Source organism: Corvus hawaiiensis, chromosome 30 (assembly GCF_020740725.1).
Source record: "Corvus hawaiiensis isolate bCorHaw1 chromosome 30, bCorHaw1.pri.cur, whole genome shotgun sequence".
In the NCBI taxonomy this organism is placed as follows: Eukaryota; Metazoa; Chordata; class Aves; order Passeriformes; family Corvidae; genus Corvus; species Corvus hawaiiensis.
This window is the reverse complement of record NC_063242.1, coordinates 11,108,026-11,252,204: the sequence shown is the minus strand read 5'-3', so window position 1 is coordinate 11,252,204 and position 144,179 is coordinate 11,108,026. Positions and strand designations below refer to the sequence as shown.

The window sequence follows — 144,179 nt, the reverse complement described above, 5'->3', positions numbered from 1 at the left end:
GGGCTGGTCCATCACAGCTGTTTTACTGGGCAAGCCAGTGAAAGGAGAAGAGCATGGAGGAGTGCAGCTAAGTCTTTTTTTACCTGTTCTGACTGTTCTTGAGTATTAAAAGATTAATATTTTTTCCCCTACTGATTTTTTTTCCTTGCTTATTGAGTTCCTTTTCTTAAAACTACAATTGAAAATGCTTTTGGAAGAAACATGAAAAGCTAAGACATATTTTTGCAATACATTTTGGTTAATAAAACACATTTTGCTTATTCATTATTTATGGATTTTTCTGGTTTTTTTTCTTTTTTGACCAGATGAATCCAGCTGTAGATAACATACAATTCCACTTCTCTTATTTTCTTGCAGCTCTCTGACAGGTGTCAAAACACTTCTGTCCATCATTTCTTGATGACACAAAACAGTAGTTATAAGTTTCAAGTTATAATAATAACATAAAATATGCCAATGAAAAGGTTGTCAGAAAAATATTATGCAGCTAGTACTGCAATTACAAGCAAGTTTGTTTTCATAAGCAGGCTTCCCTAGCCTCAGAAGAGTTAAAATACTGGCATGGGTTCATAAACTAAATGTAGGATATTTTTTCCAAGGAGGTAGTGAATAAAACTTTTAAAATACCCAGGTTATTAACAAATATGTCACCTTCTCCTTACTATCATCTCTCTGAGATAATCTTTTGCAGCCTGAGACACACAGTGATAAAAGACAAAGCAAGAAAAAAATCTCTAACTTTCCATTTTGCATTCTGGTACTTTTTCAGGGGTTTTTTTATCATGACAGAGGTGTTCATAAGCTCAAGAATGAATCCTCAGAGTGTGAGCTGGGGTCTAGAAAGGACTATGAGGAGTCATGACAGCAATTCAAGACATTGCAAAGACTCTTAATTTTACTGCACACTATGCTGCATGAACAGTTCCAATTTCTGAAGCAATCCAGAACTAGGGAGGGGGAAGTGTGGCTTAATGCTCCAGAATCCCTCTTGTTGAAGGGTCGTGCACTTTGTTCTGTTAATCTGAACTGGAGTAGACTTACTGAAACATCCCACCATGTGAAAATTAAATGTATACTTCTGAGGGAGTGTTTGTGTCATAATTACAGAATCCGTAACAAAAGACTTGGGAAGTAGCAATATAATTTTAATAATCATACATATAGCCACTTTAGATTGAAGAAAAACACTATACTGACAGAAAATGTTTCAAAAATAGTGCTATATATTTATCTAGAGAGAGAGAATTACCTGTGCTTCTTTACTGTTTGACAGTGGCTATTTCATTAAATATTTCAATCAATTTTTATTTTACAAAATAGAAGAAAATTAATTGCACTATAATTTAAACAAATATGTCTCTAGTCATTGTTTCTGTGCTCATTCTCTTGAGAAAAATCTTTAAAAGTCCCAAGAAATATTCATTTGCTACAACTGTCTATAATTAAAATATAAAATAACAAAAAAAGCTCCATTATCATAAAAACAAGTAAACATTGAATTTCAGACATGGAACAGCATGGATGAGGATGAGAAAATGTCATATATGCTTTTAATTTATCCTCAGTAAATCTCATGTTCTTTGTTAAAAAGTGTTAAAATAGATTAGTGCATTAAATTATTTGAAAGTATTCATTAACAAATATTCAAATGCTCTCTGCTCCTGTAAAACAAAAACTCACAAAAATGTCACAATACTTCTTGTTTCTGATGCCAACAATTATACTAAAAATCAATCAAGAAAAAACCCCAGAAAGATAATATAGCTGCAGTTTCTCTATTTAGTCAAAATGTCCTTGCACCCCTAAAAATCATTAAGGATGCTTATATAAAAAGGAAAAACATAAACAATTTTTTTGATAAAGAATTTAATAATGAGAAAATACTCTATGTATATGTACATGAATCATCCATAACAATATAAGATTATTATTTTTTCCAGCCTTAGCTGGACATCATCTGCTCATTAATTCAGATTAACAAATGGGAGTTCATGGCGTTATGTTTGAGGGTGACATATCTAGGACATATTTGAAAACCATAGTATTACCAACAATGCAGGCATATGTTAAGTGCTAAGAAGGTTGAACTTCCCCATTTCAAGGATAGCATGGGTCATAAATCTGCCTAGACATATATTGAAAAATAAGATTTTTCTCTGGATACATGCACTGATTTTTGTTGTCTTTCTTGCATCAAAAAATATGGAAATATAAATGAAAAAAGACAAAAGGTGCAACTCTAGTTTCATGTAAGCTGGTAACAAAACTTTTGATTTTATTTGGGCTGCTCTCTGTGACAAATATAATAAATATAATTTAATGTATAATATATTGTATTACAAAGATTATACTGCAGCTGCATCAAGTACATTAAAATATAGCCAAAATACACTTCCTGCTTCCTTGTCTTGGTTTAGGCTTTAGATGTGTTCTGAAATCTTAAAAGGCAGTTGTAATTCCCTTCACCATAGCAGCAGATGTCTTTCATGTGTCTTGTGGCCTACAATCCATAGTCCCGAGCAAACAGCCTTGGTTTCTGGGGAAGATCAATTGCCTTGAAACAAAAGAAATAAAGGCCAATCACTTTACTCAAAGAGTAATCTGCCATGGACAGATATCTGTAAACAGAAGTAAACCCTAAACAAAGTTAAAAACCAAGTTAGCTCAGGTCATCAAGTAGATACCTAAGCAAACCGGACACCTGTATATCCATGGGCCTGGCAGGATGCTCCCACAAAGAATGAGAGAGCTAACTAATCTAATTTCATGGCCACTTTGAGTAAGATTTGAATGATCATAGTGAATAAATCCTAATCCTAACAAATTAAGGCTCAAGGATATTAATTTGAGTTTTGAGATATCTAAAAAATGCCCTATGATGTTGGCTTATCCAGTGTGCTTAATTTATACACTTAACAACATATGTTCTTAGTGTCAGTGTTATGTTTATAGTTTAGATAGGCTGGAATGGGATATCTAATTTTAACTTGTTGCTGAAGATCCTCAGATCCTGGAAGGTCAGTGTGGATTTCATAAAGCATGCAAATTTATACCAACTAAGACAATAGCCCACTGGCACTAAAACCCCTGCTTTCCTCATGTTTCTGTGTCCTGCTGAGTGAAGAAGGTTAACTTGTCATTGCCTGGATCATTAACTTTTTGGAGAGAGATTTTTGAATGCTCTCATACATAAATTTACATGGCAAGATGAACTTCTCAACTCCATAAAGTAGACATTTCAGAATCTCCCAAGGATAGCATTTGGAAATCAGCATTTTGATGAGAAGGTTTTTTTTTTCAGAATGTAATTTTGAAATGGCACTGAAACACTGTTGCTGAGGTATAGGGATGATGGATGCATGAAGTAAGCAGAGAAGAAAAAGTTCTCTTTGTTTTCTTCATGAAAAGGACCATGTTCCCCAAAGACAAATTTGTTTAACATATGTGGAGCGACAAACAGATTACAAATAGTAGCTACTTTTTTTTAAAGTCTCTTTTGAAAGACAAGTGTAATGAAAAAAGGAATGAAGTCCAACCATGTCTATTTTGTTTGTATTCAAATAATGTCATAGGAACTCAGTGCAACTGTATACTGTCATAATTTTTCCACATTTCACCTGTTCTATCCTACCATTATCTGTTGTCCTGTAAACTTCGACAGCACTATGCATCTGCAGCTACATGCACCAGTTTTTTGACAGCAATTAAAATTGGCATGTAGAGGCATTCTGAGATGAAATCTTATAATTGACAGGCTGAGACTCTAGCCAAAGGGGTATTCATTTGGGTAATCCCTGGGCTGAACCACTGCTGGTCTGTCAGCCTCTGAAATTATTGGCAATCTCATAGACTGCATCTAGCAGCTGAGAGGAAGCTGTGCCAACTGGTGGCAGGCTTCAATAGGTTTAGAAACGCCATCAGTGTAATTGTCATCTTTAACACTGAAAACTGCTTATATGCCATTGTGATAAGTGTGATAGAAACTGTGTAAATAGAAAAGAGCCAGCAGAGTCTTGGAAAAGGCATTCTGCATTTACTATCCCCCGCTGCTTTGAGCTGCCTGCTAACAGAAACCTTAAAACAACAGACAAATATCACATCCCATCTAGTACAAAGCATTATGAGAATGACCTCGGTGAATTTCTCTGATGCCTTGTGCTACATGGCAACATGGGGAGGAGGCCAAGAGCTGGCAGTTCTCTGGATCAGACAGCTGCAGGAAGGGACTGTGTCTCTGTTCCTGACACTGAGAGAGCCAAAAAGCATAATGGGTGGATAAATAGTTACTGGAGTGTTTTGAGCTATTGGTAGTTTGCTTTATTCAGAAGAGGACAAAAACATCCAACATGTTCTCAAAGCTTTAAGTGCTTCATTACAAGGGCCTTCAAAGTTGCACAGAAGTATTAAAGCTATTTAAGTCACGCTGCACAGTGTGCAGCTGATAAAATTTTTAGGTCTGTTTCACTGGTTTTTTTTAATAGCCAACCAGTCACGTCTGTGGTTTTCATTGTACAGGATGGTGGTATGTTGATGAAGTGAAAACAATTGCCTAACCATCACCCAAAAGCCTGTAAGTGCTAAGGCATGTTAGAATAAGTATGGATAATTATTAACTCATTTCATTGTTAAGTGCCATAGCACTAAATAGAATAAAGACAAGTGAGAAACAGGTGAAAGTTTTTCTAAAGAAAATTGTCTGGAAGAAGTTGTCCTTGTGTGTTAACTATGTTTTTAAAAACAGTCAAATTGGAAACTTAGGAAAGAAGACTGATTCTGATGTTGAAAAAGTAATTGCTTTCCTGCTTTTTCTGAATGATGTAACATATGCACACCCTTGTACACACATAGAGAAACACTAGCATCTGTCAAACAGAATTATGTACAATGCTTGTCAGCCTCTCTTGCCCTAGTGCTTTACCTGTTGAGAGACCAACTCAGTTGAGTTGCATAAAATGTCATTTTAGGGAAAATATTTTTACTTTTTGCTTGGTTTATAGTGTGAGAATTTTTTCAAGCTAAAAGAGAAAATTTCATTTGCTGTATGGAACATATTGGTCAGCACAAATATGCTAAGTACAATTAAATTAAGATTTTTTTTTTTTAAATATGCTAAAAATAAAATTTAGAGGGAATTTTAAAAGCATTCTCCTTAGTGCAATCCTTAACCAAGGATTATAGGCCCATATCCATAAGATAATTAGGCACCTGCTGTGTCGCTGTTGGCCTGTTTGTACCCAGTCCCCATTCAAGTGCTGCATATCTGTCACAAACCTAATTTTGAAAAGAATTTGAGTCTTCTGCATGGCATTTCCTGAGGTGCCTGTGTCTGCTTCCAGGCAAGCTTGACATTTGTATCTCAGGCTCAAGAAGGGGTTTGTTCTTACAAGTGGGTCTGCTCACACCTGCTGAGTCTAGCTGTATCCAAATTTCAGCAGGAGCTAATACTTCCTTTCACAGAGACCTGCTCAAAGAGCCATGGATTAATGGAAGAGGCCTTCAGCCCAGCTGGAGAGAGAGCTGTGCTGAATTTGCTACTCTGGCACTTCAAATAGCCTCTAGAAAGGTGTGATAAAAATCAAGGCAAAGGGACCCAACTACATAGAAAAAGAGTCCTCAGGCTGAAATTAGGCAATTTCATCAAGCGATGCTAGAGATTCCTTGGAGTAGAATTAGAATGAGGCAAGGGTGATGCTGCAGATTTGAGAGGAGACTTCTCTATCTGAGGAGCTACAGGGTTGTGTTTGTGTGATTCTGCTCTGCCAAGCCAGCATGGTTCAGTTGGTGGCACAGCTTGACAATCTGGCTGTGAGACTGGGCTGGCAAACACCATCTTCACATGTAGTCAGGGAAATCCAACCAACATTTGCATCTAGAGGAGGATCCCCCACACGTTACACCTGCACACAGTCTTCAAACCTCCATATCTTTAAGGAGATGAATATGCTGATATCCTCCTCAGATCAGAAGGTGGGTATTCATTTCCTGATGTGCGAATTAAGAGGGTAAACTGGGACAGTGTGTGTTATTATTTAAGAAATACGAAAAAGAAAAGCATTTTTTTTATTCACTTCTTGTACAGGAGAATGTCTCTACAAAAATACCTAATAAATTACTTAAAAATTTATGTTATGGGAACAAAATACATTTTTTAAAAAGTGTTTTTTTCCAGAGTATTTTCTGCTCTGCTAAGAGAAGGATGAATAATGAACATTTGAAACACAAGCATGATGACTTCAGCACAGGGCATACACTGAACTGCTAGTAAGATTGCAGATAGCAGCAGAGTCTTTTTAGATCTCTTTGATAAGTAAAGGGAAGCTTTTCCTTTGTACACATAATGTTCCACCATGTATTTACACAATAAATGGAGATGAATCAGCATCTTATCTCTAATGGAGATTAAAACATCTCATTCATAAAATAACAACTCAGAAGCATCTGCTTACACATCCTTATTTACACAATATGATGCACAATTTGGTTATTTGTGGAAATATATAATGTGAAATAGCACCAGTGACATGCCCATTTTTTACAGACTTACATAAAAGTTTTATGTGCTACAACACTGAAATTATTCTAATGCAACTGCAACTAAATATGTTTTTTTCATTGTTTCTCTAAGATTACAGTTTTTTTACACTTAATGCAAATAAACTAGACTTATTTTAGCTAAATCTAATGAGGTTCACTAGTTTAGTAACATGTTTTTCTAATTTCAGAAGTAATTGCCATCAGCCACTTAGTGTAGATTGGTTATTTGGTGAATATGCAAACAGTGCTTTTCATTTGTATTCACTTTTAGGAAGGACCTGAAACACTTAGGTTGTATTTGTAGTGAACAAATAAAATAACTGGAGTTTCAATTTTCCATGAGAAAAGGCTTTTATAAAAATAAACCCACGAATTGCACTGCACTATTCTTGGCCACTCTTGGATGCTTTTGGTTTACTGATATTCGTCAAGTTAAACGCTACTCTTTGCCATGTAATATATTCAGTGGAAAGGCAGAAAGCAAGTGTAATGTTTGAAATTTTTATTCAACACTAGCAGTACAAGCATAATTTCCTATATGCTCAGAGGAAGGCTGTGCTGTAGGTAGTCTAACCTGCATGCAGAAAGCCTGAATGTTTTTTGTGCCTGAATATACACTCTCTATTAATTTAAAGATATTCTCACCTCACTATCCTGCTTTTATTTCTTCAAAGGCAGTTGTTCTTAACTTAGATATTTCTCAGCAGTGCAGACAAGCTCTGATTTTCTAATGAAAATTCTGTGGAATTATTTGGACAATATTTTCTGCTAACAATCTGAAAAGCCCAAAAAGTGCCATAGAAAGAATATAATTTTTGAGTGCATTTTATTTTAATTGTCTACCACATGTTTTCCACTCTTTATTAACTTTTAATAGAATTTTTTTTAATCCCTAATAGGATTCTCTTAAGAAAAAAAACGAAATGTAATTTAGTTAGCACAATGAAGCATGTGTCTTGAACAATGTGTGTTCTGAACAATGAAATCATACAATCGTCATAGAATGGTTTGTGTTGGAAGGTTATTTATTTCCAACCACCCAGCCATGGCCAGGGACACCTTTCATTAGACCAGGTTGCTCGAAGCTTTGTCTAACTGGGCCATGAACATTTCTAAGCCTGGGGCACCCACAACTTCCCTGGGTGACCTCTCTCAGTGTCTCATCACCCTCACAGTAGAGAATTTCTTCCTAATATCTAATCTAAACCAACCCTCTTTCAGTCTGAAGCTATTACCTCTTGTTGGATCACTGCACGACCTTGTAAAATGTCCCTCTCCATCACTCTTTTAGGCCCATTTAGGTACTGGAAGGCTGCTGTAAAGTCTCCCCAGACCTTTTCTTCTCCAGGCTGAACAACCCCAACTCTCTCACCTTGTCTTCATAGGAAAAGTACTCCAGCCCTCTGATCATCTTCCTGGCTCTTCTCTGGACCCACTCCAACAGGTGGAGTTCCACTTCCGTCTTATGTTGCAGGTCCCAGAGCTAGATGCCATACTCAGGGTGGGGTCTCACCAGAGCAGAGTTGAGGGGCACAATAACCACCCTCTTCTTGCTGCCCACGCTGTTTTTGATGCAGCCACCTTGCTGTTATAGCTTTCTGGGCTGCAAGCAAACATCGTCAGCTGATGTTGGGCTTCTTGTCAACCAAGACCCCCAAATTCTTCTCCTCTAGACTCTTCTTGATCCATTCTCTCTACAGCCTGTATTTGTACTTAGGAGTGCTCCAAACCAGGTGCAGGACCTTAACTTGGCTTTTCTGAGCCTCATGAGGTTTGCACGTGCACATCTCTCAAGCTTGTCAGGGTCTCTCCTTTGGACGGCATCTTTTCCCTCACAGCTCAGTGCTGTCAGTAAATGTACTGAGGGTGCACTCAATCCCAGTGTCCATGTCACTGATAAAGATGTTAAGCAGCACCGGAACCAATACTGACCCCTGGGGAATCACTCATCACTGGTCCCCACCTGGACATCAAGCTGTTTACTACAACTTTTGAGTGTGACCATCTAGCCAATTCCTTATCCACTGAGTAGTTCATCAAGAACATGTCTCTCCAGTTCAGAAACAAAGATGATGGGCAGGATAGTGTCAAATTCTTTGTATAAGTCCAGGTAGATGACATCCTTCCTCATCCACCAACACCATAACCCCATCACAGAAGACATCCAAAATTGACAGGCGTGAATTTCCCTTGGCGAAGCCATGTTGGCTGTTTCCAACCACATTCTCATTTTTGTAGTTTCCAGGATGGTCTGCCCCATGATCTTGCCAGGCACTGAGGTGAGACTGAACAGTTTGTGGTTTCCTCAGTCTTTCTTATTTTCCTTTTTGAAGATGAGAGCTATGTTTCTCCTTTTTCTGTCAGTAGGAACTTCACTGTATTGCCATAACTTCTCAAATATGATGAATAGTTACTTACCCACTTCATCCACGGGTTCCTTCTGGATCCATTGATACATTTCATCAGGTACCATGGATGCATCTCATCAAGTCCTAAGGACTTGTGTACTTTCAGGTTTTTTAAATTATCTCAGACCTGGTCTTCATCTACAGTGGACAGTGGTTATTAGTTTTCCTAGTCCCTGCCTTGCCTTCTGTAACTTGGGCAATGTGGCTGGAGCAATTGCTGGTAAAGACTGAAGCAAATAAGTCATTGACTGCCTCAGCCTTCATGACATACTACGGTAGTCAGGTCTTCCATTTCCTTTCAGAGACAGTCCACATTAACCCTGGTCTTTCTTTCATCACCTGTATACCTACAGAAGATTTTCTTGTTGTCCATGATGTCCCTGTCCAAATTTAATTCTGTCCAGGATTTAGCTTTCCTAATCTGATCCCTGGCTGTTCAAACAATTTCCCTGTATTCCTCCCAGGTTACCTGTCCTTGCTTCCACCCTTTGTAGGCTTCCCTTTTGTGTACTTCAATTTGTCCAGGAGCTACTTGTTCATTCATGCAGGTCTGCCAGCTTTTTTTGCCCAGCTTTCTCTTTTTTGAGATGCATTGCTCTTGAGCTTGGATAAGCTTGAATATTATCTGGCTTTCTGGGGCCTTTCTTCCCTTAATAAACTTACTTTCTTCACAAATGAAAGGTATATCATAAATGGATGAAATACCCTGGATTACAAAGGTCAGTCATCTTCTTTGAATTCCTAATACCTAAAACCATTTTGCTATCCATTTTATCACATGCTGCAGCACATGTAATATAAAGAGAGTCTTAAAAAAGTGTATAAAACTGTATCCAAGGAATGTAGAGGAGGACTGTTCAGCTGGCTTTGTAACTTTTTTCCGTTGTATGCTTTTCAGCATTGTCTATTAAGGATTTATCTTTGTAAGATACGCCTTTAAACAAGTAAATGGCTGAGTTAAATATGCATTGAAGACCCAGAATTTTCTCAGGTGTATCCTCAGAGTAATCCTAATCAATTTTTCCCCTTGCAAACCAAAAGAAAATCCTAAGGAAGAAAACTGTAATAATTACGTAATCAGAAAATATGTAAAACAACACAACAAAGAAAAAAAAAAAATTAAGCCTCTTCTGGAACTCCATTTACTTTGTAAACCCTGCTGTGTTTCATCCTGGATAGAAAGAGATGGGTAAAATAGCCTAGAAGAATCAGATGTCTCAATATGGCTTAGTATTTAATGGAGACAAAAAAAATAAATAAACATGAAAAGAAAATTTGAAGACCAGTTTTATGTGAGCAATAAACAGCAATTTTTTTTGAAATATCAGCTCAGAAAAGAAAGAATAATAAATAACAAGAGCATCTACATTAATAAGAACAGTGATAAGCCAAGATGATTATAGTATTTTGCAAATTGTTTTGCGGCACTTTCCTTCCCTTATATGTCAGAATAAAAACCTATAATCTTTTGCCAGCAGATGAGAAAACAACAATTTTCAGCTATTTGACATGAAACTGGTTGATATAAAAACCAAAACTGCTCTGAATGAGGATAAGAAGTTACATGACTGCATTTCATAATGTTGAGGTCATTCAGTGACCATATGTAAGTACCATATATAATTGGGTGAAAAAAATTTCTGTGCAGGCACAAAATACAGCTAAAATCTTCTTGTTATTACTATTATTATTTTCCAGATAAATTATCTGTTGAATGCCGACCGATGCTGAATCTGGTTATTTTATAATTTTTTTTCCAATACAGCGCAATCAGACATTCCTGATACCAATGCAGCTTTTTAATGAGCATCTTTTTTTTTGAACTTTGTGGTAATTAGGGTCTACAGCAATCACATCAGAAAAAATAGAATCAAATAATTGAAAGTAATTGACTTTGTTAAAATGGAAACTCAGGATGAAGTAAAGTAAATGAATATGAGTTTTGTTAAATCGTAAGAGATTGCTGAATCTCTTGTGCTAGGCTTCATCTGCAATGTAAAGTTTTGAAGTTATTAAATCAGATTTCATCCATATCTCATGACTCCATATCAGCTGAGGGGATGATTATCTATCATGCCTACACTTCTTTGCTGTTAATTCCATTCTCACACAAATAAAACATAGTTTGGAAAACTTCTTTGCTATCTGGGGTTTCAGGGAGACAATATTGTGTAATATAATTCATCTTGCAATTTTCTTATTATATTCTTATTGCCTCTATTCATGATGCTTTGCTTTGTGCACTTGTTTTGTTTTCCTGACACTATTGCATATTGCCTATCTTAATCACATAGGTTAGAATATGTCTTTCTTAAAATCAATTGCCCCAGATTTCATAGTGATGAAGCTAAAAGTGAATTGCTGAGTTGAATAAATACATTGTCCTGTATTTCAATCATTCAGGATGAAATAGACTTCTATTAAAAAGTTAGAAGATAGACCATTTTAATCCCTAGGGTACTTTAAAAAAACCCAGTCAAAATACTTTAGAGCTTTTCTAATTTTGAAAGTCTTCCATTTGGAAGAAATAAATAATTTATTTGTTCAATTGACATGATGAACACCAACTGGTCCTGAGAAATTCACAATTTTTTGAGACTTTGGTAACAATGCTTGTTTTGGGAAGGCTGGTGGGGAAGGAAGGTGAGAGGGGCGAACTACTGAGGTGACTCCTACATTTCACACATACAGTCCCAGTGTCTCAGATGTCTGCTGGAGAGTTCAGAGGGTCCTCGAGCACCTTGTACCATAGGAGAAAGATACCTGCAGCTACTGTATGAAAAAGAGAATGTCTGGTTAATTTGTAAATTTTCATAGGATGGACACTTAATTGCAGCCAGGACTGGGGATCTCTCGTATGCTAGGGTTTCCTTTTGTCAGAGCTATGATGCTCTGATGTATTTCCCAAGTGATATATGAAGTGATAGGCATATTACAAGACTGAATATTTATGGGGAAGGTTGAGTTTGTTTCAGGTTCAGCTGGAAAGCCATTAAATTCAAAGTACCAAACATTTTCAAAGATTTTTAGCTGTTAATGTCTTTACCTACAAGAAATTGCCTCAGAACACCTGAACTGAGCGGAAGATATACAATCAAGAGCCTTTGATTTATTAAAAAAATACATATTATTGTCTTGAAATTTTGCTATCTCAATGTAGATTTTAATCAAGGCATGCAGTGCACCTAAGAGCTTACTTTGCATATATCAGTTTTGCATAAAAATGCAGGAACTTCAGCACAAGCACTTTAAATAATTTTTCAAAGTTCACCTCACAAACCCGGAAGATCCAGAACCAAAAACTAAATCTGTTTACAAACCTGTTTCCTTTTGTAAGGGAGAAGATTTTTCTTCTGATGTTCTTTCCCAGTGAAGTAATATGCTCCTCATTAATTAAAAAAAAAAAGATAAAATCTTTATGTCTCTTCATACTTTGGTACAAAAGAAAACATTAATAAAATACAATCTAGAAGGGAAACATAACAGAAACAATACTTCAGCTGCAGGGCCTTCCTTGAGCTTTAACAAAATATTGAACATTAGATTAGTTTTCCTTCTAATCTTTTATTTTCTTTTTTTTTTTCTTCTTTTTAAAATTCCAAATTCCAAGAGTTTGGGTATTTGGTCTCTTCTGTCCAACAAAGAGGTACAATGCCATTAATAATACTAAACTTCCAGCCTTCTGCTCAGAAACAATTTTAGTTTAGATTTTATTTTTTCCAATAAGTAAACATTCATCCTCTAGAAAAAGAACATGAGTATATGCTGAAATTTGAAATAAATACAGTGTTTACTTGCTTGTTTATTTGGTTTCTGAGCCCTTGTTTGCTTGCTTTTGTTTCCAGTGAAACTGGGACCAGGGTACTTTTTGGAATACAGTCGTAATTGAATTGCTATAAAGAAAACAAGATAGCAGCTCCTATTAAAAAAAAAGAGATGTTTAAATAATTTACTTATGCTTAACTTCATTTTGAAAATAGAATATCAACAAAAATTAAATATAATGGAAAACTAGAAAATATTGTGTAATGACATACAACTTCACCTGTGGTCTCCTCCTTTCATAGATTTTTGAAATATTCCCACAAAGATAAATATTTTGTTTCTGAAGGCAGGATCTACATTACCTTCAAAACTATGTTTGAGGCTGAGTTTTTCCACACTGGCTGGACAGAAATAATCCTTAAGGGAAAGACTTAGGGACAATTTCCATGCACATTTTGTAGAACACAAAATGGTAATTTTGTATACAACCAAACCAAACATATTTATAATAATATAAAGAACACATAATTTAAAAAACAACATGAAGAATGAGAGGCAAGGTGGCACCTCTACAAAGAGAAGTAGTCTCCAGAACACCAGAAAAATCTTGCTACTGTTGATGCATAATCTGACTCACAGACCAGTCCTTATCAGAGAGATGAGATCACTTTGCTTGGCTCACACTACATTATTTTTAACTTGTGGGCTGAAACTTGAACTAAGAAAAAAAAAAGGTATTGAATTTACATCATTTATTTTTCTATCAATTTGTACAGTCCAAGTTCACATATGTGGCAGTCATATTGAATTTTAAATTTTACAGGATTTTTGCAACACAGCTTACTTTCATGGAAAAAGAGGCATATTCTCCTGGTCTCAAATTTTGCACTACTATATGAAAAAGCAAGGAAGCAAGCCTGCATTCCAAATTCACTATCTCTTTCCTGCTTGGTGCTTTGCACCATTTCATTTGCCTGAAAAATAAAATCTAGCCCTGAATGAAACAAAAGGACCTCTCCTAACAGGAAATGTCACCAAAAGACTCACGAGATGTAACCAACAGTTTGTCTCTCTTCCCTGAGGTCCTTGCATGTAGATAGCCAATGTTTTTTGATTTTTTTGGCATTGTTAACCTGTGAAGTCTTTGAAGCAGATATGATCATTTGGATCACAATTTCTTCCTAAGTGCAAATTCCTCCCTAAGTGCACAATTTCTTCCTAATTTCAATCCTAAGTGCAAAAGGGAGTCAGCCAGGACTGGCTTTCTGGGAGCTATGATAATGCATTTAAAAGTACATTTATAAAATTAAAATTAAAATGTATCTCTGCACATGTATCATAAAACTGGTTCTGCAGAGAACACACTTTACTGCATATGAATTGTGAGGAGAACGTTGAAAATAATGCCAAATGCAGATTAAAACCCACAGCTCTGTAAATGGAACACATCTTTTTTTTTCTTGAAAAAAAAAAATAGTGTATACTCAAGTTTAGTATGGTAGGTACCAATTAATTGATCCTGAAAATAAGAAGCTAAAGTTTTCCTAGTTATTTTTGACAGTTTATTCCTCAAATAGTTAATGTATTAGCTATTACAGGGTAATTTTAGTGATGTCAATCAAGATATCTTTAGAATAATAGCTACTACTACTTACAAGTGTCAGATGTTTTATTGTAAACCAGGAGAGAAAAACCAGCAAACAACAAGCCAACAAGTAACACCCACCACCCACTCACTCCCAGAAAAAAAAATCCTCTCTGCCCTCATTATTTGTGATTGTGGATAGACAAAAAGTGGAGCATTTCAAAATAGACAATTTTTATAGAAACCACTATTTGATATGAAAAGGGAACACTGACAAGCCTTCCATCAAATTAATTATCTGAAATTTGTAAATAAATTTCTGGAAACTTCACAAGTTCACTGTAGTTTAGTGATGTCACTTGGTGTTCATGTTTACAATTTGATGCTAAGAATTTATTGCCAACCTGAATTTGGAAGCTAGCCTATGAAATCAGTGTCTTTATAAATGACTGGAAAGACATTTCAATGAATGAAAAGTTCAAGCTAATAATTTTCTGTCTTTAAAACCCCAGATAATTTTTTATGATTCTGTTAAACTTGGAATATGACTCTTCACCAATTTAGAAGCTACAGAAAATTGTATTGTAAATGTACCATATTTTTTAATGTATTTTGCATTATTTTAACTTGAGTCAATTTCTTGACTCAATTTATTCTTGAGTCAATTTATACAATAAATTGATGAAAAGATTGATAAAGATTTTTCACTTGCCTATACAGATCAGAAAAAAAGAAAAAAAACCATCTGGATTTTACAGAACACTTTGAATTCAGGAGCCAATTTAAAAGAAATGTATTCTGTTCCATACAAAACAGAAAAATATTACTTAGCCAATTTTACAGGTAGAAAAATCAATCAAGATTGTCTCAAATTCACTAGTATTCCAGAGGTCTGAATGTTGGCTTGATCGAGATTCTGCTTGTGAGACTGGCATTCAAATACAGTAGAACATAGGTCATAAAAAAAAGGTAAAATCCTAGAATTACTAATTCTGGAAACCATTCCCAGGCACTTGACAGACAAGAAGGTGGTTAAAATGTTCAGCAAGGATTCACAAAGGGGAAGCCATGCTTGACCACTCCGAGAGTCTTCTACAATAAAATGACTGAGTGGGTAGATGAGGGGAGAGCAGTGGACATTGGATACCTTGTCCTGAGGAAGGCTTTTGGCTCTGTCTCCTGCAAGATCCTCAAAGACAAGCTGCTGAAGTATGGGCTGGATAAGCATGGAGGTGGATTGAAAACCGTTGAGCATCCGAGCCCAAAGCATGGTGATCTGTGGCATAAAGTCTAGTTAGAGGCCAGTATCAGGCAGTTTATCCCAGGGACCTGTACTGGGTTCAGCCTTCTTCGAGATCTTATTAATTATCTGGATGAAATGCTGAAAACATTCACATTCTGTTTCACAAAACAGATATTTGGCTTGTGGAGAGGTAAGAGGGGGAACCTAGAACCCCCTGCCAACACTCAATAGGCCAGTGCAGGTCAATGGTAAATTATGTGAATCTCATCAGTAGTCATCTACATAATAATAGTCTTTCTGAAAAAAAAGTCATTCAAAGAAATAATAGAGTGCAGATTTATGAGTGAGATGTAAAGACAAAAGCTACAAAATCTTAAAGCCAGAGAAGCTATTACTGAACTGAAAAAACAAGTTTCACTACTTTGACAGCAGATTCCTAGAGATGGATGTTAATATATAACAGAAGTATATTTTAAAAGCAATACCAATTGAAATGATAAGACAACAACTGAGGAGGAAGTTAATACTAAAAAGAATGTTTGAAAGATTAGAATGTATGGAAGAGAAACACACCAAAACAACCATTATTATAGACTAACACAGCCTTGTTTTTCTCTGGGCTCATGCTGGAGTCCCAGCAAACCTGACAAACTCAAATCAATGCCATGACATTGCCTCAGATGTTCATTGGGAAGATATATATATATATTGCATATATATACACATATATGGAGCTGATACAACAGTTATAAAATATCTTACTCCAGAATCCTCTACCAGGAAGAGTAATAATAAAGAAAAAAAGAGTCATATCAATGAAACTGAATGAGCAAGTGCCATCAGCTGTGATAGCTGGTGTCACATATTAAGCAACTAGAACTTGTCGTTCTTACTTAATGCCAATTTTCCATCCGGGCATAGCAGCCAAGAACCTGATGATCAATAGACCCTTCATGCAAATTTTGTAAAACAAGTTAAGGGGAGAGATACCAACTGCATGGGAGCTCTATCCAAATTGCCTTTTGTGGCAATTTGGAATATATCGGAATTTTTTCATGCCCCTTGCATAGACAAAACACATCATATTTTAGGGCAGTTCATTCTAGAACCATGTACCTTCTGGCTTTCAGTTTAACTTTTTGAGCTCTAGGTTTGGGTATTTTAGATTAATGATCAAGCCTAACTTACCATCAGCTGACCGTGCTGCTTAGTGTGAGGCACTTTGTGTAAGCTCTGACCTCATTACCAATGAGGAGGATAAGATAGGTGTTCCTTGCTTTTCATAAGCTCTGCCTTCTTTAAGGGGAGGCTGGTTGTTTCATCTACAGTTCCCTTTCCTGGCCTCTAACTCCCCTACAGAAGCCACTGCAGTCTCCAAACAGTGAGAGATCCATCATGGTGGAGAAACAAAGGCAGCTTAGTCCATAACCCCTTTTATTACTTCCTTTTTTATTCTTTTATAAGAATTTTTGCTTTAGTCTTTTTCTTAGAGATCTTTTCATAGAATGCTCTCTCTTGGTCTGATTCCTCAATTTGTGCAGTACTTCAAAGCTCTTCATTTATAGCAATAACGTTTCTCCATTGGCTGGTATTGCTTATTTTTCATTCTTTATAACAATAATAATGTCAAAACAAAACAAGCATCTGCTCAACTGCAGTAAATTATCTGGCTTTCCATTCTCTGTGCAGAGTAAATATAGCTGAAGTTTATTTCATAAAGTGAATGTTTTCAAGGTGTAGTATGCCTGACGTGAGTACTGCTCAAAGGTAGAATTTAACCTGTCATGTCTGGTTTAAAGTGCTCAACTACTCTCCCACAATTTCCAGCAATTTTTGGCCCTGAGTTTCTTTAAGTTATATATGATCAATTAATTAGAAAACAGAGCACCACTTGAAGAAACAAGTGATTTATAATGGAAGGTCCACTTCTGCAATTTGCTGTTGGATGCTGTTAAAACAGTTAACCCACAAAATACTGATGAATGTTCCCCTGAGAAGCTGCTCTTTTGAATTTGACCCCTAACAGTAAAATAGTCCTCACAGAATTAGTCAGGATGAAGCTACTATTAGAGAACCTCTCTGCAGAGAAGTGCAGGCAGGCAGGCGTAGATATGTCAAGGCAGCCACATGTAAGCCTGTTATGATTTCAGAGCTGCACAGTAGAGCTGCGTTTAGGACAAGATAGCACAATTTCTTTCTAATAAGCGTTTATTTATGTGCTTGAATGATAATATGGTTTCTATATCTACAGCTGGCTGGCATCTGGACAGCTCAGGGAATGGTGGGAATATTCACATGATACTCTATTTATTCATACACAGACACGTGAACAAGGGTAGCAGGAAGAGAACACCTCCTGTGCAGAGTTCTATTTGTGCCGCACTTCTTTTGCCACCTTCCTGGTAGTGTCTCGTAAAGCAGAGCATACTCCAGACTCCATGTGCTGCACTGGTTACCACTTTCAATAGCATTTTTGGTGAACTCATCAAGCGTTCCTAGTCCCTTACACAGAAACCCTTACTGTCTATGTATGCAGCAAAGTAAATAAGTCTCAGCTGTTGTAGGATGGGGATAAATATCCAGACTTTTACTATGACTATACTTTTAGAAATCAGAGGTAAAAAAGTTCATGAGGCACAAAGATGTTGTACATACAATGGCCTAGATAAGGAAAAGAAAAAAAAAAGGATGTTAGTTTGTATATCTTATAATCAAATTGAATTTATGGTCATTTCTGAGACAAAATGTCACTGCATGGAATATCAGCTGCATGGAATGACCTTGAATGATATATGTATTAAGAGCTCTACAATGCATTCATGCTTATCTCAAGAAGAATATAAAATACTTTAGTATTTCTTATGCAAAATAACAATAAAAATATTCATTATTTTTCTCCTCTCCTCCTGCAGCTGAACCCATATACATAAGCCAAAAATAAGCCTGATTCTTTTACCAGTGGACATTACATTAACAGTTATGTGTCATTTGATAGAAAAAACATTTGGAAAGGAAAATTACTGAAATATTAAAATTTTAAAGCCTTGTGTGAGTCTATTCTGAAATGAATCCACTAAGAAAGAATTAGAATTATTTGCAGAATTGGTTTACTAGAATTTGAAAAACAGGATGTAGAATACAAAAACTTTATGATGTGAGAATAGTGTATTTCTAACCAAAGCGTTCAGCGGAAAATGACATAAACTTATTAAAACCTAGAATTAAAAATCCCATTCTGTTGCCACTGAAAAGTTAATCACAGTGTGAAGCTAATCCTGGATATCAGGATTTTCCCACCAATAAGCTCCATGGTATATGAAGTAGATCCTACAGTAGCACATTTATGCTTTACATGCTAAGACTTAAACCCATGCGAACCATCTTTAATGTAAAAAAATAAATAAATAAAAATAAAGAAAGAAAATGAATAAGAACCACAATAATCAGCATTTAAGTTAATATAGGAGCATGAAAGGATGTATATAATCATCTACTTAGTGGAAGCTGCTTGTGCAGTAATTCTCAATAAGCACTGGATCTTTGGGTCTTCAGTAAAGCAATAAAAATTCACTGCTTAAATAGATGAAAAAACTACATTCTGCAACCATCGGAAAAATAAATAAATAAATAAATAAAGCCGGCAGACCTTGCTATATTTCATTAAGATTGTTTCAATAACTTTGCAAAATAATTTCAGTTGATGGAAGCTTTCAACACCACAAATACTGTATTTGTATTGCAACAACAAAGACTTGATAGACTAGTAGTTCAAAACTCAAGAGCTTTGTCCTATTGCTTTACTCCAGTATTTTGCAGCAAGGTGCAGAAACCCAATGGACAAATGATAAGGTTCTTAGTGAAGTTTTTCGGCTAGTCCCGAAATGTAGAATAGCATTAATATAAAGCTGTTGGGCAAACATTTTCAGAATTCTTTCAATAGTATAGCATTGTATAAAACTGCTCAGTGTAAAACATATGAGTACAGCCTTAATGAGCCAGTGTATTTCTACAGACATACAGAATTTCTAGCAGTGCAACTGTTTAGTGTTCTTTTTCCCATCCATTAGTCTAAGCAAATCTGCATGAAACATAACCCCCAGTAAATAACTCAACACTTAAAAAAAACCCCAACACTGTAAATATCCCCACAATGACTCTATTTTAAGGACTTTTAAAATATGGTTTCTCAGTGTACAGATGATTGATTGTTCCAGCTGAGAATCCTCTCTCAGTTAAAAGAAAAATACCTCTAAGAAAATCAGTAGACACTTTATTATTTTCCACTTGTTTTGCATAAGACAGGGTTAAGTATGCTCTAGGGCTTCAGAATATCAGTTTCAGGTGGTAGGAATATAGAACATGTGTTGTAAATTGGATAATTAGGTGTTTTTAATTAGCTGTTTTGATGAGGAAGCATGCACAGTCAAAAAAGGCATCCGAGACCAGAAGAAGGAAGTTTTTGAAAGCTATAATGTCAGATTGAGCTGGACTGTTCCCTGGAATGTGCTCAAAGATTAGCTTAAAAACTCAAAAGTGTAAATAGCATTGAAGAAAATAGTTGTTCTGTCAGAAAATGATGTCTTCCTCTCTTTACGCTGTTGCAACATAAGTACTTTTAAAAGCTCAAAGGATGAATCAAGGTATAGTGTCATTTTAAAACAATCACAGAGGGAAGAAAATTGATGTTTCTCTCTCATATTCATCTCTAAATATTACCTTGTAATGGCTTTTTAAGATCTGATTTTTTTCTGGTTTCTTTTTTTTAAATGTTTTTTTATTGATGAGTTATGACTTAATTTTCTTTTTTTGGTTTTGAGATGCATGATATTTGTTTTCTTTCTTGTCCTCCCACATTCTTCTCTAAGGTACAGGTTGCAGGGCTTCCCTTCAACTACTATGAGAGATAGTAGTAAATGGGTAGGAATACAAAAAGTCCTTTGGGTATGCCTAGAATCTAACTTTATTTGGGGTATGCCAACTTCTGAAAAATGGCAGGGAATATTAAATTCCCAGGAAGTCAGAAGCAATAAAACATATGAGAACTTCCTAACTGTGATCAAAGAAAGAAATAAGCAAGAATTGTTGGGATTAGGATGATGTTATTCATCTAAGAAAACAGAGTTTGTGTTCTTTCTCTACCTACATATGAACAATATTGCTTGTACCTCTTAAATAATAAAAAAACCAAGAAGATTTTGGGGTGGTTGAAGTCCACAAGAACCAATGGAAATTCTGTTTATTTGTTTTTTTTGTGCAAACTGACATAAGGATTTCCTTATCTTTTCTTGAAACATTACCTGTAGACAAGGAGCACCCATTCTTAGACTTTTTTAAACTGCCAGAATTCTGAAGTTGTAGTAATAGAAGGTAATAATAATAAAAATCAAAAGAATATGAGACAGGATAATTTATGTTTAATGATCCTGATTACATCTTTGACAATTTTTCCCATTTTCAACTCCCTAGTAAGAATTACAAAAATGCTTCCCACCACACTATCATGAACTTAAAATCTACAGTGAAATATCAGGAATATGCCACTGTAAGAAAACAATAAAATGGAAAACATTTCTTATGTCCCAGGTCTCTGCAATAGCAGGAATGTTGTTAGGTGTCTCTGAGGGTATTTGGTGTCCTACAAAGGGAAAATAAAGGTTGAAATTCTTCTTTTAGTAAAGCTAAAGTTGTAGAACTCCCAATAGGTTGTATTTCTGATTGTCTTTCAAACTGCATTCCACAATGATACTTCTGCCTGCTTGCTGAATTTTTGGTCCCCCTTCATGCACTTTTAGTTTTTTGTCTCTCTCTTCTTTTTTTCTTTCCTTTCTTTTAAAGGTGCACATTAAAGAAACATCAAGAAATTGCTCAGAACAGAAAGTGCACACTTGTCAGAATCGTACAAGCCAGCAAATCAATAAGGAGCAGAAACGTGGAAAGCTAAAATTGTTCTGCATGATCTTTGGAGAACACCAATATTCAAATGCAGTGTGTATTTTGCAAGGAATATCATGAACAGTTAATTTATGTCCGGGACAATGCAAAGGAAAATTAGCAAGATGGTACAAAGTGGGTTTAATTTTCAGTGCCCAGAAATATTATTTTTTTCCATTTACCCTGACATTCAGTTCCAACCCAATATATCAGCTATACCAATAGCCTGAAAACATCTGCTTTATCCCTGAGGAATGAAGTCTCCAGAGAGCTCTGCTACAACACCTGTTTGGTGCATTTGGCAGTGCCTAAAATGACTTGCATTACAAAGTTCTTTTCTTGAACAGCAGGAAAAGCAAAGGAGAAAGCATCAGCCAAGTAGATTCTTCTCTGAATTTTTGCTGTTCCAAAATTTTGCAGGTTTTTGCAGAAGCATTCAGTTTGTGGATCTTTTTTAGAAGACTACTTCTCTAATAATCAGGTTCTCATTGTCTTTACCGCTCTTCAATAATAGTGGAAAATAAATATTTCAATCCTGTTGCAATAAATCTTGAAGACTATTTGTGGTTGGCTGGTTGCTTTGTGGGTTGGTTGGCAGGGATTTTTAGTGAATCCAAACCATCTATCACATAGGAGCCGTTAGACAGCAGAAGACCAATGACTTTTCTGCTGGGCAAAGGATCCACAAATCAAAATATGTGGTGAACAATTAGGAATTTCTTATTACAAAAACACTCTGAAGAAATAGCAAAGATGAAAATACATTTCTGACAAATACTTACAAATTATATTAATTCTAATAATTTTTTACTTTTTCTCTGGTAATGCAGGGCAACTGAAAGGTAAGGGATATTGTCATCTCCTTTCAGGGCAATTAATTTTCCAGAAATACTTGAAATTTTAGGAGACAGTTAATTCTTACTTTCTGAATGAGTTTTAACTTTGAAAATCTTCTAGTGATTGTAGATGTGTAGAGAGCAAGCATGGAGAGGTTCTGGTTTTGAGCGGCTTAGTGTCAAGATACACAGGCCCCAGGATGTCAGCTATTCTCTGGATTTATCTTGGCCTGAGTGAAGATACGTTATGGCTTTTTTAACCATAAAAAAATTACCTAATGGTCAGGTAACTGTCTGATTTGTTTCAGCTTTGCTTAGATTTATATAATCATGTGGTGTAAATATATATATCTATACTTTTATTTTTGTATTCGTTTGAAAGAGTTATTTTCTGTAGAGTGAACTTATGATCTTAGAATAAAACCCAGAATATAATAAAATCACAAAATGAGAACAGGCCTTGAAAATATTGTCCCAGGATGTTGCCATTGGAACAGGAGTGCAAAACAAGGAACAAGGTCCAAACAATTTACTAGTGCTTAGCTTCTGATCACCAAAGGGACGCAATATCATGACCAGGTTAAAATGAGTTTTAGCATAAAGAAGTATTCAGTCAATGTAGAACAAACAATATAAAGTACAATCAGACTTGTAGACCAGCTAAGAAAGATTACTGAGCAAACAATGTGAGCAAATATATAAAAATGTCCTCAAGCAAATCTTTTGGTCACATGCAAAAAAACTTTTCCAAGTGACCTACAAAACCAGAACTGACCAACTCAGGTGGATATAGAATTTTTGTATGAAATGTGGTGGTTTAAAACCAGCTGGGAATTAAACTTTAAATAATCTACCCCCCTTCCCTGTGCTGCTTTCTGGTGAGAGAGGGACAGAGACTGTGGGTTGAGATAAAAATTTACTGAAAATGAACACTAATGGGATGAGAAATGAACAGTAACAACAATGTTAATAACAAAAGTATACAACAGAGAGGGTGATTTTCGCATAAACAAGGTGCTCACCACCTTGACTCAGTTCTGCTTGGCCACTGAGAAAGAAAAATGATGGATGATATTTCAGGATCTACAAGTTGTTTCCAGCTCAGGAGCTAACCAACTACAGTAATCATTTGACCTCTTTCGGCCTTCATTTCATGTATCTTCCTCTGTATTTCCTGAAATTTTTGATATCAAAATAGCTATCTCCACAAGGAGATGACTTGGAAACCTTTGGCTATTAGTAGGAAAATATAAAGCAATAGTAATCACTCAAAACTTACAGAAGCTATCACCAAAGAAAAATATTGAGTTTTTAAAAATAAATCCAAATGTTCTTGAAGGTAAAAGGACAAAGACGAATCCTTATACCCCTATGAGATTGGGGAAAGTAGATGAAGCTTTGGGGGTGATTATCAGTTAGTTGGTGTCCTCAGTGAGATGAAGGAGATGCATTAGGAGTTCTTTGCTATGGAAGGTCTACTATGTCTAAGCCCTTCCCATAAGGAAGGATGCCTCTCATTTTGAAGTCCTGGAGAGTCCATCCTGCCTTGAATTTCTGTGATGTCTGAGGTAGTCACAACACAGGATGGGAAGGAAGTTGAATAACAATGCAATTTTTAGGTGGGTGAGGTTGAGCAAAACGTACCACAGTCTTGGATGCAAGTGCTTATAGAAGCTGTCTAGGATGTTTCTATGTTCAGTGATGAAAAAGCAGGGTAAGACTTTTGTGATAATATTTTCACAAAAGGAACCTGGAAAATATATTGCTTTAGACACTCTAGTCTTTGAGAATGCTCATAAAATAATTATAAAGCAATTATAATAATACTTTGAATTCATGAGTGAGATAAGTAAATCGTAATTTGCAACCAACGAAATGAGGTTCATCAGATACCAGTGAAATGTGGGCATATTGAATTAGACTGGTGAAAGTCTAGAAGGAGATGTTTAAAGATAACTTCTTTTATCACCTCTTTTACATCTGTTGGACACCTTATCTTGGTTTGCCAAAGTGTTTGTACATATGCAATAAATAATAAATTAGAAACTAGATTTTTGTCCTATGAAAGTGCTTCAGTAATGATATTGGAATTATCTTCGGCATACTTTTTAAACTAATGTTAATTGCAGAAACAATATAAGTGTGGCTGGTCAGAGTGACAAACAGAATGAGCTGTCAAGTAATTAAACAGGTAGTCTAATTCAATTTAGTTTAATGGTCAATATTTTATATTATCTATTGCATTGTACAGGTTTGGTTCATATCTGTTTTTTTTTCCCTTTTCTAGGATGAATGTTGTTGTCATTTCAGTTATTTTAGCAGCTAGAATATCCTTGTCCTGTTTAATTGCCTACAGGATAAGTGACCAGTATAGTAGCAGATTTTTATTTTTTTGAGTACTATTTCCAGAGTGGATGATCTTTATTTTTGTCAATACATTTTAACCATTTTCTATTCTTCTTCCTTCAGGGTCATCCAATTTTCACTTACCTCTCAGGTGTCTTCACTATTAATAATGCAGGATATTTTTGAAATTTTTAAGTCAAATTTACAGACTCAGTATATAAAAAATTCCTTTTCCAGCTCCCAAGCTACTAAAACATTTGTCAAAGATGTCCTTTTTAAAGTCCTTTCAGAGGAATTTCTAATAACAGAGACTGATTTACTTACAACAACGTCAGAAAGAATGCTTCATATATCATTTTATATATATATATATATATATATATATATATATATATATATTCCTATGGGTAAGTTTATATCCTTTTAAGTTTTAATCCAATAATTTTTGTAGTATCCATTTGGTCAGATATATGTATGCAGACTATATTGTCTCTCTACAAACCAAATCAATCTGAACCTCTGTATGTGGAGTACTATTTAAATTGTAAACTTCAATATTATGAAAGTATTATCTAAATAATAATTCAAATGTATGGGGAATTAAGAGCCTTTGATATCCTGTTCCAGTTTCTGCTATTTGAGTGTTTTTGGAAGTACTGATGGTTTTGAATTGTAATTATTAATTTTTGCTCTTAGTATCATATATCCAACAGCCTTTGCTGGCAGAATCTTGTTGAGTCCTATACATATTTCTGACTAATGTTATTGTCTATTTGATGTGGGTAAAGTGTTTCATACTGATGTAAGCAATGTCTCTGTATGCATGGTTTATCCTTCTGTGCACTAGAGTTAAATGTTCCTGTTCCTTGAACTCTGTATAAAACAGAAGGCTGATATAGAATCATGTATGAAGAATTTCTCTTTTTCCAAACAAATACAAAAGCAACCAAATTATTGTTTTCAAATGTGTCAACATTTTTTTTAATAAACATTAATTATCTCTATTTTTCTTTATAATACATAGGTTTACCAATTTTCTGGTAGAAAAATGTTACACACTTTATTAATAGCTACTGGTTTTTTTCATATAAATTCTATTCTATTTGTTCATAATCTGGATCAAGGGTGAAATGCCTTCTTTTTCAGAAAGTAAAATCACATAAATTCCTTCAACTTCTGCTCCTGAGAGAGCATATATTAGATCTGACTTTCAAGCATAAGATGCACACTGTCTTTTCAAACAAATTTTACCCTCATCTGATAGGGTAACCCCTTATAACTAAGAATGAGTGTTAAAACAAACAGATTTCCAATGCAAAGTTTGAAAGCAAAGCTAGGAGTGTAATGACAAGACCTGTGAGAAAATGTGGTAGAAAAATTACGTGAATTGATGACTAAGACTATCCTCAATACTAAGCATGATTTCTTCTCAGTGTTATGATAATAAAAAACCTGCATCAGGATATAAAAAGTGAAAACAAAATTGAAACTTTTTATTTTGGCTTAACTGATAAACAAGATATACTGTTCAACTCACAGCAGTGAGTATGAAGCTGCAATATGCTCTTGAGTGATTTGTAATTTTTTTTAACTTCAGACATCTGAATGTTAAACATTTATTATATACACATGGTCTTAAATACCTTGGCTTTTACATAATAAAACCAAACCCACAACATTCTGAATCCATATGAGTGAGACTGAAACAGAAAGCCAATCTTTTGTCTGGTATTTCACCAGTTCTTAACCTCTCTCTTTACCACGTTACAGAAAAAAACATCTACAGGAACAGCTCTTCAAAGCATTAATATAGAAATGCAGTGTGTGTGATCATACTTCCTTTGACCAGCAAATAATTGTTCCTTATATTCTCTTGGAAAGGTCATGAACAGCCGAATATTTATTTATCATCTGTCACCAGACTTGCACTATTCAGTTCAGCTAATAACATAGTGAATTCTAGCTACTTATCAAATTTTGAAAGATAAAGATAATGGAGGATTCTACTGGGAAAACCATGCCACAATTTAATAGATTTCATCATCAGAAACTCCGACTTATACCTTATCCTTTATTAATATAATGCTCCTCATGATTGCGATCTCTTATATGATAAATTTTTTCTTACTTACAATGTTCACTTCCTTCAAATAAGAAGACAATACTAAAAACCTTTTTTTTTTTGCACATTTTTCAGCTAACTTAAAGGGAGTGTGAGGTTACTAGGTAAGTTCTAAGGCTTTTTCAGCTAAAGATCCTTTAAGATCCATTGCAGGCCATTGTTCTTTTTCACATAGAAATTACTGACAATGCCATACACGGATTACAAAAACTACATGTTAGTGGTATGCACTAATTACAAAAATTATTTATTATTAAAATACCTCACATTAAAGAGAAAAAATTATAAACAAAGTATAGTTGAGTGTTCAAGCCTATTTCCCCACATAAATGGACAAAATCTCTTGATTGAGAAAGGATCAGACAGTGTTATCATTTTGTTCTAAATACAACCTGAAAGCACAAAGAATTCTCTTAAAGCCACTGGCACCATCTGTGGAATAAGGATTTGTTTAGGGTATAACCCATATAAATCTACAGACCTAATCCTAAACATGTAGTTTTCACTATTGTCAACAACCAGTGGTGTGCAGTTGTTCTCTCTTTTAGTCCTGTCCATGCAGCAAATTACTAATATGAAATATATTATCTCAAATAAAAGTATTTTTGTCACATCTGTTTGAAAGCCATTGGAGTAAAAGGTTAGAGTCATTAATACAGTGTTTTCACTTGTGCATCTTTTAAAGCTCTTTTGTAGCTGCTCATTCACACTGGCATCCTATCATGAGACTGTCAAGAATAATTTTTTTCTTATGAAGCACTTGCTGCTTCATCTGCACCTGGTTGGATGGCCCTACCCCTGTACCCCCTACCCATAATTTTCCAGCTATGAATATAATAAATAGTGTTTCTGTCCTTAACAGACCTCACGCTGGAAATCTCTCCTGATTTTCAAACCATTCATGCTTTATTTTTAGGTAACAGGAATTTGAATTCTGCACTGGCATTTTTCCACTTAGCCTGCATACCTTGGTTTTCTTCAGTGATGAGCAACTGTAGTAAACATTGCAGAATTTGTTTGTTGCATGCCTTTTTTGATTGTTTTTTGGGGCTGGTTTATTTGTTTGTTTCTTCCTTGCATAAGCTTTCCTGACTCTGTAATTCAGTTGCACTTACCTAAAATCTTACTTAGGAAAAAAAAAGGAAAACAGAAAGAAATATGTTTCATAATTTGGTTATCCTGATGCTAGCTTTTAGGCAATTGAATCAGTTGATAATTTCTGTAAAATGAGCACTCAATGAAAGAGAGGTGAATAAAATACAGGTGGGTTGCTTTTTCCAGACAGACGATTTTGAAAACATTTGATGACCTCCGTTCCAAAATTGCTGCTGGGTAGTGGTATAAATAAAGAAATATTCTGAGAGAACTTTGTTATACAATGGCTGGAAAAAATTAATTTTGAAATCTTACTTCAGTCTTGCAGAATGATTCAGGATCATTTTCAAAGTGGATTAACATTTAAAGCATTTTATTATCTTATTATCTAATGTCATATATAAAGTTTTATAACCATCAGTTTAGCATTTTAAAGATTCTTAATATTGTTATAATAAAACTGACTACTGCAGCTAATTTTATATTCCATAATAAAAAAATAAATCTGTGCTGGTAAATCAGTCATCCTTTAAACTCCTAATAAAAGGAAAAATGCCTGTATTTGGACAGCATTTTGTTCGAAGTGCAGTAATATATAATGTGGTTGATTGCACTATTTAAGTTAAATATTGATTCTTTTTCCTATCTTATTTGCTAAATTAAGTATTGGTTTACGCATTTTCCAATAGCTTCATTAAAAACTAAAATGGCAGCAAATAATTGCTGATGTTGTAATGGGTTTTTATTTTTATACTGATAGGAAAAGGCATTTGTTTTAGTTTTATCATCCTAGGAACAATAAATAGATGATTTTGTGAGCACTTCTGACAACGCTATTAGAATATCTAGGGTCTACTTTTTCACACAATTATATTTATATAATGAAGCATTATACAAATATGCATGTTTAACTTTGGTTAATGTATGTATTCAACTGCAACAGCAAAAGTCCGTCAGCTTTGGAAACCGTTTAAAGCTAATGGATGACAGAATGTTTACAACATCCATTTATGGCTTCTACTCCTCTTTTTGTACATGCAAGATGCAGATTTTCAGTATCCAGAAGAGGACCTAGATATCCAAAGCAGCACAGTTTGCATTCAAGCACCTAGATAACCACAAGGTTTCCAAACGATAACCTCCACCTCTCCATGTCGTAACACCCCTGGTGTGATTTTTCAAGAGATTTCCACATACAAGACTTTTCATATTAAAACCCTTCGGCTCTTATTTTTCATGTTTAAATGCAGAATGATCTCTTTTTTAAAAATCCACTGTTACGTTTGGTTGCTGAGACTTAGGAAAATATAAGAACAAACCAAAGAGTGCCTAATCCGCCACACTTCTATGGGAAGTGTACATGCCTGCAAGCTGTTTAAAGTGAGGTCCCCAGTCTGCAAGGTAGTCATAGCTCTGATCCATGTCTGAAGTATTTGAACCCAACGAGCTGAGGGATCCTGCCAAGGAGCCAGTCCCCTCAAATGCATAGGTCTGAAGTGAGTCATAGGGAGGAACTCTAGGATCTGTATTTGCTTCTTCGAGCTTTTCTGAAATGAATTGCCTGAAGATTGCGCTGTCTGGGCCAACCTGTAGAGACTGTCTGTAGAGGCTCTGGATTTCAGAGGCCACCTTCTTCCGAGGTTTGTGTGTTCGCATGACAGTGCGTGTCCTCAGTGCTGAAATATCAAAGGCTTCTGTGTCCTCCTCACCCCCTCCTTCATCATCATAACTGACAATATTCTCTCTGAATTCTTCCATCTTCTCTGAAAAGGGAGGCTTCTTCTTCTTCTGCTGCCTTATGGTTACGATTGCCAAAAAGAACACTGACGAAATAAAAATAAAAGAGAAGGGAAAAGAGAAAAATTAAACAGAACTAGAGACTTTGAATGTGCTTGGAAAGATTTAAAAAATCACTTCTTATCTTAGTATCAATGCTGTTGCAAAGTGAAGCTACCTTAACAAATTTATAGATCTGTAATTTTTACGGATTTTATGGTTTTGAGATGAGCAATAGGTGTGTTGGGAAAATGGCTACAAAGGGACTTATAAAAAAGGCGAATGAAATGGAGCAGTTCTTTTGGTAGATGCAAATTTGAAACTGATGGAAACACAGGTTATGCTTTTTGAAAGTGCTTTTTTTATCACATAATATATCCATTTCACACCCAGAATTTAAATTCTTAATCTCTATCAGTCTCTCTGATAAAAGTACCATAAAGATCAAATGAAAAATGAGGCAATGAGCAAGATTTCCTCCTCACCTAGTTGAATAGTTCAGTTCCACAGACTATGCAGAATGGTGTTCAACTATTTCTGTTGTGATGGTTTTCAAATTTGAAGACTCACTAAATTCTGTGTCATTTTACCGCCAAGGCCTATGAATCAGATGATCTTATTTCTTTCATATATTAAAAGTTTCTTAAATTTTCTTTTAAAGCATTATTTTTTAATCCCACATAATTTTGTTTTAACAGAATGATCCCTTTGAATTAGTCTATGATTTTCACAGAGATTAATTCAGTTTTAACTATATCTTGTTGCAGATCTACTTAATAAGTGTTTTGTGGACTGTAGTTTTTTACTCAGGACATAAAATGATATAACTACCAACAATTACAGCATTTTACTTAAGAATATGAGGAACCTGAAGTAGTTCTTTTTTCTACCTATTTACAATTAACTATTCCATTTGGTTGGGAGATACCAACACAAGACTTGAAAGCGCTGTAAATAAGAATTTCTACTCTATATTCACAAAAGCCAGGTGGTTTTAACTTTCCAAATGTTTTGCATAGTGAACTCTTCTAATGATACACATCATACTCGAAAATTAATTTTCAGGGATAAATGGCAAACTTAATATATATAGAATATTATATTATTTCATTTTAAATAATCACAAAAATATGTTCAAAATTTAAGGAATTTAAAATACGTGTGTTTGTAAAGAGTGTAGTAGATTAGGTTTTTTTCTTCTTTTGGACTAATATATTTATCTATATCCTTGCTTTGACTTTTGTGATATGACTAGACCCAGTAGATGTCATGAGTTTATTCTACCTGGAGAGAGAACCTCTCTGCAAGCACCCAAGAAATCCGTGATGAATAATTCCCCTGATGGCCTGGATAATGCAGTGATGCAGTTTGCCTGATCCTTAGCCCCTGAAGTCAATAGCACAAAGTGAATATGTTCAGATACCTTGTAACAATCAAACAAAACTTGAAATGCACACTGACCTGTATGCTTAAACTGACTAAAAGACAAGGCAGATATCTAAGCTCAGATTTAAATAAGGCAACTCTGGAAGTGCAGGCGGGCCAAGAAACAACAGATTTGATTCTATATTCCCATGTCCTCTGTTGGAAACCAGGACACGGATGTAGGGGAACTAGTGCCTCCCTGGGCTTTGCTATGGAGACAAGAAATGGCTGGTGTCCAGAACAGCCAGCCTTGGGTTGCTGGTTTGGAGTACCATTTGCCAGCTGTGCATGACCTTTTACAGAAGTACTGGAAAAACTCCTGTCTATTTGAAACACTCTCAAACCCAGCTTTCATATCCACAAATGCCCAAATGTAACGGAGGTTAAGTTGGTGTCTCCTGAGAGGAAAAAAGAGATGTCCAACACTGGGAGAAAATGCTGTCTGAAGATGTAACCTTAATTGACAGAGAAATTCCCTATGTCTGAAGCTTTCTGAACTGGTGTCAGATTCTCTTTTTCTTTTGTTACTTATATTTGGTCTCAGTTCTACATTTGCCATTCCTAAGGCAGAATGAGTAGGGTGCTGCTTCTTTTAATATATTCCTACACTAGCAAATTTTCTTGTGTAATGCTGCCTTCAGCTTTACCTGCAAACAGTACAGACTTTGGGCTCTGAAATCTTTATTATTGCAATGCCAGAAGAGTAAAGAGAACCATGACTCAAATATACCCAACTTTTAGGAAATTGTGTTAGAATTCAAATTTTACTGAAAACTGGGGAAGGGAGAAATTATAGTTAAGAAAACAGGAAAAAAATGAAACATTTGCCTTATTTCAATTTTTCCCAATGGCCCAGTACTTGGAGTCTTCCAGTCATGTGTCCACCTTTGTTACTTAACCAACCCCTCTGTAAAAGGAAACAGAGTCATTTCTCTTACTTATACTTACCTAGGAATATTAATATGCAAGCCAAAACAGCAACTAAAGCCTCTGTGCTGAGACCCAAGGAATACATGAAAGCTTCATATCGACAGTAGAAGGTGTTAACTTCAGTGTCACAGTCGCAGACAGTGACAGTGAGAGTATTTGTGCTTGTCAGCGGTGGGGTTCCATTATCCTGAATTAAGATTGGCAAGTAGAAGAAAAACTGCTCCTTCCTCCTGAAGCCACTTTTTCCTGTGAAAATTCCAGCTGTGTTATCTAGAAGATAAATTGTTGTGATTATATGCATCACATATATATTTTGCAACCACAACAATAATATTCAGTGGAATCTGACCTATTTAAAACCAATGGTACTGTGCAAAGCTACATATTAAGAAAGTTAAAGTAAAAGCAGGCACTGGCATTTGGTGCATAATTTGTCAATCATGAATAAATTGCATTTATTTTTGAGATATGTATTCCAGGGGCAATAATAAAATTTGACCTAGGAGCTCTGGTTTTAATGTTCAGAGCTAAAGAAATTGACATCTTTTTCAGTACCTGACACCTGCTCAGACTAATTAATTGATTCTTAAAATGGTTCCATGTATCCAGCTGCTACCAACACAGCAGTTCACAGATAAATTACAGACAGTTTGCCAATCAAAAAGGTTAAAATTGTGTCTAGCAGCACATAGTGAAAATAGGTGGCAGAGAAATAAGAGAAAACAAGAAAAAAGTCCACTAAAATAGTCTTTTATTTTTTTTCCTGACTCAAAAACTGGAGCTAACTGGACTTCTACTGCTTAAAATAGCAAAAAGATTTAGATGCTTTCCCTTTGCTTTGTATTTAACTATTAGTGTTTAGAAATCTGGTCTGTAAAAGAACACCGTAAGCTTAAATTCAGCTCCTGCTGCTTATCAATCAATTCAAATATGTAACTTAGCTTGTTGCAAAGCAAAATACTCCTGTCTACATGATGTGCAATGAAAAGAAGAAAGAGAATCTATAAACATTTCCATGTCAGAATTTTTTCTCATGGCAGAGCAAATTACTGCATGTGTGCATATGTAGAAGTAGGGGAAAAAAAGTGTTTCTACCCTTATCTGTATAATTCATCTATCCAAACAGTCTACTGAAGTTATGCCACTCACACTTAAGTTTTTCTAGGTTTCTGTCATAGTTTAGAAAGTAACTCTGAGATAAAATACTATAGATCTATAGTCACTTTTTTTATTCCTTAGAGCTATTGCAATTCAACCAGCCATTTCTGTGAAATACAGCAGAAAGGGACAGATTGAAATGTGATTGCATCATATTTTAAAAAGTTTTGTTTTCCCCTTACTAGTCATCAAAAGGAACAGAATGAGTTGCCTTGTGTGAGGGTCTGCTTGGGTTTTGGGCAGAAAGAGGAAAGGTGGGAAAGGCACATGGCTTGTATACAATTTGACCTTAATATAAATGATTTACCTCTTCCTTATAGGGAGTGAGAGATTAATGAAGATGGGAATTTAAATTCTTATTGATACATTGACTAACTTTGAAGATAATTGAAAAGCAGTTTGCCATTTAACATAGTTGGAACTTTCCAAAACTTATTTCCATTGATTTTTTGCCTTAGCCAGAACATTCAAATAATTAGCATGGTCAATAAGAACTATGTGTACTTTAGCTGAGTCTGAAGAAGCTTTTCCTTGTAGTCTCAGCAGACTGACTCTAAATGGTCAACTTCCTTGAAATTCCATCAGATATCACACCTATATTTTCATCTCAGTCTGGTTTTGCTTGATATATATTATGAAATGAGATTGCATTCCTAATTATCTGTTTTTATAATTTTGGTCTCACTGAATTAATGAAATAATGGTCCTATATTAATATCAATCTTCTCTTTCTAATGATCTTATTTCTCAGGCAAATAGTTGTAACATGAAAGTTGGAACTGACCACCATATTCTACATTAAGAAAATATTTTTTTTTAAAGTACCAGTGTATTTTTCATCTCAGCTGTTTTTCTCTTTCCTTGAAATGAAACCGCCTTTTGCTGTTTATGTTATTCACTGTAAAAGAAAATAAACTCTTTGATACTATTGAACGATTTTTTTGAAATGAACCTCAGAACATGTCTAATTCTTAAAATGAAAATTTCTATTTAAGTGGCAAGTTTTCAGAAATTAAGGACCCACTAGAAGCATGCATCTTCCATTAGGAAGGTTTTAAAGAGCTGTGTGAATAATACTACCTTGATTGTCTTTGACAGTAAAATGTGAGCTGTTTGTGGCCTCCTGAGCCATTGAGAAATAAAAATGGTGACCTTCTGCTGAGTCATCTCGATCCACTGCACTGATGCTTTGAATTAGCTGGAGAAACAAAAGAACAGAGTTGTTTAAGAGTAAAAGAATTTCCTTGTCTTTTAAAACAATAAAAAGAATATATCAGGTACATTAAACTATTGATGCTGAAGATGTAATCTGTGAATTTGTATTAAGTGCATAATATGCAAATATTCACCAAATACTCAAATAGGTTTATTGAGACTTGTATTCTTCAAGTACTCTGCTTTAAGTTTTCATCCATTTGAGACAGGCAGGCATTAAAACCTTGAGAAAGTGTAAAAGGTTTTCTACATCAAAGCACCAGGAGCAAATGAAGTCTCCATAAATGAAAAAATCATATATTTTGTTTTGTGTTTTGTGTTTTGTTCTTCATTTTTTTAAATTCAAGGTGAAGAGTATATCATTCTACATTTAAAGAAATCCTTCTATGCAAAACCCATTCCCTTCAAATCCTCAAACTCATTGACATCATTCAACTGGCATATTGTAGCTCCAGTAAGTGACATACGTTGACAAGTTCACGTACTGAATTTTTCATTCTGGATATTATAACAGATTGATTATGGAAATTTTTGGCTGCTTTTTCTCAAGAAAACAAAATAGCCTTCATTTAGAAATATGTCAAACCAGACAGTCATTGCAAAATAAAATAAAAAAATAACAGTATTCAAAAGAATATTTTTCATCTCTGTAAATATACAACCACACAGTTAACATAATTAGCAATATTTCTGCTTAAAAAGAGTCTATATTTCTTATATTTATCGGTAAATATTTAATAATCACCATATATTAGTGAGCATCCTTGCTGGTCAGGAGGAAAGAAAACTGCTGGAAGTCCACCAATTTTCAGAAAAGAGAGGGTTTAATTTGAACTTGGGCTCTTTTTTATCAGTTGTCTCATGCCTTGTAGATACTTGTACATAAGATACTTGAACCATCAGCTTTCTTAAAACCGGAGATGAACTTAATGACACAAGCAGTGCTTTAAAAGTGGAGCAGTAAGTCAATGGAAGTGACTACTGCAGCTTTCCATCTGTGCCTTTGAAAACTCTTTCGTGGTTAAATCCTTTTTCAGTCAAAGATCTAGGACTTCATCACATATTCTTTTTCTTTTCAAGCAAGCTAAGTTTGATGAAATCATCACAGCAGAGCGCAAAATGTGGCTTACACACCAAAAGCTTTGTATTCTTAACACTATTCCCTCTTTATATGTGAAATTTATTTTAAATCTATATTTTCACTCCACGGAAACATGAGGACCCTTGAGATTTTTTTTTTTAACTACCATTAATGAGAGGAATAACTTTTCAGTGATGTCACAGTGCACTAAGGAGAGATGCTCGTCAGATTTTTTCTTTCCTCAGAACTAACAAAATAGCTGAGGTGATGTAAATACGGGTATAAAATATTCAGGTCAAGAAATCAGTGAGGAGAAACAATTGACCACTAATATTTCCTTGACTACCACTGGCTTCATTTTTATAAGGAAATGTAATTCCCAGAATATGCTCAATATGAACAACAGTAGGGTACGAAACTATATCCAGTCTAAACTGCTAAGAAGGACACATTTTATAATATTTTGTCACCAACCTCAAAAAAACTGAAAAAGACCATACTGGCTTTTCTTGACAATTTGCTGGTTACATGTTCATGGCCGCAGGTGAGAAAAATCGTGGTATGGATGTACACCTGCCCTTAAAATTGGGGGTCTATTAAGGTATACTAAATATGCAGAATAATATAATGAGCTTCAAAGACATCTTAGGCACATTTGATTTGTTTTATTTTGTTTTGTTTTTAGTTCAGTCACTTTGTAGAGAAAAATTACCTACTTGCATACAAAGAAAAAAAAAATGTGATTTTCCTTCAACCAGCTATCAGCAACATCTTTTGAAAACATATTTTTAGGAGTATATCATGTGTGGCAATCATAAAATTACTGCAGTTGTGAATTAGATACTGCTTTGTTATTTCATTATTGGCTTCCATATTTAACTTACAGAATCTATTTGGCTCTGTACATTTTATCTATATCTGATTCAATCAATAAAATTCTAAGGAGCATGTGGATAACTGAAAAAACCCAAACCAACTTCCCTTGCTTTGATCTATGCTGTTCTGTTCTGCACACAAAAAAAAAAAAAAAATTCCTGTGGTTATTCTAGACATATTCACATGCCTTCAAGGATTCACCTCATCAGCAGGGGAAAATTTGGAACGTAAGGACAGGGTAAATCATTGTTGTTTACTTCTTGCTGTATCACTTTCACCAAGATTCAGCAAAGCCCAGATTAGTCTACAAAATATTCAGAGAGCAATAAGTAGCTCTGATTTTACTGACTCTGAAGGAAAAATCAGAGTGAAGGAAATCCCTTTTTTTTTCCCATTTCCTAGGTTTTTGTACACCTAACCTAGGAGATTCTAGCCTTTTACGGGGAAACGGGCATCACATATTCAAAAACTGCACTTATTGCTTGTGTGTCAAGGCTTACAAACCTCCTACATTTTAATGTATAAACAAAGAAAATACAGTGAATGATGTGTTGCTTCTTCAAGGTTATGTCAGCTGTTGTATTGACTGGGCTGAAATTTAATTGCTTTAAAATTCTTATTTCTAGTCTCATTAATCTAGATGTTTTAATGATCCAGCAGTTCATTTAAAAATGAGTATTTCTTTAAAACAGAGATTAATTCACTTGATTCTTTTTGAAAAACTGATTTGTGATGGCTTTTGAGGACTTAAAGAATAAACACTCTATCAAAGAAGGAAGTTTCCAGAAGATAAGCCACCACACGTATAGATGGGAAACAGGAACATGTTAGTTTCAGGCGTAATGGAGGTGAAGGTTTGGAATCTGCACACCGGAAAAAATTCTGCTGTGAGGACTTGTGATAAGTGTAGGTGGCAACAACAGGAGTATACCGGGCCTGGTAAGGCAGATGTGAATAATCTATCTGGACAAATATTCCCAGCCTGGCAAACTGAAAAAGGAAGAAATCCCTTATACACATGCCAGCCCACATTGTGGGAACGACATCTATGCTTCGTTTATCTTGTAAATAAAAAATTGTGGATTATGGAGTAGTTGCCTGCCAGGTAACCTTGATAAAACTTCATTGGAAATTTATTTCCTCAACTCCAAATGGTCTTACTGAATTGGAATTATGGAGAGGTCCAGAAGGAAGGATCAAAACTTCTTTGTTACAGTGCTTTCTGCTTCTATGGCCTTTCTCTCAACCAAGTTGAAGTTAAGGAATAGATTGTCCATCTGAACAACAACCAATACTGTTAATTTTGACTCTAGAGAACTCTGAAGAATTTTGAGTATTTTGTCTGTTAGTCTTACCAATCCCATTTGAGGGATGGAAGGAGGTAGAAACATATTTGCCACCTCTCTTTTTTTCTTCAGTTTCTTTGTTTTGTTTTCCACACAACATCCTTCAATAGGAGTTCTGCTGTGGATTATAGGATGTGAGAGATCTAATCACCCATCTCTATCAGGCGTACAGAACTGGTTTTGTTCAAATTGGCGGAAGTCTTATAAGCAGTAAGATTTTTCTCATTCTCATAACATTTGCTGACCATCAGAGTTTAGAGCAGGTAAAAGATTAAAATGTTGATTACTATAGTCAGCACTGCATGTTCCAGGTAGACCTTCTACCTCAAGACCTAGGTTCTCTTGTTGACTGCTTCTGTTTTGAAAAGCAAACTGGAACAGTATTGAACTGATTTCTCTGGGTCTACTGTAAATGTTTCTGCTCATCTATAAATAAAATGGTGTACTTATCTGCAAAGGATTAACAATTACAAACCATGACACTGAGGTGCTTTTTCATGTTTGCTCGCATATGCTAATAAACTGCTCCCACCTGTGCCATTCTGCTAAGAGATAATGTTGTTGAATTATGGTCCACATAAAACAGAAAAAGGAATTTTCCATGGGCCACTGTGCCCACTCTTTCAAAACATCATGTTACACTCAGTGCATCTGCAGGTATAGCTTAGTGTAAGAGTCTATTACATTATACATTGCTTTCACAGCTTCATCACATTTTTACACTCTAAAGGATGCATTCATTGTTGGGGGCTTTTTAACTTCTTATTTTCTTATCATTACTGCTCAGATGCTTCCTGTAAATGTCAAAGAAAACATGCAATATGAATAAACATTGTCTTACCTCACTTTCATTTCTCTGATAGGAAAAATCATTTTGCATCATGATTTGTTAGAAAGGATCTGTTTTAGCAAACTACTCATTTTTAACATTAATCATATACTTGTAGAATTTGTTTAAAGATTTCCTCTCTTCTTCTGTCAACATCTCATTGTGTAGAAAAGTAATAACAAATCAGTAATTTTCACTTTCACTGTAAGTGATTATTATTTTATTATGTGCCAAGTACTGAGTAAATAAATAAATCTGGTTTTTTCTTATCTCTGACTCAAAGTGCTCTGCATACTCAATCACTTCTTTGAATCTAATAAAAATTGCTAAGCAAGCTGCAACATCAAAGTTACTTCATATGTGATCCCCAAATTACAGGAACTCAGAATTACCAGAATAAATATGCATTAAAAATGACAACATTAATTCAGAATGTAGGTATGTTCAGTATAGCTTATTGCTATAGCTGCAATCAGCTTCCTCTGTGATAGGAGGAAAGATCAATATTCACAAAAGGGCTGAAATTACCAGGCATAGGTACATCCCGGCTTGTCATCTTGCTTACATATAACGTAAGGATTTTGATACAGTCTGCATCAAACTTTCAAGCTACATCTTCCAAATGAGTTCATTTATTAATGTCTTGGGAATTAAGCTTTTGGGGTCAGATCCATTCTTGATGAGATGTCTCTAGTGTTACCTTTGGTACAGATTTGGTCCTCTTGGTGTTTTGACTATTTGTAAAGAATATTTCCTTTGCAGTTCAAAGGCTTAGAGTTACTGTACACACCCATAAATGGTAAATATAAAAAATTAATAGAACATCGTGGTCATCATTTACTGCGTTTACATGCAGTTATAAAGTCAAAAGGTCCAATGAGAAGGAAATCATGGGTTTGAATGTCTTATTAATATTGTTCTATTTGATCTGATGATAACTATAGCTGTAGTAGGATAGAAGATTATTTAGCAGTTCAGCTTTCATGTTCAATTAATTTGGAAAATAATTTATTTAATGGTGGTGGTGCAGTGAAAGGGATTTTTCAGTGTTTTAAAGAAAACTTCAGTTGTGGTGTAGTATACAGCTGGCTTTATTATTATAGGACAGTACTAAACTATAACATTAAATGGATAATGACAATTCCATTCAAAATGCCTAATGAAGATGATGAATGAATTCAGTATGGTGCCAAAAACACCTATCTATTTTCTTTACATATATTTTTATTGCCAAATTTGGGTTATAGTCCCACAGACTAATACTTTTGTTTGAATGACTTTTGGAGACTAAGCTAAACATAGCTGTAACTCTCACAAAAACACCAAATGGGGCCTTGAAGAACAGCACTCAGTCAATAAAAGCAGACAAAGAATTTTCATAATTGTTCAGAAAATCCAAAACTTCAAAGCAAGCCCTCTCATCTAGACTGAAGCTACTACTAACTGTGTCTGAGTCTGGGTAATTAGGACAACAATTAGTTTTACCCATTATGTGTTTTGTATTCTTTATCACAAACCAGCATACTCTTAGGCTATGTAAATATAACTCAATTGTGACCTGACTCTAAATTGCTTTTATAGTAAGCCAGACTGACACCAAGATAAAGTCTAGATTGAATAAAACATTTCATTATTTAGTGGTATCTTTCCCTCTGCAGTGCCTTTCCTTCCTTTTCCCCTAAACACTATAAACTCATGCAAATATATTTTGGAATATCCCATGAAATTAGACACAACTCAGCTCAGATCAAGGAAAGAAGTGAATTGCAGAAGTGCAGAACATCTCTGAGAACATCTCTCAGCATAGTGATTCCACCTAAATGGATAGGCATACCTGCTTTAGAAACTGAAATGTGACAGTGTAGCTAGACAATCTTTGATCTCAACTTAACATGTAAGCAGATTTCATAGCTGTTTGAAATTGATTGCAGAAATATGGTTAAGATAAACAGGTATGTAATGTCCTGATTAAGTCCTTTAATTGCCTTAACTGATTCTTCTGAAATCTAAATTTTGTTGTTCAGTGGACAACCAGCCCATCTATAAAATCACATTTGAATCTTTTGGTTTCTTACTGAGGAAAGTAAAGGATATTTTTCCTGTGAGTAAAATTAAAAAAAAAAAAAAAAAAAAAGATTAATAACACCAAAGAAGATAAATCAGCTAACAATTCTGTTTAAATCATAAACAGTGAATAAAACATCATAAACTCTGACTGTGATAATTACACACTTCAGTAGCAGTTTCCTGTTGTTCTTCCTAAGATAATTTGTTAATGAGAAAATTATTTAACATTACTGTCACAGTCTCCACAGGCTAGACTAAATATGCCTGTGACTCTCAAAAACCTAGAGCAATGAAAAAAAATTTAAAAAAACCCAAAAAACAACCTAAAGTAGCATTAGGCCTTTCCATAAAATGAGGAAAATTTGACATTTATCCCTCATGCATATATTGCAATGCCAAAGAAGAATAATTCAGTGTACTATGCTTGGAAGCTTATTATTATTGTTAACACTGTTATGCTATACAGTACCATTTTATCCATGTTATCAAAATACTTTATATGTAATTGATGTTGAAAAGTAGCTATTGATAGGTTAGCACACAGATATTATTTATCAGTAGGCAACTATGGAATACTAAAAACTTTGAGAAATAAATCACGTGGGTTTTTATCTTGTAGGCAAGTCCAAAACATGGATTACAAATATCCATGTTATAAGCATCCATATTTAATTCATGGTGTCTTGAAGTCAAGGAACATAAAGTGCTGTTGATTTAATGCCTGCACTTTGATCTATCAATGACATACCCAAAGACCAATAGAAATGGCTTGCTCCAAATACCTCCAAACCAGAGGTAGCCTTTGCAGAGAGGAGAATATCCAAATGCAAAACAAACAAAGTAGTTGCTGATAGAGAAACATATAAATGGATGCAAAAGGCTATAAAGAGATCATTTGAGCAACAGGAAAAGCTTATTGAACTGCAGAATAATCGAGGTCAAAGTAAACCAAACTAGCATAAAAAAAGAGGCTCTGTGATTCAGAAATCAAATCATAACAAAATGTTTGAACAGAACCATCACAGATATCCCAGAGGTCTTTTTTTTAATGTCCAAATAATGTTTTAGAGTGGTGGAAAACCATATAGATTCTTCTCTTCATAGCTTTTTTTTTCCCTTTGGTTGGGTTTTTTTGGATGTTGTTGCTCATTTTGTATCTTTTTCTTTAAAAAATTATCCAAACAAAACCAAAAACAAACAACAAAAAAACCCCAGCAAAAACCCAAACCCCAAAAACAAACAAACAAACAAAATCCTAACTTTGAACATCCTGGGGTTTGTTTTTACAGAAGAAAAATGGAAAGACAGCAGTGTACCTGGGAACTGGAGCAGCTGACTGATGATACCCCATTCACCTAGGTATGAAGTAGGAAACGGAAAATAACCTCCTGGGAAGGATGTTTAATACAACAATAGCTTAAGCTGCCAGTTAGGAAAGGTGTTGTAAGGGCTATGCCTCAAACATTTTCAGACTTGCACTGAACTAGAGGGGGTTTGAATTGAGTTCACAATAAATTAATTCTGACTGAAGGACACAATGAATCTGGTTTGAAGTTGGTGAAGCCTGGTTCTTACACTGCTGCTGAAATTACCAGACATAGGTTTTACATTTGTGATCTTAACACGAAACAAATTCGTGCCCTGTATTTTTTCAGAATTTTCTGTCTGTACTTCTCTATTACCTGTTTTTACAAACAAACGAGACATACAGATTTTGTTTTAAAGGGGGAAGAGATACATGTCAGTGTTCTGAAACTTAAATTTCAAACTATGCATAAATCAGCAGAATTAATTTTGGAAATAGAAAAAATGCAGTCTGTACTCACAGAATTGAAATAATCAATGCTAAACATCTCAGGCCAAAACTTCACTGCAATGAGAAAAATGATGGCTAACTACTTCATGCTCACCTGTCCAGAAACTGCATTTTCACAAACAAATGTTTCATAATTTTTAGGGAATTCTGGTGCATTATCATTAACATCAAGAACTTGGACATACACATTTGCTTCTGAAATTTTTTCAGGATTTCCTAATGGTTAAAAAAAGAAAGAAATAAAAAGTTATAAATAATCAACTACATATTTAAAAAAAATGTAAATATTAGAAAATTTTACCTATATTCTGCAGGAAATAAAATAATCACAAAAAACATATGGACATATTTTTATAGTATTACAATAGTATAATATCATTATAATAGTATGTCTTGAAATAAGATATTTCATGTGAAATTTTGGATTTGTTCATGTTTTTATTTACCCAGTCAGAAACTGATTTAAGTGTAAAAAATAAAAACCTGATCTGGAAAAATTAAATAATGTTTTGTTCATGAGGAAAAAAATTACTATACTAGCCATATGTGAAGTTATATGGTAGGAGAGTTTCAGCTCTTCTAAGGGTATCTGGTCAAGGACCTTCTCCAGTGCAACAAGAGATAATAAGACAAAGAAGAAGCCATAAACAAGAACATACAGGAGCAGAAACCTGAGGGACAAGTGATAAAGAGATGGGATGATGAAGACCAAACCTGGTCAGATATATGTAAACCAGCAGTACATCAATAATCATAGTTAAAATATGTCTTATGTTCAGCGCTAGTGTCACTGCATCTGACCTGTTCAGAAGTGCTTAAGGCATTGATTTAAATTAGTCAAATGGACCTTTAAGAAAAAAGCAAAATGTACTCCTCTCTGCCTCTTTTCAAACTGCATCAATTTGGTTGGTTCCTACCTTTTTTAATGTATAGTTCACTAGTTGCTTGGAGCAAACATTTGTTTTCTTGGATCTTATGGAATCTAAGCTGATAGCTTTGAGTCTTTTGCCAAAGGAAATGCCAGAAAAAGCAGGTACCACAGAGATAAAGGCATAGATACTCAGCAGTTTCACATTTCTATTCCTCCTATGAAGTTATCACAGCTGTGCTAATTTACCAAACCTTATGATCTGTCTGGCTCATTTCAAAAATACTTCTTTGTGAGATGACATTTCTCTTGTTGGATCAAACATCCATAATAATACAATAGGCAACAAAATAGTTCTCAGCTTCTGTCTTAGATAAACGTAAAAAGTGGCATACATCCCTTTTAGAAATAATACTGAGAGTGTAGGGGTTTGTAGGGTATGCCCAGCCACTGCCCTGGAGGGACATCTGCTGAGATAAGGAGATTGCTCAATCTCCCAGCAGAACTCCCCTGGAAAGGCAACCACTTTCAGTTATGGCGAGAAGAAGACAAACCCAGAATCCTCTGGGAGACCTTGTGCAGATCCTCTGTAACCCATTGGCCCTTACCCTCTGACACCCACCCCCTGTATCCCTGTGAGGACAGAGAGATGCTCGTCCCTGGCTCCCCTTCGCCGAACTAATAAAGCTGCCTCGTGCGGAACAGCTACACGGGCCTCTTGTCTTTCTCTCCCTGATCTGGCCTGGAGGCTGCCCTGCAGAGCTGAGCTGAAATCATGAGCTGACAATCACTAAAGAGCTGAGAACCTCTGCAAGGGCCCTCCAGCTAGCAGCTGAGGGAAGACACTGGGACACTGGGCCTGGGGAAGGTGATCTCTTTTGGGACCATCTCTCCGGACCGGTCACCTCTTCCTCGGTCAGAGATACTGACCGCTCACCAGCTGTCATAGGGGTTACTGAAACTCTTTTACTGAAGTCAGAGTTGGATGTGTAGGGCAGAGATTTGACTGCATTGTCTTTCAATGTAAAGTTTTGCAACCTTTAATAGAAAACAGGGAATACCTTTGGTGGTTTCAGTTGTACAGAGAGTAGTACAGGAAGGACCCAGCTAGTTTTGCCTATTCTTACCTTGCTTGTTTGTAAGATTCATGGGTACTATATTGGCTTTAAAGCCTATCCTTTTCTTGCACAAAACATTTAGATGTTGGAATCACATCTGTATTCTTTCACTAAAAAGTTTTTTCTTTTCTTTGGAAGGGGGGCAGGGGGAGTTTAGCAATAGCCTTGCTTCTAATTCTTTAATATATTCGGGTTGTAGTGTTAAAACTGCATTGGTGGTTGTTTTTCTTCCTTAGTATAGGGTTAAATGAAAAGGAATAGCATTTCTCTCATTTCTGTATGTATGGAAGTTTTAACAATATGAAAATTTTTAGTTTTTCTGAAATCATAGCTGTTTCGTTTTAGGAGGAAGCAACATATTACAAAGGCACTCTTGAAAACAGCGTCTAGGTAGGCAACATGCACTTTGACTCTTATCCCTTACACAGGACAATTGTTGTCAGAATTTGAATTCAGCTAATGAACTCATATCCTACATGATCTAAATATCTCTCAATTAGCAGAAAATTTGTCATAATCTCTATGAGATCAGGACTTGGAAAAAAAAGGACTAAGAGAACAAGATGTCAAGTGCAAAAGGCTGGATCAGTATGAAAATGAAGATGATACCTTAATTGCTAGGGACCAGTATTAGTAACTTGTAAAGAAAAGCAATGACCCTCTCTAGACGCAAAACAGAACTCAGTATTTGCAGAGGATTAAAGAAAGCTTGACATTAACATCACCCAGTAAACATAAACTTGTAATGATAACAATAATACTAGCAGTACTACTAACACTAAATGTTATCTTTATAATTTATTATTATATATTTATAGCATGGCTATCATTAATGCCAAAGCAAATTTCTTTACTTCCTAAAAGAAATGAACAGAAATAGTTTTTTAAGAAAGGACTACTCCAAAAAGTTAAATTTTTATCAATTAAAATATGTATGTGACCAAAGCAGGGTGGCAATTAAATATTGAATTAGTGATATGATCCATACTGAAATGATCAAAGAACTTCAGTCCTGTAGCCACATCTGGAGACCCTTATGAAAGGACACGTGCAAGACTCAGTGGTAAAATGACTGTTGCCTCTTGTGGGTTAATTTTGTTATGACTGGCAGTATCAAGTAAAACTGATCACAGAATCACAGATAACTGAGGTTGGAAAAGGCTTCTAAGTTCATCAAGTCCAAGCGCTAACCTAACTCTATCATGTTCACCACTAAACCATAACCCCAGGTGTAGTGGTGCAGGTGGCTGCAGCTACTTTTTGTCCTGAGGAGAACTCAGACAACCAGCTGTGGTGGTCAGCAACCCAAGTTCAGCATGTAACTTTCAGTCACGTTGAGAACCCATGATTCCCTTGTTTTGTCTTTTGCATGTTTTCCCCTGATTGGTTAATATTTCGTAGCTTTGTTTTATGTATGATGTTATGTATATTCATTTTCCTTCTTTAATATGTATTAGTTCTAGAAAGTTCTTTGTTCCTCGATGTCCCATTGGATCCTTCCCTGAGCCCCTCCTATGTGTTGTTCCCATTGGTTCCCTTCCTGTCAGTCCCACCTGCTTGTCTCTATCCCATTGGCTGAGATCCCTTTCCCCACCTATTCTGTACCCAGTATAAGATCCCTGGACCCTCCCACCAATTGGCCTCTTAGTCCCTGTGATTTCACGGGAATAAACCTGCGTGGAGGACATATGGAGAGTCCCCTCTCTTTACTTCTTTGCCTTCGCCTGCGTGCCTGCTAAACAGTGACAGATGGATACAGCCCCTTTTGAGTGAGGAGCTCTGCCCCGTTTTCATTGTGTGCTGGGCACTGAGTGCCACCTTCCAGAGGGGTTTCAGCATTGACCTCCGGGCTTCTTTGTGTCAGCACGTGAGGGGTAAAACCCCCTTCTGCCAGCTCCCAGTGGCTGAAAACCCCTCCACCCAGGTATCACATCCACAGGTTATTTGAACACTGCCAGGGAAAGCGACTCATTTATTTCCCTAGGAAGCTTATTCCAATGCTAGACAACCCTTTTCGAGGAAAAAATTTTCCCAATACCTAACTAAACTTCCCCTGGTGCAACTTGAGGCCCTTTCCTCTCGTCCTCTTACTTGTTAATGGCAGAAAAGACCTACCTCCATTTCCCTGCAACTTTCTTTCAGGTAGTTGTAGAGAAGGTTCCCCTCAGCCTCCTTTTCCCCAGTCTAAACAACCCCAACTCCCTCACCTGCTCCTCACAGGATTTGTGTTCCAAAGCCTTCACCATCTCTGTTGTCCTTCTCTGGATATGCTCCAGCACCTTCTTCAAGTGAGGGGCACAAAACTGAACGCAGATCTCAAGGTGCACTCTCACCAGTACTGAATACAGGGGAAAACTCACTGCCCTGGTCCTGCTGACCACACTATTTCTGATCCAAGCCAGGATGCCACTGGCCTTCTTGGCCACTGGGGCACACACTAGTTCATATTCAGCCTCTGCCGACCAGCACTCCCAGGTCCTTTTCTGGCAGGCAGCCTTCTAGCCACTCTACCCCCAACCTGTAGTGCTACATAGGGTTGTGACTGAAGTGTGGAACCTGGAATTTGGCCTTGTTGAACCTCATACTGTGGATACAATATTGCTGCTAGCAAGAATTTTTCTTGCTTCTTTCCAGTCCTGTGAGATACTTTTCTCTCTCACGGAAGATACTAGCAGAGCTCTGTAAACTATGAACACCTGTGACCTTGCAGAGCTTTGTTTATGGTACAGTAGAAAAATATTTTGACAATAGATGTTTTAGGATTTTAGCCAATCACCCCAAGGGGTGGCTGATCCTTTGACCAATTAGACTATGAAGAAAAAAGTATTTTTAAAAGTTTGTAAAATAATTAAATAAATCAATCTGGCTGCACAATTCCTGCCTGTTGGATCTCTCATCTCCTCCCTACCACTGCGGGATACCGTAATATCATACAATGGGCCTTGGCCCATCAATCTAGCCTGTCCACATCTCCCTGCAGAGCTTTTCTATCCTTCAACTGATCAATGTTCCCACAGCCCAGCTTGGTGTCATAGGTAAACTGATTGAGAATGCACTCGATCCAATCGTCCAGATCATCAATAAAACATATTGAACAGAACTGACCCCAGTACTGAGCTTAAGGGAACACAACTATTGACTGTCTGCCAATGGGATAATAATCACTTAAGGATTTCTTGCTCTCAGATAGGATTAGAATGCTGTTGTTTGTGCTTCAGCTTTGTACTTGATGAAAGCTTCTTATAACCAAGTAAAAACTGATGAAAGGGAACTTGATTTTTCTTGAGATTTAGGCATAAAGTGGAATAAGACTCAAAAGGTTGCAGGTTCTCCTGGCTCGCATTTAAGTTCCAACAAATTAGACCTACTTCTGGATACTTGCTCCCTCAATGGCATGAGGGTAGGATGATCCACATCACAGGTCCAAAATAACAGAGTCAGGCTTCTCTTACTAATCTCTGATCCCTGTAATCATTGCAATGGACTCAAAGTCTTATGTCAGGTATGAATTTCAGGGAATCAACAGGTTCCTAGGGAGTTTGCTGTCCTAATGCAGTTTCAGTACGTGACTAAGGTGCAATGAACATCTAATTTGGATTAATTCCAATGGCATTTTGATTTGGCTTCAGTGGAGCCACAATGTCATCCACCAAATATCTCATGCACACAGAGTGTGTTATGACTATATTTCAAGGAATAATACACTGCTAGTTCCTGATATAAATCCTTTCAGGGATGCCCAGACTAAGGTGATGTAACTTCAGTTCTTTTGAACATATTGTTATAGATGGTGACCTTATCATCATTAAAGAAATAAAGAATAAGAATTTGAACATAATGAGGTCCCCATTTCTCTACAATAACTGTCATTACTGTGAAAGTCTCCCTTTTGCTGCAGGAGGCAGTTATTCATTTGTAACATTTGGTTTGCTCTTGTTTTATTGTTTAACTAAACAAAAAAGTCTAGGCCAAAGTTAGCTTGCTGTGTTTCCATAGTGCTGTTCAAGACAAGACAAAACCGTACCAGAAATCGATTTTGGCAACACCTGTCAGCTGCCCAACAACATGAGAATTAAATTCATGCTTAAAAAACTCACAGAGAAACTGAAAAGGAAGGTAGTGCTATTGTTTCCTAAATACAAGTTAAAGACTTTAGTGAAAATGGATACTGACTATCCTGTAGTAAACTTCTAGCAGCAATGTTCTACATATATCCAGGGAAGGCTCCCTTTTGGGAACAGTGCAGTTTATGAATATATGTTTAAAGTGGTTGTAGAAATAAATGGCATTTAACTGAGATTTGGGATTTGAAAAAAGGTGCTAAGCGTATTGGGCGAAATCTGTCTGTTTTATTGATTGGATTCTAGTTTCATATGGTTTTCTTCTTTCCTGAGGATGGACAGGATTAGTTTTGAAATAATATGCCAATAATCTTGTTAAACTGCCCCATAAATCAGGAGCAGTTAAATTTATAATGTTGTCCCAGATTTAGGGCAACCAGATCACCAAAAACACAAAGGTAATTTGCATTTGAATTTCAAACTTTTCAATTCAAAAAATTGACAAGTGAAATCTATATAAAGGGTGCTTCAAGGCTTTAATTGTCACTGAATAGATGCCTAGATGATTTAGGCCTTAACATTCACAATTAATTTGAGCCACAGGTTTCTGACTGGTGTTAAATTAGACCCTGGCTAATTTCACACTAGTCAAAAATCTGGTGTGAAATTAACCAGGGTCTAATTTAACATAAGATCTTGCACTGCAGGAGCAATTCTTACGCTTCAGTGTAACTTGAAAGCATTACACTCTCGATGCTATTACAATTTCTTTTTTCATAAGGTCATCTTTTATGAAAAAGCATAGGACCTTGGAGCTCAAACACATTCCACTTCTACTTAACTAATAATTTTAATAATGCTCCTTAGCGTAGCAAGCAACAGTAATATAATGAGAAAGAAGCATGTATTCTCCACTTAAAAGAAGGCACATTTGGAGGATAATTACAGTTCACTGGATAAAAACCCCAGCGTTCCTTAAATTTCTTACTCACTTGTTTCTGTGGCTGTAACAGTTATGTTGTGCCAAGAAGCTATCTCTCGGTCCAGAGGTTCAGTGGTAATGATTGTTCCATTGTGTTCATTGATGCTGAACAGTCTCTTTAAATGCGTGCTGTGGACAATAGAGTACCTGCACCAAGAAAAGGAAAGAGATTCCCTAATACTGAAATGTTCCATCAGGGGCAAGGACATAGAAAGCTATTGTCAGCTGAGAAAACAGAGATGTGCATATATGCATATAGATGTGTGCTGTAACAACTCGGAAATCATGAAAAATGTACACTTATAAACATTTAAAATTCACTGCTGCCAAGATCAAAGCTCTTATTTTTATAAAACTAAATATGTCTCAGATCTATATTAATGTGAAATGAATCTGAAATGCATAATTCATTCTTACATCTAAGTCAGTCTCACAGCAGGTGAATGACTTCGTTGAAAAGAAACAGCAAAAGTGCCACTTGTGAAATGAATGACACCAACATCTAAGTGGAGGTATAATGGCAAATCTGGTTTTTTTATCATTGCTGACATGCTCTGATGCCAAGGGAATGGGCATTATAAAGACAGACAGCTATCTGTAATGAGGTGACACTAAGGCAGAGTACAAAATCCTAATACAGGAGATGATTGCAGGGAAGACTTAGTGCTCCTGAGTCTTCCCTGAAAATGCTCTGGGTGCTGTGGAAATGCACATGTGTGCATACATATGCACATGCCACTCAAGTTGGTAAAGGCTAACCACTTGTTGCAGGCCAGAGGTGAACTGAAATAGACATTAAAGGTATTGGTTCAAATGGAAAAGGTATTTATGAATGTTTTTAACAGCCTACAAAGCAAAAGACCATAAGATGCAGTTGATAATAGAGTCTATTTCACGGAAATAAAACTTGTTTGAATAGTTGAAAGATTATTTTTTCTCCAATTTGGAATGTGCACATGTAACTATTCTGTTTTATTGTATCTATAATTCTGCTTGACAAGGTCTTTCTGTTTCCTGCTGACACTTATGACTCCAGCTCAGACAATCTGTCAGAAGTTAAATGACTCTCTAACTTGTTACTTACAGCTACATTTTGTCTGTTTTAAAAATCAATAAGAAGATTAATCAAAGAACCAGCACAACACTGTAAGTAAAATAATATAATTTGAATCAAAGTTTGGATATTTATAAGCTTCTATTTAAAGTACTTATAATTTTCTGACATAGTTATTTTGTTTTGTTTGGGCTTTTTTTAGTAATCTGATTCTTGATAAACATTTTTCAGAAAAACTGTATTAAGTATTAGTTATTTTTTATTTCTGATATAGTGGGGTTTTGTTGCACGTCTTTTTAAATTTGTTTATTTGAAACCTGGAGTCCACAAAGCAACACAAGTTGTTTTCTATATTATAAGTCACTGCTGTCATTTATGATAGCAATGCTTTCAAAATTAGATTCATTTGCATGGCACTCGGCCCAACAAAAATATCTTATATTAGAAGTGGTATACTCTATTTAATACTCAGTGATGCAATACCTGTATCACTGTTTTGGGACTATACAGACATATTCAATTTGAAGCAAGTTCCTCCAAAACATTTCTAACTAAGAAGTCATAGATATGTGTTAATGTTTAATTGTTCCACAGGAGATGTTGCAGTCACCTTAACAAACCACCAAATGAGCCCTTTTAGAGGGGGGAACAAAAAGAGTACATGTAAATTTTTATTTTTCCTTATTTAATTTAACCTATTACTAGCTTAATAAATAACAGTAAATGAATAGAAAAACATTAAATATCACTACCTAAAGCTCTGAAGCCATAGCATAATATATATACATTTCTGGTATTAGAAATCTACACACCATAAATTATTCTGTGTCTCAACCATTTGTCACTGTAACCTTGTTTGACTAAGTTGCATAGTACACAGTGATGTCAGGCATTTCAAGAAGCTATTTTAATTATAAATCCCATGTTAAAGATTAATTACCTGTTTTCTCCCTTAAGAGACAACAAAATTATTTATCCTTGATATTATAAAAAGCAGAATCTGTTGTTGAGATGTCAGCTGGCTGGTGGTGAGCAATTGGTTTGGGTCTTTTTGCATCACCTGTTTTTCTTGGGGATTTGTTGTCGATTTGTATATTTCCCCTCTGTTATTTTCTTTGGTACTATTATTATTATTTTCTTTTTTTTTTGATATATTATTAAAAATGATAATGAACACCTCTCTTTATCTGAACTCACGAGTTTTCACAACTTTATGCTTTCAATTCTCTCTTGCATCCCAGTGGATGAGGGAGTGAGCAAATACCTGTAGGGTCCTTATCTGCCTATGTGGGTTAAACTATGACATCTGCAATAACCTTGGCTATCACAGTGAAAACACGATTAACTGTAATTATGAGCCATGGTAAGGAACAGAAATACCCTTTGGAAATACCAGCTGCATCTACATTTGAGGCCTGTTCACATTTTAAGACGGGTACCTGACTGGACTGTCATCATAATCTGGATCTCTAGCAGTTACAACCCCCACCAGTGAGCCACTCATCGCTCCTTCAGCAGTCTCCATCACATAGTTCTCCGAGGTGAAAACTGGAGGCTCATCAGCATCTTCCACATTGATTTTGACAATGGTTGTATCTTCGAATGGTCCTTCTTTCAAAAATTGCTCATCAATGTATCTGTTTACAGCTTTTGCTTGAATACTGTATCTCCTTTTGCTCTCATAATCCACTCTCTGTCAAGAAAGAAAGTGAGATTGGGAATATTTCTTTCTTCATATTTAAATTAAATATAGTTCAATAAATGGTGTGAGGTTAAAGAAAAACTAATGCTATAATTCTTTTGGGAATGTTTAAAAAAATTGTTACTTCTAAAAGTAGTTAATTCTAAGGTTTCTTTTTTATGTTAAAAACACTTTAAAATTAAACTGTGCTTGTGTGCTTTCATATTTCACATTTCACGCTGGCTTTAATGCTACAAACAATACTGTAAAAAAGAATTTCCATAGAATGTTGCCTCTAATAACACATAGTTACATTATTATTTTAGATAGTCTTTATCTACTGAAATATACATAATATATATATATATAAACAAAAGACCCACTAAGTAAATAGCTTCCTGAACTAAAAAAACCCCACAAAACAAACAGAAAAACACCAAAACAAAACCAAAAAAACTCTCACACTTATAGCGTTTAATTCTTCAGAGTCCTAGATTTCACTAGGCTATTGAACTCTATCTTCATTTCAGATGATCCCTGAGATGACCCTTCCTGTGTGATTCCAAAATAAATTACACAGCATCAAAGAATATTAAATTTCTTAATTTATAAACTGGTATTTTTGATTGGGTTTAATATCTTTTCAAAGCTATGTCATAACAAAAACTCCACTATCTAATACAGTAATAAATTCTTGTTTCACTTAGGAGGAGGTGTTGGAAGTGAGGTGAGGTTGTTTGAAATCTACTGATAAAGACTTTAAAGATGATGCATGGAAGAGATAGAAAATTTTCTCACAATGAGATACAATGTGTTGCACAGCAAGGGATAACATTAAGATACTCTGATTGTCACTATTATATTCAGCAATAATAGCAATGAGTCAAAAATGTAAACAGAAAGAAAAACATTTTTCTTTTTATCCCTCATAATATTCCAATCCAATCACAAAGCCCGGAGGAAAAAAAAAAAAATAGTAGAATCCAAAGCAATAGGCCTTTTTTACACATCCAACTTGCTTGAGGAATTTCTTTCAGATATTTAGAGATTTTTTTTTTTAAGTTTCTGGAATCTCACCTTTTTTAGTAAGATAATTCCTTCTTGAGTCTCATTGTTAGTAATGATGTCAAAAACATCTGAGTTATCTCCTTCAATGAAATAGTCCATGGCTGCATTGTCCCCTATGTCGCTGTCTTCTGCAAAGACTTTGCCTACGGTGGTGCCCACGGGAGCCTCTTCAGAGACACTCATGTAGTAGAGTCCTAAAGAAACAAATACTGGCAAAGTTTAGTGATGTGCCATGGTTAATAAGTGCTGTAGCTTGAGCGTCTCAGAGAGCTGGGAAAAGCCTCCACCTTTTACTAGAGCAATGGACATAATCTGGCATTGTATCGATCTTGGCTGAAGGGCAGGACAATCTTCCCCCTTGGGAGTCCTCCCCTCTCAGGCCTACTTCAGCAGTGTATAGAGCAAAAGACATGAGGTAATGGTTTTAAACTGAAGGAGGGAAGGATTAGATTAGATATAAGAAACATTTTTTTTACTATGAGGGTGATGAAACACTGGCAGAGGTTGCCCAGAGAGATGGTGAATGCCCCATCCGTGAAAAAATTCTAGGTCAGTTTGAATGTGGCTCTGGGCATCTCTGCCCGCTGAAGGAGGTTTGGACTAGATGGCATTTAAAGGTCCATTCCAACACTATGAACGAACAGGGTAAAAAACAGTGGAGGGCCAATAAGCAGCTCCCACATCTACTAGAAACTACCTGGACAGAGAGGCTCACATCATTTGCCAAAAAGTTTATAGTATCTGTCAGAAAAAAGGAAGAGAGGAAAAGAAGAAAGAAGGTGAGTGAAAATGGTGCTAAATATCCCATTTTCCAGATTTTAGGCTGAGGTAGTACAAATTATAAGGAAAGCAGTTTAGTAATTTGTCTCCAAAGTCTAGTGGTAAGTAAAACCAGCAGGCTTGAGATCTTTTACAATGATAGGTCTTCTTTTCCTCTTGGTTTTTGTGCTTTTGTGAGGAATTTTTTTTCCCATTATTTTACTTTTTTACAGCTGTATGCTGAAGTCAAAGCACAGCCCTGTTCTAAAAAGACCTACCAGCAAACCTAACAGAGCTACAGTGGATCTAAATTTCCTCAAGACTTCCATTACAGTAAGAAACCTGTACTCACGCTGTTGAAATTTAGGTGGATTGTCATTGATGTCAGAGAGGTTGATGGTAACAGTGGCTGTTGCAGAAAATGCTCCTGGTTGCCCAACCATATCTTTGGCTTGGATGATGACTAAATACTGATCTTTTGTTTCTCTATCCATTTGAGAAGCCATTCTTATGACCCCTAAAAATAAAAAGTATGGTATAATAGCATATAAGTCTCATTTTTTTCTCAACATCTGACATGGGTCTCTAGTATAATATGGGTATAAAATTTATCACTGGACCCAGTTATGAATTTACATTTTAGACTGTGCACAGCACAGTTGTCCTAATACAGGGAATAGGTACTCAAGGTAGCAAGTATGCTGTATGTCAAATCCATTCTGTATATTTAGAGTTCTGGGGAGCAGAATACTCCATATATTTCCTCTATCATATATAACTATCTCAGAAATTTGGTTTTTGGAGGGATGTCACATATCTGTGGTTTCTCCAACACATAGATAGAAATATCACATGATGTGTCATAGAGCTGTTAATTGAGAAGTGTCCCTAGGTTAATTTATTGAATGGGATATTCAGAATCCAACTCTTTATTCTAACAAGATAATTTGCTAAATAAAGTTTGGATATTCTAGAGAGCAAGAATTTCATTATCCTATGGGAAAGAAGAAATTGATTTTCTTCAAATCTAGGAACTAAGCAGGGATGTAAGAGTGTGGGGTGGTATCAGTTGATCTTTGTGTTGAAATCAAGAAAGAAAATTTTGCTTTCATCCATCTTATTAGTTTATGAATGTTGTCAAGTTACAAATTCATTTGTAGTACCTGTCTTTGGCTCCACAGAGAAATAAGGCTGTCCCTGAACGAGACTGTAAAGCAGACGAGCACTATTCCCATAAGAAGGATCATCAGCATCTGTAGCTGTTACCTGTGTAACCGAAGTACCTCAAGGAAAAATAAAATAGATTATGTTTGTTTTCTTCTTGTATAAATTTTCTCATAATTACAGAACATAAACTCTTTAAAAACCTTTTAGCATAACAGTTACATTAATAAACAGTCATAAAAATTTACAGGAGCAAAAGGCACCTAGCAATATTTATCATCAAAAAGGGAAGATATTTCCTCAGCAGCTATTCTTGTTGCATTCAAATTTTCAATTAAAATAAAAGTAAATAGTATATGATTTTTCAGCACTACATTTATGTAGCTTAAAATACTACATATATCATGCCTATTTCCTAATATGTGAATGGAGCAAAGCAAATTGTTTCTCCTCCTCTTGTATATTTTTCAAAGTATTTTATGGAAGATTCCCATAGGAATAAGAAAACACAGTTACTTTATCACCAGCAGGTCCACTGGTGATAAAGAAATTAATTGTTAACAAGCAAAGCAGCCAAGAACAAGGCTACAATAAATTTTTTTATCCTTGAGTCTTTAATGAGCTTGTCCCAGTACAAAACTCATGGCAGAAATTCCAGTGCCAAAACATGGTGGAATCAAACTGCAGAGCTTGATTTCTTCTTCAATGGGAAGCTGTTTATATCCTAGATAGAAGATTGACAGCAATCTCATGGCACCATCACTATGACTGTCCTTGGAAAAAAAAATACCCACAGTAAGATCATTTTGTAAGGTAATAATTATTTTTGTCTCTTTTCCTCACCTAGATTCTGAATTAGAATACAAATATCACTTCTTGTGAGGAACAGCAGGAAATCAAGCTACTTTCTAAAAATTTCTGGCATATGTTCACACAGTTGCACCTGCTTATCAATACAGCAGTATAGTCATGCTGCAGGAGAAAAGAAGAAGAAGAAAATATGGAGTGCAAGGAGTTAGACCAGTGTAGTGGTTTGGTCTAAAATACTCATTACTGTTTACCTTCTGTGAGATAAGAATTAGGAGAAAAGCAAAGCAGGCACCAAACTTGAAAGAATATAAAGAAGTTTATTAGCAGACCTAAAAGAGGGAAAAGAAAAAACCATACCACACCTTCAGAACACTTCTCCTCCCCCCCACCTTTCTCCCTTCTCCCACTGACAATGTAAAAAGACAACCCTTAAGATGTTCAGTCTGTTTACTACTTGCATAATAACCTTGTTCAGTCCGTTTAGGAAGAGGAGTCTCTCTTGCTCATGCTATGAAAACATCACAACGAGACAGCCGCCCAGGTTGGTTCTCTGCTCGCATGTGAGTCCCTTCCCCCCGTCTTGCAGCTTTTCCCACAACTGCTTTTGAGGGTCCACTCTTGAATTACTGGGGTACAATTTTAAGGTTGAGCTGTTCAGAAACAAAAGTTCTCTTCACCCATCCCATCTCTGGGAGCATTTAATCTCTAAGAACAGAGGCCCTTCTCCTTCCCTGGGAGCAAAGGGTCCTCCTCATCTTCATCTCTAGGACTATCTCTGGGAGCATCTCTAGGAACTGAGGTTTTCTCCTTTCCCATTTGGAGCAAAAGTCCTCATCACTTCCATCTCTCCCTGTTCAAACTTCTCATGAAATTACAGCTGCTTCAGCATCTGCCTATCTCGGCGCAGGTGCTTTTGCTCACAAGTACAGTTTGAACGCTCCACCCCCCCGCCTTCATGAAATTACAATGGGATACTCTGATATATCATAGCTTTACAACAGAATTTCAGCTTTAAGCATCTCCTCTTTATCTTCCCTCAGGTTTTCAGCTCTTCAGAGCACTAAAAGGGTTAATCTCACCCAGGCCTTGCAGCTGGAATTTCGCTTATCACTGTTGGTCGCATGATCTTTGCCAGACAGTGGTGGGCAGCTTTCGGCTGAATCTTGGCCACACTGGAGAGGGGGAGCCGAGCCGCTCTGGCTGCCCACAGCAAGGCTGTGGGGGGGAGGGGAGGGGGGCATTCCATGGGTGGAACAGGGCCCATCGGCTCCAGGATGGCCGTGGCCCAGCCCGGCCTGGCCCGAGCAGGGCCTGGGCTGGGCCCGCTGGCCCCCGCACAGGGCCCGCAGCCACCTGTCCCAGCACCGGAAACGAGAGAGAGAGGCTCTGCCCGGGGTTTGTCTATTCTTAAGTGTGGTTCACAGAAGCAGTCAGAATTTTAAGTGGCTTAAAAAATTGTCCATATTCAAACTGGCCAGCTGATAGGTTCTGTCAGGTTACAGAGGAGCTGTAAGAACCCCTTTGCAAGAACATCACTTCCGAGACTATGCTTTGCTAACCCATGACAACCAGAAATACACTTTTTGATGACAAAAGCAAAGTTGATATTTGTCCCAAAAAACCCAAATTACAATAATTGCTGGGTTTTCTAGCAGTTAAATAGTTTTATTTTCAAATAGAAATGAAAAAGGCTTTCTCATATAAGGATATGCTAAATTAAATATTAAATTTATTTCAATATTTTTTTTTTTGCATTTTCTCTCAATTTATTCAGCAGCACTTGAAGTGATTCCATAATGCATGTTATCTTCTCTCAGGCAGAGAGTAAACTAAACTGTTACTAATTCCCACCAAATTTTGGACTTATATGTCCTTCGAAACCCACCTACAATATCAAATATCTGATGTTTATGTGTGTTTTAGATATGTGTATAGATACATAAACATATATATACAGATCTTATTGCTATGGAGAAATGTTAAAGATAAAATTGAAGATTCATATTTAATCAGGGCACATATATGCCTCAGAGATAACAGATTTCTTTAGTAAGACTGAAGAGTAAATGGAATCTTCATCTATACAACTGTTCATATCAGCTGTGATCTATGAAAATTGCTCTCACAATCACAGAAAATTTCTTCCTCTAAGAAAATTTAGCATGACTAGAACAGAGTTGCTTTGAAAAAAAAATTGCTAGTTAGGAAGGGATCAAGAACTACAGATGATCCAACAGGTTTACTCTGCCATGAATGCCATTTTCTACTAAACAAACTCAAGTGTCCACAATCATGTTTAGAAATGGACTTATTTACAGCATCATATTTAGTAAATCAGGAATAAAATCCAACATATATAGGACTTCAAAGTTATCATTACAGCTTTTGCGCATCTCACACATTTAAAGGTAGATTTATTTTCTGCACAGTTTCTAAGCATTATAAAGAAATGTTGAACCTAATCCAGCATTTCCTTCTTGTCTGGGACCCAAGAACACTTTTATTCTTGTCTGTTAACTCTTCTAGAGTATTTCAGAATGCAGAAGTAAGGGCCTTGTCCAGTTGGAGTCAGTGGGATGCAGCTGGTGGATGTAATTAATGGAAAGATGAATAGTCAAAAGGAATGTAGTAAAGAGGGAGCTGACCTGGAGGGAAGAAATAAAAGATATCCTGCACTCTCAAGAAGAAGACTATTTATTTCTAAATTGGGGTGACATGAGACCATGTAAAGAGCAGTCTATAATTTCTAACATTTTTTTAGAAAAAAGATTTTGTGATAACTACATGAACCTCTATGTTAAGTATGGGCTATGTAGTAAGCAGAAGAAAAATATTACCCTGGCTTTAGAATACTTTCTCAGTTTTTAATTTTTCACTTCCATGAAATCTGTATTTCTTTATAAATTTAGGCATCAGAAAAAACGATCCACCAAAATGAACTAAAAAAAACCTGAAACAAAACCCTAACAAAACCCACCCCCCCCCCCAAAAAAAAAAAAGAGAATAACAACAACAAAAAAAGCAAAAACCACAAAAAAAACCCCAAAACCCAATTCAAACCATTTTCAGAATGGAATCATATTTACCTAACATTTGTAGTTGAGTGACAGAAATTGCAGTGTTAATATTCTGTACTAAAAAACTCCCAAAAAACATTATTTGTAACTACATGACTGTGAGAAGAATAATTTAACAGATACAAATGATATATTTTAAAACATTAAATTAATATATAACTGCACACATCCCCAAAAATTAAGAAACCCCAAAGTCCTAGTCCTGATCTTGCAAGCATCATGTGATATAAATGTCAACTGAACTTTTTGATTAGCTTTTTTTAAGGTAAACTGCTGCTTTGTATCTCTGCCTTGGTTTTACCCTTCTTGCACAAAACATAGTAGTGCCATTTAAAAGCTGCAGCCCATTAGGTATACTATGGGGCCCTCGTATGGCAAATAGCTATTCATTTTTCTAACTAGAGCTTGAGATCTATAAAGACATTAAGTACTGATAGATTATTGCATCTGGCTCCTAACCACTCCATCAGATATACTGCATTTGTACAAGTTTAACAGCTATAAGGAAGACACTTAGTGTAAAATCGTACCAAATGCCTGAGGGTAAAGCGGAGTCCTGTGTTCTCAGAAAAGAGTCCATTTGCTGACATGCTTTTCATTTACTGTGATACTAGCATATAAAACCCTAATAAAATTTAGTGCTGAAGATAAAAGAGAGCTAATAAAGAATTAAAATGTATTCTAATTTGTTGGCACATTAGTATATATATTCATACTTGTAACTAACTTCAGGCAAAGTTATTTGGGCCTATTTTCTCTTTTTGCTGTGGTTCTCTGAAGCAAGTGACCAGCTCTGAATTATTCCCTACTTGCTTTCTTAGTTCCAGACAAAATGTGCACTAGCAGTGACCTGCTTTCCCAAGTATTGACCACACTTCCTAAGAGTGTTTTTGGTGATGAAGTTATTAGGAGATTGAACATCAGTGAGCTGAACAGAAGCTAGAGAAACAGAGCAAAGGGAAAGCCTCTCTATTGCACTATATCACTTAAAATAATTCTGTTCGTCATCCCTTAATATGCAAGAGTATGTTTTAGTTTACTGGGAGAAAAGCACTTGTTGCAACCACTATGATATCAATACTGCAAATTTCGGTGGGTCACTCTTTTTCTCTGCTATGAGTTTATAAATTTCCTGGTAATGTTAGTTTAGAATGCACACTGAAACAGTTTTCACCTCAGTAGTGCAGTTCCTACCTTTTGAGAAGCAGGGTAAGTGAGCACCAAGAAGTACTCATGGTGTGTGGCTCAGTTATTTCATGTTTTGGAGCTGACAACTATCAAGGTATACACTCTGCTTGCATTGTTTATTCCAGATATACACATTAGTATTCCAGTAGTGTCTCCATGTAAGAAGTAGGTGAAAGAATGATCTCTGGAATAGCTATGGTATTAGTGATAGAGAGTCAAGTGTAGAAGCAGTAATGCAGAAAATATTTTAAGATCCTGTATGACCTGGATTCATGTATCATACACTGGATGGTCGTAAATCTGTGAGTTTACTGTTTCAGGAAGTCTGTGTCTGAGAGAGAAGGCAAACAGGGGTCTTGCTTCATTTTTCAACCATTCTGACAAATGAGACATGGTGTTACTTCTGATTTTTTAACTTTTATTTTCATTTCATATGTTTCTATATTTCACTGGAATAGCTTTCATTTATAATATTACAGGAATATCACAAAGTAAATTACATTTTCTGCAGCTTAATTAATCTTATGCTGACATGATACCGTATTTTAGGAACGTAAATATATAATAGATGACACAAGAGAGTGGACAAAGACAACTGAGCCTTTCATTTTTAGTGTATCTCTTTATAGCAAAGTCAAGGCAGTATAGAGTGAAATTTCTCGTTTGTCAACTGGTTGTTGACGGTTTCAGGTGAGAAACAGGTATATGGGAAAAGATTACTGTTGATTTTGGCCTTAAGTACCACCCTACCTGACTATATTTCTTTATTTTTTTTTCATATAGCCATCATAAAGACAGAAAGATAAAATGGAAGAAATTCAGTTGTTCATAGACTTGTGTGAATGGTTACAAGTCTCTGTGAGTATAAATGAAGACATAATAAATAATCAGTAATTTAAAAACATTTTTAAAAGAGACTAAGTGGCCTATAAACCATGCTTTACCACAGGGAAAAAAAAAAAAAGGACTTACCAAAGTCCTAAATTTGTGCACTCCCAGATAATTCTAGACAATGAACTGTCCTCATTTTTACTATGAGCACAAAAGAAATAAAAATGCAGAGGTCCTTGACAAGACACCTATTTTCTTGTCCCCAAGCCTGAGTAAATGAGCAAGATACAAAAGCTAGAAAACCCTCTGAACAAGCAACTGATTATGTTAGAAAAAGTTATTTGACCAAGAGGTCAGATGCAGAATTAAGTCTGTCTACACAGAAGAAAGTGGCAGTGAAGAAACAATCAGAAGTGATTTCCCTGGTAGAAGGTGGTATAAGCAGGGTCACTAGCAAATAAACTGATCAAATGCATGTTTTTTGTAGCTGTCGCTGGTAGTGATGGTGAGCTGCTGCTTCCTGGCAGAAATCAAGATGCTAACCCCACTTTGGATTAAACACCAGGCATGAATATCCTTTCCTTTCAACTGCTATCCTGGCTGGTATAAGAAGATAAAGGTTATGGCTTTCTGTCAAATATTCACATATCCTGCTCTAAAAGTTGAGCAGATAATGCTTAATGAAACATAGTTTTTAAAATTCTTTATGATCACTGATGCTATTACATTAATGACCTCATTGATTCATACCATTTAAAGCAGCACAATATTTGAATTTCTTTTCAATATCAATTGCAAAGGAAATAACCAAAAGAGGTAGGCATATAAATTTAAAGGATTACTGGGATCCTTTCTGTAAGATTTGAAGAATCCAGTTTTCCTTTGATTTTGAAGATAGTTAGTTGGAGATATCTATAACATGCCTTTTTACATCAGCTGTATTCACACTTAGGGGTTTTTGAAGGCTTTAAACATATATGTACACATATTATGAATGCATATGTGTATGTACACAAAGATGCATATATACACCTATATTTGTCAGATATTGACTTTGCTTTGCATTTGTTATATTAAGTTTCCAGACACATGACACATCTTAGTGCAGGTCTTCTGGTCACGTGAAAGTGTGAAAGAAGAGGTACAGGGATGAAGTATTTCCTCTTGACTGGAAAATTACAGTTCATGTACTTAGGAAATCAGAAGGCAGTCCTTTACTGCACACAATCTTATCCAAACAAAGAGAAGCTGACTGATAGGAAAGAGGCTTGGCAGTGTAAATAGGTAGGCAACATGCAGAAAGTGAGGGTGGCCATCACATTTTCTTTGCAACTGGCTCTAGTACTCTACCTATTTTGACTGGGAATGTTATATTTTTAAACAAGTGCAGGTTTCAAGGCTGAATCACTGATGGGAAAGACAAATGTCTATAGTCAATCCAAGTGTGTATCCAGAATCTGTAAAAGGACTTAGATAGATGTAGGTACTTAAATATTTAAAAACAAGAATGCTAAGTAGAGGTATTTACAACCTTCAAGTTAAGAATTTACCTTTGCAAATTTCCAGAGCTGTAAAACAATTTGCTTCCTTCTTACTGAGAGGCAGCATGTAAAATATGCTATTAAGATTTTATATCAACACAGCTATCTAGAAAAAATTAGGAAATAGAGTTTGGTTCACAACATATCATACCTTCAGGTGACATCTCTGGAACACTGGCCACATAAGGACCATTCAAGAACTGTGGTGCGTTGTCATTGACATCTCGAACCTTGATGATAAATTCTGATTCAGGTTCAACAGGAAGCTGAGTGCTCCTGTTAATTGCTTGTGCTCTTAGAGTGTAGAAAGGTTTCTTTTCTCGATCCAGCTTTTGTGTTACATAAATTTTGCCATTATATTCATTGATGTAAAAAATGTTTCCAGCTCCCTCCCCAGTCAAAATGTATTTTAAGTTGCCATCCTGCTTGTCTAAATCCGATTTCAGCTGAAAGTACAAAAGAGAAAAATAAGTCATACTTTGGGAGGAATAAAGTTCTGAAATGTTCCTTTTATGCTTTGTTTTGATTCTGCAGTGAGCCCTGTCACTAATCAGTCTTCTTGGATACTAGTATTTGAAAGAAGGTACTGTCACCTTTTCAGCCAACCATTTTAATTTTAAAATATTTAAAATATGTAATTTTAAACTATTGATATAACAGACTTATAAAAGCATGATAAACCTGAAAAGAGATGCTTCAGCTACTTTGAAGTGAAGGGAATGCCTACTTTAGTTCATTGCTTTATCAGCTCCTCTATAATTCTGCTGAAAACTATGCATAAGTCATTAAATATTATCTAAATTTTTTATTATTGCAGATGACATGTACATTTTAAGGTTTATATTTTTTTTGTACTCAGCAATGCTAAGTGTAAATGTGTGCAATAGTGATGTTCTGTATCTGTTGAAATATTAAACAGGTGGAAAGACATTCTGTGGTGTAAGTCTGTATTATTTATTCTGAAATAAATTGATAGACATTTTCCATTTCCTTCCAGGATGATCTATATCCTCTGTTGTATTGCTAAGATGAACTTTATGGTGATGATTCCTTTGATGAAGCTGAGCCTTGGAGACAATTTTGGTCCAGCTGCATTTGTTCATGACAACAAAACAGTTTCGTTAATGTTAGCCTCACCTTGAGTGCTGGGAACAGGTTTGGGTGCCACAATATAGGAAAGATATTAAGCTGTTGTAGAGCATCCAAATATATAATAGACCAGTATTTTAAGAACAATAACTAAATTTTCTAATATGTCAAGTATCCACAGTTGAATTTTATAGGAACAGTAATTTCTATATCATTAATTCTCTATTTTTTCTTCACTTATTTTGGTTTTAGAACGAACTGTCTAAGAGCCTGGATACTAATTGAAAGATCTAAAGTTAAAAAAATATACTATTCAGCTCGCTTCTCTTATGAAGCAACATATTTAAAATGCAAAAAATATGCCTAACTGTTGACTTTAATTATCTCACTCTTTTGCTTATGGTTATTGTCCCTAAAGGTCACTACAGGTTACGAGGCCATAGAAAAGGAGAGAAGTAACTATGGGGTATATAGGGCCCATTTACCTATTGGATCTACTCAAAAATTTTGTAATAACTTCTGAAGTTGCAAAAATAGTTTTAACTTTTCTTTGGAAGAATACCTATGTCTTGTAAGATTTTCATAATGCATAATTATCTGCGTGCATCAGACAGATAATTTATTCAGAATGTGACAGGGACACTGTGAGGAACGGTTTTCAGTTCCTGCTCTGAGTTCTCTAAAGGTATTTAGGCCTAAAATATTCAGAGTTAATTATCCTTGCCAGTACAAAAGACAGAATTTTCAAGTCTAACGGAGTTTAGAACCATTCGAAATACAAACAACTTAAATATTTTCAACATAAGTTATTGTGTGCTACACATGGACCATGTTGCCCCCTTTTTAAGTGGTCTGGTCAAACTCATTTTAACACCATCCAAATATGGCATCTCGCTAAGGGGCAACACAGATTCTTTCTTATCCATAGATCATGGTTTCCTTATCACAAAACCCAGCACATAGGAGAGGTGATTTATATCTACTTCTTTAGACTAAAATAGGGCTCAGATGTGACCACAGAATGCATCAAACCCTTAGGGTTTGGGAGCATGCCTTGGACTGGCTACTGAGACATAACCAGTGTTTAGCAATTACACTAAGAATCATTTATCTACAAATATTTCATGACCTTGAACATGTTAAATGACAGGTCTCTTACAGATGACATTTGCTGAGAAGGAATAGCAAAGGTATTCAGTTTACTTGTTTTTTTAGGCTGGGCACAAAATAAATGGTCTTACCACTGTAAATGAGAACTGGGAACAAGAATTTTTGTACTCATCCTCGTGTATCTGCAATTGCAGTGCTGATAGACACATTTATTTTTCTTAATCTTGATAATGGAAAAGGAGTAATGAGTCTATGTTAAATGAAATTTGAAAATTTAGTTCTCACTGTAAAAAGATTTTGATATAGAATAGTGATTTAAAAACAGAGACTGTCTACCTTTGTATTTTTGTTGATGCAGTTTTCTTCATGGCCTTAATTACTAAAAATTCCTGTGTTGATCATAGACTACCACTTCATTTGCTGAAAGCAGCGCATATTCTACTCAATAAAAAGACACAATTAAATATGTCTGATTAGACAATGGTTACACTGCAATATATTAACAGTATTCTTCAATAAAATCCCCAGTTAACCTGTGAGAAATAAAAAGGTGAGATCATGAAAATGCATGACATTTATGAAGTTTCTTTGCAGGAAACTGTTTTTAAGGTGTTGCAAAAGTAATAATAATTTTTTAAAAAATAGTATGTCTTCACTTGTTCTTTCAGAAGTGAGACATCACACTTCCATAGTAGTTACTTGGAAAGGGCTGTGAAAAAGTAATTAATGAATTTTGAGCACTTCACCCTTTGGGCCCAATTAAATTTTAGTGCTAGTTAATTAGCAGTTAAACTTATTTTGGTTCATTCATCTAAAAAGGGCCTTAAAGAAAAGAAAAACTAGATCTCAAGATTAAAATTACTTCTAGCATACAAAAATAAATAACAGTAATAAATATAATAATAATGATAAGCAGAGAGAGAAGGGGGCAGATAAACCCTCATTAAGACAATTATCTTAAAGCACATTTTTAAAGGAGGGTGAAAAATAATTGCTCGTTGTGCTAAACCTATGTTAATCTAATGAACCATGCAGATTCCTGTAGTTTCTCAGTGGTAAAAGGATTTAGTATTAATCAGCTTCATTAAAAATTAATGAGGGGTAAATCAGCTGCTACTTAGTGTAATAGAAAATCATGCTAAATACTGTTTGTAAACTACACTACACTCAGTATGGCTGCTTTGATGCAGTGCCAAAAATAGTACAAGCAAATTGCCAGATGTTGATAAATGAGTCCTTAAATTCCATTCAGAAGAAAGAAAGGAACTTTTCAGCTTTATACTTTAATCTGCTGTGTATGGAACTAGTTTTAGTAACAGCATGCATGTGAAGTTTCCTTGACAGCAGTCTTCAGTGAAGGAAGGTCCTTGGTACTGCCATGGCCTACAGTTCTTGGACTTCTCTGACCTTGAGCAAGGTCATAGGAAAGGAGAGATACAGTACTGCCTAATTACGTCTTCCTGATCTCTTCTTTCTACATTTGTTGCTATTTCCATGTCGCTGGAGATGTTTGGTCTTCCAAGTCAGGGTAGGAGCTGCTAATCAGCATGTTTAATCTAACCTTGTACTGTCTTTGAATTGTGACTATTCATACCTGTCCAATGTACAGAGGATCCAGTGAATTCTGTTCCTCAGTCACAAAAAGAGGCTCCCACAGCCAGCCACGTTTCACTCTTCGAACTGCTTTGAAAGACTGAACTGTGTTTTGAGCGCTGGAGTTTTGCAGGCTGAGAGAGCAAGGCCAAAGTTGAACCAATATCACCATGAGACGTAGAAATGCAGAAAAATTCATGCTGAAGCCTTCTTTCAATAAATCTTAATCTGTGAAACACACAAAAAAGAAGAAAAATTTGACAAAACATCACTTCTGTCTTTCTACTTTTATGTATTGATTCTGTGTTAATGTAACAGCTGATTTGCAGTGTTAAATACCTCCTCCTGTCCCCAAAAGTAAAGAGCTGAAACAAAGTCTGCTTCTGATTAAAATAGACATTCTTTCAGAGTCTCTAACACGAAAGTCAAATGCTTAACTTTTCTTTATGAATACCCTACACAGGGACTTTTTATGCAAAAAAAAAGGGAAAATAATCCTTCAATTAATTAATCTTTTAAATTAGGCTGAGTAATTGTATTGTGTAGCCTAGGAATAATTTCATTGGAATAATTGTATGTTTCTGCTTAGACAGGGCTCATTTTGAGCTGCAGTCACAGAACTGCCTGAAGGGTGAATATCTAGCCTTAGTAGCCCTGATGTCTGGCAGTTGAAACGGAGTGGTGCAGATATTTTTTTAACCTCTTCTTACGCACTTTCCCAGCTCAGCAAAATGCCTGCAAAAATGCCAAAAGTGATAGGGTCCCATGAAGAAGCACCAAAAATTTACAACTTTCTCCTTCCCAGGCAAACAGAGACATGAACGAGGCAGAGGTGTTTAACACACCCTTTGCCTTTGCCTTTGACATGCATGATGCACCAGGGGGTTCCCAGAGCCCTGAGCTGGAGGCTCATGACTGAGATAATGATCAACTCCCAGTTGACTGAAATTTTACAGGATCCGCTGCTCCTGCTGGATCTATACAAATCTACAGGGCTTGATGGGATTCATCTGAGAATCCTCAAAGAGTTGCTGATGTCATTGCAAAACCTCTCTCAATGATGTTTGAGTGGTCTTGGGAATCCAGACAGGTTCCAGCTGAGTGGCAGCTGGTGAATGTTGTCCCATTTTTCAAGAAGGGCAAGAATGAGAACTCCAGAGACTACAGGCTTGTCAGTCTCATTTCAGTGCCTCGTAAAGTTATCGAAAATGTTGTTTTGGGAGGTAGTGAGAAACGCCTGGAGGACATCACAGTAATTGGTCAAAACCAGTATGGCTTCATGAGAAGAAAGTACTGCTTATCAAATCTGTCTGCCTTTTATGACATGGTATCTCACCTAGTTAATGAATGGAAGCCTGTTGATGTAATCTTTTTGGATTTCAGCAAAGCTTTGAATACTTTCTCTCGCAGTACCCTTCTAGACAAAATTTTTGATACACAGCTGGATAAACACATCATGAGTTGGGTGAGCAATTTGCTCACAGGCTGGGCACAAAGGGATACGGGGTGACATCAAACCGGGAACCTGTCACTAGTGGTATTCCTAAATGTATTCTTAAACATCTTTATGACTTTCATGCAGGACTGGAAGGGATATTAAGCAAATATGCAGATATACAAAACTTTGAGGAGCCTTTGAAGGCAGGGAGGCTCTGCAGAGAAACCTCAAAAAATTAGAGGGCTAGGCAATATCCAACTGTAAAAAGTTTAACAAGGGCAAGTGCCTGATTCTGCACCTGGAACGGGGCAACACTGGATGTACACACTGGGGAATGAGAGGCTGGAAAGCAGTGCCACAGAAAGGGACCTGGGGATCCTGGTTGAGAGCAAGCTGAACATCAGTCAGCAGTGCCGTGGCAGCCAGGAGAGCCAAGTGTGTCCTGGGGGCATCAGCACAACATCGTAAGTCGGGCAAGGGAGGGGATTGTCCTGCTCTGCTCTGCACTGGGGCAGCCTCACCTCGAGTGCTGGGGACAGGTTTGGGTGGGTATATAGGAAAGATATTAAGCTGTTATAGAGCATCCAAAGGAGGGCCACGAGGATGGTGAAGGGCCTTGAGAGGGAGCCGCATGAGGAGTGGCTGAGGTCACTTGGTCTGTTCAGCCTGGAGGAGACTGAGGGGAGACTTCACTGCAGTCTACAACTTTCTCTGGAGGGGAAGAGCAGGGGCAGACACTGATCTCTCCTTTCTGGTGACCAGTGACAGGACCTGAGGAAATGGCCTGAAGTTGTGTCAGGGGAGGCTTGAGTTGGATATTAGGAAAAGCTTTTCACCCGCAGAGTGTTTGGACACGGGAGTAGGCTCCCCAGGGAAATGATCACAGCACCAAGCCTGTAGACAGAGTTCAAGAAGCATTTGGACAGTGTTCTTGGATACATGGTGGGAGTCTTGGGGATGGTCCTGTGCAGGGCTAAAATTTGGACTCTGATTCTTGTGGGTCCCTTCTATCTCAGCATATTCTGGTTCTGTGATTCTGTGATTCTGTGAATAGAAGTTGTCTTAACAGATTTTACTACTTCTGACATTATTGTCTCCAATTAAACTGACAAAGGGGAAATATATCTTGAAACCTGTCGGTTTCTGTAGCTAGTTTCATTTCCACTATGTATACTTTCAGAAAATGAAGGCTTTTCACAAACTATAAGCTATTACTGACTTTTCAGTGATTTTTGGCACAATGAAGGAAACTGAATTTTAAATATTATGCTATGCTCAGTTAAGAATAACCATCTTCTATAGACAAAAAGAAAAATTTTGAAAATACCTACCATAAACATTTTGAGTCTTAAACCCCCATTTGGTAATGGCATTAGCCATACCATTTAATGCTTTATCATTGAAGAGTACCTTTTCCTATGAAGGAGCTGTCTGGTTTATGAATTTCTGACATGCTAGCCAGTTTGAAAAACACACTGGAAAAAATATTTGGATGCATTTCCCTCAGACCAGAAAAATACATAAGTCTTTTAGCTGTCCAGCATAAAATATGAATCTACGCATTTTAAATTCACAATTTAAGTATTAACAATATAAATACCCATCCTTATCTCAAGGGAAATGCCATAATTGCTTAAAAAGACAGACAGATAATACAGAAAACTATTTATTTCCTTCCAGCAACTTTACATGGTGTTCGACAACAGTTTGTTAAAATGTAATCTGCAGAGAGGGGGAGAGAGGGAGGGAGGGAGAGAGAGAGAGAGAGAGAAAGGAGTTCTAATAGTAAAGTCAAATAGAACCACAGAGATTAAAATGTGCATTCCAATTTCTTCACATTTTGTGTTTTTTGACTGTAAACTGTAACAGTGCAAGATGAGATTTGAATAGAAGGAATGTGACTTGGTGCCCTCTTGTTTCAGTCTCCTGTAGAAAACTGCTTATTTTCCTATAACTGCAAGAATAATATTTGTGACATGGAAGAAAAGGCCAACAAAGCTCAACTTGGCTCTGAAATAACGCTTGAATGAGGTTTAAAAGGCCTAAAGACCTTGGAGAGTCTCTATGCAACGGGTGTACTTAATGCTAAACAGTAATCTGCAGACAAAGTAACCTTGAAAAGGAACATTCATTTTATTGCAGCACATACCAAAGGACAGACAACTCAAACAGCAAAAGCTGAAGAGTCAAGGAGACCTTTCTGAGGAATCATAGAAAAGTGTATTTCAATCACTGTTTATATGTGGAGACAGGGGTTCGGTCCAGGCCATAGCAAATACTTCTGGCTAGGCTTTTGTTGTTTTGGGTGCTTGTTCTGGCAGCGTTCACCTTATTCAATGAAATGTCTCAGGTTTGTGGGGCAATATTTCATGCAGAGTGAATGTCAAACAAACAGTCATTTTCAAACTCATCTGAAGACACTGTGTATAGACAGCAACACCGTGTGGGTGCGGAATATGACTATGCTGGTCTGCTGTCGGCCGCCTTACTGCAATGTGCTCAGCAGCTGCATATGAGCAGCATAAAGTGTGCAATTAATATTTTGGAGCATTTTGGTGTCTCCTTTTTATTAATTTATGTTAATACCCTGTGTTACATGGACCCAAGCATCATGGCTCGGACAAACTGGGGCAAGTAAACATTTTTAGATTCTGATATGTTGCACACACAGTTAGTGTAAAAAGACTTTAGCTTGAAAATACAGATTATAGACAAATTCCTTTAAAAAACAAAGCTATTTAATGGAATTGAGATCTATATGTATCTCTGTTTTTCTCTCCTCTGCTATATCAAACATTCTCAATTTGACTTTACTTTCAGGACCTTTCAAAGCCTATTTGCTTCCAACATCTTCCTACTCATTTGGCATTGAGACACTGCCTCCAGCCCCTGGCCAGCACATGTTGCCATTTTTTATAATCCAATTGTTCTCTTGGGAAACAATCACCTTCTTTCTCTTCCACTGACTGTAGCTCAGTCTCAGAAGCAATTCTCATAAAATATCCAGGAAATAATTTCTTATTCTCTTACCATTTTCTAGGCTTTTCTTTAAAAATCTAAATTTCAGTATTACCTACTTAAAGGAAAAAGAAATAAAAAAGGACTCACAGTGTTTAAGATGATTCTGTGCTGAGACTGCTGCCTATCACTGAGTCTGGTATTGCTTCATTATTCCCTTGTACTTTCCTGTCTTTCCCTGTCTGTCAGTTGTCTCTTGTTTTACACTCATTTGTTATGGTCTTTGTAAATGAAATGACCTTGTACTCTGTGTTGTAATTATAGTATGCTATAGAAGGGAGGGTTAAAAGCACTGAGCTTTTGGGCGCTGTAGTAATATGCACAAATAGATAATTTTTTAATTGAATTGTTTCTCATTGAAAAAACAAATATATTTTCAGAGATGAGCAAATGACCTATCACTAAAAATTTCCCACGGGGAACAAAGAGATGGGAACCATTGTTCTGTTCTTGTGCTTTGGGAAGTAGGTCTCCACTCTCTCACATACAGTGGATTGCAATAATAAAGACTGATACTTAGAACAGAGTAATGAGAATATCCATTGCAGTTGTAATAAGTGGGTGACACATTTTCAGGCTTTTAGAGGAGGATCTTCCTTTCATACCCAATGAAAACCATGAGTTTCCTATAGCTAAAACCAGATTTACCTTCTCGGAACAAAGTTGGTGAGTCCTTTATTAAGTTTGTTTTGGAATGTTCACCAAGTGACATCCTGTATCCATTTGAAACTGGATGTTATTTTAGGTGTTCTGGTAGTCTGACTTGGTTCTGATTTGTTTTAATTTTTTTTTTTTTTAATTATGACCATGTAATTACATTATAATATAATACATGCTACTGCCTAGCATTGCAAGAAAAACAATAGAAAGAAGCAGAGGTCTAAAAAATACTGCTTCTGGGATACAGTGAAGTTACATATTTGTTGGTGGAGAAAATAAAAGACTAAAGGTGGAGACAAACAACAGCTTTCCAAAGCATTAACAAAAAATTCCAAACAGCAGATTACAGTGCAGGTGATGAAAAATTCTGCTCCAGTTCTATTAGTTAGAAGAATAAGGAACAACCAGCTTAATTTTGTAACAAAAGTTCCATAGTTTAATATAAGTAAAGCCTTTAGTTAGGAGGTAGCAAAACAGTGAAATATGGTAAAAAAGGATGTGGTAGACACTCCTAAGATTGAGACCATTATGACCTTCTCCTACATGTGCTTGATCCTATTTACAGCACAATTTTGAAAGAGTGACTCCTGAGAAAAACAAATCTCTCTGTCCTTGAAAGTACTCAGCAGAAAAAAAAAAAAAAAGCCAAACCAAAAGGCATTCCTTTTGTGGAATTTGGTGTTGTCTTTGCTTGATTTAATAGCATCAAGCAAACAACAAGAGGAATAATTCATGTAAGCTAAACTAATTCATTAATATGCAGCTTCTGAAACATTTCTCATCTCAAGAACAGCCTTAACATGATGTTGCTTCAGTTGCATATTCTGTTTTATGCATCGGTGTTCTTATGATTGTAGTGAAATTTATCTCTGTTGTATGTTGCTATCTTTAATTTTCACTTAATAGGACAAAGAAGAAAGTGTATGTGTAACTAACTCCTACAGATTACCATGTTATAAAAAGTTTAAAGAAATAGAAACCTTCATATTTCTCCACTACAGACTTGTGCATTTGTACTATGTCTACTGGCTATTTGTCTTTATTGCATTTAAAGTGGTTGAAAACTGAAGATCCTAGTGTATTACAGTGATATTGCTCTATCTTTTTTCCAGAAAGCACCAGATACAGACTCATTTTTATTGACTAGTTTAGGTCTTGCACAATATGGTAGGCACTTAGACTATACTACTTCTGGAATTCTCAGAGAATTAATGATATATAATAACATATATCTCAATTATTTTAATTAATGCATATATTTTGTGAGTTTGCTTGTTTGTTTTTGGGTTTATAGTCTTTAAAGAACAATGATAAAACCTTCTGGTGTGTGCAAAGTAGTGGGCTTAATCCTATTCTTGCGACTTCTTACCTTTGCTGAATTTCAGATAGAGTAGGATAATAATTTTTACAGGTTTGGAGTGTTAAAGCTCTGCATTATCTTTCTCATTGATTTTATCTGTGATTTGGTCTTTTTCAACTGGTACCAAGATTTTTTTTTTAAGTAAGTTTTCCATTCTTCATGTATTTTAACCATTTTCTCTGGAGACATTAGAAGGTGTACTTAACTCCTAAGGAATAAATATGGCATATCTAACTCCAACTATGCTGGAAATCACTATTGTGACAGTAATGTTTAACTAAGCTTGTAAAAAAGCAGCAGTGAAGAGAAAGGATGAAAATTTACAAGAATTTAGTTTGCAGTTTGAACTTAATTTTTACTAAATGCAATCACAGTTACTGTTTACCATGCATACATATTGTGTGATTTACTGATAGATTAATTGATTTTTTGTGACTGGATAAAATTGACACCCGTCCTGCTGTAGCTCAAGGCACCTTTTCCATGAGCCTCTCAGCTTATATTAATCTGACTGAATTATTTTCTTTATGGTTAGTCTAGTGTAGCTATTATTTTTATTGAATCTAAGTATTTTAATTTAGTCTATTTTGACTTTCTGGCCTTTCACATATTTTTCTTTTTGAAATAAATTTGGACTGCTACATCTAACAAGTATTCTGAATTTAATTATACTGGGGTTATCAGAACTAACATCTAAATGCAATGTTCTCTTCAGTCAATTAATTAGAGGTATATCAACAATTGTCTTTCTAGTCTGCTGCACTACTAGCTACTTTAAAAGCTACTACTTAACCTTGAGAGGTGTTTTCTTTAGTGCACATCTTGATGTGACATTTGACCAAATTATGTTGTCTGGTAGTGCATATTAACACAGTATGGCTGCATGTGTCTCCGCCAGTCACTCAGAACTTCATTTACATGGAGAGCAATTACTAGATGTTATGAATGTACTTAAATTTTGCTTCACTCTAATTGGCACATTATTTTCTTCATTTTGCAAAAATACATTGTGCCATTAGGGAAAGCCTTCAAACTATTATATAGAATTAGCAGTGTAATTATCTCTCAGATATACATGTTCAAAATAGCTTAGAGAAGTGAATTTTTTAGTTGATCAGTACCTTTAAGGCTGTAGATTTTAATCAGTGTAGAGCACACTCACTAGAAATCATGTAATTCATAGTGTTTTATGTAATAACACAGTATATTAACACATCCCCGTATTTTACTACAAGATCTGTTGCATTGTACAAAAAGCCCAGATGACATTTTGGATGAAAAAACCCTGAGTCTTGAAAGCATGACAAGCGGTAACTAGATTTCTGTCCATACTAGATATTCAAAACATCTTTTGCAGTATCAGATTGTGACATTTATTTCTCGAAATCCTATGTCTTCCATTAAAAATCTATGGCAGCTCCAGGGAAAGGCAGCAAATTTGTTGAAAATGAGGGGAAAGGGGGCTAAGGTGAAGGATGAGATTTTCTGCAGTGACTAAAGAAAATGGGAGGTAGAGCTATTATTTGTTCAGCCCACAGGTCAAGGGCAATAGTATAAAGGATGTGGTGCCATACTGTATGTTCTACAACTTCATTCTGCAGTATCATTGGTAGCTCTCATTTCCTTGGTGGAAATTCCCTATATTAATCACCATTAGACATGAGTAAACCAATATTGAGAAACAACTCTTTAAACAATTAAAAGTCAGTGACTATTGGTGGTATTTTATTCCATTTGAACTTTGGCATATAAAACTGGCTTCACAGTACTTATTTCCTGATGGCCACAAGCATACAAGATGATGTAACCAGTCTCTTGCCCTTTTCAACTCTGATCCACCAGTATTTTGAGAACTGATTAATTGATTGCTGACCTGTAAGTTTTCTGAAGATATATGTAGCTGGGACCAGCTCAATATTTCTGTGTGGTGCAGCATTCTTATGTTTGACTTAGGGGATTGCTGCCACTCACTGCTGTGATTCTGTGAATGAAGATTCTCATGATTATGGAAACATGAAATCATTATTTCACTCACTGTTATCAATCATATAACATAGAACTGGAAGCACAACCTTAAATATTTCTGTCCTGACCATGGCAGGAGACCCAAGTCTTGTCATTGTAATTTCTTTGAGATCCTTTAAAAAGAACCTGAAAAAGATAATCCAATCCACCTAAAAAGTCTCTGGGTAAAACAAAAGTCACCCACACCATTCCCACCAACAAAATAGAGTGTGTGTGTGTAAGGATAAACTGCTGTTGGGCAGGAATCTGTCAGACAGCTTTTGCTCTACAAAGATGACCTTTGGTTAAGGTGAACACTGCATAGGGATTGAACCAAAGGCAAGCCAATGTTTCTGTAAACTTCCTCTATGTTTGCATTACTGTTTTTTTAAGATAATATTAAAATTAAATCTGCAACATCAGAAAGTAATAAAGTAATTGTTTTATTTGAAGTCTACTGGCATCCCCCAAAGAGACCAGCAGGAATCACCAAAATCATCACACTGACACACACACAGAGCTGCAGTGGATTTCTCCAGAGGCAATTAAACCTTTGGGATTGCTCCTTGGTTGATAAAGCATCGTGTCTTCTTCTGGAAGCATAGCTTTTTCATATGTTATTAACTGAAGCATGAAGTTATTTGGTGAATACTTTCATAGACAAGACACACAGACATACCTACTTCACTTCTTTGTAGGGAGGAAAAATGAAGTAGGAGGAATATCTGTGTCTCTTATCTAAACACTGGTAAATGAATGATTATATTTTGTTCTTTTTCACAGACTTTCTGCCATGCTATATGCTACTTCATTCCAGGTGCTTCCTATCTAAAGAAAAATTGAAATGCTTACCTTAGAACTTAACTTTATGAAAAATTATGCTCATTTTTTGCATTCATTCAATAGCTTCAGCAATTTTATTCTGATGTAAAAATCGATTTGGTAAACAGATGATGAGATGCTAAAAGATTCAGTTGTGCCAGTAGTTGTGGTACACTGCACTCTTTACACTAAAAATAAGCAAACATTTAGTTTTAATTGTAGCTTTCCTTGACTGGGACTATTATTTAAGATAGTTTGCACTATAGAAAATTATGACTAAACCCATGTATTTTAGCATAAATATTTTGCTGATTAAAAAGACTAACACATGTACACAGTAAATACAGAAATTCTTGCCTTCTGGCATTTGCTTTTTATTGTAGGCAAATAGCAAATCCAATTACAAGATGTTTGATTCACTGGGAAAATCCTACTGGAACATTTTTGGCTCTGCAGGATACCACTCAGTACTGAAGAACCACTTGTCAGCATAATGATGTAAAGGACAGCATTCTGTGATTCACACTTGAATCTGTTTGCCAAATGATTTTCAGGATGGCACTTCACGAAATGCTCCAAAACTCTCTTTAGGATTTAGGTTCCTTTAATCGCTTTAATTCATAATTATTCTTTGCATACATTAAAATTAATAGTGCAGTGAACTCACCTTTTCCATGGTTTTGGAGGAGGTTTAATTCCTCCAAACATGAGATAAAAAGAAGCTTTGATATTTAATTTAAGAGGATGCTCTTTGCTAGAATTTGACTTATGTTAAACTTCTGGGTTTGGTTTTAGAGTTAATTTTCCACATAAGGCAAGGTAAAGCAGAAACACCCTGCAATGAAATCATCCACTGTATGGCAACGGAAAACCAGAATGAAGTCAGATTTTAATGCTTATATTTGAGGAAACTTACCAGGGTGCATTTTTAAAGTAAATAAATAGTGAAGAGAGGAGTCTCTTATAAGCAGTTAAGGAAACCATACCTTTACATTAAAAAAAAAAAAGAAAAAAAAAGAAAGACATACTTTTTAAAAGTTTTCATTAACTTATTTTGTTACCTGTTTATTAATAACATACATTAGGTAAATAAAGCAAGGAACAAATACTTTTAACAGTATGAAGATTTTTCATTATAAGCTAGAAAATCTGCTCTGATACATAATCTAGTTATTCAATTTAAAGGTATAATTTAAGTTCATGGACAGAAAAAGTCTGTGCACCACCACAGTGGAAGTCAGTTGGAAAAATGCTGAAAGTATGCACCTGCATCAGAGAGTCTGCAGCTGTATCAGATAGGAAAGGGTAGAATTTGCCTGGTTTTTGAAAGAGAAAACACATTGAAGGGTATGCATATTGTTCAGAACAGCGAGAAATAGAGATGAAAAATACCTAACTGACAAACTTTCTAAAAATATAATATTTTTCTTGCCTTTTTATTCTCTTAATGTAGTACTCAGCTGATGAATCTTCCCTTATGTCCTGCAATGGAATAACCTCAGTTTCAGTTTTGCTTAAGTCTCAATGATCAGAGGCTTGCCTGTCTCTTACTCCTGATTTTAATATTTCCCTGTTCTGCTTTACTACCAAGAATGTATCTTCACTAATTCTATGAATTACAATAAAGGCTGGTATCCTTTTATAACCTCTCATATATCAAATATATATATTAATCCAATAAAGTTCTTAGTGATTCAATTAAATATTGTGAGCACTTTTCAGGCACTGAGGTATTAAGAACAGTGTAGAAGCAGAGCGTTAGGTCATCCAGACAACACAAAGGGTGTTGTACAAACAATTTCATATCAAAATTTTTCAAAAAGGATTTCTTTTATTTTCTGTCATGTTTCAAGGTGTGGAATAAAATTTTCCAGATAGAGTCCAACAAAGCCCATCAGATTTGTAAACTCTGCTGTTTTTTTTAATGAAATAATATTTTATGGGAGTCATAGATGAAGAAAATTTTGAAAATAGAATGAAGTTTCTAGCTATTGATATTTCAGTCTCCAAAAATTATTGACTTAAAAGCTATTTTTGAAGGATATGTGTGACTTTAGATCCCTCTGACATTCCTATATTCTGACATAACACCAAAGACTATTTTTGCCTATCAGATTAGGCAAAAATAAAATCTAAGTTGCATAATATCTGGGACTTCAGTCTCCATAGTCAAGTTGCCTTGTGATATCTCAGAGCATAATTTTTGTCCATTACTTTCATGCCTATCCCTAGAATTTCTCTTACTATCTTGCTACTTGGTAAATGCAACTCTTCCTATAAAGAGGAGGGAAAATACTGTTTATACTGCCCTTATCACTCCACATAGTCCTTATCAAGAACCAAAATAAGATATATTTGGACAATCTTATTAATTATTAATCCCCTTTGACTAAAAATCCATTAATAAGAAAGCCATGAACAGCACTAGAATATGTGTTGAAACTTGCTGTTTGAAAAGTCATTGTTCAGGTTTCACTCTGTTGTGGGTGATTTTCCTAACGTATTATATCTATGTAGGAAAGAGCTTTTGAAAAATTCCTAGCTATTATTTGGTGCCTTGAATACCCACATATGCTGCCATTTCTACACACTTTTATCACAGGTCCTTACATCCTGGTCATTCTTCAAGTTTTACATTGTTTTTGAGGGCAAAGGAAAAAAAAAAAGGTGGAATCCAATTTTCCATAAAATTTCAATTTGGCTAAAGACTTAAGAGTAACCCCCAAAATTCAGATGATGTTAATTCAGTTAATTGTTTTTGTTAGTTGTCAAGATTACTTAGGTTCTGGACTAGTGCTTTTGATAGAAGAAAGCCAGACACCCTGATCTCTTTGAAGCTGGAAAAATATTGTTTTTTCTATTGTTTTTTCTTTCTTCATACTTTTTGTTCTGATTTTTTAAACTTTTCATTAATTTCTTTCCTTTTCCAGCCAGTTTTTACATCACTACAACATGATTCTTCCTCTTTCTAACCTACATTGAAGCCTCACTGAGAAGCTGAAGCACTGAATATTCTGCCCCACTTTTTTTCCCCTTTCTTCATTTAAAAAGTTTCCTGTTTGCACCTAAGATTAATTAATTACCTTTTCACCTGTCAGTTCTGTCCCCACTGCTGTAGGTCATCTGCAATAACAATTTATTGCATCTTTTTCCCCCTTTATAATCTTTGTGTGTCATACTCCCCTCATTACCTGTGTGACCCTCTGTTGCTTCTCTGCTCAATGTTATCTCTCAAACAGACCTCTCTGTGCAGATTTCCTTTGATATTTTACTTCATAGAAGCCTATTGTAAAAAATAAATTGTGCTCTATTATATTGTTGAGCCAAAGTCCCTGTGTGTCATTCACAGGATAATTTTGCCAATTTCAAGAGCTCTAATGTACTTTGTAGCCTTAGCTTTTGTATGTCCAACTGAGTGGAGATCAGGACTGTATGTATTATATCATCAGTACTTTATGTATTATAAGAGTATTAAAATGCACAATCAGACACGACATTTTTACATTTCATCACCTACTTTTTCTTACAATCGAAGAAGCTTCTTAAGCCAAGAAGCAAGTGGAGGAGACAGGAAGAAACAGGAGGAGTTCATGTGGAAAGTAAATCCTGTCTAGGATGACTTTAATATGGCAGAAATCGTGGTGAATGGTAAGTGACAAGAAGTGAGATACTGGAAGAGTCAGATGCAAGACTTCATTTTCCCACAGTGATTCGGAAAGAAAGGAGCTATACCTGGAGTCAGACCTGCATCAGAAAGGGGCACCAAGTGTGCTGAGCCAGGGGATTTTCAGTCCAGAGGAGACATTCAGAGAACAACTTCCCTCCTGCTTGGTACACTGTTCTGTTGAGCAGGGCTTTGGAAAAGAGCAGACAAGTCCTTTGCATGTTTCAGTTTTCTCCTCAGCTTTAAAACCATACTTAGCTAAAATCTATAGATATATCCAGTATAGCTCAATTGAAGTTATTCAGAAATATTGCTTATGGGATGGCTTAGTGTCTTTTCATCTTAAATATTTATGCATTGTTGAAATTCAAAGCAAGAGACCCATGTCTGGGAGAAATCAATGGAGAACTCTGTTAAGTATGAAGTACTCTCAGTTGTTTCAAAAGAATATTAAAACAAAGGCTGGTGCTGATGCTGTGACATCAGTGTGGTGCACTGCATGGTCTCTGGCAAAATGCTCTTTTTTCATGGCAAAGTAGTTTCTCCAGAACAAAGCAGGTAAGAGGATTAAGAAAACAATAGAAATTATCAGACTAATTATAGATTGTTATCAGACCTTGATAATGAAGTGGCCCAAGAAGTACTGCCAAAAGTTGTGCAGTCAAGAAAGAAGCAGATTTTGTGGTAGGCAGAAGTAATCTGAGAAGATTTCAAAGAGCCACAAAGAACTGTGTTGATGAGCAGAAGGCACAAAACTTGGGAGTTGAACTGAGTTGCAAATAGCCAACTTATTCCCTGATGATCCATGTTTAAAAAGCCAACAGCTCCAGGATAAGAATGTGTAAAGGTAAAATATTAATTTCCTGAAAAAAAATCTGGTTAAAGAAACAAAGTAACAATGTAGACTTTAAAAAGGCAACAATGTAAACTTTAAAGGTGACAATGTAAACTTTAAAATAAAACCAAAAAACTAAAAATCAAAAAAATTAAACCCGCCATTACAAAATTAAATGAAATTTAAAAATATGTTATGGGTAAAATTGACTTTATGCAACTAATTTCACAGCATTATCTGTATTGATTTTCTTAAAGAGAAGCAACTGTATCATAAACAACGTTTTACCTTGGAAACTTGACTATAAAAATTAGAGGCTTATGGTGTTTAGTTGGCAAAATACGACCAGGACTATTTCTGTCATGACAATTACCAAATTTTATTGGTAACTTTTATATGTCTCTGTAAATTCAAACAGCAACTCATGGGGAAGAGCAGGAAGAAAAAGAATGGATTGTAATTCCCATACCTCACTGCTTTAATTACTAGATTTGTGAGACACATGAGGGGAATTTCCTCTGGGAAGTAATACTTTAATAAAATCTCAAGACAGGAGATAGGAGGCTTCTTCATGGATGCACACATATATTTTTTAAAAGTGGTGTACAAGACTTTGGGTACTTCTTTTTAAAGTTATTTCCTTCACAGTGGCGCATGGAAATTTGTATTGAGCAAACAGTGCTTCAGAGTTCATTAATGGGTGGATACTTTTCAAGCCACTTCTTGGCCCTGGACCTGGACATCAACATGCCTGCTTTGTAGACTTTTCCTTTCCTTCATCAGGCTGTAGAGCTTTATCTGGTTCCTGTGGAGCCTACTGGATAACTTGAATGCATATAAACATATGAATAGGCATGAGATTTCAGAGATATCATGATTTACTAAATCATAATGATTAAATCTGCCCCCAAAATAAGTTCTTACAAAAGAAATTACTGTAATAGGTTTCTATGGATAGCTCACTTTTTTAAAGCAACTTCATCCACATAATTCCCCTTGTTTCAGGAGTCTGAGTTTCTGACTTTAATTCATTGCAAGCCAACAGCAACCGGGAAGTCCATGAAGTTACCATAGTAACTCAATGGACAAAGACTTAATTCCCTAGTTTATATAAGCCAGAACTCATATCCTGCAGACAGTAATGGTCTTAAATTATTTAGGTCTATAAAGTCAATGGATTATATATATTTAATAAATAAGTGTCAGTTCCTTAGTTAGTGAAAAATGGGCTTTGATTGCTCCATGCTGTCTCAAAAGTATTTGTATGTGGGATAGTAAGCCAGTCAAAAAGTCAAGTGGAATGAAAAGGAACAGAAACCAGGGTACAGTGAAAGTAGTTCTTTCCATTTTAAGAGAGGTTATGAGTTATGCTATTAACTTATTAAGTATTTATTTTGAAAAAATTCCTCAAACTGAGCTGTTAAGGTCCATAGATGCCACATGCATTTAACAGAAGGAGAGAATGACACACTTAGAATTTTGCAATCTAGTGAAAACCATGGTTTTGGAGTCAATTGTTGTTGTTCCCAGTTCACAAATATAATTTGCAGTAGCACTGCCGAGGTAACAACATGTGAAAGAGCAAATCTGAAGGAGAAGTCTGTTGGAAAATGTGTTATGAACCACATAATTTTGTCATGGGCAGCATGGTTTACTGAGAGACATGACATATTTTTGGATTAAGAGTGTGGCATAATCAACAGTTATTCTGGGTTGTGTCAAGATAGATGTGAAAAAGTAATAAAAAATAACTATGTATTTGCTTATTTCATACAATTTCCTGCTTCTCAGCTTCTTGATCACAATCTGAAAATCTTTTACCTAGAATTGATTTGAGATCACCCACTAACTGAGAACAAAAAGAATTTTCTTTTACTATCTGTTTAATTTTGCTCTCCTTCTCCACACCTTCTGCCTTATGCCACCTTTAGCAACTGGGTAGATTGAAATAATAAACCAGGCCTGCTGCATCGCAGCTTGCCTAAATAACCTTGGTAAATATAAATATAAATATAATAAACATTTTTTGTGAACATTGCACTAGTAAATGTATAGGGACATTTTAATCGTCAAATCCACCAATAACTTCAAATGTCTTAGAAAACAAATTCTGTTCAATTTAATTCCCTCAATTAATGAATTCTGTAGGTCTTTTTCATGAGATTCCTGAGTACATCAGTTATTTATCTTAGTCCTGCAAGTGCAAAAAGAACGACTCATGTGGGAATTGCCACTAGAGCTTTATTGTACTTTATGTTGCTTCTTTTAGTTCTTTTTTTTTTCCATTTTAATTCATATGCCAGCTTTCAATAGGATATTGAGCCTGAAAGTTTCCCCTGCATTTAATCTGAAGAGCAGACTGACATCTCTATTTCTTCCTAGGTGGGAGCTCATCATGCTATCAGCCTTTATCCTTGTATTTACATTTTGTGTCATTCCAACTATCGCCTATCATTCCAGTGGTTTGGGTCCTTTTACAGTTTCCTGCCCAGGACTTGTAAACAGTAGATAAATGGCATGAGAGGCAACAGGACATGAAAAACTATTCAGAAAAATAAAAAGAAGATTGTTAACTGTAACCAGAGGAAACAGGGACTAGTTTGATATGCCACTATCATAAATTTCTTTGTGGTTACATATGATAACAGAAGAGTTGGGGTTTTTTTGTGATTTTAGGTAAGCTTGCTTTGTTCAGGAAGTTCTCATGAGTCATGGGATACCACAGGCAGTTGCTTTAATGACAGGTTTCCTCTCATTTCCCTTTTCCAACCTCCGCTGCTATTCAGCACATTCTGAGTTTTTAGGGGTCTCTTACAGAAAACATCCTTTTTTATTAGAAAATGTCTTCTAATTCTGAACTTTCTACAGATATATATTTATATATATATATATATGTGTTTGGGTTTTCTTTTGGCTATGTGTTTTTAGTGTTTTTTTTTTCTCAAAGTCTATTGTGGGCCATATAAACTTTGTATTGTGCATGCCATAGCCTAGTTAGCCTTCCACTGTAAGCGCTAATTTTAATGAAATCATCTGTCCTCTGGACATTCAAAATTAGAAAACCACTCAGAAACCTAGTGTCTAATTCACTGCTTTCACAAAGGTCATCATATATGCCAGTGTAATGAATGGAGGGTATTTGCAAGATACAGATACATGCTTAATTTGGGTTGAAATTTGATAGTGCTTCAGAATTTCACTAAGGCTTTGTTTAAACAAAAATCAGGTTAAAGTATATAGACAACTGGCTGAAAATTCAAGTAGAGATAAACTGGGATTACTCCCTGGTCTTATGGTTCTGCTACAGAGAAACTTGTAAAAAAAAGAACAACAAAAATATTTTAGTCCTGAGTTCTTGGTGTTATTGCCAATGCCTGTCAGCTAGCAAAGTAAATTCTGCACATTTTCACTCTCATTTTCCTTCAAATTACTTTTGTGACCTCCTTACCCCTAACTGAAATATGACTCCAAATATACATCACTAATGCTGATTATGTTATTGTACTATTTCACCTTCGCTGTGCAGTATCAACAGAGCAGAAACAGGGACAGAGTATTGGCATGGTGCTATAGAATCTTAAACACAGCACAGAAATCCCCCTCTTTGGGAAGGGGCCAGGGCCATTATCCATGCTAAGAATGCCAGCATAGCAATGTGAAAACAAAACAAAAAATCCCCTCTGGATAGAAAGTGTCATTTTCCAAACAAATAAATACAAGTGTTTCAAGTTTTCTTAGTAGAACATTAAAATAAGCTCTACTCTGTAGAGTAATGAATAAATCTAGTGTGTTGATTCTGCTCATTGCTGAAACACTGTCAAGAAGGATTCGGTAAAACTAAAAGAAACAAATGTATGAAGCATTCACACACAACCTTCAAGAGAAAAGAGGTAATGTGCCAGCTAGAACAGGAAATAGATAAAGGATTTTAGAGCATCTGAATTTGTCTTTTGGGACATCTTGCCATTTCCTTCACTTGATATCCAATGAATTTTACAGAATGCAAACAGCAATATTTAAAATAAGCACATATGGAAGTACTACATCTTAAAATTGAAATATGCTTGAACAAAACGTCTTACTTTGAGAAAATGATTGAACTCTGAGCTATTTCAAAGTTGACAATTTCCAAATTAATCAAATTATCTGAAATGTTTCAATGGAATATCTTTGTGAAAGAGAATGAGAAACAAAAGTTATCTCATAAAATTCCAGTTCATATAAAGAGAAAAAGAGGGTCAACATTTTTATGTCTGGATCACACTACTTGCTTTTTTTCAAATGCTGATATCAAACTGGATGCTGAACTATTTGCAGCTAGGATCAAGTACAGACCAAGTAGGCTTTGTGAAAAGGCAACCTTAAAGTAAGATATGATCTATATTCTGGATTCTTGCAGTTCAGTCTATTTGGATTTATAATCTTTGTGGAAACAGTAACTGATTCAATACACAGGGCACATAATTCATCTGTAATGAAAGCACTTCACCTTGAAGAGCACTTCCACTGGGTCTCAGTAGAACATTGTTCTATACTGAGAGTTCAGTGGGGGAACTGTGCTTAATGGTAAATGAATTTTAAGAGTCCCCTTTTTATCCCCTCAGAGGACTACATTGCTCTTCTGCAATCCTCTTACAGAATAGTTTGCAGTTTATACCTTATAGTTTAACAGCTTTTTTCAGTAGTCTGCCTTTTCCCTCTTTTCTTACACCAGATACTTTTGCTGCCCCTGGTCAGCCCCTCTTGTTCTTTGAATGGAGAAATTGTATGTTGTGAGTTGAACAAAATATAAAAAAAATTAAAAAGATTTTTGATTTTCTTTTTTTTTTTGCCAGGTTATTTACTACTTATAAAATAGAAGAGAAAGTTTGAAGGAAGAAAATGCCTGATAAGGTAGGAGAGTGACCAGCATGCTTACAGCATATTTTATGGCTTCAGCTCCTTTGTAAAGATGGTTTCTTTTGAAGGCTAAGGTTAATCTCTTGTCACAGGACTTTTTCTTGTATAATGTTGAGTTTGTTGAGCATTTTAATACAAGTTCGAAGAACTACTTCCAGCATCACTACACATAAATCCAAATGCTCATTCCTCTTTAGAATACCTGTACAATATCACCAAAACTGTGGGATTTATTTCTGCTGAGGAAGCAGAGGGTTTAAAAGAACTGAGAGACAATTATTATTTCAAGATAATATAATATTTTATTATTTTAGCACATTTGCCTAACTAATATACAAATATCACAAAGATTGGCACAATATATATGCAAAATAGAAAGCACTTGGAGCATGATTCCTTTATCCATCTGATAACCAAGATCCTTCCTGACTTTTTCCTTATAGAAAGAGGTCGCCGACTAGATTGAGTTCAATGGAGTAAATTGAACTCTACAGGTTGTGCTTACTGCTGTCAGAAAGTGGGAAACTAATCTCAAACCATGGCAAAAAATACCCCTGCTGTAATTATAACCTGTTTTCTTTATCACAGATGTAGATATGGGAGAGTTAGAGTGCATTATGACTATTTAAAAACAAAACCTGAACATATAAACATCTATACAGAAATATTCTGTGTTTTAGAAATAGTTCAGATGTTCAAAGTATAAAATAGCTTCCAACACTAGAAGGGATGTTTTTTAACACACCATTAACATCACTGGTGGACTGTTTCTGTACATACAGGTTGTGGCCCTTAAATGACCACAACCAACTCCAATTTATGTTTGCAAACTAAGCAACTTATGTGATTTGATGAAATGTTATAAATGCTATCACACTGCTTATCTTTTATATATATGTAGCATTTTTTTTAATGGTAAATGGTGGTAAACTATTATTATATGTTGATAGCTAACTCGTTGGGTTGTCCTGAAGACCTAAAAAAATTGCTTTTGAGGTATACCCTCTAAAAATCTTTAAGTCCTTGTGTCTCCAGTGCCAGATACTTGAATTAATATTTTTTTAATGCAGAAAATTGTTTCAATGGTATTTTATGACCACTGTTTATAAATATCTTGGTGTTTAAAAATAAAACTTGTGGGTTTTGTATGTAGTTTAGCATCTTAGTTTTTCAAAACTTGTTTTCTTCAATTTCATTTCCTCTCTTGAGAGAGGGATGTGAGAATATAAAAACTTGATTTTTTATTTTTAACTTAGTTTTCACTAATTGTGAAGTAATTTCAAACCAATCTTTAACTAACTCTTAACCTCATGAAGCAACGCCACGCAAGACAGAGCAGGCTGTGACTGATAACCCCCCTGGGGTTTGTCAGCAGCGCAGCTGTGGGCTGAGTGCCTGAGCTTGGTGGTGTGACTGGCTGCAGGGCTGGGCTGGCTCAGCATCCCGGTTATTCCCTGTTATCTCCTTCCCCCAGCTCTGGGAGGCAGCAAGCCACCGGCAGCTGCTGAGGCTGTCACCCATGGTTCAGCCTCGCATCAAGCAATCGATGTGTCTGATGGGCAAATACCTTGCAGTGTCTTTTACACAGATGAACTTGCTGCCACTTGACAGAGTTCCAACCTTTTACACCTATTAAGGAAGGAAACAATAATGCTGTCCTCTTCTCTCCAGGGTTTTCTATATGCTGCCCCTGACTGTGTCCTAAATGAATCAAGAAATCAATTTACAGCCTCTCAGCCTCGGTTAAATCAAACTTATTCACAGTTTCTGCTGAGTAAAAAACATCCAATGCTTCTCCTCAGTACCCACTGTCATTTTAACAAGATCTGTCAGAGCTTTGGCCAAAGCTACACTGTCCAAAGTGTTTAATTTTGCTTCGTTTCTCCTCTTTTTAGCTTTCCTTGTTACCTTTTTACTATTTTATTACTTTACCTTTATTAGTATTATTTGTGTAAATTATTTCTACTCCTAGAATCATTGTCTGCTAAATACAGCTGCTAAATGAGGTATAAAATTAATTTTATCACCAGAAAAACAGAACATAATATGGAATAAAGTTCTTTTATTGAAAAATAGAGACTATGAGATGAAATATTACAGTGTTTATTGTGAACTTACAGATATTATAGGCCTGGTAATAACGTAAGAGCTTATCTAGTATTTTTCTTGCAAGTGAATGTTTACTCTTTACGGCATAGATAACATTTTTGCTTTTAATAATACAGAGCCTGAGGCTCCCATGTTTTCTTGAGATGACATTTATTAATTTAAGCACCTGAAAGTTAAAGATCTAGTATAATGTCCTATGCAGCCTCCCTAAATAGTCAATGGAAAGAGAAAGTATCTGTGCTTTACAGCATTGTAATAAAGGTAAGTAGCCTATGGAGTCTAAAACACCATCTTTCTGTTCAGTGAGAATCCTGTCAATTAACCTTAAGGTAATAAGTTACTTAAAGACATTTACAGGCAGGTCACATGTTCCTCTATTAGGAATTTTTTCATTTCAGTTAGCGAAAGATGATTCCGGTAAAGGAAATTAGACAAGAACAAAGATGTTTCACAGATTAATTCATTTAAAACAATGTTTAAAATTCTTAACAAGCATGCTATTTATCTTCTTGGTACAAACTACTTTGAATTACAATATAAGCCCTTTTTTTTTTAAACAATTTATTTCTAGATTGAACAAAAGGAATGATGTTATCCAAAAGAGTTGACATTTTGTCCTTTGTTCCAGTATATTATTAAAAAAAAGACAAAAAACTTCAGAAAACTTTTTCTCACACATTTTTAATCCCTACTTAATACAGCTGATTGCCAGAATGCTTTTTCTCCATGTGATTATTAAGATTTATGATCAATATGATCACAATATCATAGTATTTTGGTATCATACTAACATATATAAATCCTAACCACTATGCCATGTAGAAAGGAAAAAAAACCCTTTCTTTTGGATATGCACATACATCAAAGCAAAATGAAATTTTATTACCTCCCTTTATAGTTTTCTGTGATTTTGTCACACATGCATTAAAATTCATTTTTCATGCATTAGAGGTAAATACGATTTCAGTCTTTTACTGACATTAATTCATTCTCCAATAGGTTCTGCTATATCAGCCTGTAGGATCACCTTATTTCCCTGGTTTAGGTATAGTGAACATTCTCCAACATAGCCAGACAAAAAAAAAAGAAAGCCTACAGGCAACAATTATGAATTCTTAGAAATCTAAAGTTGCTGCCAGTGAAAGGCCGCTGAAATTGTTCCAAACAGAGTTTATCTTCAGATATCCTACTGAAATACTGTACTTTTTACTCTCTCTGACATATATGATTAGTAATACTCAGGAATACACTCTATCATTTTTATGATGCAACAGTTTTGCTGTGCTGTCTAGTTTTCATTTGAAGCAAAATGGGCTGAATCAGATTGTAGCAGCTCAGACTTAAGCAGTATGTCTCCACTTGGAAATCAGCTATTATTCTGAAGAGGCTATCTATCAGAAGAAAAAAAAAAAAAAAAGAAAAGAAAAGAAAAGAATAAACAGGCAAACTACACAACAAAAACCCAGCAGAGGAAAAAGCAAAAATCCATAATTTATGGCAACTTAACAGTTATTCACATCTGTGAATTATTCACTTTTGCAGTTTGTATAATAAAGATGGCAAATGTGAATATAAATTTATATTTCAGAGTTTCTTTGAATGTTTCATGCATGCAACAATACCATGCTTGTAGACACTACATTTGGGAGTAAGTTCTTGCTTTAAATTTTCTTCTCCTTTGAGAGAATCATTTTATTTTGGGGAAATAAGCAATATTATCTATTGAAACTAACTTCTTTTTTTAAAATATGTAATTATTTGGGGGGGTTAGGTTAATAATTCTTAGGTTTGCTCTGTAAGGGCTTGCTGTAATAGAAATCTTTTTTTCTTTGTTGGTGCTGGGTTGCTAAGAGACCTCAGTGACATGTCTGGGTCCTTCAGATGGTAGTGGTGGAACTAACTAGCTCTGCCCATCAAACGGGGATGCTTCATGATCCAGTCTTGGGTTGTCACCTGAGGGTGGCTCAGGCTCCCACTGTAAGCAGTTTACGGTACTGCTGAGCAGGAGCCGGCAGCAGAGGAGGAAAGCTCTGAAAATCCCAATCACAGCCACAGTCGTGGGCTGGTGCAGAGTGCTGAGTATTTGAATGGGGAATCCCAGTCAGATATCCACCTGTGAACCAGTAGTGGATGGGGCTGGGGTTGCTCAGAGAGGTGCATGGGGGAGGGACCACACAGTATGTGAGGAGAGAAACTCTTTGTGTGTGGAAGGACTCTTAAGAGGGAGTCAGAGAGACCCATCCAATGCTGTGCACCATGTGGTGGAGACTGCTCTATCGACCTGCCTGAACTTCTTCCTGGAGGGTACCATCACTGCCACTGCCACAGGCTGCAGTAACTTAGGTAACTTAGCCATTCAGGTAACTTAGCCCATTTATTCTCCACGCTGTCAAATTGACTTTAAGCTGTGACAGTCTTTGAGTCTAGGCTCTGTTTTCCTGTAATCTTTAAGTGGAAAAAAAATTTTCATAATATGCTCGCTTAACAAAATAGCTGAGATAAAGAATTGAGTAGAAGAAAATTATACGTGAGGCACCAGAAAATGAGTCTAATTTTGTAACATTTGCACACTCCTGAAAGAGTGCATATGAAAAGCTGAGCAATCATCACAGTTTATCTCTATATGACATTTACAAATGCTATTTATACATTTTCTGGGTCAGTCTTTTATGAAAATATCCATGTATGCCAGCTATCTAATGACCTGGCATTTGAAACCAATTCAATTTATATGTTAAATTTGATGTTAGGGGAAAACCAATACACTTACCACATTTTCGTTCTGTAAATCTAGTTGTCGTCTTAATTTGTCTGGAAACATCTTTTTATTTTCCAGGGGTATCTCATGGGATATAAAGTAGCATAAATCATTCTAGCTCATCTACCACTGGGAATTACTGTTAAGGGTAAATTTTGGCCTAGTCAATATATATCACAGTGGTACATAAAAACAGCACCAGCAATGCCCTTAATTTTCTCCAACAACTATCTGCCTCATACAGAGAAAGACAGAGTAAGAAATCAGCTCTACGAAGTTGAACTGGGCAGTAATTGAAAGGAGCACTGTTTTCTAATTTGAGAGCAAAGATGGAAGGTTTATAGTTTGCTTAATGTTGGCACACGCCCTCCTTTCTGTTCTATCCCTGAAGTTTTCTGCAGGCTCCGTTAGATGCTGAAGAGCCTGGGAAGGATATCATGAGTGTGAAAAATTGTCATGGCTCATGGACCCTTGGACAATGATCTCTTTTTGTGTTTTTCACCTAAAGTATGAAATAGAAGGAATTCACTCCAGTTAGAGAAAAAAAATCTCATTTCATATTGCTTCAAATGTCATGGATAAGTCAAAAGGGAAAGCAAATTTAGGACTGCTCCTAACTTTTGTTTATTTCCATCTTCTCAAGAATACATGACAATGTATCAAGGCACTAGGGAGCTTCTCAACCAGTTTGCATGTAGGTGTTGATGCCAACATGTAACGCAGAGCATGGGTTTGTGTAACAGCATGTGTGCTGTATGTCCATTTTCAGTGAATGTCTAAAAAAGATGCAGAAAATATTTAGAATATTTTGGATTATATAAATTCTTACAAGCTGCTGTGTTATGATTTTGTTTATGAAGTTTGTTGGCAGATTTCTTGAAATCTTCAGAGTGCTTCAAATCATCCAGAAATCACAGATTAATGATTTAACAAGGAGTCACATCTGTTTTGGTTTTGTATCTTGTGTTTAGTATTACCCAGAAAGTGGGCATGATTCCTAGGAAGTGAGCTCTGTTCACTTGTGACAGCATCCAGTGAACCACAATCTCTTTGCAAAGCAAGATCAGATACAGATCTTTGTTCCCTCTCCTAATAAATTCTGCTTGGGATGTATAGATACCATTTAACAATTTAAATTTTTAAAGAGATGTTAAATAACAGCTTTCTTTGCAAAGATTTTTGATCCTCTTTTTTTCTCTAAACAGTTTTGACAGATTGCATTATCCCACCTCAGCTTGTGAATCACAGGAGCTTGATATTTCCCACATACTCTAGATATCCTATTCACCATTCTGAAAAGGTTCTCTACAGGGAAAGGAGTGTGTAACCACAGTGTCTTTACGATTTGACAAGCATTGTCTCTTTAAATCCCTTTTAATTTTTGTAATCTTTCTAGTTAATGAAAACGCATCATTTTGACTACACCATCCGAATGCTAACAGTGAAAAACCTCAAACCTTCTTTATGCTGCATGACAAGGAGGGCAGAGCATTTGAAATATTTGAAATAATTTCTATTATTGCTTAATATACTTGGAAACCCAGTCTTAAACAGAAAATTTATAAGCAAAATAAAACTTCAAGAACTTTAATTTTCTCTTTTATTTAGCACTGTCTAAAAGATCTGTAAAATACTGAGAAATTTTGCAGCCATATTTTATACTGATTAGGTTTTAATCACGTTAAAGACTTAACAATAGTATTCAGTCACACTTAATTCTGTTATTCTTTTGTTACTTATATTTTATCATTTACTCTACTCAGATGTGTTTTGACTTCCAGTGTGTCGAAATTATGTGTAAAAAGTAAAATGTTAAATGACATCTTACACTTCCTCTAATGTTTAGTTAACAATTTTGCAACTGCTGTCACTCCCTAGTTATAAAAATATATATATGCAGTGTCAATGCAAAAAAGAGTTTGCCCTCCACAAATTTAAAATTGCATCAGAACATACGTGTTAGAATTCTCCCTCAAGATAATCTTAGCAATCCTCAGGTATTGTATTTTTAGTTCCAGTACTGTATTTGCAAATACAAAATCTTTTACTGAGGTTTTACTTTCTTTTTTTTCTGCTTTTATCCTAATTAAATATCCCTTTTTCCATAATTATGTTGTCTCAAAAGGAGTTTGCTTTAATAGTTAGGTCAGTGGCCTGAGAATGAAAGATTCTAATTTAATACCACCTTCCATCGGCAAGGTCTTCGCTATGTTTGTGTCCCTAATAGAAAGCCTGGGAGAAATGTTCTTTTGCAAACATCGTTAACAGTTACATCTTGTTAGCAGCAGCAACTGCAATTTCTTTTGTGCTGCAGGCAATGCACATGCAGAGAAGAGACCTTGATGTCTGTACCCAAAGCAGAATTATGTTCCCAGGTCTGTCCCGTGTGGTCTTCATCCACACCAACTTCCTCTCTAATGGATGTGTACTTTGTCTGCTTAGCAGGATCTGGAATGAATCCAGGATAACCAGGATAGCTGAGGCTACCATAGACATTCTCTGGCCCTTTGATTCATCCATTTTCAGAAACAAATATTTTGTTGGATAAAAAAATCAAAGGACAGATAAGAAAGACGTGTTACACCTCACTCCCTTTAGCATCGAAGGGGTTGGAACATAGTTGAAATAGGAAAAGGTTTAGGAACTGTGGTGGAACTTATCTCTACTGCCTGTGATAGAAATCAAAACTTTCTATGACTTACAAAGTGAAAGGAAGACAATGGTTTTCACCTGAAAAGGATCTAATACTTTAATTCAGTATTATCTATTGTATTGTTAGATCTGTTGGCACAATTACTTTATAAATTAAACTGATTTAAGAAATAGCCAAATCTTTCTGATTAAACTAAACAAGAAGATCCCAAGTATATTTTTAGAGAACATGGTGCAAAGAATACACAATGGAAATTTCACCCAAAAGAATTATAAAGTATCAAAGCAAATAAACCAAAGAGTAATGATGAAAAGCAACAATAGCTTAAACCATAAACATCATTAAAATATGCCTGTATAGCATATCATATATTGTTTTCATATATCGTTTTAAAATTCTGCTGATATTGTCTGAAAATTACTTCATATCAGTAATTGGAAAAGCTTCTGACACATGAAAGAAGTATATTGACTTCATTTTTAAGATATTATACATTTTTCGGTTTTGAATGGAAAGTGTGCATTATAATTTCATAAATTACCTTTTACTTTTACCTAGGTAAAAGTAGTTACATTTTGCTTCTAAAAATGTGTGGCTTTCCATAGTAGATTTGTGACTTTGTTCTTTAATTTTAAGCTACTTCTCTTAGAGTATTTTGCGAACAAGGCCCTCTTTCATCCTCTCTCCACTACCTAAAAATAATTCCAAGAATGGATTTTCGTTGTCTAGCTCTTTCACTGATGCATTTTTTATTCTGTAAAAATGCAGAAAGTCTGAACTCCCGTCACAGCCCTATATTCATTTTATGTAAGTGCTTGGTTCAACACTTCCAACAGAAAAATGCTGAACATTGAAATGTATTGTTATAACTCCTAAAACTGAGTCCACAGATCAATTTTTGCACCTTAGTGCAAATTTATCCAGGTATAAAATAAAAGTAGTTTATCTGGAGTGCTTTTGCAACCACAACTGATTCTAAATAACAATCTATTAAAAAATAATGTTATAAGCCAAAAGCTGGGTAATTCCCACCAGTTTCATAGCAAAATATTTTGTAGAAATGAGCAAAATGACAGACACTCAGTATTTTAATAACAAATCAGCAGCTATTAAATATCTCTGGGCTATATTCTACTGGTTGTTTCTTGGCTACAGTCTATTTGAAGAGTCTGAGCTATAAAAATAAATTGTAGCTACCTCCAGTAGAAGCATTACAAAAGAAACATGCAATGCAAATATTTTGCCAGTGTATGTACTGCACAGTTCTTTGAAAATCTCATTTATTAACAAATTGCTGTTTAACACTCGAGATCTGACAAAAGTAGAGGCACACATTTTCTGTGGTATGACAGACTTTGCAGTTGCTAGGTGGGGGATTATAAAGAGAAATGGGAACAGAAATGTCAGTGAAATTAAGGAAAAAAATATATTATTTCTGTTACATCAGAGTGAAGAGTATCAAGAAGGGAGTATTTCCCACTGTTCCTTTAAAGCAAGAGACTTTTCACGCTTCTCGATGTCACCCTCAGAAATTGTAAGCACACTTTCGTGACAATCACTCACCTGAGTGCAGTTGAAGTAATCACAAGCACTCTGTCAGAGCTGGGGGTCTTGCAAAAATGGATTGATAATCAGCATGAAAATTTTAGTGTGCAAGTCGAACACAAAACAAGCATAGTGAGTATTTCCTCTGTTAAATCCAACTTAGAAGTTTGGAATTTCACAGATATAGAATTAGACAGTGGACTCTGAAAAAACAACAAAGGCAGATTTCTCTTTCTAGAGGTTTTGAGTGGCTTCTGGGTTTGTCTTTGCCTTTTGTGGCTTTTGTACTGGAGGCACCCAGGTAAGTGTTTTAAGTTTGATTTTAGAATACAAAAAATAAAAATAAATATAGAGAGAAATATCTTACCTGTGTAACTTCAGGGCCTTCTAGGTATAAAGGAATGGATATTACAAAAGTTGCGTGAAACATGGGATGCAGAGAAGTAAGCAGTTCTGTTTTACTTCACAGATCCTCAGAAAGCTCTAGGAGTTACAGCTTCCTGCCAGTATAAGTCACTTGTGCTTTTACTTTTGAAAACTCACAGTATGACACTGCTTACTGCATGCTATTTTGGGTGCCCTGAGTAAAACTATGAACACAGGCACTTTTGTGCAAAACATCATAAGGCCTCTCTGATGTTCATTCAGAGTTCAGAATTAAAATGCAGAAGGCTCTAGCAAGCAAAATACAAGCTGATTTTCTTCTTCCTAGTGGAAAAATAAAGTACTCCCTGGCAAGTAACCAGGGTGGTGGGAAGGTAATTCATTTTGTGTGAGAGCATTTTGCAAGTGAAAGGGATATGCCCTCTGTTTAGAGTTTAGTCAGGGAAAAAAGTGGCCAGTTTAGAGTAGTCACAAAAGTTAGTCAAAAAAGAGAGTTTCTATAGTCTGGGTTTTGCCCTCTGGTCATTTTTTCCCCCACCAAATAATTTGGTTTAAAAAATAATAAAATCTTCACTCTGAGAAAAAAACACATGCCCAAGATATTGGTTTATTTTCCTGCGTATTTTTAAAGGCACTAAATAAATGCATTTTCTTTTCTTATAATTCCTTGTGAAAATTGAATTTTATCTACTAAAATATAGGGGTTTTATAGTCAAGTGAAAAATGTAATAAAAATAATACAATTTAAAATACCCCACAAAAACCCCATAAAAATATTGTGGAATAATTAGGCAACAGGTTATAATTTTTCATAGAAATCAGATTTCTCTTAAGTGAATTTAGGAAATTTTGAGCAATAATTCAAATATTCATTATGCTTTTATAAAAAAATGAGGCTATTTGGTGAAGAAACAAGAACTGTGTGTTGCAGTAACACTTCAGTAATTATTATGGGAGACATATTTATGGTGGTATAATTTAGAGCCTAGTACCACATCAATTATAGCTCCAGGCCAAGAAGATATCTGAGAAGTCCTAAATGGAAAAAACCAAACATTACATTTTGTCAGACATAATATATCCTGTTAACTATAGAACAAAAACTAAAAAAACCCTCCAAGCAACCTATCTCAAGAAAAGTTCTCTCTCCCTTTTTCTTCTTCCTCATCCAGTCTCAGAAAATTTAACAACTGTTTCTATGTGGAAATGTAAAACTTCTTGGCTGTACTTCTGTCACATATATTGTACCTTTTTTTTTTTTTTAAATAAATTACGGCCAGCTATGCAGATCTTAGTAAGATATCCAGGAATTTCATGGGCAGAGCACAAGAAATGGCAAATGAGGAAAGGTTACTCTTTAGCATGGATAATGCTGTAAACCAGCACGATTGGACCATGGTCTGCAAAGGGAACAGTTCTGGTTGATGAAGATGTGAAGTCTGGTGCCTTGGCTAATACTGAATCACTGTTTACTGTATTTACATCTAGATGTCAAGGTCAAATTAACTGCTCCCAAATAAACACAAACCCCCCTAATATCACAGGCTTTAAAACTTGAGTTGAATGGGCTTGAAGTAACACAGGAAAACTGTCCACCCATCATGTCCATCTTGACAGAGTCAGAAAGACTTGTTCTCTGTAAGAAAGTACAGTGTAAATTATCTGTGCAGCTGGATTTTTGTAAGATTATTCAGAATTACTTGTGAGTCTTTTGAGGATGATCTCATGAAAACTTCTTGAGGATTATCTCATCCTAATGACTTCAGTTTAGTCGTTTAGTAACATAGTTTCTGTATCAGGCTGGAAATTAATACAATTTATCAAGTAATATACACTTTTAGCTTTAAGTAGATAGATCAGTTAAGATTTTTTTTTCTCAAATAAAAGCTTTATTACACAGCTTAAGGTTCTTTGACAATACTGTGTTCTTAATACACATTATTTAATTATTTATGAAATTATATATGTGAAAAACAAGCTGACATTTATTTCTGCTGCTCTTACCTCAAGCATTTTTTGCCTGTTCTAGACAAAACTTAATTTGTCTAAATCTTGACATTAGATTTGAGCAAGGGAATTAACATGAACTAAGATCACATTTTCATATCTTCTACACATTTTATCATGCTTGGGTTTTTGTTTGCTTTTTTGTTTGATTGTTTTAAGAAACAGGAATGTTTGGTGAGAGCTGCTAGTCAGTTAAGAATGGTGACATCTTACTGTTGATTCATGGTCTGACATCGGCTGTGTACAGGGTGAGGTATAGCTGGTGCAAACCAGAAAAATGTGAAGGGGAGAAGGATGCTCTCCTAAGATCTGTGGAAACTGAAGAAGTGTAATTGGAATTCAGAGATATGTTACAACTTACCACCCAGAAGAACAGCTTTTTTATGAACTATGCTTCTCACTGACTTTCTACCAATAAAGAAGAGGTGACATTTCATTCACCAAGGCAGAATTAACTAGACATAGATGTAAGAAAAGGGCAAAACCATTGCTGACAGTTGGAAAACACAATATTCTCATTTACTGAGAATGCTGGATCCTGTCACAGGACGTAATCTAAGTAAGATGTGCCATGTGAAGCAAACATAAATGAACACTAGAAAGCAAAAAAAAAATAGAAGTTTCTTGGAAATGCTTGTTGAAGAACTGATTAGTAGAACTGACCATAACAATGGCCAGGTTTTTGACAAGGTGAAGATAGCATGGAAGGAAAGCTATAGCTATAGCTAAGCTATAGCTATAAGGAAAAACCCCAAAACTAGTTGTATAGTCTGCCCCTTAAAAAAGAAGTCAAATAATTCACACAATTATGAGAAAAAGTTTCTCAACTCGGAAGAGAACACATTCCTAATACAGTGTTCTCATGAGATAAACAATCTCCGCTTCTCTTTGTGTAGGCACCTGTTAATGGCCAGCAGACTTTACAATATTAACATTGAAAGGAAATAATTTGGACTGCTACCTATGGAGGAAAGCTTTTACCCTGTTAGCTCTTTCCTGATCTCACAGACCATGATATTTCCCACTGAGGGGGCCCTCAGTGATATGGGAGAGTTCAGCAGAATAACTCTACTCATCCCCTGAGCAAAACCTTCCAGGAGGTTTGGAAGAGTTGAGTGAACTTTTTTTTTTTTACCAAAATAAATAAATAAATGTGTTGTTATATAGGCAATGGGAAATAAAAAATCCAGTTAAACTGTTTAGAGTATTTTCTGTCTCTGTTGTAATTAAAAATAGGAATTCTATCCATCTATAATCTTGAGCTTGAATTAGGTGTTTGCTTAGAGGTAAGTGCATGATAATAAATTTGGAATTAAAATGTCTATATAATTTAAAACTTGGTTACTGATCAGCCAACTAAAACAGGATATTTATTAATTTCTTTTAAAGGTAAATTTCTGTTCAAATATAGTGATATGGATATATCTGTACATGCTATCATGCTATGTACATGACTTAAAGAAAGACAGTCCTAAGAATTCAGTTGGGTAGTTATCTTTATTTCCCTTTTTTTAAGGAAAATATATTCCATTTTCCAGCAACTGAATAAAAAATAAACATGGGAAAACCCAAGAGAATTATTTGGTTTTTAAAAAATTAAAGAAAATTGTAAAAAAATTTTAAAGGGGTCATTTTTCATTCAAGAAGATGCAATCTTTGACATTTGCCTTGTTGGACTGATCTCATAAGATTTCACTCTCTTGGGTTCACTCAGTGATCTGATATCAGAGCAAGTTGAATTTACTCAGTTAAGGACAGGAAGTGTTGGGGAGGAGAGAAACAGAACCCATGATTTCAAGGGGGGTGATTCTCCCATATTATGTCTGCCCAAATCATGGCTCTTTTGTTTGGAATTTGCACTTGGAATTTTCATCAAGCTAAGCAGAATTACTCCAGGCTGGGTAAATAGCCAGCACAACACTGCTGGAAGGTGAAAGTGCTGTGAAAATAAAAGGAGTCTCATTGCTCACAACAGCAGTGAAGCCATTCATAATATCTGTATCTCTGGAGACTCAATACTGAATCTGTGGGAGTTATTCTATTTGTTTTGTTTCCTTTTGTTTTGTTTTGTTATTGTTGGGATCTTTGGCATTTCTAGACAGACTTATTAACAGGGATTCTGATATGCAGTTTTTCCTAAAGCTAGTCTTACTTATAACCACTTAAGGGAGGTATAGCTTCAAGAGGAGCCAAGTGGAAATGAGACAAAAGAGAAGTGAGGCCTAGAGGGCTTCATAGGCTGAAATGCAGTAACATTCTTTTTCATTCCCGAGCAGTATCTTGTCACTATACAAAAAAAAATATATACAATGCTGAATGTAAGAATGGCTTTTTTTTAAATGCATCTTTTTTTTCCCTTCCTTTCATCTTTAATAATTTTGCAACTAGAATTCTATTTCCACTAAAATATCTTATAAGTCTGTCATAGGTTAGCAAGCATAGTCCCGGAAGGGATGTCCTTGCTAAGGGGTGCTTACAGTTTCCTCTGGGAACTGATAGAACCTATCAACTGGCCAGTTTGAATATGGACAATTCTCTAAGCCACTTAAAGTTGTGATCACCTCTGTGATCCACATTTAAGAATAGGCAAACTCCCCCCCAAGCTCTCTCTCGTTTCCGGCGCTGGGACAGGTGGCTGCGGGCCCCGTGTGGGGGCCAGCGGGCCCGGCCCAGGCCCTGCTTGGGCCAGGCCAGGCCAGGACACGGCCATCCTGGAGCCGATGGATCTGTTCCAGCCATGGAACCCCCCCCACTGCCTTGCCGTGGGCAGCCGGAGCGGCTTGGCTCTCCCCCCCCTCCACTGCGATAAGAAACATTCAACATTCCAGCTGCAAAGCTGCAAGGCCGAGGTGAGAGTAACCCTTTTACTGCTGTGAAGAGCTGAAAACCTGAGGGAAGAGAGAGAGGAGATGCTTAAAGATGAAATTCTGTTGTGAAGCTATGATATATCAGAGTACCCCGTTGTAATTTCATGAAGATATGGGGGGTGGAGTGTTCAACTCGTGAGCAAAAGCACCTGCGCTGAGATAGGCAGATGCTGACGCAGCTGTAATTTCATGAGAAGTTTGGACAGGGAGAGATGGACCAGATGAGGACTTTTGCTCCAAACAGGAAAGGAGAAAACCTCAGTCCCTAGAGATGCTCCCAGAGATAGTCCTAACGATGAAGTTGATGAAGACCCTTTGCTCCCAGGGAAGGAGAAGGGCCTCTGTTTTTGTTTCGGAACGGCTCAACCTTAAAATTGTACCCCAAAAAACTTCAAGAGTGGACCCTCGAAAGCAGTTGCGGGAAAAGCTGCAAGTCGGGGGAAGGGACTCACATGCAGGCAGAGAGACTCCTCTTCCTAAATGGACTGAACAATATTTGGAAGTGGGCGGCTGTCTCGTTGTGATAATGTTTTCATAGCATGAGCAAGAAGAGACTTCTCTTTCTAAATGGACTGGACAAGGTTATTATGGAAGTGGTAAACAGACTGAACATCTTAAGGGTTGTCTTTTTACATTGTCAGTGGGAGAAGGGAGGAAGGTGGGGGGAGGAGGAGAGTTCTGAAGGTATGGTATAATTTTTTTTCCCTCTTTTAGGTCTGCTAATAAACTTCTTTATACTCTTTCAAGTTTGGTGCCTGCTTTGCTTTTCTCCTAATTCTTATCTCACAGAAGATAAACAGTAATGAGTATTTTGGACCAAACCACTACACAGTCACAGCTTCCAGAAGAGAAGATAGAAGCTAAGCATGAGTCACTGCAAATATAAAAATACATGGATTAATCTACAATACTAATGAGAGTCTTTTTCATTGAATTATCTAGAATCAGTTTAAAAATAATTTTGTGTCTTTTTTTATATTATTTAATGATAATAATGTGTGGGTTTTTTGCTTTCTATGTAATGACTTTTTTTCCAGGGGGGAAAAAAGTTTAATGAATTGCAACAAAATATAATTACTTAAGTGTGTATTTAGTGGCTTGTGTGAAAAGTCTGTGGAAATGGTGCATGACCATTCATTAAAATAATCTGAATATCTCACAGTAATCAGACCTTTCCAAAGATGTTTCCTTTCTCTTTTACTTTTCTTTCCCCTTTTCTTTTCTCAGTGAATACTGTTGTGATAGAATACACCGTGTTTGGCAAATAATATGCAGACACCCGATTGTCTTTTCCTCCTCTGTTTCTATTCCCATCACAAGACAGAATCAAATAAGAATGAATTCAGAGCAGGAAAATCTTTGAGATGATCCCCTGAAGGAATGGAGTTCTCTTATTGTCTTACTATTTAACAGTGTTTAGATATAAATTGAATGAAATAGGGGATGTCATCTCATCTCTATCTTTAGCCTGAGGTCTCATGCTGATGATCAGATCCTAAGAGCCTGAATTGGGCTGGTGTCTGTAAGTAACTAGTTCATATTCTCCCACCTGTCTCCTGCAGAGAGGACAGTGCCTGTCATGAGATACAGATCATATGTAGTGCAAATCAGAATTCAGTTGTGAATAATAAAATATGTTGAAGAATAACAAGACATATTTTTTCCATTTCTTTACATAACCCTCATACACTCTTTCACATACGTGATCAGTCACCTACAAATGTTAGAGCTTTTCTACTTCTATGTAAGTAGCAGTATAAGTCTTAGCACACCCATTTACATGTAGAAAACTTTAAGCATGAACACAGAAGAAATATTAGAAATATCAAATGTATGTTTATGGAGAAAATATGTAACTATAACTGTGTCTGATCAGCCCAGTATCCTGCTGCACTGTAATGTCCCAGTTTAAAAGTAAGTGCAGAAATTAGTACAAGAACTGGAATAGAGGCTACAAGTCTGGGACATTTATAAAACAGACACTTATGTACAAATTTCAGTGGCAGAAAAGTAACCGTTGGATTAGTTCAGCAAAACTAAATTCAATATTCCAATTTCAGAAATGTCAATGTGTTTTGTTTTGCTTTGATTAATCCTCATGACATTTCAATTCCCAAAAAGGAATGAAATCAAACAAAGAACAAGAATCAAACAAACAAAGAACAAAGAAAAAATCTGAAGAATTACGTAATGTCAACACTTCATCCCATGTCCCACCAGCAAAGCTTAAATGATAGCTTGGAAGACAATTGTGTGAAGTTAAAATCCTTTGAGATCAGCTTCTGGGTAAGGATCCAACTCTCATCACTTTTGCCACGAGGGAAAAGAAAACAGAATATCAAATATTTTTTTATTTTTGTAAATGGGTGCTAAAAAGATTGCACAGGACAATGTTCCCTCAATCTATGCTCAATGTACCACCCTAAACCTCTACCTTGTTTTGATTTCTAGGTAGGGAATAGAGGACAGTGATGCCATGATGATTTTTTGCCTTTTCTTTTATATACCCCTTTTATATATATTTTTATAGATTTTTGTATTCTTAGTGTTTTTTAGCCTACATTCTTAGACTTGTTTGTCAAGCTAGGAGACTAAACATCTTAGAAGTCTCGTAGTTAGGGATCAGTGTGCCCCAGACCCCAAGGTCCTCTCCAGAACACATTCTGTAAACTAAGACAGAGCCATCCAGGGGAAGGTTCCTCAGGGAGGGGGCTCACTTGAGCCTCTCACTGGAGAATCTTTGATAGATATGCTAATTAGTAAAACCTATATTGTTATACCAGATCTATTGTGTGGGTGCATTGTGGTGTGCATTTCAGTGCATTCCACCTGGACGTGTGCACCTAAGGATCCTTAAAATAAATACCAAGGTAAAATCCCTTTTCCCCTTCTAACCGTGTTTGATTCTTGATTTTAAGACCAGGAAAAGGCATCAAAGGAGTAGGGCAATTATTTTGAGTTCTCTGATTTCTTAGAATCAAAAAACTGGGCTTTTGTATTACACCCTGAGAAAAAGTTTTTCAGCCAGCAAAAATGAATGAGAAGAACTTTGCTTTGTTCAACACCAAGACCACCTCCCATTTTGTCTGGCTTTGTTTTCCAGGGTTTTTTTTAAGAATTCCCCTCCTTTTATTTGCTTAGAGTTGCATTCTGGGCACAACAATTTAATCTAAACTATGATTATAATGACAATTATACTAACTTGTTTCCTTCCACATTTACCTAGAGGAAGCTGTGACGGGGTCTGCACCATCTGCCCTGTGTGGTGGGCCAGTGCCTCCACCCAGTTGGAGCTGTTGAAGGGCGAGTCTCCAGTGCAGACCTCAGACTGCAGTAAGTGCCAAGATCTTTCTCTTGGGGTAGGGATTGGCAGCAAGCAGGGGTAATGGCTTTAAGGAGGGTGGATTAAGATGAAATATCAGGATGAAATTCTTTACTGTGAAGGTGTTGAGACACTGGAAAAAAGTTGCCCAGAGAAGCTGTGGATGCCCCATCCCTGGAAGTATTTAAGACCAGGTTGGATGGGGGCCTGGTTTAGTGAAGGTGTCCCTGCCCATGTTGGGGAAGTTGGAAGTGGATGACCTTAAAGGTCCTTTCCAACCCAAAACTTTCTGGGATTCTTTTCTATGATTCTATGATCTTAAAATATCAAAGACACGAAAGATAGCACTGAGGTACTGCTGTTTGCAAAATGCTTCTATTTGATCTATGAGCAAGACAGGCAAATGTAAATATATCTCGCTTCATTGGCCACTGTGTAGAGTCCACCAGTTATACCAGCTGACACCCTGACGTGAATCCTACATGAGTAACAGCATGGAAATGCATTGACCTCGAAGAGTCAGAGTCAAGCAACAAACAAGACCTTGTGTGACAAAATCTGAGGAGAAAAATCAGCCTGCTTAATGAGGTATTTCATGGTAAACTGAAAATATTCACAAAAACTCTTCTTTTTAAAAACATCATCTCTTTATATGTTTTACTCTTTGGTATCAAAGATATAAGATGTTAATATGGAATTTTTTCTATGAATTTCTGTTGTATGTCTTTACCCACTGGAGAGGGAGGAATGGATATATGTGTACAGATGATAGTGGTGTATCATAAGGACAATTAAAATATAGTAAAAATATAAAATAGAGATTTTAAGCTGTTCGATTTTTTGGAAGGGGGGTTTGTTTTTGCAAAACAGCAGAGAATAAGCAGGAAAGTTGTGCAATGATGCTAAAGCAATCTTGTGAATGACAATTTCACAGTATTTAGGAAAATTTCTGCTACTGGAGGACACAAAAGAATAAAAGGAAAAAAAAATGGGGGGTGGTGCAGGGGGGGCAGCCAGATCTCCTCTCTACAGTTATGCAGAAGTCTAGCCAAAATTAAATATGTGTAGATGAAGTAAGTAGGCTGTGGAGAGAGGGTAGGAAGAGATTGACTATTCTAAATTGAAACATCCAGTTCATCTTTCCAAGAATAAACCAGATGGAGAAATTGTGACTGGATTGGTTTGGACACTAGCCAGATGGAGGACCAGTTATTCTGGCAGACAGGAGAAAAGGGGAGAGCAACCTATGAGAAGCACAGCAAGGTCCCAGACAGATGAAGATGTGAGTAGCCCAGGAGCAAGGTCAGCCCTGCCTTGGGTTCTGGCCAGCTCACCCACAGCAAGATGGAGAACAGCTTGTGCAGTGATCAGGCTGCTGCCTTCAGGAGCCAACCCACCTCCTGTGTCAATGGCAAGGCTGTGGGGTTTCACACAGGGAAGGATGTTGATAGGAGAAGCACCGTTTATTGTCACTGGATGATTCTACTCTTTAGAGAAGGTTTAGAGAATCAGGAAGCTAAAGCTCTCAAGGATGAAATGAGACGTTTGGATTCTGCTGTTTCGTGCAAAACACTGAAGATCTACTTTTTATTTTTCACCTTGCTTTTTGAAGTGGAAATTCAAATTTCCCAGTGTTTTCAAGATCAAAAGTAACATTTATTTTAGGCCCAGTCTCAAATTTGACCATTTTGGCAAAATTTCTCTCTGTATCATGTTTTTTATATGTGAGAATTTTCTAAATTGTAAAGGTTACTTTTTCCCTTCTCCTTAACAAAATTCCATGCCTGTATCCAAATGCAGATTTGAAATCTCAAAGTTTGCACCATAAAACTGTGGAAAAATGCATGTGACTGAGTGAATAATCTCGAAACTAAGATACATGGATGATATATATGTAGCTTCTTTCACAGGCACCGATATATTAAAGGTACCAAAAAGCAGGGTTTATCTACTTGGTTGCATTTCCGATCTTCTGTGATCATATGTAACCTCATAAAATTGATCTACTTTGCAGTAAAATGACACTCACTGGAGTAGTGATTAGTATAGCTCTTTATCTTATCTCTCATCTTAATTTCAGTGATGAGTGCTATATATGCTGGAAAGCTAAACATGTCCTGGTATTCAGGGTCCTATATGCTGTGGAGGATTCTCTAGTGATGGCAGCTACCTGGTCAGAGTATGGAAGATCACCGAAACTGGTATGAAAAAGAATGACAGAGCTAAATTTAGTAGAGAGTGTAGCCATAGCTATCTAGTTCTGCACTACATTATATGGACTTGACAATTTTTTTCCTTCAGCCATTGGTATCTCCATTTTACTACCTCTATAGAATTGTAGTTTCCCAATGAAGTAAACTCTTAAATCCAAACAGTGCTTCAAGTCTTTGCTACCATCAATCTGGACTGTATGAAGAAAGTAGCAGTTTCAAGATTTACAGCTTGTTAGTTTAAACTGTGTTACAGAAAACAAAATCAAATGGCATATGCCATTGCAAATTCTGTATTAAAAAGCATATGCCAGGCCTGACCTGCAGAGAATAATTTCTGCATAGTCTCTCACATGGCTCTGTAATAACAAAAAAAAAAAAAAAAAAAAAAATCTTCTAGGCCTATGTCTAATAAGACAATTTGTTTATTAGATTTATTAGATTTCCATTGCCAGTGACTTCGTGCCTGACTTTAGAATGCTCAGTCAGTCAGTGATGCTATAAATGCCTTATGAATGGACTACATCTTAGGAGCACCTTTTCCAAGAAAGCATGCTCAGCCTTCAAGCTCTGCAGAAAAAAGTCATCGCTTGTTATGGACTACAGGCTTTGCAGGCTTTGTGTTGAGGAAACATCACATGCACTAGGACTTACCAGGCTTTGCCTGGATTCATGTCTGAAAATCTTTTTTTTAGCTTATTTAACAGTAAAAGATGTTATCTAATGATCAGTTCAATAATGATCTGTTTTCTCTTTGTTTAGCTTTGTACAATTGTATAACTCTGTATACACATGCATTTGCACGTATAGCTATATGCACTTTGGTATCTGCTTGATATCCATATTCAGCAGCTGTGTTTGGTGCAGAATGAACTCTCTATGACCCTTGAGTGAAATGCTGCATAGCGGAGGGGAGGCACAGGATAAGAGTGGAGGCCTTAAAATTATGGGCATGGGATGGTACGAGAGATGACATGCCAATGTTTATGAAAAGAATGTAACCTGGTAACCTGGGTAAACATGTAAAACATGCCATATGTAGTGCATTTGGATCTGACATGGCCCTGCAGAATAATGAAGAAAGATCAAGGTACTACAAATGAAAAAAAAGAGGCCCCAGGCAGTGACGGGGAAGATGTTATCCATAACAAGAGTTAGCTACTTCCAGTGAAGAGCTACAGATGCTGATGCTTCAATGTAAAATTTCCTTCAATCCTCACTGACCTCAGCACACAGCAGGGCACTAGAAAGGATAAACACTTCACCAGAAAAATAAAGAGAGCATACTGGGAAATTCGAGCATAGCAATTTTAATTGTCCATATTTTGAACAGCGACTTATTAATATGGTAGTTGTGATAATATTAGTTATTATTTCATTTGATTCTTGAGACTATAATTTGAATAAAAATGTATTGATTTTGAAGATAATGTGTTTGTTGCCCTTTGTTTATAACATGATTCGAGACCTATTAATTCAAAAGGAATTTAAGCAACCCATTCTACAAATCAGATGCACCAAACTGGTAGCACAAGTATTCATTTACCACAGTGTTTTGGAATTTGAGATTCTTTGTTCATCAGACAAGTTAGTATTTGCCCTGTAGCATGAAGTTTTTGGGATATTCAAGCAAAAAAAGGAAAGGCTTATGAATAATTATTTATATGTCTTTGTTCATCATTCTGAACATAGTAAAAAATTATTTAGTTCACACACAGAAAAACACAATACAGATCATAAATGAAAAAGACAGTGTTGCCTTCTCATTTCAGTTAAGAGATTCAAGAGGAGGTTTTAAGATAATGTTTATAACTTCAGTTTTGCAATCTCTTCCTAGGTCAAAGCATATATTCTGCATGTTCAATTATTGGAATGAAAAAAGTAATTTTCAATAATTTAATAACTTTAATTTTATTATTATAAGCAATAAACTACGTTGTCAAAAAAATGGTATGCAAACAACATATCATGTCAATTGGCTGATGTGACAGTTTGTCCTGGATCATAAAACTTTCTGGAACCTACATTTCTAGGAACATGAGCATTCAAATATTTCTTCTTCAACACAATAAATAAATTCAGCTTGTAGCCTAGTAATGCTATTTCCAGAGGAAATTAGTTGATCACACATCACAGGTTAATTTTTCTCAATTAATTTATCTGATTAACCAGATACAATGGGTTTATAAAGTATTATTTGCCATTAGGATTATTTCCAAAAGACCATATTCAACAAAAGTAGAAACAAAGTCTACAGAATAATACCCTAAGATTCATCAAACAAGGTAATAAGTTTTTCTTATCTTCCTTTTTTAATGTCACATCATATAATATTTACGAATTATAGCTTAGTACTTTTTATATATAAACTTTTACAGTTATTCTTAAAATAAAAAAATATAGAAAGGAAATGCAGAGCTGTTCAAAATGTAATTTGTAGCTAATAAAATTAACACAGGAATATTACAAGGAATAATATTCACTCGCTAGAGGTCAATGATAAGATATTTCATTTTTAGTTGTATTTGACTTTCTGCCCTTTTTGCTTCAAATGCAAATATATTGTCACAAACTAATTCACTCTTTCATATTACATCTTTACCATTTGATTTATTTCATAAAACCTTCAAACTACTAGGACTGTAATTCTGTAAAAAAATAAGGGAAATGACCAAGAAATAAATTTATTCTGATGTGTTACCCCAGTAGGTTAATAATGTTATTAGTTTTTCATACTATGCACAGTAATGTCTAGGAGACTTTAACAAATAGTATTTTCCTTGTGTTAGGTACTGTACATACAGAGAATAAAGTTACTTCATCCAAAAATATACATATATCCTAAATATTTCAATTAAAAATCAGAGGTTCTGATGCTGTTTTTAAAGGTTAAGTCTAATATTCTTAAATTAAAAACAATAATTCATCATCTGTATTAGATCCGTTTGTTTTAAGCATAACCAGGAAAATATCAGAAAATGGATTTTTCTTTCAACAGTAAAAGAAAAGCTTGAAAATATGTGTATGTCCATACCAGAGCACTTCCATTGCAAAGAAATTATCAGCTTTGAATTGACCAGTGTCAGTGGGTCTGAAAAGCTGGAGATTTTCTAACAGCTTATATTTGCATTAGAATTTGAATATTCTGTTCAGTGACCCTAGCAGATCAGAAAGACATAGAAAATGTTCTGAGACCTCAGCTTCTGTGTACTGCCATTCAGGAAGTATAGCTAAGAGTACAAATGAAAACTACATATTCATAGATATTTTTAAAAGTAAAAACTTGTGTACCTTTGCTTGTTTTGTACTCAGTTCTTGATTAATTCAAAATACTTTCTTATCTTAAAAGGAAAAAAAAGTACTCCTGGTGTTTTATACATATAAAATGCATTTTGGCTGTGTTTAACTATACTGGGCACTTAGGCCAATTTTGTAGAGATATTTTGCACCAACCTATTACACCAATATTTACAAGCTGCGTTCTTCATATTCACTTAATGCAGTATCCACCCTTCTTCATCTAAGCTGTAATAAACATAACAGGGATAACTATTTACAACAATCTTTAAAAATATTTTTGCAGACCATGCTTTCTTCTGAGAATATTTATGACCATGAATATCAAGGGTACTTAAAATATGTTCAGCAGAAATATGGAATAAATGCATTACCAGCACAAAAGTAATTATAGAAACATTGGAAGAGCCAATGAAACATAGATTTAGAAGAAACATAAAGATTTTAGTTATAGGCTAGATTTTAGTTATAGGCTAGCTGTGTTGGAACGGGTGGAATAGGAAAGAATTTGGGACCAGTGAGAGTTAATTAAAATAGTTAGGCGAGCTGGACCTGAAATGGGTTTTTAGATGTTAGTAACCAATTACCAAATAGCTGATGATCTGTCATTTGCATGTTTGCTTAGCTGTGCTTAGAATAAAGAGTACAAATATTGATAAGTTGTTGTATGGAACAAGGACAATTACAATTTCCTCCCTTTGTGGGAACCCGTCCAAAAGTCATGCAAGAAGAAACTTAGAGGTCACTAAAGTAATTAGGATTGTTAAAACTCAGAAAGGCAAAAAGGTCAAAGTGAGGAAGATGAGTTACTTCATCTTTTTCGGAACCACTGACCCAATTCAAGACCACCGACTCAATTCAGAACGCACACTACGCATGCTTAATGACATTTAAGCTCATTTCCATACGAAGCGGAGAATAGGAGGTGCTAACACTATGAATATGCATTTGTATTTTGGATAGTCATAATATTTGGAAATAAAAAGCTTTGTGTTTGCTTGTATCAGGGCCTGCGTCTTAGGGAGCTATCCCACGCAGAGCCTGGTGCCAAATAAAACATGCACTTTCTGACTCTAAACTGTTAGAGAGTTTTTGTCCGTCTCAGTTGGATATCGATATTAGATCGATATTCATATTTTGGTAAATCACCACATTGGATGAGACTAAGGTCTAGCTAGATTAGGAGCCAGTTTTCAACAGTTTGTAGTGGTAACTGATCCAGAAAGTCATCAAAATGAGGTAGCAAGGCATGATGGGGTAACATGATCCTTACTTCTTCTTCTGAACTATCCTTATCAATAGCCTGATCAAATCCTTATGTGGTTTCAGGTTTCTCCAACATTATCTTGAAGACAGAGAAAGGTAAAAAATACCTCCAACAGAGCAGAGTAGATCTGGAAGAGAGAACAGACTTTTGAAAGGGTAATAATACTTCAGAATGACCCAAATAACTCAAGCCTTTCCACAGAATGAGTAAATTGAAAACGTGTCATGATTCCCTCCACTACAGTGGGAAAAGGACTCTGCACAAGGCACAAGGACTGGCTAGGGTGCATTTCTTGAAGAAATGAAGAGCAAGTTAGGATCTAAGCAAATAACCCCAATAAAGTTCTAATATGTCAACACTGATAATTAAAAATTTACTATCTGACACGTAACACTGAAGATTTAGGTTCAGAATTTTCCTATTTCTTGTTTTTGGAGAAGGTGCAGTAGCAGTCCAGGGGCTGAAGTGATTTCCCATGAAAGTATCATACAGGCATTTGGCCCAAAACACAAAGTCTTCCAAAGTATAGCATAAAAAAAAAAACCAAAAAACCAAAAAAAACCTCAGATCTGTGTAGAGAGTAGTTACTAGAAAAAAACAACACTGCTGGGTATTACATATCAGTACACATATCTCCAAATTGTAGTACATTCAATTCTTTCTCAGGAGAAAATGGGGAAATTGATAAAATGGTTGTGATTGTTTTTTGGGTTTTTTTTACCAGGTTTGAAAGAAAGTAGCCAATGGAACAATATAACAAGGAGTGCTATTCACGTCACCAAATATACCTAAGGTGAGAGAAATAACAATCTGTTATAAGCTAAAAATCAGCTATATAATAAACAAAATCAGCTACATAGTAAAATACATTGAAACGAAATATGACTTGACATTAAATAGGAAAGCTGAAAGCTGGTAATTATTTTTAAATATGGAATCAAATTAAGAACCAGTTGGTGTTTGCAAAGAACAGATGTTAAAGATGATTATTATAACCACTGGCAATATTGTATCTTATAATATGCAATATACTAGCACAAAATAGCGTAGAAGGAAAAGTAAACCTCTGTTGAAAACACTCACAGTTTTATGGGCAAAAAAATGTCTTAATTAGTATTAATTGAGATCCTAAAAATATTGTACATGCATTAAGTAATCTAAAAGAGTCATACTTTGCTTATAAAAAGATAAAGTAGAAAAAAAGTTCACCAAACTCCCTGAATAAAGAAAGAAGCATAAAGAACACTGACACTTTATACAGTGATAATGGGAAAAGAGCTTCTCACATCTGCAATGGAGCAGCTGACAAACACCAGTACTGTGAACATCCATATCAGCATCTCTATTACATGCACATTTGAGCAGTGCAAAGGTACTACTCCCAACAGGAGATGTCACTGCCTGCTTCCAACCATCGAAAAGAACAATGTTTCTTGTACCCTGTTGTAAATACAGTGTTTTGGAGTCCATGGGGCATTCAGCAGGGAATTTAGCAGGGGATTTCTAAAGGAAAGATATAAAAATTTAAACCAGTAAACTATCTAGCTCACAGCTAATTACTTGCTAGAAATCAAATATGCATACGAAACCTCAAGAAGAGTTTCCAGAAAAAACCCAAACAATCCTGTTTAAACATAGAATGTGTCCTAGGCTCAGTAATAGCGGGGTAGACTCTAGGGTAGAGAGGGTTTGTTTTTGTTTTGTTTTGGTCTTTTTTTTGCTGGAGTAAAAGGACTATCAAAAGATGGAAGACTAGATGAGCTTTAAGAATGATGTTCTGATAATGGCCCACCTGGATCCCCACTTCTGTTTTTCCTCTTTTATCTCCCTAACATGGGTTTACAAAGAAGAGATTATCAGGAGAAAGTTTGCACCTTCTTTTTGTTAAGGATAGCTGCAATAATTTCAGTACACAGATTAGGAACTCAGATAAATGAAAAGCCAGGAATTTTCAGGCACTAAAAATATCTTCTAGAGCTTGAACTTGACTTGGTAGTCCCAAGTTGTGTTTTAATGTTGCTGCTTATTATACTTATATTTTATTTGCTCCTTTCCTACCATCTAATAAGGAAACTGAAACTGCAAGGATAAAAAAGACAGAGAGGGAAAGACATACATAATGTAATTCATACAAAAGTGCTCTAAGTGGCTCATTTAGATATAGTTTTGACATATGGACTAAATTAAGACTTTAAATAGTGCAATACATCTTTTAATGCAAAAGAAATAGTATAAATGGGACTCAATTAATGAGCGGAAAATGTAAAAGACATTCTGGAAAAGCTATAAATTGCTTACTAAAATAAACCAGCAAAATTAATAGATAATGACTCTTGCAGCTCACTGTCATGTCCTCTTAACCACAACATCCATCAGGAAAAGAAAAAAAACATGCTTAGACCCAGTTATTTTACTTATTGAAGCTGCATGAGTGAACACTCTGATGAGGATAATTGAAACTCTCTTAAATTACCAACACAGAGATATATTAGGACTACAGATACAAAAAAAGGTTAATCCTTCCAAGCCCCGTGTGTTCACACATGGCTCCCTGCGTCTGAAGTAAAAAAGAGGCATCTATCAGCAAGGCATGAATCCTCAGGGTGAGGGGATGGCTTCTGGTCTCTGCTCCAAGCAGGGCCTGCCTGCCTCCCAGGCTGCTGCTCCTGCAAGAGGAGCTGGCCTGCAGATGGATGGCAGAGCAGCGGCACAGCAGGCAGCCCTGTGGGAGCAGGGAAAGGCAGAGAAAGGTGGGCAAGGGGCAGGTCCCTGCCTCATCCACTGGCACTGCTGTGTCACTTTCCCTCCCAGGGAGGAGGGGAACAAGGCAGCGGGACACAGCACTGTGTGTTTCACCACAAAATAATTAAGACAACAGAAGTTTTTATTTCCTTTCTTGTAACTGTTCATGTTACCGTTATTGCCATCTTCTGAGAAAAATTATTCATTTCAGGCTTCAACAGTTTTATTTCATGCTCACAGAGGAAAAACTGATGAGGTGTTGTGATTATTTATATTACTGTTGGGGATGGTGACGTTAACACTGACATTCAAAACCGATGTATAGTTCTGCTTTACAAAAAGTACATGTGATAGTTACCATGTCATCTTTGATTACTGAGCTGCCATTTACCTCCTCAAAGAACAGCAATTATTTTCTTTTTTTTTAATTAGACAAATATGAATAATGCAAAATATTAAGATGAGTTCTTCTCTTTGATCTACTTGTATGAAGAGTTTTTCTTGTTACAGTATTTTTAATTACTTCTAAGAAAACCTAGCCACACATGTTCTACCACTCTTAGCAGTGCCATAGACGCCAATGAAGTTTTGAGTATTTTTACTTAATTTATCTGGTGTCTGCCATAACTACAGTTCTAAGGAGTTGGGTTTTTTTTCTTTTCTTTCTTCATACTTATTGTACATATGGTGATTTCCAATTTTTAATTTATATGTCATTTCCTATAATGCTCTTTCTGAGGTTGCTAGAATGCTCTCACTTATTGTCTAGTTTGTCTGTGTCTTCAAATAATTATAATTTTCCCCATTAATTCTTTTTCCAGTTCTCTTTTGCACACTGCTGGAACTGGTCATCTTTTTGATATTTCAAAGAGGGGCAGCAGAAAACAGAAATTATATCAATAGAAGTAAACCAAACACAATATGCTGGGGCATATCCAGAGTACTATTTATTTATTTACTTATCATAGCCAGTTTAGTTTCATCATTTTGCTTTGGTTACACTTTAATAATTTCACATATAAAGCAAACATGCATTTTTCTGTTTGGTTTGGGAGTTTCATCAAACTAACTAACATCAATATTAATTTTGGTCATTTACACAAATCTAGGGACAAGCAATGCAATGATTTAGATATAAGTTGGCAGAGTGGCAAAACATGATTGAGACCAAATATTGGAATCAGACTCCTGAATGGAGAGAAAATGCAAGTTTTTTTACGGAAATTTAAAAATGAAAATGAGGGTGATATTTCAAGCAAATTGGTAGAGAATTGGATACATTACATCTGAGTCATTACATCTGAATGTTTTTGAACCACCCAGGCAACAAGATTATGCTATCGATAAGGCTATAGATCCACAGAACGGAGGAACATCTCACCATGCAGAATATTTTGAAAAGCCTACACAGTTATTGTGGTGTTTAATAAAGAAGAGCCTAATCATGAAAGGGCAGTCTATTACAATATATGAATTTTTTGAAATACTGAAATCTGCTAAGAATTTAGGAAAAAAGGAGAAGCAATATATGAAGGAATAGGATAAAATATGCACAGTGGTATTCATAGGCAGGACAAAAAAAAAGAATGCTATTCTTTATGGGACAGCATGAGGATAGATATCGGGGGAATAAATCTAGCAGTGAGAATAGGTAAGTTATTTCTTGCCTATAAAGTGATAGGCATTGAGTTAGGAGTGATTTATACAGGAGTTTACCATGTGATGTAACAAAAAAAGTTTGAGGGTGATGAAGGTCTAGATGCAGGAAGGAAGGTATGTAATAACATTTGGCTTTTAGGCCAAACTATTGAAACATCTGTCAGCAATGTTTTAAGTTCAGATGATTCTGCCTTTTGGTAAAGGAATGACCTAATGGTGCCTTAAGGTCCATCCCAGTTTTATTTTCTATGTCACCAGGGGCCTGGGATATGAGGTTATCTTAACATCATGTCTTTAAATGTTAAAAGGCTGCTGTAACAATTTGTTCCAAAAGTCAGTTTTCAACAATGTAATAATCGTCCTTAGCCAATCTTTCTACCTATTATCCAAAAGTTAGAGATTGATTTATGCTGCATGGATGAACATATTTTCAGTCTTCAGTAGTTTTTAAACCCATTGAATGAAATGTGGAAGGAAGGATCTTTTCTTTCAAAATTTATTTCTCTATACTTCTCTGAAATCTTTTAAATCTTATGTCATTGGCCTCAGAATGTGTCTTCTTTTTCCATGATGTTGTGCTTTTATAAGCTCTCATCAACATCAGATAGCCTGGCACCAGATCTGGTATAAAGACAGGGATTTTGATTTGCACTAGTGACTACAGCAGCTGGACCTCATATGAAACTCTGTTCCCATTCTTACTTGATTATAAAGTCTGTTAAAACATAACACTTTCAATTCTTTCTAGATCATGAAGACTGTCTAGGAAGGGCTAGCCTCAAATTTTATGTTTACATCCAATCTTTGTTTCTGAAAATCAGTGAAATAGAACAATCAATAATTTTTCTTCCTTTAGAGAATTTAATTCAGTTCTGGACTAAGATTAATATAAAAACATTCCTGAGGCTTCAGACGCTGGCCGTCAGATACAAATCACAGTTTTAGGAAACAGTCATTGCATGTGCCATTCACTCCTAAACAGAATTAAGTAACTATGTCAAGTCAACCAAACAAAAGAAAAAGCTGGGAAATTTGCTTCACATATTTACAAAAATACATCTATTTTTACACCACTAAATATTTGAGTGGAGTAGTGATGTCAGAGTATGAGGCCGATTATTAATATGCAAGTAAACTTATCTATTTTAAGCAAAAGACCTTGTGCTAGTCCCAAATACATTTTTGCTCAAAGATAAATAGCCTAATGGCACTTATGGAATATCCTAAAGTGCTTTACATCAACAAAAGTTACTATCATAGGTATTTGAGTGAATTTTACTTCACATTGAATTATTATTTATGTCATCCCTGCAGATACATGACTCCTCTGCAATGTATTTTCATTAAGATTTAATGGGTTATTCCTAATGAGTTGGCTTCTTTCTTTCTTTGCAGCTTTTTCCCTGTAGTAAAACTTGTTACTAGAAAAAAACCCTGTATTTTTAAAATAGTACACCTCAGTGATATGTTTTTTAGTGAAGAATGTGTTTCTGAACTGTTAGAAGAACAATACTTAGGAGATAATATCTTGTAAAGGTTGGAGTGCTCTCTATTTTTCATGTGGTAGTATAATAAGAAACAAATGACAGGCTGGGAGGAAGAACCTTGAAGTGATAGCTACCTGAATAGAAATGAAAAATGGAAGGAAGGAAGTTGAAGGACCTTGCTCTGTCATATGTGTTTCATACACCTAACTCAATGATCAGTTCTAGCAGGACGCAGGCACTTGCCTTAGTGACCTCAACTTGCTAGTGCAGGTGGGAGTCAGTTACTACTGCAAAGAACAAAAAAAAAGAGGTGGACTGATGATAAATAGCAGGCAATGGATGAAGAAAAAAGAAAACAGTTAGATAGAAATCTCCAGACAGCATGAATCCATGGAGAAGGACAGTTGGCCCAGTGTCATATTTGCTGAGGTTCTGTCCTTTCTTTCTTTTTTTCTTTCTTTTTTTTTCTTTTTTTCTTTTTTTCTTTCTTTCTTTCTTTCTTTCTCTCTTTCTCTCTCTTTCTTTCTCTTTCTTTCTCTCTTTCTTTCTCTTTCTTTCTTTCTTTCCTTTTTTTCTTTTTCTTTCTTTCTTTTTCTCTCTTTTTAATTTTTTTTGTGCAATTTCATGAGGCTTTGTTTTTTTCTTAAAATAAGCATATTTCACATTTATGTACAGCCTACCATGCTTTCTGAATTGTAAAAATAAGAATTATTCTGATGAAAGAATAATTGAATCCAGCACTTACATATCTCTAACACAAAAGTCAAACAAAGAAATAACTTAGCAATGCACCACAATACTCTGCAAAGAAAAGGAAACTTGCTTTGCAAATTGACTGAAGATTGTATCAGATACAAGATGAAATAGGAAAACTCTTGTTCTGGGTTTCAGTAGACTGTGGGTCTTTCTGAACTCCTGCACTTTCTGTCAGATAAGTGAATAATAAACTTGTCCCAATTTTCCATATTGTCTAATCTGTCCATTGTGGGCTTGATCCAAAGCAGAAACCTCATAATTAACATACTTTTTACATGACTTCCATTTTAAATCAAGAACAGAAACCAAGGAAAAATTCAGTATGTGAATATTTAATTGCTTCTTGTGTGTAAATTCAAAGCAACCACAAAAGGAGTGATCTAGCTTAATGAAGCATACAGTGATGATGAAATTTAATAAAAATATGTTGATATTGATAAAGATAGTGATAAAGACATAAAGAATAAAGATATGAAGATAGATGTAAAGTTATAAAGATAAATATAAAAACAGACATACTTCTTCTACAGAAGAGTTTTCCTCTCCCATGTGTATCCTGTGAGGAATCTCATGGGCAAGACCCTTGACTATTTTAAGGTCCAAGATGGGTTCTAATGTTGATATTCTAAAATCCTTTGTATTTTCAGCCTGCTTTCACATTAGTCTCTAATTCTCCCTTGCTTTCCACTCTCTTGAACATGATGCTCAAAAAGAATATTTTCTTTCAGCAGAGAGGCAGGTTTCCCACTTGAATGCTTTGTATTGAACAAAATACATATCCATGTAATTTTGCTTCCTGCATATAATCATGAAGTACTGTACATGCTTGTTGAGTTTCTCTAATTGAGTAAATATGAATTAGCATGAGCAAGGGCTGGCTATAGTCTTCTTCTAAAATGTTCTTATGGGTGATTTGCACATTATATCTTTACCTGTTGCTTGGGCTCGTCTTTGGTGGTTATTCCCTCTTTTTCTGCACTCATTAAATAGAGACATCCTCCTGTAGCACTGGGAGATTATGCCCTCTGCCAAGCAGCATGGCTCTGCCCTGGAGGATGCTGAATAGTACATCTGAGACAGTTAGGAGGACAGATCAAAATCTATGCTCTCGTTGGGTTGCCAAGGGTACTTACGCCCTCACGAAGCAAATGAGGGTTTTGAGTATGTTTTCTTATTTTTCTTTTAATGACCCTTTCTCTGCTTGTGAAAGCTGGAACTGTATCCTGCTCTGTATCCAATTTTGTGGGAGAGCCATGTTTAGGCTTATTTAAAAAGCAGTTAAGGAAATAAAGTAAGCAACAAGGCCTTGGAGATATATATAGACACACACAAATGCACACCCATGTACATACACATATGCACACATATTTGCATCCAAAATCAGTATTGCTAAGATTTGTTACTTCCTCCTGAAAACAGGAAAATAGAATTTCACACATTTTGTCTTGATTATGGCAAAGATTAGTTAACCAAAAATATGGATTAAAGGCAAAGATGCCTGAAACACATTGCCTTTCTGTATTATGTCAGTGGACTGTTATCAGTGTGAGCAGACATCTGTCTATATTCATTTTGAATTACTCTGCTGGCTTTTTTTGCCAAGACAAACAGAGTGGTAAATTTAATAAACTAAATTTTTATTGTATGACGAGAAATAGTATCAGGATCTTGCGGAAGATGTAAAAATCCTGTAAGACAGAGCTTTTACCTCTCCTAAAAGATGGACTCCAGAAACAGAACGAAAAATGCAAAATTTTTGGAAAAAATAAAAACAAACAACAAAGGTACAGGAGCAGGGGGAGAGGATCAGCCCTGCTGAGGTGAAGGTTCATTTTCCCCCCCCAAAAAAGCAGCTCAGCAAACTGTGGCAGATGTCACCCTGACAGGGAAAGTGGCAAGCAGCCATCTCAGCTCTGCTTGTAACTTCTTTCACTAGAGTCAAGCTGCTTTTTCCACTCCATTCAGCATGTTTGTGAGTGCTGGGTTTGTTCAGAAGACAAAAAAGGGCAAGAGCTCTAGAATTCAATAGAAGGTCAGAATGGCAATCTTTTTTGTGGGGCCGGGCTTCCTTTTTTACTGTGACATCTGGAGCCATTACCAGAACAAATTAGAGCAATTCAAACCACCAGCAGGAAAAAGTGGGTTTTCTGTTTTTCATACAGCAGAGCTACAAATTTGAGAACAGGAACTGGGGCTCCCAACAACTCAGCATAGCAATAGATTTGCTACACTTGCTTTACAGATTCATGTGGCAACAAATGTAATCAGTGATTAAACTAAAGATGTCCACCCTTCAGCACAGCCTCCACAAAAGGAAGAGAATAAATAATTACACTAATGAGTTTGCACTTCATTTTCAGCCTGTTACAGCATGAAGTACTAATAGTTCAAAGGAGGCATGCAGCAGAATACAGAGCACACCTCCTCTTTCTGTCTGGCATTTTAATATCATGACCAAAGCAATTTTTAAAAATTCCATATTCCAGTAAATAATAATGCATATTTTACTTGTGGTATGGATGTAGACTCCTTAGACTATTTAGAACATTAAGTCGGTTACTGGTGCTAAATATTTTGAATATTTGGCTGACTTTAAGCTTTAGCGTTCATATTCTTTTACATTTCACCCTATACTTAAACAGAAACAAGTTCTTTCTACTGCCTGCGAACATGAAAGCTGCACAGGTAATACATCTTCTAGGTGCATTAGCTGCAGGCAAAACTGGGTCTTACAGATGTAATCTATACTTGTTAGTGGGACTCTGTTCAACAGTAAAACAATTTATTGTGTCAGATTGGACTGAATCTCACTTTCAGGAGACTTTCACAGCTTTTATTGTTAAAATGTTTCCCCTGTAATAATTCAATTTTCTTTTTGATTGTACAAGCTTTTTTTGTAAAACATACCTTGCTGTGATTCAAGTAGAAAAAAATGCATCTTGATGAGGTTGAGCAGAATTGTATGTGCAATACCAAGGTCCCTGCTCTATTAATAGGAAATATCTGAATAGCAAATATATTATACTGCCCTCTGTTAACTCAGCATTTGTAAAAATGTTCCCTTCAGTCACCAATCTCACCTTTGGGCTGAGAGCCTGTTCTGACATGATTCTGATGTCTTGATATTGGGCTGATGGCCAGCAGAAAATGCCTTTTACTTGTAGTGCTGAGGGTACTTGGGGGACTCAGACTATAGACACACAGAATGGTTTGGTTTTGAAAGGACCTTAAAGACAATCTCGTTCCAACTACCCTGCCATGGGCAGAGACAGCTTGCAATAGACCAGGTTTCTCAGAGCCTCATTCAGCCCGGCCTTGAATACTTCCAGGGATGGTTCAACCACTGTTTTTCTGGACAACCAGTTCCAGTGTCTCATCACACCCACAGTAAAAAATTTCCTCCTAATATCTAATCCAAACCTACCATCTTCCATTTAGAAGCCATTTTCCCTCGTTCTATCTCTACATACTCTGGTAAAAAGCCCCTCTCCACTTTACTCCTAGGACATCTTTAGGTACTGGAAGGCTACAATCAGGTCTCTCTGGTGGCTTCTCTTCTCCAGGCTGAACTACCCCAACTGTCTCAGCCTGTCTTCATACAAGAGGTATTCCAGCCCTCTGATGATCTTCATGGCCCTCCTCTTCAATGTACTGTTTCTCTCAAACTGCAGATTATTTAACCAACTACTGTATTTATAGGCGGTTCCTGAATAGATACTCAATAGAAAAAGTAAGCGAATGAAAGTACCTCTTTTGGAACACTACAGGCACCCTCCAAACAGAGAGAATCCATTTGTTCATGCTTTGTTTTTAGGAAGAGCTGCACTCAGTGCAGATTAAGTAGGATTGAAGGATCTAAAAGTTGAGTCCCAATGACACTAAAATTAATCATGGAGTAAATCTTCTAACTCTACCAATAATAGCAACTTTTTTTCCTGCCTTTTATGTCCTCACTTACAATTTTTAATTTTCCAGAATTGGGATCTTATGAAAATAACGTGTTACTGTCTTAGTTCATAGGGACAGGGTGCAAAGTTTTCATCCTGCTGTGTATTACCTCTTATCTGCCAGTGTTTTCTCATTACATCACCTTCAAGAAGAAACGCCATTTTCTCAACAGAACCCTTGATATTGAAGAACATCAGACATCAGACAGATCAAAAGCATTTTGAAAAACTGTTGGGAAACTGGTAAAGGCTTCCTTAAAATCTAGTTTGATAGAATTAAAAACCCCCCCCCAAAAAAAAAACCAACAAACTTTTCATTACTGGTTATCCAGAAGACTTCAAACATCTCATTAAGATGAAGACCTCTTTACACAGAGATGGTCCACAGTTATCTACCATCATAATGGGGTGTCTGTCTAGTTTATGGAGTCCTTGTGTTCAGTAGGACCCCTAAGTATGAGAGTAGCACTGGATAAAACAAGTTTTTTCTCTATAAGAGGTAAGCTACTCTTCTTAGGAGCCGGGACTTGGACTCAAAGTTTGTTATGGGTCCTTTCCAGCTTGAGATATGCTGGGATTCTAGGAAGAGATTATACTTTGTATAACTTGCAAGTTGAATCACTGTAACTAGCTTTTTGTTTTGTTTTTTCACTTTTAATAGAGATGGACTTGACCTCTAGAATAATGAATTCAAGCCTGTTCTGGTGGAATTTTATTATAAATTCACTATTTTGCATGCTAATCCATAAAAAAGAAAAAAAACCTACCAGAGCTGATATTTGAGACCTAGTCAACAAGAAGTGCGGCACTTCTTTTCTCACAAAAACAATAGCAACAAAGACAAACCCAGAGTTTTACCATTAAGTATAATCTAATATTCACTTGCCAGAATAAGTCAAGATGACCATACACTTGCAAACACAGAAACCCAAAACTGAATTTAACCAGATATGATTGGTTTATCCATTCATCCTATGCAAAGGATGCTACTATGTTATCATGTTACTAAGATTAATTTACAAGCCAATATATGGCTGTGCTTGGCCCTTGCCAACACATGGGATTACTATGATAACCCACCGGAATTATCAAAAAGAGTTTATGAGTATTCTTTATCCAGAATTTGGCAAGCACCTAATGCGTTTTAAAAGGGCACTGTCACACTAAAAGGGACTTGAGCTGAGTAAAACAACCACCAAGTTGAGAAGTTTGCATTTTATACAGTACAAATTGTACCACAACTTATTTATAGCAACCAAAAGTTTTAGTTTCAGGTGACATCTAAAAGAAAATCCTATGTCCTATGCTCAGCTTAATCTAAGTAAAAACCCTCTTAACATAACAGATATGCTATATTACTTATTTAGTGGTATATACCTTACCTCGTTGGAAGTACTCAGGTAAACACAGTTTAGGATCTGTGGCAAAACAATTATATATAGCACTTTGAGAGAGTTGCATTTCACAGAGCATATTTTTACCTAGGGGCATTTATTTAATGAAACTATTTATTTCAGAGTCAGTATTTCTTGTCTTTATTGTTTTGCAGAAATATACAGATTCCTGAAAATAATTAATATCAGTGAGCCCTGAGGAAAGAAGCAAAACTATCTAGAGTTTCCTTTACACTAAATCACTTCATGACTTTTGACAGTGACAATTTCCTTAGAGAAATTATGTTTTAGGATACTTGTTTTACATATTTGCTTCACATTCCAAATGACATTCATTCTACTTTTGCTGCAAAGGAACCTACACCTGCTGAGCATTCTGACAGAATGTGAATCATACTCAAGGTTGTTAACACACTTTGCTGTTCAAAATACATGCCAACCAAAATAGAACTTTATTAAGTTCTTCCATCTAGCCTTCCTCCCAGCTATTCCCCTTTAAACAGATGACTTTTAAATGCTCTGTAATTAATGTTAACCTGGTTTAGTTAAAGCAGAGGAAGAGATCCTGACATGATCGATATCACAACACTTTATTCTCCAAAGCTGAATCAAATGACCTGTGAAAAGTACTTTCTATTTTTATAGCCTTACACCTTCATATCTGAAAAAAATGAGCAGAAAGTATAACCTGGGTCTAAAATGAAATTGCCTGTCCATCAACATCCAAAACTAAGATTCCCAACCTGAGTAGTTATTACAACCAGTAATGCAGAAATACAACTAAACAGATGAATCACGCTCAGGTGTTAATGCTAAAATGGAGGGATTGAAAGGAATGCTTATGATGTATTAAAATAAAATTATTTTAAATTAACTTCTACATTAATCTCTTACTCATGCTTACTAGAACACTGTACTGAAGAGCTTACAAAGATATGGGATCATAAGATGTTTTCAGGTATATAATTATCTCATTGCTTATTACTAGAAATAGTTCTAAAAGTGTTTTCCATTTTGTTTTTCTCCCCCATTATGTACTCTGAGGGCATTGGTTCTCTGAGGGAAAACCCAAGCTATATGCTTTTATGTGCAGAAAGATTTTTCTTATTCACCAGGGTGGATAACCAGGATAATTGTGTGTGTAAAGGTAAAGGCTTGTATAAAGACAGGGCAGCAAATTTCAGCTGAGATATTCTGGGGCAGGTCACCTTTCCAAGTGTAGAAATAACTCTCCTTTCACCCTCAGTACACAGAGAGTCAAGGTTTCCCTTCTCTAATGCATGAGAAACACATCTGCCCGAACACAAGGGTTTTTTACTGATTTGTTGTAGAAAATCACAATAATGGTCATTAAGCCGACTCTCACAGAGAAGAAAAAGTAAATCTGTAATTCTTTGTTCTGTATGTGCAGTGCAGCAGTCATACACTGTCCTCATAACCGTAGTCTGGCACAAAACCAGCCTAGTTTCCCTCTGGGCTTACAGTCAAACATTTTGTACAGGCTAACAATAGAAAATGATTTCATAGGCACAGGGTCTGCCCTGAGCTCACCCAGAGGCTTAAAGCCGTTCAGCAAGCTCCCTGTTCCACTCTGTCCTTTCCCCCTTGTGCCCTTCATTGACATCCAGAACACAAACCATCCTGACTAAATTTGATATTTATATGAAGTTCTCTCCTGCCTGCAACTCACAGATTTTCAGTGCCTTTAAATACCTAGCTGAAACCTCAGTATGAAAAATTGGAATTCTGAGACCCCACATCACATACCATGAATTCGTATACTAGGATAAAAATATGGTAGCTTCTTCAAAATTATTTTCTGTGTACAAGAGAATACTTTTTTTAAATGAAGTTTAGCCTTTGGATTGCAACTGTAGACTGTAGTGTAGTTGTTGGGTGCCATGAAGAACCCTCCTAAAACTTCAGTTCTCACCTGACAACACCTGTACATGGATGCAGTGGTGAGTTACACTGGTCCCACTTCTCAGACATGACTTGGGGTTGTTACTGAAAGAGGCTGTTCTTTCCTCACTTCAAGAAAAGAAAAAAGAAAAGTGGGATTTTCCAGCTATTAAAGCACCAGCCAAGGACTCAGACACTTGTTCTAATGTAATACACACTAGAAATTGCCTCTTTTATGCATCACAGAGGTGTTCTTCACTGCTCCCTAAATATTCATATGGCCTTTTACACAGTGCTGGTACAGTAATTCAAACACATTTGTAATATACTCCACAGCATTTTCAGTACCTGCTGCTATTTATAGTAACTGCTGATGCTAAGTCTTTGGAATTACTGTGAAACAAAAAGGTTGGTTTTTTTGGGGTTTCTTTTCCGAGCATTACTTGGAATGATGTCTATTTTCCACTCAAACTGGAACATCTAAATGTGTTTTCAGATAGGAGGTCCCAGTTTCCTTCACTCACATTGCACACTATCAAGAGGCATCAATGATGAACACATAGAGTGGAAGGTAAAAACTGCTAAGTTACTTTGTGGACTGAGTAACACTGTGTAAAGTTGTAGAATCACAATTGTGGTATATCTTAGAGGGGAGAAGATTCCAAGGAAAGTGAAAAAAGAGAGACATATGTAGATCTTCTTTATGACCATATGATACATACAGTGAAAAAAAGAAGCATAAATATGTTTTAATTATATTTACAATCAGAATATAAATTTTATTAGAATGCATATTATCTGCAAGTTTTTTTCAAGTTAGATTAAATTCTCAGCTGTGAATTGTACAAACTCACTTGGCACAAAGAAAACAAAATATGCTATGGAAATAATTGAGCACCCTTGCTTCAACACTGAAGAATTGCTGTGAGAGCTTTTGTGGGTTTTGAATCCCATGGCTTTTCTCTGTATGGACAGCCTCTGCCTCTGCCTGAGGTACATAAGATATGAGCTTCCCTTAGTACTCTGATAATCCTTTAGCACCAAAGTATCAGAACAACTAGATCTTGGAAATAAGATTTGCCTTCCCCAGACACCTCCAGCTGCTCTGGCTGAAGATGAAATTCTTTCTTTACAATAAATGTTTTTAAGAATTTGTGACAGGTGTGAGTATTACACATATGGGCATTTTGCTCATACTTGAAAGCAAATTGCTGTCAGACTACATAAGAAGAATCAGGAAAAAACAATAAACAACAAAACACCCTTCCCTGACTTAGTGGTCTCATTGCTCTGATGTATTCTGGGATACTTCTGAGAGCATATCCTCTGCATTTCAAGGATTCTCTAAAATAAAATATCTTTTGTACTTCATAAAATCATAAAACCACAGAATGTTAAAGGGGTTGGAATGGACCTTAAAGATCAACCCCCCACCATGGGTTCATGGACATCTCCCACTGGATCAGGTTGCTCAAGGCCTTACCCCAGCCTGGTTTTGAGCACTGACGAGACTGGAGCATCCACAAGCTCCCTGAGTGACCTGTTCTAGTGTCTAAACACTCTACACTGAAAAATTTCTTCCTAATATCTAACCTAAATTTTCTCCTTTTTAATTTGTACCCATTACTCCTTGTCCCGTCGCTACAGTTCCTGATGAAAAGCCCCTCTCCTTCTTCCCTGTAGGTCCCCTGTAAAGTTGCTGTGAGGTCTCCATGCAACCTTCTCTTCTCCAGGCTGAACAGCCCCAACTTTCCCAGCCCGTGTTTGTAGGGGAGGTGCTCCAGTTCTCTTATCAACTTTGTGGTCCTCCTTCTGACTTGCTCCAACAGTTCCAACTCCTTCTTAGGTTGAGGACACCAGAACTGGACACAGCACTCCAGGTGGGGCCTCACAAGCTCAGAGTAGAGGGAAAGAATCACCTCCTTCAACCTGCTGGCCACGGTTCTTTGGATGCAGCCCAGGATTCCATTGGCTTTCTGGGCTGTGAGTGCAGGCTGCCAGCTCATGGTGAGTTTTTCATCAACCATCACACTCTAATCTTTCTCTACAGAGCTGCTCTCAATCACCTCTTTGCCTTTTTTTTCTCTTGTTGTCTTTGGTCTTATAATTAAACCAGATAATCATTCTACTTCTTCTCTGCCTTAAGAGGATAATTTCCCAAATGCAAGAAATCAATAATTTTCTTTTCTTTCCAAAGCATTCTCCGTGAATTTGTAGATTTTACCCATTTTGTCTCTTTTCCCCAGTAATGTGTTTCTGCCATTCTGTGTCCTACAGGTTTTCACTGCTCAAGTTCTAGTCTCACAAAAGTTATATTCCCTCTGAGACAGATGCTGTAATAAACCCTTTGAGAGCACACCAATTCCCAAGGGCATCACCGCTGCCTGATGAGAACACAGGCATGATGATCATTTTGTTCCTGGTCCCAGAAAGATTTGTTTCAGCTTCTCTTTGCCAACAGGAACTTCCACACTTTCTGAAACATTCAATGATAAGACAGGTAAAACATAAATGAATGGAACTTCACAGCCTGTATCTGATATAATAAACTGTGCTGGTATATTGGTTTTATTTGCTCTGCAGGGGAAGCTGAGGGTGATCTGAAGTTTTGATTGCTGGCTTCTTTGTTCTCTTAGATATTTGGGTTGCATGGAATACAATGTCTCAAAATATGCTATCAGGGGCATATTTCGAGCTCATTTCTAGCCATCCAAAGCATAAATTATGCAGGTACATTTTTTTGCTTTTTAAAGGAGTTTCAATTTATTCATGCTTATCACAAAACCCACTAGCCAGAGGAGGAAAGTTCATGCTAGAAATCAGTCTTAGTTTTTACACTTACAATAACTAAACACTGAAATCCTTTCATCAATATGCTGTTGAGGTCTGCCTCTGCAAGTCTTTAACTTTAGACTAAGAACTTTTCTAAAATAAATTTTATAGCTCCACCAGATGTTATCTATGCTCAGATACTGAAATACTATGTAAAAATGTAAAGCCTTAAGATAGATATAAGAATTATGGGATAAAATCTGTCACCTGAAAAGGTTAAATTAGGTGACCAAAAAGTCTAACCCTGTGGCTGGAAATTGATTAAAGAATAAGGATGCCTTGACATCTCTTTTCAACCTGGTCAGCCTTACCTTTGAAGAGAACTGTAAAAGAGACTGCAGAAGGTGCATTCCACACCATAAAAATAATCCATAATCCTTTATTTGGAGTCAATCTGATCTTCTATTGAGATTGACCTTAAAGTAGCTTTTCAGCAAGACTGAATAACTGCAATGCTAAATTAACATTACTAAAAATATAGTATATATAAGAAGGAACATTTTAAATTCATCCAGCTTTCTTCTACCTATTGATTTTTAACTAGTAACATTTTGAGTTGTATAAATTTGTTTTAGTCCTCCTTGACTTCCATAAGTGTCATTTTTAAAATTCCTGAACAGTTATTTCATCTCTCAGGAATACTTCAACATCACAATCTTCTTTGTGTGTGCATTCATTTGTCCCTAACAGAGGTCTCATGCAAGAGTGACTGAGAATGAAATTCCTTTCTAAAGTAGGAATTGTGTGTAAAAGAAAATACTCTTAAAAAGGAAGATCAAAATTTTCCTTAGTTCTTTTATCACTGTTCTTTTTGTCTATGAGGAAATACTGGTTTTCTCTACGTGGAGGACAGAGGACCTCAGAAAGATTCCAAGCAACCATTTAAAAGCAGCAGACCTTTAGGGACTCATACACCCCTGAACTGGAGGAAAGAAATTGTTAAAGTGAACATTTTCCTTCAGGAGAGTAAAATAAAAATAACTGGAACATATAATAGAATCACAGATTCATGGATTTGTTCTGGTTAGAAAAGACATTAAGGCCACTGAATCCAACCAATTAGCCTAACACTGCCAAGCCCACCATTAAACCATGCCCCCAAGTGTCACTTCTACATGCATTTTAAATGTCTCCAGGGATTGGCCTTGGCCCATCAATCCAGTCTGTTCAAATCCCTCTGCAGAGCCTTCCTACCCTCCATCAGGCCAACACTCCTGCCCGGTTTGGTGTCATCTGCAAACTGATTGAGGGTGCACTCAGTCCCCTCATAATCATATCCAGATTATAGGTACTAGATGTTATACAGGACCAGCTTCAGCACTGAGCCTGGGGGAAACCCACTGATGACCAGCCACCAGCAGAGTACAACTCCATTCACCACCACTCTCTGGGCCTGCCCAGACAGCCAGTTTTTTTACCCAGTAAAATTTTTTACCCATGCTGTTTAGAGCACAGAATGTGGTTGGTTGGAAATCTAGTCCTTGATGGTTATCTCTCATTCAGCTGATGCTGCTTCAATTCAAAATCCAAACACCTCAGCTCAAATAATGACACAAGGTATATAAGAACAATACTGTATGCTCATGTACTTAAAACAAAATACAAGATATTCTAACGCTGATTTAGTATTATTATCATGATTAAACAAGTAGAAGGGAAAAACGAGAGTAGTAGATGCAGTTACAACAATGTCAAAGGAGAATGCAAATCTGTTTCTTATATTACTGATTTAATTTGTATTCAGGATTTAGAATTTACTGATGAATATTTTTGTCATATCATCCATCATAGCCTGGCACTAGAGAGAAGGAAGATAGAAAAATTAAAAACCTGCTTGTTACTGTAAACTAAAGAGCATGAGCAACATCCATCAAAGACAGACAGATAGAAGATAAAAGTGATTGCCAAAGCCAAGTGAATTATGCTGATTTTCTTTTAAACATTTATTAAAATTCTCTAAATGCAGATCCACTTTCCTCTAGTAAATATTTATTTTTATTTATTTTGCCATGGACTGGAAACTGTGAACAGTGATAAATTAGTTGTAAAGGTGTATAATTTTACTCTTGCTTTTATAAATACATTTACATCTTCTACTGAAGTGGTATTTTTTATCTCTGATTAGCAGGGATGTATCCTATGTCAGCTGTTAAGTAAGATGCTCTTTCCTTTTCTTTGCTGATACAGTCACAGAACAAGGCATAGGCCAACAGTGGAGGACAGATACCGTGCAAGGGATCTGCTACAAAATTAGCTGCTGCCAGTGGAAGTGTTTCATTGATTCAGTAGACTTTAGATTAAGCTAGAGATCAACTCCTTTGTACCCTCAAACCATAAATATCTGAGCTTTTACTTACAGAGAAATACATGCATTTATTTCTTAAGAAGTGGTCTGAATTCCAGTCTTTTTCTAACTGGAGTTAATGCAATCATACTCTCAGACTGTGCAGTATCAAAATATATACTAGAATTAAGTCATTCATTCTAGCCTTTTAGATAAAATTGCAAGGTATAACATTCCTGATAGCAGTGCTACTGGGCCTTAGACAGCAAGTGCAAGGATGGTGTAAGAGTGTAAAAGCTGTGCTCTGACACATAACACACCATTGTTTGCTTTGTTTTCTCCTAACAAAGAAAAAACAGATGTGCACAAAACAAAATTCAAAGGGTCGTACTGAGAGGCAACTCAAGTAGCTTTACCCAGCATTGAAGCAACAAGCGAAGGGTAGCTCAAAAAGAGGAGCTCTTTTGACTACAGAGGAAAGAAGAGAGAAATGTTTTTGTGGAGCTATACAATTAAAGCAGAGATGAAAAACAATTAGGAGGTTTGAAGAGGGTGAGTAGAAGTCAAAGAAACTGTCATAAGCTTATCCCATGTTCATGTTAATGAAAAGCAGAGGGACTATGTGAAAACAAAAAAAAAGACGTTTGACAGGAAATTATATTCATTGTGGCAGTGTAATGCACCTAGCAGGGAGGAAAGCAAATCCATATAAATTAATAGATTTAGAATTTGTTTTAATCTAAGAGGAATAAGATCTATGTGTCAACACAGGCAGAATGTCGAACTTGGTTTCTCAAAGCAAATAAGTGCTCAGAAAAGCTAACCATTTTTATTTAAGTATGAGAGGGTAGAGAATAATAAGAGAAAGTGTGTTAGAGTAAGCTGACACTCATTTTTAGGACAGGACTGATTTGTACTACATTATTGAAGTTTTGTGTCAGCAAAGCTTCATTAAATCCTATGCTATCACAGAGTACAGATAGACAGCAGGCTGCATCACATTTTGTTTGCAGCAAAAGAGTTCGTCTCTCAGCAAAAACATGTTGGTTGATGGCATAGTATTCTCTGCAAGAGACTTCTACCTCTACAGCTGTTTGCTCTACAAGGTCAAAAATAATCTCTTCAGCTTCTTCTGAAGAAGGGCTCTGGGAGAAACTTCAAGATTGCTGTTTCTGCACTGGGCCCTCAGGGCTATGCTAGGATGAATATTCAGATGTTAACCTCATTTAACTTTGGGCGTCTGATTCAGAAGTTGACAGGCCCTTAGATTCTTTGCTGAATGTTGAATCATTCTACAAAAAAAAAAATTTTAACACATTTGAAGGCAAAATTAAATTTTCAGTCTTTTAAGGTAGGTTTACAAAGTTTGACCATAAGTTAGGTTTTTGTGCGGCAATACCACACCAAATTTCCCTGTTAGACCTTTCAAACTATCATATCTTAGTGGTGCAGTTATGTAGAAACCTGAGATGACTTAAGACCTTTCTACCTTCAAATGGGAAAAAGCAATATTCCGCTCCCCTACCTCTGCTGCTTCAACATTTCTCATTGTACAGCCCTTCCCAACCTTGAGCCAGCAGCACTCTCTGTGCAGTAAATCAATTCAATAAACTAAATCTGGCTGAAAAAACCCCAGCAACAAACCACAAAACACAACCCCCCCAGCAAAAACAGGAGAGTATTTTTGTCTTGTTATGACAAGCAGAATAGGTTTATCAACTCCTTGCTTTCACAGACTCTTACCTGCATTTACCTTCAAGAGCAGATGTGTCAAAGTGGACACAAGAGAAGTGAGATTGCTGCACAGAGATGAATGCAAATATGAAGTGGGAAAGAAAGAGCTGGAGAAAAGAGGGGAATGATTGAAGCAGGAAGAAGAGGGAGATACCTCAATCCCTTGAAGCAGCAATGTTGTCTCATTGAGCTACATCCAAAGAAGGGATGAAATCCTATTTTATGTCACATGTATTTTCTCCTACTTTCAGTTTTAAATATGTGGTAATTTTGATTAAATTATCAGATAAGTAACACATCATAATTACTATGTAAGTTCCCATTTCCCAATTTTCAAAGCACTTATATACCAATAGAGTGAAGTCTGAATAGTGCTTATGCTTAGTCACTAATTCAAATCAGAAATTAAATATAAATAACTCCACTGCCTCCTGGAATGGATGGCATTTGCTAGTTTTCTTGAAAACGGAACTTTATTTTAGTTATTCTGCTGGGGTTACAGGAAGTACACTGCAGTAAAAGATTCCTAACTCAACAAGACTGACACAGAGAGAAGTCTGTATTAAACATAGTCATATACAAATAAAATATAAGAAATATTCTACTTTGCTCTGCCTAAACATGCTTCCATTCTCTATGTGAGATTCATTTTGTTCATTTCTCTTTGGAATCTAAAACGTAAACTGTTAACATTTCCAAGTGCCTCTTTTTCTGCTGAAGTGTAAATTCAAGATTTAGCTTTCATTTAGATGTTAACTTCATTCATATTCAAAGCAGGAGACTTCTCCCTAGAGCTAACAAGCACCTTAGGTTCGTGTTAGCCTGCCAATGTTTTATGCTGGGTCCTTAATCAAGAGCTCAGTTGTTGTGTGCTGATATTGGGAACATTGAGCAGTGACTTTGCAAAGGAGTTTGCCTCAGTGTTGAAAAACGGAGTTAACATCAGTGTGAAAACAAACCAAGAGCTTGGATAAAGAACTGACCTTGAGATCACCCTAAACTCTACCAGGGCATCAGCAGGGCATTGCAATAGTCAAAAACCAGTAGAGAATCACCAAAATGCCTTAGTACAGAATGAAGTCTAACCCTGGAAGAAAATTATCTTTCCAAATGCCTTTCATTCTCAGTCTCTTCGATGATGTTCCCAAAGAATTTTAGTTCTGAAGATAAATTTCTTCATGGAAACTTGCCTCCCAGGAAAAGAGCTGCTACAGGTATCGCAGCGATTTTTGCAAGTGCTATGGAAGAGATACTGGACGTCAAAAGTGTAAGTATCTCTTGATTTGAGTTAGATAAGCATCAATGAACTACAGATTAAAATGTTTTCCCATATAGGAGCCAAGCGGAATTTTCAGTCAAACAAAATTAAGTTTTTGTGAAAAATTGCAAAAGCATTTCAAAAGACTAGGCTATGAGTTCTTATACTGCATACAAGTGGTAAACTCTTGCCTGTTCTCTTCAGAAGTTGAGAGATGTGTGTGTGATGGGAAAAAGATATCAAGCAGTTGAATGTTTATGGTATTTTTTCTGACATGTCATTAAAAAGGTAAATCTATGGGCATATAGCTAAGAAAATATGTCCTCCTTTAAAACATTATGCATATTTGGTTAAAACATAAAATGTATCTGCATAAATGGAGAACTTCCTTCAAATTTCAAGAGTTGAATCAAAAGCTCTTCAGTTTGTGAAAGAAATTGATAGGTGTTGGTGATAAATTTTGATTCTGAAGAATATTTTGTAGCATTAAGGATCTACGAGTAAATAGAAAATTAGAGCAGATCTTCTGTAAAAAAAATAATAAAGACATAGAACAAGGTTCAAGGTTCAAAAATAGAGTTATAAATGAGTTCAAGAGATTCCTAGGGTATAATTGTTTCTCAACAAGGAAGAAATTGATGGATATGATGAAAAGGTGAGAAGTTGAATTGTGGGAATAAGATAAAGCTAGGGGAAAAAAATACACATGCTGAGTTGCTTGGGTGCTTTGTAGTTCAAAAGTGTTTCATGTTCACTAACCTCTGATAGAATTTTTTATCAGTTTGATTTGATTGTACTTCAGGGTACACTGTGGCAGACTTTTGCCAGAGCTGCCCATTGCTTCAGCAAGAGCTGTTAGCTAGAAAGTGCTATGCTGTCTTTAATTATTTCTCTTCAAATATGAAGCTCTATTGTATGTATTGTGCATTATTTTTAAATAAGATTCAAGCCTTTGAGAAAGCCACATGTGGACAAGTTTGCTGAGGCAATCCTAGGTTTTTGTATGCTATTTTAGAGGACATGTTCTCTTTTTCTCTTTTACACAAAGATTAATGTGACTTGGTTGTCATTTTGTCAGTCAGACAGCCCAGGATTTTGCAATTGTTACATGTTTGTTCAAGTCGTATCATCAGCCTGGTAACCCATTTTCACCGTCTGAGTTGTGACAGCTACTGTTTGAAAACAAACTTGCTGGTTTGACCAAAGATTTGGTGACTTGGTCTGATAATAATGAAAGAAAAATTGGTGACAAATCTTTCTTGCTGTCCATCAAGAATAGGTGAGTGGTGGAAGTGTACACATGATAGATTCTTTCTCTTCTCACTTGCTTTGCTTTTTGGAAGACAAATATGGTTCTTCTGACTTCTTTCAGTAGGGTCCAGTCCTCTAACCAGGTCCTCTTTACATTGATTGGAGCCAAGGAAAAGTTCAAAATGTGTATACCAAATTACAAATTTAGTACTCTTCAATTATAATGATGAAAAGCACAGGTTTGCTTTTGCTTTTTGAAATATTCTTTGTTTCCTAAGTTTACTTTCCTGTTGTTTTCATCTGGAACAGCAACAGATACATAAGAGTGTCACTTGTCTCTAATTATATAGACTGTATTGTCTGATTTCAATTGAGGTAAATTCTGTGAGGGTATTCATACATGCTTAAACTCAGAGACTTGTTCTTTTCAATTACAGAATTAAGAGAGGCCACAGCTAAAATCAGGAAAGAAATTTGGCAAAAGAGAAAAGGGAACATTGTTTGTCTCTGTCTCTAATCTTTCACTTGATTTTTTCTGCTTTATCTATATCCCTCTCCATGCTCTGTCATTATGTTACACAAAAAAAATGAATATCTGAAGCTGGGAAAGTCAAAGCTTGGTTTTTGTTTGTTGCTTTGCTTATTTGTTTGAACACAAGCACCTTAGGATTTATTAATCATCCCACCCTTCTGAAGCTGTTCAGTCTGGTTATAATATGAACTTTCTTTTCTGAAAAGAACTTTTTTATGTATATTGTGAGCTCTCACTGGAAACAGAGAAGAAAACGCTCCTCTCAGGTTAGATTTGTATTCAGCCCATACTGAGCACTGTGGCTGTGATCCAGCAAAGCATTTAAGGTTAGTTTATCTTTAAGCATAATCCCATTGAAGTTAGTGGCATGATCCATGTACTTAAATTTAAACGCATAGTTGAGTGCTTTGCTGGATCACAGCCAGAGTACTCAGTACCTTACAGGATTGAACACTCTCTTTTCTTTGACACTGGCCTAAGGCAAGATATACAGACACGTGTGAATATATGTTCCTTATAGAATAGAGGTTAAACACAGCATTATTCTCAGATTCTTTCATATTCCATTCAATAGAAGATATTCTCCAGTTTCTTAAAACTCTTGCCAGTTGTATTGAAAGTGAAAACATTACAATTCCAAAAGAGTCTAACCTAGACTCTCACTTTCCTTTCTCTTTTTTGATCATGCTGAATTTTATAGCTCAGGAGATCCGGGTCAAGTTGGTGTTCTGAATGAAGGTAATTTGTTAACACACATTTAAATCCCTGCAATGTTCTGCTGACAAAGGCTAACTTAATACGCAACAGATTCAACACCTCTCCAGTGGTGGCATGCATTTTAAGTGAAAGTGCTTTTTACAGTTTGGAATAACTTGAGCCATTCAGGGTTGATTGGATGTCAAGTGCTTCAGGTAGCTGAAGTTATACATTTCTGTACAAGTTTGTTTAAGGCTGGTTTGGATAGTAAGACCTACTGTCCCACTTGAAATGTGGGGATATCTTGAACATTTGTACATCAGAAAATATGCAATCCACTGTAGAAACAGTCTCCATCAGATTAAACCAACTATAATGCCTATAAATAAAATTATATTGTTACTGAAAATATTTTTTTTATTGGATGAATCACAGAATATTTAAAGGTGATATCAAATCCGACTAATGTGAATAAGTTTGGATGCAAACATGGATTCACTTGAAAGGTGTTTTTCTTTTCCTCCTTCCTAATGTTTTCTTTTTTTCCCCTCTTAAGCACCCTTTTACAATTCAAAGTCCATATTCCTTATCTGAATATCAGCCAATCAGACTTTGTATCTGTACAGACTAATGATACATTCCAAGTATTATTCTCTTGATTATAAAGCCTGGTTTGATGGGATACAATTACTTTTCTGTTCTCAATGACCCATTGAATGATGACATTACTCAGAATTCCATTTAGATGATGCAAATGACCTAATCAACTTGTCTTCTGCCTTGGCAGTAACTGAACTCAAATGTCAAAGAAAACTTAGTAAACAAAATCTTCCTTTTATGTAACTGAAATTGTGCTATGGGAATCTTATGGATATTAGTTATGAAATTGTCATATTTCTTTTATTTGCACGACATAGGTGTACACAACCATACACTGGCATCTCAGGAGTTTGCATTCTAAACAAGAAAGAAAAAATGTAGAACAAATAAGGAAGATTACATTATATTAGCTCTGCAACACAGCTATTTTGTTTCACTTTTCATAACAAACTATGTCTTAATTCAAATTTTGCACAAAGTTTACAATGAAGCAAATATTTCTCCTCTGCTTTTTCAAGTGCTGATCATAGAGAAATCAAGCGTACTTGATCCATTACATTTAAAGCATTGGTGTGATAGATAATTTTCTCCTTTTTTTCTGGATACTAAGCATGCACACATTATCATCTGTAAGAAATGTTACAGATTTTTGATGAAAACATTCACCATTGGAGAGTCTGTGGCTCAATGATGCAGGGCTCTCTCTTTCATATCAGTGAAAATAAGGTTATTTTTACGTAACCAGTGCCTTCCAACAGAAAAATTCTTATAAGCATCACATTATCAACTACCTCAAAATGTATGAATCTAACATGGAGATAGAATTTTCAAATTTGAATTTTTTCAACCACTTCAATGAACCACTTAGGGACTAGTGTGAGGGTCTGATTTCTAAGTTCACCACAGCACCACATTTCGGGATTTCTTCAAGAATTAAGATTGCAGCAATTAGAGGAACAAATAGTGAATATAGGTAACCCAAATAAAATTTAAAGTAGAACGATATTGACTTTTACTTTTTTACATCTCAGTTGTGATGTTCAAACTCGAGTTTTCATAGTTATAAATATCAAATAATAAATACTGAAGGGTTAACAGACTGATGAATAAGTTTGGTTTAATACCTATCTCAAAAAATTATATTAAAAATATTTTCTATACTGTGGAATTAATCCATAATTTTAGAAGTTGTATACTAGCTTAAGCACTGTATTTATACCTTTGATCTGACATATCTTCCATTTACAGGTGTCAGTCCAGTTTATTAACTTCTACTTATGGTCAGCAGCCCAAAATGATAAACCAGATTTTATTTTTGTGCATAAGTATGCTTATAGATGCAAATACATATGAAAAAATATTTGTTATCTTTAGTATAGAAAGTCACCCAGAAACATTCTGAAAAATTCAAAGCATGATAAAATTTATTAAATACAATTAACTTAAAATACATTGTAAAATTTAAAGATTAACGTCAGCCTCACAATTGTTTATTTTGCATGTGGTCCTCAAAAATTTTTCTTATTTCCTGCCTCCTTTTTTCTCTCAATATTATTTGAAACAGGAATAATTAAATTTAAGATCCCAGTGAGTCTACCACAACATTCATGGGAATCAGATAATAAACGTCCTATAACAGCCAAGCCAAGTCATCAACATTGTTTTACTGCAGCTTGATGTTTTTTGCCATAAAGATTACTGTGTTTCCCACACATAAAACTGTGTTGACTATCAGTCTTACATGTACCAAGCTTTTGCTTCACCTTTTTTCCTTCTGTGGTACTCCTTGCCTTCAATTGAATATTCTATGATTCCTTGGTGTTATGATCTTTAAAAGAAGTGGTAAAATTTTCAAAGCCTTAAGCTCAAAAAGAAAAAATAAGCTAGTTTTTTGATATTTGCAGGAAATTATAGTTGGATTTTAGACAACTTTATTAACCATGGGTGGTTGGACTCCATCTTTTGGCTACTCATTTCATATTTGCAAATTAAAAGGACAGGACACTGAGTGTATGAAGAACCTCTTTTCCTTACTGAAACAGCCATACATAAGTATCCTCAAGACTATTCTTTTCCCTGGATTTGATACATAAGTGGCGTGTGACAAATTAAATCATGAGACAAGTTGTCCATCCGATGTAACAGAGACCACACAAACCAAGATCTCCTTTGGAACCCAGAATCCAAGAAAGGTCCCAGTCAGAGTCTGCTTTATTCATTATCATCTTGTCTGTCCTGGGTATTCCAAACCTTGACATCTCACCTTTTTTTTTTAACCTAGGGATTTTGCTTTTGTGTTTTCTGACAAACTTCCTGAATTTTATGACAAAAAACCCCCAAATCCTAGGTTGCTTATATCTTTTTTGCTTGTAGCCTAATGAGAGATATGCTTATATAACATTGTTAGCTTAAAAATTTAAAAGAATTAAACAAGTTGGGAGGGGTAGATATATTTTTCTTTCCCCTACAACATCACAAATCCAAATACTATTTTTGTGTGTGAGTAGGACTGAGGAAATTAAAGAATATATGCACCTACCTCCACATATACACACACATATAGACTGTTTAGAAAAAGCGAACAAAAAGTATGTTCCCTAAACATTATTTCATAGAGCACAATGAAAGTGTTGTATGTATTTCAGTAAAGCAATACGTATCTCAATAAACGAGATGTTTCAAGCAATTTGGCCTGCTATTTACCTGGGATAAGATGCTTGGTTCTATTACAACAAAATCTTTCAGGTCTTCTGTGCTTTTTTTTGTTGGATTCTTACATTTCTTCCACGAGTCTCTGAATTTAGAATGAACTAGCAAGGTCTGAATAAGTTACATACCAGGAAATGGAACATGCAAACTTTCTTTCCAAGAAGAAAACTACTTCTAATACAGAAATACGGTTTTACAGTAATATTCAATTGATGACTGAAAGTTAACAGAGTTAAATATAGAAAATTGTTTCAGTTAAGATTTGTTGTCATTGGCTAAACAGTAAATCATCATTTTTTAATTTTTTTTAAATGTGGAAGGATATAATCACACAAGGCCTATTGTCAATGATTGTTTAAATAGCTTTGTCATTTCCCTGTTGCAGCACACAAGCAGGGTTATAGCTGTGGAAGAATTGAAGTGTAATATTGCACTGGAAATGTATTGGTGGACTTGAAGAAAAGTCCCGAATAGTTTTGTTTTGCTTTGTTTTTCCATTTGAGTATTTCTTTATTTTATATAGAACTTTACTTAAGAGAGTTGTCATTAATGCTTTAATCAAAATCAACAAGAACTTCTCTGTGCTTCTTGTTATCCTCCTCTGATATGGATGTACTCATTAACTTTTGTAAATGTAGCCAATTATACTAAAGAAATACCAGACTTCACTTTACTGACTTGTACTATCAGGAAGTGATCTTCAGTGTCCCAGATAGGTTACTGCACACTGGTATAACAACCACAGCCAAACTTAATGAAAGACAGTCTCAGCTGAGAATATTCCTACTCTCTCATCTCACTTGGTTATCCTTAGTTATACTCAGATAAATATGCTGTGCAAGTATAAGATCTGATTTTTAATAAATCATTTAAATAACTGTAAAATTTTACCTATAAAGTTGGTAAAAATGCATTTAATATTTAAATTATTGTGTACATTTGGCATACTTCAATATTCCTTTACAGCTGCACTAGTGTATTAATTCTGTATTTGCATATAAGAAAGTCTTGAAAAAATGGATTTATAATCAGGAAAAAAGTAAAACACAACAAGAAAAGCAGTGCATATACAAATCCTCATAATGGGCTTTTTTCAAGTACACTAAAGATAAAAGTAACAGATCTCCAATCTATTCTAATTCTTGGCATGAAGGCTTCTTTATTCATGGATCATTGACCTGACAGACTGAAAAGGCAATGACTTCTATTTCTTTTGGTGACTTACATCAGTCTATTGCAAGGAAAATAGACAAAGCATTCAGATTTGTGTGTACCGGCATCAGATTGAACTCTGCTAATGGCTGTGTTTGTCTTCTCTAGGAAGAGTGGGATTATATCCCATCCACTGTGTGCACTGTTGCTGGATGTGTTGTTCATAAATGCACTTGTAGAATCAGCTGTACAATTTTTAAGTACTGTAATATACTAAAGCTTCTAGGCAAATAAGCTTTACAGTGGAGGCAACTAAGCCATCTTGTTCTTTAACAAATTGATAAAGGGGAATCTGGGTATTTCTTTACATTCCTGAAGAGGCACAAGGAATGAATATTTATGGCTAGTATCTCACAAACAAGTGAATTGAGTCATCCGACCGAACACTAAAGCATGGCTGGGCAGGTAGTGCGAAGAAAACCACTTTTTCAAAGGAAAATGCAACTCAGTTTGCTTCCATGGGAGGGATAACTCTGGGATGAGACTACAGAAGAGAACTATTAGACTCTGAAACATACATTTTCGTTGCTTATTCTGTTAGATTTGCAATTTCATAGTGTAGTCCATAGGAAAATATGACAACAACCTTCCCAACCCATGCTGTCTGCATACAAATACTCATCCTTCACAGCAGCCATAAAACTTTCACTCATTTTTTATTTTTCTTTAGGATATCATAATTACTGTGGTGAGGTGGACTTTGTACCACCATTGTGGAAGAGTTAAATGTATCCCAGACTTAAAAAAATCTCCAAACCACTATGCTCTGTGGCATGCAAGGATAAAAATATGATTCCACTGTAAGGAAGAGAAAGACTGGACATGGATACTGATTCCTCTTCCACGCTTCCTACGTGTTCTTTTCCTGGGGAAAAGAGGAGATTTTACTCCTTTCTTTTACATTTTAAAACATGACCCTTGCAGCAGGCCAGCTTAGGGGAGGTAATTGGACCCAGCCATGTCATGATCCAAACCCAGAATGCAAGGTCCCTTTGTTTAGTCAGCCTTACAGGTACTGAAGGGAGAGAAGGGAATGGGCAAGTACCTGAGTCTCTGCTCAATCTCAGCATACATTAGAAGATCAAAAAGTGTCAATTATTATAAAACTAGTGTGACATTTTGCATAGAGGCCTATAATTATTGTTAGAAATGGAACAGAAAAATCACACTCTTATTTGTCTTCTCAGAACTGAAAGAGAATTCATTAATCATTCAGTACCATGATCTGCTGTTATATCACGCTTTCCATTGATCAAATGGATCTGTGATTAATTGGGTTAATTGATTTTGTTGCTTAAAGCTGAGCTACTTTGGCCATGGAATAATTTTAATCTCTAGAACTAATTCTCAGAGAATAAATAGGGCTAAAAGAAAATATTATCTTCTGATGATTAATATTGTTCTTCCAGTGACCAGCCAAATTACTTTCTGACCAGTTTGTACCTAGTTAATCTTGTTTTGAACTGAATATAGTGATAATGATCAAGGGAGGCATGACATGACTTGTAACATTTTCTGTGTTTATGTCATGAAGTTGAACTGAGAAATAAAGTCTATGAAAATAAATGGGAAAAATCTTTCTTAATATATTCACTTTTCTCATCCTAGCTGTAAACCATTAGAAATAGATATGTATTGTTTCCCTGGCCCATAAGACTTCTGAATGCAATGAAAATAAAAATGAAGCATAAAAGATAGTAACTTGTTAATTGCCAGCATTTTTTATCTCATCAATTAATAATTAATTTTAAAATTTGTATACTTTTTCCCTAAAATGAAATAAATTCCAAAATGGAAGGTAATTTCCATCAAATAACTAAAACTTGGACAAGCAAATCAAATATAAAAATGTCAAAGTGTAATACTTTAATAAATTAAAAGCCTTTTTTCCCTTCCTGTGTAAGAAAAAGCAATTTGTGAATACCTACATTTCTTCACTTATTCATATTGCTTTTAACAATTTTTTTAAAAAATTAAAATTTCATTAGAACATTCCCCCATATCTGTTAGCAATTGCCTAAAGAGAAACAATTTTTAAAGAAAATATTTTAGCAATCAACAGCAAATTAAAACAAGCAATTTTTGAAGGTTTTGAAATCTGTGTGTTCTCATGGTTGCTGGATCATACCACTTCAAGTGGATCTACAATCATCTACACTGGGGTGAGTTTAAAATGTCCTCAGTGACTCCTGAATCAGTGTCAGTGAATCACACTTTAATACTCAGCACTGTCTGGTTCTGAACCTAACAGCAGAGTGGATAAAAGTCTATGATTTCTTTTAAAAACTCTCCTATTATATTTGGAAGTAGATCAGAGCCTGGTATAACATATTGCAAATTCTTTGATTTCTGCTTTCAAATGCCAGTGCTTCTGAGAAAATTATGCCTATTCTATTAAGTATGTGCCACACTGTAGTCACCATAGACTGTAATTTTTATATTTCCCCATAAATAGGATCTGACATAATGCAGAGCCAAACCTCAAAGTGTTCTTTATCTTCCAGATCTTACACAAGCTACTGAGCTTATAGGTCAGGATTTGAAGATGGTTTCAAAACCAGATATTGAAGAATAGATAGAGCCAAGACTCATGATTGAAAGATAATGACTGAGGCATTCATCTGTGAAGTGTATGCATGTTTTCAATTAGTTCCAAATGTTCTTTACACAGTTTAATATATGAGACAGGTTGGACTGTTGTTGTGGCTTAACCCCAGCTAGGAACAAAGCCCCACACAGCCACTCACTCACTCCCCAGCGGGACTGGGGAGAGAACTGGAAGGGTGAAACCTGGAAAACTCATGAGTTGGGATAGAGATGTTTAATTGGGAAAGCAAAAGCCGAACACACAAGCATAGTAAAACAAGGAATTAATTCACTGCTTCCCATGGACAGGCAACTGTTCAGCCATCTCCAGGAGAGCATGGTCCCATCATATATGATGGTGATTTGGGAACAAACACCATCATTCCAAATGATGACACCTCACCTCCTTCCTCCTTATTCCCACATTCTATATACTGAGCGTGATGTCATATGGTCTGGAATATCCCTTTGGTCAGTTGGGGTCACCTGTCCCGGGGTCACCTGTGTCTCCTCCCAGCCTCCCACACACCCCCAACTTTCTCACCAATGTGGCTGTCCAAAAAGCAGAAAGGGCTTCGGCTCTGTGTAATCCCTTCTCAGCAATAACAAAAACATCTCTGTATTATCAACCCCGTGCTTAGCACAAATCCAAAAAACAGACCCATATCAGCCACTGTAAAGAACAACTACTTCAGCCAAAACCGGTACATCTAGAAAACTGTACAACCTTTCAAACAATAGAGATGATCTTTAGGACAACTCAGACATTCTGAAATTGGGAGAAAAACCATGAAAAATTAAAGTGAAAGGAGGAAAACTAGGAACCTGCTATCCATTATGAGGGAGTAACAGTAAGGCATATTGAATCACAGACCCCCTTTTAAGTGAGCACCTGCTTTCTCAGAAGAGTGGAACGCCTTTTCAAGACCACTTTACATGCCCTCGATCACCATCTATACCTATATAAACCCATCCTAGGCACAAAGAAATAAAGGTTTTGCTGCTCTCATGACCAAGATTCTGTCTTGAAACAGACCACGCAAGCAAATAAGACCCAAGTTTAAGAGAGAAGGAAGAGAGATGTGCAAAGGAAAAATAAATGCTGTACCTGCTCTCTTCATTTAATGAGTTGCCTCTTTCTGTGAAGGAATTCCTCCTAGATACCCTTTTCTCTGCTTGGCTGTGTCTCAGCATTCATTCATGTTGTACATCATTTATCAGTACCAGCTCTGGGAGATAACCAGCATCTGTGAGACGCGTGGTGTGTTTTGGATGAAAGCTCTCCCTGTTGCCTTGAACAATGCCAATTGTTCTACATCCCCAGTGTTCTGCACTTGTCTTTGGTGGTTAGAAACAGCATTCCCAGCTGCAGTGGGAAAGGGTTTTGAATAAATATTAGGCAGACAGCAAACATGCTATATATAAGTTTTGCATGAATGGTATTTTAAACTGTGAATAACATAGTAGGTTTTAAAATTTTTATGAGTGTCTAAATTAGGAGCCTACTTTCTTAATTGTCAGAAGGTTTCTAAGGAAAAAAACATTATTGTCCTATGATTTTTAGTCAATGAAAAGAGTCAGGCATTTCTCCTTCAAGATGCTGAATTCAGACCTGAGATCTCAGACCCTGGAGGCTCTCACATTTTAGATACATGTCTGACAGCAGTTCTATCCACACTACACTTTGGTAGAAACAATTTCTTCCTTCAAAAATATCTACATAGTTTTGTGTCACAATATGATAGCTCCTCTGGTACAAACCAGAAGGAACTTCCTAATGCATACAGAGGTCTGACTCATCTCTTGCCATGGTGTCCAAGCAAGCTGCCTGTGGCTGCTCTGATAGCAAGAAAAACAGCTGAGAGCTGTAAGAAGGACACTGCCTCAAGATCTCTGTGTTCCCTGTTTGGAAGTCACATGCATCCAAAGCTAAGAAGATGGAATAATTTCTCAATTTCCACTCTAACCTTAACATGGGGAGTTTCTGGAGGTATCCTCCAGATGGGAAATTACAAATGTACGTTTTGGCACACAGAGGTGTTATGTTCACCTTTACCTTTTCAATTGCAGTTGTGGGGGACAGACACCAACACCCAGTGGAGGGATCCCACAACTCCTCAAATATACATGCTTACACAAGTGATTTGTATAATAAGACTAAAGTATTATAATGAAAATCAAGCTAGGATGGTACCACAAAAAATGTGCTGGAGCATCTAATTTAAGGGCTTACACTCTGAATTGTTTTTTGAGCAACTTGCATTTTCTCATTGACATTTTGGAGCTTATTATTAGCTTCATAGATGAGATGACAGGGACCTGACATACTGGTTGTCTTCACAGTTGCTCAAAGACATTTCCACTGTAGAAGAATCTGTCCAAAACCAGGCCTTTACTCCTTCTATTAATTTGAAAGTTTGAAAGTCAAGGACAAGACAATACCAATGGTTGCAAGTCCAAGGAAATTAGTCCTTTTTTTTTTTTTAATTCTGTTTCCAGTTTTATTATGCTGTCAAAATACTTGCTACAAATTTTTTCTTTTGAGTTGATTTTGTTATTGCCTTGGACTTCAATAGCTATTCTGCAATCACAAAAATGGAGGTTGTCAAGGAGAACTGATTTTCTGCTTAACTACAGGCTATTTATCATTCTTGAACTGTATCTCTGTATATTTGCTGAGACATAGGTACATCAGTCATCTGTCATATGCTGGTTTGCTGCTAGATCTGGATTGTCCCCTTTTATTTTCTTTCCATGCACAAGGATGAAAGGACAAGTCTGTGGCCACTTTAGCCTTGCCCTAAGGTATTGCAAGGGCACAACTGAGAAGTAATACCAAGTTCTGCAATCCAGTGACGTTTCCATGTCATCCACTTCTGAGCTACGTGCTTTGTCTTAAGTCTTGGCAGGTTAGTTAAGGTTTCAGTTTCATCTGAAATTTGATTTATTTCAGGCACTGTGAAGTGGTTTATTAATATTAAGTGCAGTGGGAAGCCCTGTGATTATCATTTCTATGATCAGATGAGATAAATAATAGGCAGATAGGGGTTTATGCAGAGATAGGAGGAAATACTTCTTAAATAAGATGCTTAAAATCACAC

At 35.9% G+C, this 144,179-nt stretch overlaps 1 protein-coding gene across 7 annotated transcripts; it reads right to left on the bottom strand.

Moving 5' to 3' along the window:
• Nucleotides 1-26,113: 26,113 nt before the first annotated feature.
• CDH19 (cadherin 19) lies at nucleotides 26,114-142,327 on the bottom strand. Of its 7 annotated transcripts, none has more exons than XM_048289417.1 (14): nucleotides 142,187-142,326; nucleotides 109,504-109,624; nucleotides 66,380-66,606; nucleotides 62,738-63,032; nucleotides 56,201-56,278; nucleotides 55,139-55,258; nucleotides 54,328-54,492; nucleotides 53,226-53,410; nucleotides 51,907-52,160; nucleotides 49,424-49,560; nucleotides 42,479-42,600; nucleotides 34,235-34,352; nucleotides 32,015-32,266; nucleotides 26,114-29,688 (listed from the first exon to the last, which is right to left on the bottom strand). In XM_048289417.1, exons 3-14 carry the CDS (start codon nucleotides 66,575-66,577, stop codon nucleotides 29,195-29,197), a joined length of 2,418 nt encoding a protein of 805 aa, XP_048145374.1. In that variant the 5' UTR covers nucleotides 66,578-66,606; nucleotides 109,504-109,624; nucleotides 142,187-142,326; the 3' UTR covers nucleotides 26,114-29,194. The 7 variants fall into 7 exon arrangements, with proteins under 7 accessions (XP_048145374.1, XP_048145375.1, XP_048145378.1 ...); XM_048289418.1 differs by lacking the exon at nucleotides 109,504-109,624 and adding an exon at nucleotides 68,653-68,710; XM_048289421.1 differs by lacking the exon at nucleotides 109,504-109,624 and having other exon boundaries at nucleotides 32,015-32,242; nucleotides 142,187-142,327.
• Nucleotides 142,328-144,179: the final 1,852 nt, after the last annotated feature.

What these genes read in the sequence shown, in the direction of transcription:
- CDH19 (XM_048289417.1), bottom strand. Translation starts at nt 66,577, where the DNA reads ATGAATTTTTCTGCATTTCTACGTCTCATGGTGATATTGGTTCAACTT. An exon ending in CTCTGTGGAGCCAAAGACAG is followed by an intron (nt 54,493 to 55,138) that starts GTACTACAAATG and finishes TTTTATTTTTAG; the next exon opens with GGGTCATAAGAATGGCTTCT. An exon ending in TTGCATATTAATATTCCTAG is followed by an intron (nt 29,689 to 32,014) that starts GTAAGTATAAGT and finishes TTATTTCGTCAG; the next exon opens with TGTTCTTTTTGGCAATCGTA.